Source organism: Amblyomma americanum, chromosome 8 (genome assembly GCF_052857255.1).
Source record: "Amblyomma americanum isolate KBUSLIRL-KWMA chromosome 8, ASM5285725v1, whole genome shotgun sequence".
In the NCBI taxonomy this organism is placed as follows: Eukaryota; Metazoa; Arthropoda; class Arachnida; order Ixodida; family Ixodidae; genus Amblyomma; species Amblyomma americanum.
The window spans coordinates 54,750,506-54,894,684 of record NC_135504.1 but is presented as its reverse complement, the minus strand read 5'-3'; the positions used below and the strand labels follow the sequence as shown (position 1 = coordinate 54,894,684).

At 48.2% G+C, this 144,179-nt stretch overlaps 2 protein-coding genes and 1 long non-coding RNA gene across 3 annotated transcripts; all 3 read right to left on the bottom strand.

The window, feature by feature from the left end:
• Window positions 1–26,587: 26,587 nt before the first annotated feature.
• On the bottom strand, window positions 26,588–35,877 carry LOC144102393 (uncharacterized). Its single transcript, XM_077635675.1, has 6 exons — window positions 35,746–35,877; window positions 32,010–32,152; window positions 30,635–30,828; window positions 28,682–28,779; window positions 27,143–27,359; window positions 26,588–26,638 (listed from the first exon to the last, which is right to left on the bottom strand). The coding sequence occupies exons 1-6, from the start codon at window positions 35,760–35,762 to the stop codon at window positions 26,588–26,590; spliced, it is 720 nt and encodes a 239-aa protein (XP_077491801.1). The 5' UTR covers window positions 35,763–35,877.
• Window positions 35,878–98,316: 62,439 nt separating this feature from the next.
• LOC144100338 (uncharacterized) lies at window positions 98,317–103,499 on the bottom strand. The gene is made up of 3 exons (XR_013307620.1): window positions 103,416–103,499; window positions 99,673–99,815; window positions 98,317–98,491 (listed from the first exon to the last, which is right to left on the bottom strand). It is a non-coding gene; the product is annotated as an uncharacterized LOC144100338 (long non-coding RNA).
• Window positions 103,500–112,488: 8,989 nt separating this feature from the next.
• On the bottom strand, window positions 112,489–139,502 carry LOC144102392 (uncharacterized). Its single transcript, XM_077635674.1, has 6 exons — window positions 139,400–139,502; window positions 125,818–125,854; window positions 124,430–124,575; window positions 120,656–120,776; window positions 114,054–114,160; window positions 112,489–112,528 (listed from the first exon to the last, which is right to left on the bottom strand). Exons 1-6 carry the CDS (start codon window positions 139,474–139,476, stop codon window positions 112,489–112,491), a joined length of 528 nt encoding a protein of 175 aa, XP_077491800.1. The 5' UTR covers window positions 139,477–139,502.
• Window positions 139,503–144,179: the final 4,677 nt, after the last annotated feature.

Sequence of the window (144,179 nt, the reverse complement as noted above, 5' to 3'; positions counted from 1 at the left end):
GAGTCGATCACCACCGAGCACCATGTCACCTCCTTTTTCACGTAAGGTATTGATTTCCTTTTATCCAGTCATGGTACCTCGGCTTAATCACAAGTGTCTTATATTCGCATCCACTTACACTCGCCCCCCAACCCCCCCCCCCCCCCCCTATTCACAAACTCATATTCACTCTCAAAGCATTTTGTTTGTTCCTGTCTGCCTACGGGTCCTTCTGAGTTCTCTTTTTGTCTGGCGGCTTATGTTCTAGTGGCCTTTGCTCCGTTCCCTTCCCATAGCGTAGCTTTACTGGTGTGCATACCCTGCGCAGATTCAATGATGAGCCCTCCGTATCTTTATCTGGTCAATTTTCAGTTTCACGGGTAGCTTCCATGGCCCGAACCCATGTTACTCATTTGTGTTCCCACGTTTGCTAATAGCGCAAGAAAAGATTCTGAGTTTTGCTATTCTCAATGTGGGTGTTCATTGTGCGTGGGTGTGCATAGATTAAAGGGCGCTGCTAAATAGTTACTGCTCGCGAAGGTTTTGCATTTAAATACCAATCATGACAATGACAATGTAGCGCCCGCCAGTCCCCATGAACACATTCGACGCGCGTGGCGACTACGAATATTTTTGGGAATGTGGGAAATGGAGTGTTTTTGAAAATAACGGGTGTGTACCTGTACGCAAAAGGAAATAACTGAACTTGGCTTTTTTTCCTGTAGCACCGCTAGTCGCAAGCGCATATGGCACCTGCGAACCCGATTGAGTGTTCTCGCTTGAGGCAAAGTGGGTGAGGGAGCCACGCGCCCTGCAGTGCATCGCATCTTTAGTCGAGAAAACGTCATTCACGGAAAAACACTGGCGCAGCAATCTTGTACATTTTGCAGAGGATTCCCTGAAAAACGATTGGTGATGAGGCTAGGCGCATGCGCAGGACGTCAGTGAAAAAGAAAAAGGCTTATTAGAGAAGCTGGTCCAGGCGATTCCTCGGGGCCTTCAAATACAAGCGGGGAAATGATTACTGAAACAGGAGCGTGTAAACAAGTGATTCCGCTCTCAATATTTAAGAAAAATAAGAGAAGAAGACATTTCACGCGCCCATTTCACTCGCCCACTGCCGCGGTTTGGCGCTGCTAATCGAGCGAGGACTCGCCCACATGCAGCGGAAGCTTGCATGCAGTGGCGCTCTTGCTAGGACAGCCTCAGCCGTCTTTCCGCGTGCATGTTCTCGACAGGGGAGGGGTTACTGCAAGATATGACGTTTCAAAGCAACCATACCCCCTCCCCCCCTCCCCTCCGCAATGGCACTTAACGGGTGGTTGGTCTTTTCCCTATATTGTTGGGGAGAGGTCCCTCTGCCGGTTTTTTTTCTTCTTCGCGGTCTTTTTTGTATCGGCACTTCAAAAAGCGAAACGAAAAATGCATCACCCAGCTTGATTGTATTTTTGATGCACTTGCATTGCTATTCTTTTTTGTTTTTCCGATGATAATATTTCTTTGAGACAATATAAGTTGTATCTATTTTTTTTTTCAGTGTAAAAGATGAAAAATTGCGTTAAGAAAGAGGCGCCAAATTTCATTGTTTGCCTCCTCACATCAACCGCCAGAAATAACCGCCCCCCTTTCAACACTATCGGAAAAGATAAGCTTTCTGGAGCAGATTACAATAGTACCAATTACCATTTCGGTGATCTCCTTGGATGGGCGAAGGAAGATATTGCCTGCTCCGGGCTCATGCAGGGCTGCTCCTCTATGCACACACCCGGACACTGAAAACCCTAAGCGTGAACGGCAGGTCTCGCTAATTGGTGCTGATAAGCGGACAGTCCTTGTCTCAAAAACAAGCTTTAGAATTCTCGTAATATGAACTTGAGCTGTCTAGGAGGCGGGACAAGACACACCCATCATACTAGCAGTGGCAGAGCGAAATTCGATCAAAAAGGCCCGACATAACCCGTCGCGGCGCATTGTACCCGCGAAGGGTCTGCGCACATGCCAATGTTGCACTACAGTTAGGCGAACCAGAAAAAAAGCTGCTGTTCCTGCGCTAGCGGAAACCTGTGCTGCGGCCGTTCGAAGACACCTGCATGTTGCCTCGCCCTCGAGCGCCCTCGGAATTAAGTATTTGAATTCCTCAGCCGTCAAGAACATAAAAAAAGAACTATACGTACTGCGTCGTCCCGAGACACATTAGGTAAACTTCGCTTCCGCATCCACTAGCCGTTCACATGCGCTTCAGCTTGAGTTTTATTTATTTCAGGGACAAAAGAGGAAACTCTGACAAAAGGCGCTATGGCGTGACGAGGTCACAGTTCTGCATAACAATGTAACGCAGTGCGCTGGGCGTAAAATGAAGTTGAACACAGTTTTATGGGAAGCCAATTAATTACAGAAAAGGGCAGTGTCACACCAAAATATCTAATGCGTACATTGATAGTAGCCCATGCACAAGAAACAGCCTATAAACATTCCAAAAAAATCACTGTAAATAACTAATAGACTTAAGTTTACGTGACAAATGCATCCATCACGAAAAATAAATGTAGTTAATTCATTTCAACATTGATTAATTGCTTTATAATGTGTTTTTATTCTTGAAATTAGACTGAGGAAACTTGATATTAAAATTGGTTGTCTGAGAACAACTGGAAGCTGGTAACTTAGCTTTTACTTTCCATAATTAGTCTTTGTTTTGGTGACCATGTTTTTATTTTGTCTGGGATTATTTGGTACGAGTACTGTTAGGAACGATTGGATACAAATGATTTCCTATTCATATGTTGTAACCAACGAAACGTGTATACCAGTAATATGCGCTCTCGGGCTAGTCAGTCCAATCTCAGAGTTTTTTTTAAGCCACACAAAGGCGACAGAGGGAAGGACTAGGAAGGCAGGACAGGGCGCTGTCTTGTATTCCTCCTCCTTGTCTGTGCCCCCTTTGTGTACGCTACAATGAAGTCTGAGAACTGTGTATACCCGGTTCGCTTGACGTGGATTACGTCTTTTATTACTGTGGTGATGTCGGCAAGTTTCCTTCCTGCCATGGTAACCCGGAATCTGCCGGAGTGCCTTTTTTGTTTGTAAAACTAACAACTTCTGGTAATTATTCAACGTTGTGGTGCCCTTGACCAGGACCCAATTAGATTACCAGGACCGCGAAAAGACCTGAACGCGAAACGAAGACACAAGCAGGGCGCCGACTTTAACGGTTTTTACTGAGGCTGTGCTGCACCAACTCTCCAAGGCTTCCACTTTGTTCGCACTGTAAGATAATGTAAAAAAATAGGGCGTAATACAAACACAATTTTAACGAAACGGGAAAAATATTTGTGAATTTCAATTATGCATACCATGGCAAATATCCTTTGGACAAATTATTTAGGGCAATCCCCCAAGGTGGAGTAAATTGCTTGCCGTTTATGAAGCTTGCCGTAAGCTTGCCGTCCCAGTTAGCTCAGTTATTAGAGCGACTGCTCCCGTGCAGCTGTGGTCCCGGACTAGGACAAATTTTTCTTTACCTAAAAAGTTTCTGGGAAAGCTGTCCTGAGGAAGCTGTATAGCATTCCTTTGTAGCCGTATGGCTGCGCTCTGGTGGGTGTAAATGTACTTTGAACCAGCAACAGACGGCAAGCAATTTCTGAATTGTTACCTATTGCAGTTTTGTTTTTGGTATACTTCAGTTTAAACGTGCAATGAACTGGAGCAGTAAATGGTCTCAATATAATTTAAATGTTTTTTTTTCGATTTTAAAATAAATTTGTTTGCTTGCATTCAAGCGTATTACTTTACTATTTTAGCATTCACAATAGTCTCAATTAATAGTCGGATACAGCCCAAGAAAAAAGCGGCAAATGTCCCTCAAATGGGGCCATCCAGCCAATAGCGACGGCCTATTCGCCCCTTCGCCGCTTTGACCGATCCCTTTGGACCTGCTGGCGTAAAATCACAGGAGGTGGCAGATGAAGGCGCATAACAGTAACTTAAACCGCGGGTCATGAGAATCGGTCGAAGCCAGTGGCTGGATGGCACTCTTTGAGGGGCATTTGCCTACTCTTTCTTGAGTTTTATCCGACTACAAGTCTGCAGATATTCGAGAAAACATTCGTGTGATCAGCCTACATGGTCAGATCTGTAAGGTGTTACACAAATAATTCTCAGCTGGTTCAATGCAATTTCACGTGTTTCGAGAATGTTCAGCATAAGCAAAAGAATTGCATGCTACTCAAAGTCGATAATATTCGAACGTCTAAACCGACCACGAGTGTTTGCCCTTTATTCGATGTTATCAGTAACATTATCTTATCCGTATCTGCTAATAGAACATGCTCCGACGATTGATCTTGCAAAAGCCATATTTAGAGGCATTAATGACATTATAAACGATAAAAAAAACTTTTCCAACCTCCTGTTAACATTTTGCTCTAACACCTTGTAAAACACATATAGTACGGCGTCAAGCCGGTAATTCGTGGTTTCACTTCTATTGCCTCCTTTATATACGGGGCAGACACGAGCTACTTTTCAGTTCATGCGGAAACAAACCATTTCTGGACATCACATCAGGAAACGCACCACTTTTTAACAGCACAGCCAGTCGCTATCCATACCCACTCAATACACGTCCTCCGCTCCCTCACGTATCATTCACGTCTGTCAGTGTGAGAGTGAGGCGAAGTGAGTATAAATGAGTGAGTCGACTTATGCCCATCATAAACCTCTTTCTTTATTTTCGTCATTCTCCTGTGCAGCGTAGCATGTCAGAAATTCGTAATTTACCTACCTGCATTTTTTTCTTCTCAGGTTCATGCAGGCCGAACTGCCGCTCCTGGAGGTGCTTCACGCGCACTACATCGACGTGCAGTGGGCAATGCAACAGGTCACTTGGCTTCGAAAGAGACATCCCGTCGTCACGACTCGACTGGACAACGGAGAGCAGCGGTGCTTAGGACGCGACGTTTATTTCGCCCAGCGGCCCTGCTTCGGCTGCTACCGGAGGACTTTCATCGGTCTAACGAAGCCACGCAACCGTGTCTGAAATCCCGTCGAGAACACAGTATCTAAACGTGTGACGCCTATTTGCAACGAACGCGGTTTCGACTTGTCAGGAGAATCGTGTTTCCATCGTGTACAACCTCACGTTGCTCGAGATCGCAACAATAAATGCATTTTTTAGTCTTTTTTACACTCCTTTTCTAACTCCTGTAGGCCGCCCGGCCAGCGCGCGCTCATCATGTGGCGCGTAGAAAACAGATATCAGGGGCATGCGCAGAAGCGACTGAAGGGGGCGGAACCCTCGCATTAAAGAAAGCGCACGTAACGGAAGGTACGGAGCCACTCGCGCGGGAGTTCGATTCATGGCGGGAGTGCTGGCTGAGGTCCTCCGTATGTGAGTGTTTGCCCTGGCCTTCGGGGCCACTTTCTTTATGCCTTCCGGTACTGGTTGTCGTTGCCTTGCATATATGCACCTGTTTTGATACACTCGCGCAGACACGAGCGTAATATCGATTCCTTCTTCAATTGCGGTCCTACGGAAATGAATACAGGCTTAATTCGCTGTGAACGGCCGTGTTCGTGCACCGTGGCACACTGCACATGCGATTTCTCCGGTATTTTCTGTTCACTGCACGAAAAGAAGCAGGAAACACGAAGACCAGCGAGCAATGGGAAACCTGCGCTGCGAAGGTGGCACTGCAATTGTGCCATTCGATGACTCAAAACTGCTTTTGTCCGCCGCTTGGGATGCTGAAAACGCGAGAACACATTCTGCGCGATTAGATACCGCTTTTGCTGACAGCATTCATTTCCCAGCTTCTCTCGGCGCAGCCCACAAGCTGACGCACGGCACGTGAGCCTTCGCCAGAGCGCGGGGGCTCACCCCAATAAGCGCCTGAAGGCGTCGCGGAAAAGTACTAAGAGTATCAGAGCCTGTAGACCGACAGCGGGGGCTTAGGCAAGGATGTCCTCATTCTCCTTTGTTGTTCATGTTGTACCCGCAAGGGTTGGAGACCAAGCTAGAAAGGAGCGGTCGAGGCTTCAACCTTTCTTTTTCCAAGCAAGGAGAATGGATTAAACAGTCATTACCGGGACTAATATATGCCGATGATATAGTGCTAATGGCTGACAACAAGGAAGATTTACAGAAGTTGATAGACATATGTGGCACAGAGGGAGATAGATTAGGTTTCAAGTTTAGGAAGGAAAAATCTGCAGTCATGATATTTAATGATGAGGTCGGCGAGCATAGAATACAGGACTCCACGCTAGAAGAGTGGTTGAGTACAAGTATCTTGAGGTGTGAATAAATAACGGTGCTGAGTATCTGACAGAGCATGAAAAGTATGTAATGAATAAAGCTAGTAGGAATGCAGCTGTCATGGAAAATAGGGCACAGTGGAATTACAATAGGTATGAAGTGGTAAGAGGGATCTGGAAATGGGTGATGGTGCCTATCCTGACTTTCGGTAATGCGGTCCTGTGCATGAGACCAGACGTTCAACCAAGGTTAGAAATTAAACAACGTGGCGTAGGGAGGCTAGCTTCGTGAGCACAGGGCAGTACACCAAGTCAGGGGGTGCAGGGAGATATGGGATGGGCGTCATTCGAAAGCAGAGAAGCCCGCAGTAAGATAGCATTCGAGGAGCGATTGAGAAAAATGAGGGAAAAGCAGTGAGCTAGGAAAGTTTTCAGATACTGTATATAAGGAATGTTGACACGAAATGGAGAAAGCTAACTATCAAATTGACAAGCACATATCTGGACAGATGTCGGGTGGCAAATCAGATATTATTACTTTAAAAAAGGTTGAATAAACAGAGAGAGCTCTGTGAAAAACAGGGATGCTGACGAAATCGGCACTGGGAACATACAGGATCTGTAAGCAGGAAGTTGCCAAAGAAAATATCTATGATAATTGTATGGGAAGCTCTTTGTTGTTTGAGGCCAGGACGGGGCTTTTGCGGATTAAGACATATATAGTCAGGTACCACGAGATAGAAACGTTCTGCATTGCATGCAGAGAGGAGGAGGAAACGGCTGAACACTTGATACTTCTCTCTAAAGGGCTTCACCCTGCTGGGGCAAGCAGCGGGGCTGATTTATTTAAAGTATTGGGGTCTAAGGATAGTGAAGGAAAATTAGATTTTAGGCGGATAGAAGTAACCATGCGAAGGTTATCTGATTGGTGGCTAAAATCGAGACAAGAGTAAAATTTCACAAGTCATGGCTAGTTGGCTTGAGCCACCGCCCGATGTAAAGGGTTCAGCCGTATCCATCCATCCATCCGTGGGTGAAAGATTATTCCAGTCAGGACATGTTTTAGGGAGAAAGGAATTAGAGCAGGTCACCGTGCTGCAGTGTGGAAGAGCTACTTTTTGATTGCGGTCTACGCAAGGTGAGATGAAAGATGGTGCCTTTACACAGATGGCTTTAAGGTAAGGATTGTGGTAGTAAATTTCATGAAAAAGGCAAATGCGTGAAAGTTTACGGCGAGTGGAGAGTAAACGAAGTTTAAGATTAGATTTCATTTCTGTTACACTGGCGGTGCGATGACAATTTCCAATGATGAAACGGACACTTCGATTCCGCACGGCCTCTAGTTATTTTATTGATGTTATGGTGCCGGGGTCCCAAAGCGAGCATGCGTACTCTAGCTGCGGAAGAATGAGTGTAGTGTATAGTAGCATTTTCAATGAAGGTAAAGAGGAAGAAAAAATTCTGCGGACCTACCCTAGCACGCGATTAGACTTTGAAGTGACGAACTTGATGTGAGCATTCCAAGAAAGATCATAACATACATTAAGGCCAAGATACTTGTAAGACGATATTGGAATCAGCTGAGTGTTGGTAATAAAACAGTCTGGTGTTGTTTGCTGGTTTCGGGTTACACGCAAGCATTTGCATTCAGATATGTTTAATTCCATTTTCCACAATTGGCAACATTCAGAAGTTTTGTTTGAGTCTGCCTGTAGCTGAACAATATCATCAGTGTTGTTAATTACTGTAAATTACACAGTCGTCAGCAAACAAGCACGTGTTAGAAGAAATCTTTAAAGATGTCATTTACGTATATTAGAAATAACAACGGGCCAAGTACCGACCCCTGAGACACACCTGAATGTACTGGCGCTGGTGATGAGTCGTGGTTAGTGGCGAAGACGAACTGAGTACGGTTACGAAGGAAGGCACGAATCCAGTCGAGTACATTCGGATCAATGTTAAGTTGGTTCAGCTTTAAAATTAAGAGAGATTGACTGACTTTATCAAAGGCTTTTGAAAAATCTAAGAATAAGCAATCTGTAATGAGTCCGGAGTCGGAAGAAACATGCAAGTCTTCAGTGAAAATCATTAACTGCGTTTCACACGAGAAGAATTTGCGAAATCCATGCTGTTTCGGAGTAAAGAACTGGTTGGTTTGTAGGAAACAAGATGACTGATTATGATGTGCTCTAGAAATTTACATGGGACGGCAGTAAGTGAGATGGGATGGTAATTACGTGGATCTTGCGTTTCCCCAGATTTGTGCACGGGGATTACTTGGTCGGTGAGCCAGTCATTAGGAAGGGTGTGATGGTTTAACGACTGCGAAAAGATACAGTGTAGTATAATGGAAGAATATTCTACAGTATTTTTCAAGAATTTAGTACTAAGGCAATCGGCGCCACAAGAGGATGACATTTTAAGCTAATTAATAATGCAGTGAATTACTTGTGATGAGATGACAATGGGACCCATTGGTAAAAAGTAATATTCTATGAGTGAAGGTGGTGCGGAAGTGTCGTTGGGGCTAGAGAACGCTTTGATAAAAGTGCTATTGAGAAGCGATGCGCACAGCCGGTCAGGAACTGGATCGCCTTCCTGGGTAACTAGATGTATGGTGGTATTTCGTTTTCCTTTCACTGTGTTCCAAAACTGCTTCGGGTTATGGTTTAGCATTGCTGGCAGAGTCTGATTAAAGAAAGTAAATTTGGTTGATGTAAATGTCTTTGAGTAAGCGGCTGCAAGGGCTTTTTACGCAGACCATCTGACAGCAGAGTGCATGATGCGAGCTATACGAAAAAGCCTTTTTTCTTATTGGAAAGCTGATTAAGGTACCTGTTGTACCAGGGCGCAGCACTATTGCTATATACCTTTTGGTGGGTATGTATTCCTTCAAAAGGTCAGAAACTCTAGTTTTGAAGATCTCCCAGTTACGATGAACACTGCGGTCGACATAAGCACTCATGAATTCATCTAGAAATAAAGACAGATTAATATTAATAGCATACAAGTCAGCCATGTTGTAATCTATGGCGCATTTGAACCGCTTACGTGACCATGCTGGAGGTTGAGAGAGGTTGAAGTTGATTATCATGTGATCGCTTAACCCAGGCAAATGAGTGATAGAGGACACGATGTCTGGTGATGATATCAGGACAAGATAAAGAAGGCATGACGCAGTGGAAGTGGCATGTGTGGGCAGCTCAATTAGTTGCGATAACCAGAAATCGGAACATATGCGAACGAAGCGGTTCGAATTGGAACACGTCGAAACAAAGACTGGGCTATCATGATTCCACTCAATGTCTGCAAAGTTGAAATCGCCTAGTAGAAAAATGATCACACCCGGAAAGTGTAGAGAAATTGCATTGAGACAGTCGTGCAAATCTTCACAGTACCTTATGGGGCTTGACGGTGGTCGATAGCACACACCAGTAACAATTTTAATAAAACAGAAAATTATACAGCACCAAACAATTTCTAAACTATTCATTACAGCAACACGAAAGCATTCAATTTGTTCGTTGACAGCAAGTAAAACACCACCGCCTTGCCTTTCATATCTGTCACATCGAAATATCTTGTCATTCTTTTCACAAACAAGTAGCTCACTGTCTGACACCTTATCAGACAACCACGTCTCTGATAACGCAATTATATCAGCAGTACATTCATTTATCAAAGCGCTCAAGTCATCTATTTTCGCCAAGTGCTTCGTATATTGGCACAAATCACTCTCAGACCGATGTTCTCAATGGCAGTACCACCACCGCTGGAGAATCCTTACGTTCCAGTGCCTGGTAGAGTACGACCAGAGCGAAGGGAGCGCGGAGACTCAATGTTCTTGTTGTTTAGATCTTTCCAATTTCAAACACTTGGTCAGTTTCCGCATTATACCAAAGCATTTGCCATTCGCAATAAGTTTGTTGTGCCTTAAATTGACTTTTAAATCAAACTCCTCCGCATAGTCAATTCGCGGCTTTCTCGCCTTACGTGTCGCCGCAGAAAAATCATCCCTCATAGATACTTCTTGTTCCTTCAGCAACGATCGCTTTGAGTGCACTTGCACATTGGTTTTATGTGCGGCGAATTTTACTATCACGGGCCTGGCTTTGTTCTCATCAAATCTTGCAATTCTGCGCGCACCAGCAATTCAGTCACTCCTTAAGGAGAGTTCTAATGTGTCGGCGATAAGCTTAAGTTTTTCTTCGCATTGCTGGTTAGTCTCAGTAGAACTATATTCAAATCCATAAATGTTAAGGTTGTCACGCCGTGAGCGGTCCTCGCTATCATCTAAACGATCACGCAAAGCATATGTTTCCTTTTGTACAAGTTTGAGTGTTTTGCGTGTATCGCAAAGACCCCGTCGCAAGTTTTCAAAACCAGCCGTTACGTTTTCTACAGCTTCTAGACGCTTTTTAATGTCGGCAAAATCACCTGTTGATCTCGCTTGAACTCGGATAAGTCGTTAGACATCGTAACCTGAAATGCTTCTATGCGAATGGACCTTCGACGTATGTCATCCAGACTTTGGAAATATCAGGGAGCGACGCATTCCCCGGACTAGGTTTGCTCTCTACATCGACACTTATAAACAAAGGAAAAACGCTAAAGGGCTGCAGCACTGCTTCTGGGCGTGGAAGCACAACCAAACACCGGTCATCAGATTTAAAACATTCATGAGGAAGTTGATTCACCTGCACAAAGAACAGAGACCAGCGGGAGGCCATTGGTGCGGTGATGCCTCCATGCCCACTGACAACGGTGCTCGAGATGGAAGGAAGGAAGGGAGGTCTCAGACGTTGCTGGCACATACCCACTGCGGGGGAGTGGCCAAGACACTGGCGGTTAATTGCTGGATACAGGAAAGTTTTCACGGGAAAAGGAGTGGTAATAGTATGTAGTCTGATAGATTGGAAGATGGAAGGACAGGGGTCCTGTTAACTTGGAGATCGAAGACGGGACAATGGCTTAATGTGCGCATAATAGTATACAATGCCTGTAATGTTTCAATTTCGTACTGACTGATAGCGGGAAAAAGAAATTAGAAGGGGAGTCGCTGCGTTGCTTGAAGAAAATTTTGCACTGCAGAACGCACACTCCTATCGCTTCGTCCAAGCAAAGAAGCGTCAATGGAAAGAATAACCGCGGAGGACACAGGCAAGCCCAGTTGATGAACTAGAATTTGCAAAAGGCGCTTCCTCAAATGAGTGAAGCGGCGGCAGAACAGCACGAAGTGATCTATTGTCTCACGTTCGGCACAAAAAGGGCACAATGGGGAAGTCGCCAGGCCAGATCTGTGAAAGTAGAAATTTAGAAGGGGTACCCGACAATGCAAACGCGTGAAAGAGACCTCTAGTCTGCGTGAGTGCCACTCTTTGTTACTCCAAGGATGCAGAAGATGCTGATATTCGGGAGTTGATGTAAGAGAGGCAGCAAATTCCTGAAATAATATATAGCTGCGAAAATTCACCGCAGCTGTATATGCACTCATTGACAGGACAGCAACAATTGGGCTGCAGAGAGAGGCTACTGCTAAGGAATATGCAACATCATCTAAGTGAAAGCCCATGTTACCTGGTCCCCAAAGCAACCTTTCCGAATTTAGATGGAGCGGAATCAGGAACATAAAAAGGAGTAATGCCCGAGACTCAGTGGGTGAGGATAATGAAGAGAAAATGCACAGAGTCTGTCATAACCGCGACATGGGAAAGGGTTGTTTCTAATTTTCGTAAGGCTAAGATTACTGCTAATAATTGAGCCAGAAAAATTGGAGTGAAGTCAGGAAGACGAAGAGAAAAAGACCAATCCAGTGAAGGTGAAAAAATTCCCACACCCGCCTTTTCGCGATCCTGCGAGGCATCGTTAGCAATAAGAACATGAGAAGGAAATGACCTTAGGTGGTCCTACAACAGACCCTGAAGAAGCGGGAAGGGCTGCAGCTTTGCATTCGATGGGAAAATGTCATCGAATTCAATCTGGCCAGATGATGAGTTGTTATACATTTGGCGGATATCTGTGAAATGAATATTTATGGGATCAAGTAGGGACTGCACGTAACATATCTGTGGATTATGAAAACGAGACCAGGCGGCATTAAAAAGGCGGAAGGTTGACTAAGAAATATTATACTGGAAGCGTGAAGAGGTCAGTCGTACAATTTTAAAAATGTTTGAACAGTTAAAAGGCGAAACCTAGCTGATAACGATGGGATTCACGCCTCAAGGTGCAGAACAGCATTGGCGACATATTTTGGAAGCCCCAGACAAAGGCGCAACGGCTCACGATCCAACAGCACGAGAGCGAAGTTTATACGCAGGAGATTCTGAGAATAACACACACCCGAACTCCAAGATTGGGCGGACGTACATTTAATAAATCATCAGAAGTGTATGCGTTCTCATGCCTGACCTAGCACTACAAGGCCTGCGTAGGATGCCAATGGCCCGAACTCCTTTTGCAGAAACTTGCTCAATGTGTGGCCCCCATGATAGAGTAGAGACGTATATTACTCCGAGATACTTCACCGTCTGAACTTGAAGTATTATGCTGTTTCTATAGACCAGGCAGATATTTACAGGAACAGAAACCGAAAATACTAACAATGCGCATTTCCTCACATTGAGGGACCGATGAATTCTTCATAACCAGTCGTCAAGAACATTGAGGTAATTTTGCAGGGTTCGATAAAGAGTGTTAATGTCACCTGCTGAGGCAAAAAATGCAATATCATCGGCGTACACATTCTGAATGCATGGAATGGAGCTTAGAAAAATGTTAAAAAGAACAGGTGAGAGAACTGATCCTTGCGGTACACCTCTTGTCTGTGAAAATCTCCTTGACGAAACACCATTTTGGCAGCAGTAAAATTCTCTAGTTGCAAAAAAAAAACAGAAATCCAGGCTACAAAATAGCTTGGGAAGTTCCTGTAAATTTAGTAACAGAGCCGAGTGCTCAACGCTGTCGTACGCTTTACTGACATCCAAGGTGACAAGCGCAGCAAACTTTTCTATTGCGAGCTAATTTAATACGGCTCTCTAGGTCAGTGTGGGCACACCAAATTGAACAACCCTCCCTGAAACCAATTTGACATGGATTCGAGAGAGCATTTTCCGAAATGAATGACGTTACACGGCTGAGAAGGACAATTTCCACCAATTTCACTAGTTTCGATGTTAATGAAATACGGCGTATGTTTTTTTAAAGTTAAGCCCTCCCCTTGCTTTTTAAGCAATGAAACTATTTCAGCAAGACGCCACTTTTGCTGTATCCAAGGACCTTTAATAGAAAGGTTAACTAGAGCCAACAGGTCTGCAGGAGATTCATGGAACAAAATTTTGATCATAGATGAAGTGACCTTATCGGGGCCAGGAGCCGCTGGGGATAAGCGCAGAACAATTTGCGAGAGCTCAAGCATAGAGACCTCAGTGAAATCACTTGCGGTGCTTGTGAATATAGCAGGAGAAGTTAGAGCAAATGTAAAGCGAAGCTCTAGGCCACACGCGATATCCTCTAAGGCCTTTGCGATGTCAGCAGGGGACTGAAGGAGGGATTCAATGTTGGCAGCCGGTGGAATCACCTTGTTGTGCCTCTTGAAATTAAACAAAGCTCGTTTATTTCCTGATTGTGAAAGGAAATCATAATAATTTGTATTATATTTCTCCTTTGCACGGGCGACAGTGCGCTTAAATGTTGCTGCAACATACTTATAATCCAACCAAATTTTTGGGCATTGATTGATGAGAAGTTTCCTTCAAGCTGCTTTCCGTCGTTAATATGCACGCGTGCACTCAGCATTCCACCAATTGTTCACGATTGCACCCTTGGTTTCCTTAACCAAAAATTCAGACTTTTGCCTTGAATGGTCCAGTACTGAACATAGATGTGCAGCCTTGCTTTCGGCACTTGTTTGAGCGCAAGGGTCTGAAGTGATTTGGAGGACTGATTTTAGCGTATCTTTAAAGCATCTGTAATTTATTAACGCGCGCTGATGTCACTCAGGAACAGTTACTGTACACGCAAAAGGGAAACTAATCAGTAGATGATCACTGTTTGTTGCACAGTCAACAGGCGCCCAAGACATAACAGAAACTACTTGGGAGGAAAAATTTAAATCCAAGGCGGAGCGGCATTGACCCCGAACAAACGTAGGCAATCCGGAATTGTTGCAGAACAAGTTGTTGTCAGAAGGCCAATCAAATAGTCTAGAACCAAAGCTGTATGTTTTAAACCCCCACGTCACATGGTGCGAATTGAATTCTCCGAGTAATAGAACCTGAGATCGGCTACTAGACATGAGTGAGTCGAGGGGCCGAGTGTCAGGCACACCAAACGGGAAATATGCGTTAGCTACCGTAAAGGGCTGTTGACCTGGGACACTGAGGTCAACCGCAAGAATTTCACATTCATTGTCCGCATATTGGAAAGAAATGCATGCCCTGTGGCAAAGCTTTGTAGAGATGAGCACTAACAACCCTCCCCCTCGTGATGACCGGTCAAGCCGGAATGGACCGTAATCCTTGAGATAATTGAAATTTGTAGTTAGCCATTTTTTCTGTAAAGCAACTAAATCTGGCAGAAGCTGATTGCATGGGCAATTTAAATCTGTTAAAGCTGAGAGTATAGATCGACAATTGCACTGGAGTACACTTAAGAACCCTATCTTGGCGGGAGTGCCGCAGCCGCGACTGCCTTTTCTAGAATCCTGGTCTTAGCATTTTGAGTTGCGTTACTTTTCTTTGCCTTTGACTGGGGGCAAGATGGACCCGCAATATTCAGAGGAGACCCACTTCGTTTCTTGGTGGGAAGATCGGACTCCATATCCATAGAGGATGCGTCCATAATGCTGTTCGAAGGAGAGGCCTGAGAGGTCTCTTGTTGCTCACATTAATTTTGACGCTGTGGAGTGGAATCGATTACTACAGAAGGAGGAGTAGCTTCGGAAGCCGAAAAAGGCAAGAGCGGAGCGGTGGACACCTGCAGAAGATCGGACATCTGAGCAGCTTTGACCTGCGAAATGCACGTAGATACGGTTTCCATAAGGCGATCCATTGCATTTGACACGGCTTTCTCAACTGCCGTTGTAATAGCCTGGGACCAACTAGAACCCATTATGGGTGGGCATTTGGCGGCCACACTAGAGTAGCCTGAGGCTCTCTCCTTGACTGCGGCAAAATCCTCTCTCCGCGTGCATCTGAGCTTGCCTATAAGCTCAAGCACCTAAACTTCTTGTGCTCGTGCAGGACAGTCAAGCGAATCAGCAGGGTGAGCACCACAACACAAACAACATTTCTCTTGCTGTTCAGGAAATTCCTCTCAGCAATGACGTTCCCCACAGGCACAGCAGCGTAAGGCCGATTTGCAGGCTTTGCCGCTGTGGCCAAATCGCCAGCAGTTTTGACACTGAAGGGGCCGAGAGTTAAAGGCATCTACTCGAAAAACCAACGGCCACGCCTTAATCTCTGACGGGCAAACTATTCCTGCAAGAATGGCAATGACGGACTCCGTAGGTATTTTTACTCCGTAAACCATCCTGCTGCATCGATGGTCAGCAATCACTCCCGCAGGCGAGAGGTTCTCAAGCGTTTCCACAGGGCTCAATCAGGAGTCGACCCCTCGGACCAACCCCTTGGAACATGCTAGATGAGGCGGAATGAATGCGCTCACCGGGTGGTTGGCGAAGTTCGTACACTTTAACAGGTCTTCAATACAGTCTTTATCCCGTGACCTGCACAAAATACCAACCCTGCCGAACTGCCGGACATCAGTAATACGCATGAAGTGCTTGGATGTAGATTGAAGAGCCACCTGCGCTGCCTCCGGGTTGTTAAGTCGGATAGCGCCTCCAGCGAAAGGCACTAAAGCGACCGGAACGCTCGAAACTCAACTGCGGAAAAAGAAATCACCCCGCCGCGGTGGCTCAGTGCTTAGGGCGCTCGACTACTGATCCGGAGTTCCCGGGTTCGAACCCGACCGCGCCGGCTGCGTTTTTATGGAGGAAAAACGCTAAGGCGCCCGTGTGCTGTGCGATGTCATTGCACGTTAAAGATCCCCAGGTGGTCGAAATTATTCCGGAGCCCTCCACTACGGCACCTCTCTCTTCCTTTCTTCTTTCACTCCCTCCTTTACCCTCCCCTTACGGCGCGGTTCAGGAGTCCAACAATATATGAGACAGATACTGCGCCATTTCCTTTCCCCCAAAAAAACCAATTATTATTATTAAAGAAATCAATTGGGAGCTGGTCTTGAGGAAGAGATGCCGACCAAGGGGAAAACCCTTGGCCAGGAGAAGAAGTAGACATTAAGCTCTCGTCCCGCGACCAGTCACCCCAGAACAGGAGCAAGCAGGCACAGACAAAAAGAAGAATAAATTTAGCAAGCTAGCGCAACAACGCCAGGTACTTAGTCGCTACCCCGAAGCCTGGGTTGCTGGGCCACGTCACCTTCCAGAGCTGGACCTTCCAGAGCTCAGATGCTCGAGATGTTGTTCTTGTTGTTTGCCTATCAAAAGATGGCACATACCCACACAGGGGGATCGGCCAAGAATCGGATGGCTATTCACCTGAACGCAGTTAATAAAAATGGCCAGGCTTAGCTTGGTTAAGCCAAGAATGCGTTTCATATCTCGATGGAGTTCCGTGCTGCTCCGTTGACTCGATAGGCTATTTACTCGATCGCCCTTGAAACTGCCCGTGTAGCAGCGCTCGATCGCCTTTGAGTCGATAGACTATCGGTTCGAGGGCCCTCGAAATGCCCGTGTGACAGGGGTATAAGACTGTCCCGGCGAAGGAGCGCAGCTCTTTTATACATATGCCGTGACGTCAATCATAGCGCAGCGCCCCTGGCGGGAGGAGCGGCAGTCAGGTGGTGGCTGCGGCCGCGCGCGACCGCGCCAGTTGGGGCCCACCTTTTCCTCCGTGACGTTACGCGCCGGCGCTGCGCCCCTAGCGGGAGGAGCGGGAGTCAGGTGGTGGCTGCGACCGCGCGAGTTGGGGCCCAGCTTTTCCTCCGGCTGTCGTGACGTCACGTCACGTGGTTTGGTGGCTGCCCGGCCGCGCCCAAGGGCTGAACTGAGTGATTGCAATATGCAACGCATAAAAAGGAAAAGCACGTGGGAGCGCAACACCGGTCAATTCTTCCTCATGAACAGAAAAGGGATGAGAGTTTTGAATTCAAAATTATAAGAATAATAGTAAAGAGAGAGATTAAATAATAATGATTAAGTCAAAATATAATAATTGATGGAAAAGGAAATTTTGGAACACTTAGCAAGGCAGTCGGTGAGATTCTATCAGGAAATTTAGAACAGCGGAACAAACAGATCTGTGGCTGTACCCAAATGTGGTACAAATGCTCGGTTTTCTTGCCGACCTCAACGCCGGACTCGTCGTTGTCGATGTCCCTCCGGGTGCTTTGTTTGCAGCAAAGTTCCCAGCGCCACCACTTCATTCAAACAGACAGTGTGCACTTCATTCAGAAAAGAAGACGCAACTGGATAACGAAGAAGTGAAGGCTAGCGTATCAAGACTGTTGAAGAACAGATCCAAGGACACGTCTGCGACGAAGGTCCCGTACGCCGGAGTCGATACAGGGCCGTATTGGTAGGTGTTCATGAAGGCGCAGAGGAATTGCACAAGGAACAGAGACCAGCGGGAGGTCATTGCTGCTGCGGCGCTTCCGCGCCCACTCCAACCAACCCGCCCCACAGCACGTGTTAAGAAGGGTCAAGTGGTGACTCGTGTGGCACGGCATTTCTAAGCGCAGCTTTGGACACTTTCCTAGAAACGTCGCTTTCTTTCTCTCTCTCTAATCCCTTCCTTCCCTCTCCTCTCAGTGTGCCTCTCTTGCCGCCCACAAAAGGGATTCTCCGCCTGTCACATCAGCAGTTCGTTCTCTGAAGTCTCCTTGTTCCTTGTGTGCCTTCCCTTTTAGGGTTCGCTAGGATTGCCAAGTGCACTTCGAATTTATTGTTTTCCCGTTGTCCTGCCCGACTGTGGTCGCGGAGGCATTGGTCCTGTTTTTCAAGAATTTGCCTCTGTCGAGTGCTCCGAGGAAATATTCGTTCCCACAAACTGTTCAACATGCTGCCGCCTTCCGACAGCTGGAGGTATCTTGATTCCTTACTATTTCTAGCTTGGGAGACCATATTGTCATTTCTGGACGCAGCGTCCCTGGCAGCACTCGCCGAAGCTTTCCCCAACCTCGAGTGTTTCGTCTTCCATGAGTATGTTGTGCGCAAGCTCAGATTTGCGCATGACGCCGATGAGCGAACCATAGAGGTCTTTCATGAAGCAAACGTTTTCAGCCATGTGAAAAAACTGGATTTCAGCAATTGCATTGGCCTTTCGTCCACAGCGCTGCTAGGCTGCTTGTCCACCTGCAATCAATTGCCAGAACTGTACTGCGTCAACTGCGTCATTCGACCTTCTGAACTATTCGCATTGCTAGATGTCAAATTGACCAAAGTTCGAAAGCTCGAATGGTCGCTGCACGATAGCTGGTACTACGACCCGTGGCCGGTCCCCTACATCCGGTCGCCTAACGGACAGCTCCAACTAGAAAGCATGTACATGGAGCTGGTAGCAACGCGAGAGAATACTTGCACTTGAGAGCATATCCTGCTGCAGTGCGGGCTGCTGCAAAACCTGCATATCCACTCCGTTCAGAAAGAAGGTTCAAGCTTTGAGCTCGCCGAACTGTGCACGTTGTTCAGTCGTCACCTGCCATTCTTGAAAACATTCAAGTTCACCTGCGAACGGATCTGGGCTTCCCAAGATCCACAATGGTCTTGCCGACGAAGTCCGAGCCATATTCAGGATGAAGACGTCATGATCGGCAACATGAGCTATCAGCTGAAGCCGGCCCGTTCACGGAATCTGGTCAATTTCGAGGACGGACCGCAGAACGAGCAGTCTTGGTTATGCAAGGCAAGGAACACATAGAGCATCGCCAACTTCCCGAAGCAGTCTCGAAGCCGGGGCGCTGGAGTCAAGTCTCGTCCCTGTGCCTTGTCCTGACTGCACCGCGTGGTCAGGAGCCGTTCGGAACTTTGACCGCCTGTAGGCGCCACATCGAAGCAACTAAGCTGTTCTTCAATACGGGCGTGTCCAATATCATAGAATTAAACATGGCGTCGTTTCACTTCGACTGCAACACGAATGGGTCCGAGATCGTGGCCTCCGCGCTGCCTCATCTACGGGCACTGGCGCTCGCACCCTGTGGCGTCAGCCAGGACGACTCCCTCACGTTGCTGGCCCGGGGATGCAGACACCTCTAGGAGCTAGATGTCCGTGCGGAGTGCGATTCGAAGTGCGTAGTCTGCAGGGTACCTCTTCGCTTCACCGAAGCGGACTTCAAGGAGCTGCACGGGACGACCAAACGTCGCCGGCTGAGTTTGGATGATACGGCCAAGATGTCATCGCTAGCTTTCCTGAATCAGTGCCGCGTCACCGAGCTGCGATTCAGCCTGCACAGCCTCGAGCAGGAGGTGACGGACGCTGCCGGCTTCCCTTTTAGCCTGAGTCGGCTGCTGCGATCCAACCCGAGGCTCAGGCAGCTGTCGATCGAGACCCGCGACACCCCTCTAAGGCAGAACGAGTTCGCCGTGGGCCTCGCAACCGTTTCCACTCTGCGACATCTGTGCGTCCTCACGGAGTCGATCACCACCGAGCACCATGTCACCTCCTTTTTCACGTAAGTTATTGATTTCCTCTTGTCCAGTCATGGTACCTCGGCTTAATCACAAGTGTCTTATATTTGCATCCACTTACACTCGCCCCCAACCGCCCCCCCCCCATTCACAAACTCATAATCACTCTCAAAGCATTTTGTTTGTGCCTGTCTGCCTACGGGTCCTTTTGAGTTCTCTTTTTTTCTGGCGGCTTATGTTCTAGTGGCCTTTGCTCCGTTCCTTTCCCATAGCGCAGCCTTACTGGTGTGCATACCCTGCGCAGATTCAATGATGAGCTCTCCGTATCTTTATCTGGTCAATTTTCAGTTTCACGGGTAGCTTCCATGGCCCGAACCCATGGTACTCATTTGTGTTCCCACGTTTGCTAATAGCGCAAGCGAAGATGCTGAGTTTTGCTATTCTCTATGTGGGTGTTCATAGTGCGTGGGTGTGCATAGATTAAAGGACGCTGCTAAATAGTTACTGCTCGCGAAGGTTTTGCATTTAAATACCAATCATGACATTGACAATGAAGCGCCCGCCAGTCTCCATGAACACATTCGACGCGCGTGGCGACTACGAATATTTTTGGGAATATGGGAAATGGAGTGTTTTTGAAAAGAACGGGTGTGTACCTGTACGCAAAAGGAAATAACTGAACTTGGCTTTTTTTCCTGTAGCACCGCTAGTCGCAAGCGCATATGGCGCCTGCGAACCCGATTGAGTGTTCTCGCTTGAGGAAGAGTGGGTGATGGAGCCACGCGCCCTGCAGTCCATCGCATCTTTAGTCGAGAAAACGTCATTCACGGAAAAACACTGGCGCAGCAATCTTGTACATTTTGCAGAGGATTCCCCGAAAAACAATTGGTGATGAGGCTAGGCGCATGCGCAGGACGTCAGTGAAAAAAAAAAAGGCTTATTACAGACGCTGGTCCAGGCGATTCCTTGGAGCCTTCAAATACAAGCGGGGAAATGATTACTGAAACAGGAGCGTGTAAACAAGTGATTCCACTCTCAATATTAAAGAAAAATAAGAGAAAAAGACATTTCACGCGCCCATTTCACTCGCCCACTGCCGCGGTTTGGCGCTACTAATCGAGCGAGGACTCGCCCACATGCAGCGGAAGCTTGCATGCAGTGGCGCTCTTGCTAGGACAGCCTCAGCCGTCTTTCCGCGTGCATGTTCTCGACAGGAGTGGGGTGACTGCAAGATATGATGTTTCAAAGTAACCATACCCCCTCCCCCCCTCCCCTCCGCAATGGCACTTCCTCGGTTTGTTGTTCTTTTCCCTATATTTTTGGGGAGAGGTACCTCTGCTTTTTTTGTATCGGCACTTCAAAAAGCGAAACGAAAAATGCATCACCCAGCTTGATTGTATTTTTGATGCACTTGCATTGCTATTATTTTTTGTTTTTCCGATGATAATAATTCTTAGAGACAATATAAGTTGTATCTATTTTTTTCAGTGTAAAAGATGAAAAATTGCGTTAAGAAAAAGGCGTCAAATTTCATTGTTTGCCTCCTCACATCAACCGCCAGAAATAACCGCCCCCCTTTCAACACTATCGGAAAAGGAAAGCTTTCTGGAGCAGATTACAATAGTACCAATTACCATTTCGGTGATCTCCTTGGATGGGCGAAGGAAGATATTGCCTGCTCCGGGCTCATGCAGGGCTGCTCCTCTATGCACACACCCGGACACTGAAAACCCTAAGCGTGAACGGCAGGTCTCGCTAATTGGTGCTGATAAGCGTACAGTCCTTGTCTCAAAAACAAGCTTTAGAATTCTTGTAATATGAACTCGAGCTGTCTAGGAGGCGGTACAAGACACACCTATCATCTAGCAGTGGCAGAGCGAAATTCGATCAAAAAGGCCCCACATAACCCGTCGCGGCGCATTGTACCCACGAAGGGTCTGCGCACATGCGAATGTTGCACTATAGTTAGGCGAACCAGAAAAAAAGCTACCGTTCCTGCGCCAGCGGAATCCTGTGCTGCGGCCGTTCGAAGACACCTGCATGTTGCCTCGCCCTCGAGCGCCCTCGGAATTAAGTATTTGAATTCCTCAGCCGTCAAGAACATAAAAAAAGAACTATACGTACTGCGTCGTCCCGAGACACATTAGGTAAACTTCGCTTCCGCATCCACTAGCCGTTCACATGCGCTTCAGCTTGAGTTTTATTTATTTCAGGGACAAAAGAGGAAACTCTGACAAAAGGCGCTATGGCGTGACGAGGTCACAGTTCTGCATAACAGTGTACCGCAGTGCGCTGGGCGTAAAATGAAGTTGAACACAGTGTTATGGGAAAGCAATTAATTACAGAAAAGGGCAGTGTCACACCAAAAAATCTAATGCGTACATTGACAGTAGCCCATGCACAAGAAACAGCCTATAAACATTCCAAAAAATCACTGTAAATAACTAATAGACTTAACTTTACGCGACAAATCCATCCATCACGAAAAATAAATGTAGTTAATTCATTTCAGCATTGATTAATTGCTTTATAATGTGTTTTTATTCTTGAAATTAGAGTGAGCAAACTTGATATTAAAATTGGTTGACTGAGAACAACTGGAAGCTGGTAACTTAGCTTTTACTTTCCATAATTAGTCTGTTTTTGACTATGTTTTTATTTTGTCTGGGATTATTCGGTAAGAGGACTGTTAGGAACGATTGGATACAAATGATTTCCTATTCATATGTTGTAAGCAACGAAATGTGTATACCAGCAATATGCGCTCTCGGGCTAGTCGGTCCATTCTTTTTAAGCCACACAAAGGCGACAGAGTGAAGGACTAGGAAGGCAGGACAGGGCGCTGTCCTGTGTTCCTCCTCCTTGGCTGTGCCCCCTTTGTGTACGCTACAATGAAGTCTGAGAACTGTGCATACCCGGTTCGCTTTACGTGGATTACGTATTTTATTACTGTGGTGATGTCGGCAAGTTTCCTTCCTGCCATGGTAACTCGGGATCTGCCGGAGTGCCTTTTTTGTTTGTAAAACTAACAACTTCTAGTAATTATTCAACGTTGTGGTGCCTTTGACCAGGATCCAATTAGATTACCAGGACTGCGAAAAGACCTGAACGCGAAACGAAGACACAAGCAGGGCGCCGACTTTAACTGTTTTTATTGAGGCTGTGCTGCACCAACTCTACAAAGCTTCCATTTTGTTCGCATTGTAAGATAATGTAGAAAAATAGGGCGTAATACAAGCACAATTTTAACGAAACGGGGAAAATATTTGTGAATTTCAATTATGCATACCATGGCAAATATCCTTTGGACAAATTATTTATGGCAATCCCCCAAGGTGGAGTAAATTGCTTGCCGTTTATGAAGCTTGCCGTCCCAGTTAGCTCAGTTATTAGAGCGACTGCTCCAGCAGGTCTGGCGCCCGTTTAAGTGCAGGCATGTGGAAACTCTATTTTGCAATGCCGAGTATCGACAAAGTAGACACCACGTCGAGGTCTGTTCACCCCTTCTATAAGGGCACTTCAAATGCCTTCCAACCAAATGTCATTCGACTGGAACGCGGAGTTACGCAGCTACACGAAGTTCCCCAACGGCATTCGGTTCACGATATGCGAGTCGACGGAGCGCCGCGGAGACATTCCAGACTTTGGAATGCCTTCCAAATGCGGACACAGCCCGAACCGACCGAAACTCGTCACTTCGCCGCGCTCCATGATGAAGCTCCCTACCCAGCTGGCGGAGGTCGCCGGTGTGCAGCACGCTCTGTATGCGGACGACATCACCCTCTGGGCAACACAACAATCGGTTGGAGACATCGAGACCAACCTGCAACAAGCGGCAGCTATAGTGGACGAATACGCTCGTCGCTGTGGTCTTGAATGCTCCCCGAGCAAATCTGAATTTGTGCACATACGCCCCAACTCAAAGTGCACAACCAAAATTGCCCTTTCCCTACTTAGCGGACCGATACCTGAACACGCGGAGATCCGGGTACTGGGGCTTTTCATTCATCATAGGCGCAAGATAGACACTACCCTAAACAAGTTACGTAAGGTGGGGGACCAGGTGGGTCGGATGCTCCGCCGGGTGTCCAATAAAAGGGGGGGACTACGATGCAAAGATGCCCTGCGGCTGGCCAATGCATTCGTGACCTGCCGGATTTTATATTCGGCTCCCTACCTCCACCTACGCAAATGCGATGAGAATGCCTTAGAGGTAGTTCTCCGCAAGATTTATAAGAGAGCTCTCGACCTAACCATAACGACGTCCAACAAGCGTCTCCTCGGTCTGGGGATGACCAACACCTTTGGGGAGTTACGAGAAGCTCATCTTAACAATCAATACTTGCGCCTAAGCAAAACACCTGCGGGGAGCCGCCTTCTAACCCGCTTACACATTTCCTACGCAACACATACAGAAGAACGGGTCCGCATCCCTGAAGCCTGGCGCTTTGCACTCCAGGTGCGACCCCTTCCGAAGAACATGACTGCAGACACCCATGATGGTCGCCGTCTCGCGCGGGCGGAGGCTATTTCTCAACAATATGGCCACAAGCCAGGTGTCTTCTATGTGGATGCGGCCGGCCCACACCATGGGGGTTGGTACACGGCGGCCGTCATCCACCAAAACACTACAGTTCAAGGCCTTACTTTCCGTGCCCCCCACATTACATTTGCGGAAGAGATCGCCATTGCACTGGCCGCCGCAGATCCAGAGTCCCGAGTCATTATTACGGACTCCAGGGGCGCCTGCAGCAATATTGAGCAAGGGTACATTCCAGACCGTGCTTTCAAAATTCTCCACGCATGCGATTACACAGGGTTTCCGACCCATCGTACCATCGTGTGGGCTCCGGCTCATGCGGGTCTTGAGGGGAACGAGGCAGCCGACGCTGCCGCCCGCGCGCTTACTCACCGGGCGTCGCCTCATCCGCAGCATGATCCGGAATTCAATTTCAATCCGGCCATCACCTTTAAAGAGATCACCTCTCTTTATCAAAATTTTCATGGTCTCTATCCCCCTCCCTGTAAAGGCCTCACCAGGGTGGAGGAGCGCTGGCTTCTCCGCCTCTATACCAATACTTTACTGTGCCCGGCAGTACTTAAGCACTTCAATTCTTCTTTCTCGGGCGCGTGCCCACACTGTGAGGAGGAGTTTTCGGACACCTACCACATGGTGTGGGCATGCCCTTCCAATCCTGCCTACCCACCCCACCTCCACCCCACTCGAGAGGCCTGGGAAGCTGCCCTGCGCGGCTGCTCCGAACTCCATGCCCAACAGGCATTGGTAGCTAGAGCCCGAGCCGCTGCGGAAGCTACAGGGATCCCGGACTAGGGCTCCCTCCTAGTGTTTGTAAGGGACGGGCCCTTCCGGCTCGCCCCATCGACCTCTCACTGTAAATAGAAATAAAAGTTTTCCTCCTCCTCCTCCCACAGCTGCGCCTGTAGCGACTGCTTGAGTTCCGTGGCTTTTCATTCCGATATCATCTGCTGGCTTTTTTTTTTCTACTGCATAGCTAGTGTACTCGCTAAATGAGTGCCTGAAGGTAATCGTATACCACTGAGCAGTTACCGCGTGAGCACGAAATTTCCCCGGGAGTGCGCTGATGAAGACGACTGCGCTGCAGTACACTTGTGTACGTATACATCGTTGTGTACGTACAAACAGGTAGTGCTGGTCTGCATGGCAGAAAACTCAGACTGCGCTTTATTAATGTTGAATAACCTCTTTTGAGTCAGTTCCTAATCCTGTGTTTGTCGCATCATAGCCTTATATAACTATCTTTTGTATCAGTCCTAACCGCGCTCGTTTGCGCTCTGCAACCTAGGAAGTGCCGATGTGATCGGCCAGCACTTCGTCGGCAAACACTCGAGTTGACTTTTGTTTAAAGAAGCTTATCTCCGCTTATCTTTTCTTATGATTTCCTTGTCTCGGTAAACAAGTAAAGTTATGAAGCGACAAGCTTCACTACGCTAGGTAAAAGTCTTCGGGTAGGCGGCCCAACGACCTTGAACGACCTTCAGTCCAACCAACGATAGCTGTGTACGGCCATATGTGGTACAGTCATGGTGTCGAACCCCTGACTTTTACCCATAAACTTTATTTGGGTGACATTTGACAAGAACGTCCGATGAGATGCTGTGAAGCCAAGTGTTGACATACGAGGGCTGTGCCGTAAGACCATGTGATACCACGACATAGCCCCGTGGTCGTAGGGGTATGTATAGAATGGCTGTCGCGAGCGTGTAGCGGAGCTGCCAGGGACGCAGCGGTCCTAAATGTGGGCGGAGCTTAACTGCAGACTTCAGCTGTATCCGACTCAAGCAGGCTTGCTGACACCGCGTACAACAGGTGCCTCCATTTGTACACCTCTTGGGCTGTGTACTTTTTACAAAGACTGTACGTATAACATATTTGCAGCAGAACACAAAGACAACTGGGATGTTTCATTTTTCCCTCGCACTGTAACCCACTGGAATGACTTTATTGCCTTTCGCCACACTTTGATGTTTATTACCTTTGTTATTATTGTTTTGTTGCCGTTTAACCCACCATGCTTGGACCTGAACAAGGTTTAAAGTATTGAATAGAGAAAGAAGAAAGAAAAAATAAAGGAAATGCCTGCTTATGAGCATCATAAACGAAATCAAATTAAACCGCTGTTGTGAGACGTTGCTCACCAGTTTCATACCTACTGTATACTGTCAAATGTGCTTAAGAGCCTCCGAACACTGCTTGGAAGCAAACTTCTTGGGCTGCACGTTTTTGGCAGGCGAAGACTGTACATGTTTATTAAGTCTTTTATCTACACTTTCGTTGTTATGACTTGGGCGTATTGTATTGCACGCTTTGATGTGGTATTACAAACAAAATTGTTTTGGGGGAAAGGAACTGGTGCAGTATCCGTCTCGCATCTCGGCGGACAACTGAACCGCGCCTTAAGGGAAGGGATGAAGGAGAGAGTGAAAGACTAAAAGAAGAGAAAGGTGCCGTAATGGAGGGCTCTGGAATAATTTCGACTACCTCGATATCTTAACGTGCACTGATATCACACAGCACACGGGCGCCTTTTGCGTTTCGCCGAAATCGAAACGCTGCCGGCGCGGTCGGGTTCCATTTCTGTAAGTGGTTGCCACTTCCGTCAAATGTGGCATGACCTGCCTTCAGCCTAGTGGCCAAGGACAATTTTTTTTACAAATAAATTCTTCTACTATTACAAACTGAGAGGAAGCAATTTCGATTTGACGTGCAGAAAACACGCCCTTTAATGTGCCAGATAGGCAGGATGCACGGTTGCGAGAGGCAGCTCCTATTTCGAGAACCTGGCTTCGCGTGTCCGGTACTCGTGCGCATCCACCGGGCTCGTGTGGGCGGCCAAGGTGGCGTCCCGCTGACGAAAGGCACTTCTGCCCAGGGGTCGCTTTTGGGCGTCCCTCCGTCACTGACGAGGTTCTTCGCGGGAATGCAGTCCTCGTCCTGCGTCAGATGAGAATTTTTAGAGGGTGATAAAGGAATAAAACTACAGACATTAACAATTCAGCGTCAGGACAGTACCGACTGGGCGAGGAGGGAAGTCCCTCACGGGGGAAAGAGAACGGCGACGGGAGCGCCACTTCGAAGGTTACGCGGAATTCTGTGGAACCGGACAGGGTCTCTTCGGGATCCGGCCAGCGTCACGAGCGGTTGCAGCGGGACGCTCTCGTCACCTTACGCGGCAGGCGCAAGTAGAGCCGTCGTGCCTTGCCGCTGGACTTCTGGTTCCAGGCAGCGAAGCGAGCGCAGCAAACGCGCGTTCTGGTCGCCTTCCCCAGCAAATGGTCGGGAATGGCTTTGTCCCAAGAATAAGGCGCGTACGGGGAAACCCGGACGCCATTATCGGCGCATACAAGTGTTCGCCTCCGATACTTTCGAAGTCGCGCCCCTGGCCCTGCCGGTAAGTCGGAAGTCTTTGCTACGTAGCCTTCTATTTCCGAGGAATGCCTCATTGATGCTGTGTAGGTAGCTGGCCCGCTCTGTGTATTAGTTGCAAGTGTAATAAATAGCGTATGAATGTTAACGCTGTGTCGTCCCCTCCCTTTGTTTCCCTCGAGCACTTACCCCTCCGCGGTTAGCGAACGGGAACGCTGCACCCGCGGAGGGGGAGTGCGGGGGAGGAGGGGCAGGGGGGGGGGGGGGGGGGCTGAAGGCTAGTCACCCATATTTCCACCACTCAAATCCTAAACCAGTGCCCGCTTTCGCATTTCGCCTCCCGCAACCTCGGCTTCAGTAGTCAATCTGTGCACACGATTACAAGTTCGTCTTACTGATGACCTTTAGCAGTGTACAAGTCATTTATCAATATTTCCGTCACGGTTTAGTTCGCGGTATTTCAGTCAAACTGAAGTAGGAAAACGGCTGTGCACGGTGATTTGGGGCATCTTTAGAACTACGACGTGCTTTAGAGCCCGTAGTGAACACAGACGACATAACTGTCTCCCTACACCACTGTTAATTCTTCTCGAAAAAGCGCTCTTTTAACTCAAAAAGTCTACTTTTAAGGTAAAGGTACTGCACAAAATGATACAAACATGGACGAAAAAGGCGCGAGGACGGTTTGCATTATTTCGCGCAGTACTTTTACTCCAAGATGTACGACCGACTCGCCCAACAACATGCACTACTTTTAAAAATTCTGCTGACAGTATTAAGTGAAGCATCCCGTATATCGTGGGGCGGGTTATAGGACTAACATCTCACGAATTCTCCCGTACTGGCAAATCCGCACCCAGTGGCAAGAAAACTCTGCAAAGTATTCCCACCTTTCTTGACTGGCGGAGTTCGAAGTCCGGGAAATCCTCATCCCGACTCCCCCGAGCGACTCCGCCAAGCTTCCACATCTAAAGCGGCGACAGCTGCTCTGTAAAGGTGAAGTCAACCTCAGGTTAATCAAGAACATCCAGGAGCAGTACCGGTTCCCCCAAACTCATTAATTTGTTACTGAAAGGGAGCACAAGGTGATATTTACTGCGGATAAGAAAAGAGCACAAACGATGGGCATTCCATCCTTAGTTACGCACTGTAAAATTTTTCAAAGCTCTAGTTTCATTAACACAGAGAATACCGGCGATTAAAAATAATGATGATCCTCTCTTCTATCAACTCATACAACCCAGAAGAAAAGAAAACAAAAAATGACAGGCTGGAACTGAACCCCGCGGTGGCCCCTCCCGCCCACTTGAATTGAGCACGCCCAAAGAGACGGCTCTCCCTGATTGCCCATTCACGTCATCGGAGTACGTGCGGCTTTGAACGCGCAGTGAGCTGTCGTGCTAATCGGATGGGGGCTGTAATTATTTAAAAAGATATTTGTAATTATACAGCCCGCGCATAGCTTCTAATTTTATTCGAATACTCACAAAGGCCACCTGTACAGATCTACATGATTAGAGAGTGACCATCCCGATCATCTCTTGAGCGACAATTAAAAAAATAATAGCTGCGGTTTCACTATTGCTGAACCTGGTTACAGAGCGAGAGCTGTGGTGTATCGGGCAACTCGACGCGGCTTGGCGTCTGTAACGTTGAGTGTGTTGCACTAACTGTCCCTCTGGCAGGCGGCAGTTAAATTAATGGTTCATCGCGAGAGGTTGGTCACCAAATGAACGCTGCGGCCTATTCTGTACCGCTATCTAGCGGGAATCGAAAGGTCAAAGGTCAAGCCACGCTTGACCCCTGGCTCACTTGAAGGTCAGCCAGCAACGCACGGTGAATCGGCTTTACCGCGCGTAATGAAGCTTTCGCTTCAAAATGGCTATTCATGCCGCCAACTACACAAATGCACGGCGTACTCCTGCTTCTAAAAACTGCAGATCGTTATGTCCATTTGGGAGCAGTGGTCTTTTCAGGCATCAAGAGAGAAAAGAAAAATGTCAAAATCTTTGAGGATGAGGTCACCAAATTTTTGGTTGTGGGTTTTGCTGCAAGAGCTGCTACAAGGAGCCGGAATCGGCGGATGTTGAATGTGTACACAGTCAACATCCGCTTATGTGACTGCGCACTTAGTAGAACAGGTTTAGGCACGAAATGTCTATAGGTCTCAGACTTCACTGTTTTACTCTAGGCGTTAAGCGTTCTAAAAACACAACAGGCAAGATGGCAGATGCCGGGGCTAGCAAAAATCTTTTCCTTCTTTTTTACTATTACTTTTAATAAAACCACTACCACCACCACGAAGATGGCAACAGCTTTCTCCGAGCTCTGTGAGTTACGGTGCAGGGTTTAGCACTTCGAAACTTGTTATGCATGAATGCGTATAACGGCTGTTTTCACATCTTGTTGTCCGCGAATGTGTTTCCGCCAGTTCCGCACAAAAGGTGCGGATTTTTCGCTAAAGGCAATTAATTTCGCCAAATACTCAACGTAATGGACGAAATTGGTGAAATACTGGTAACTCCTCCAGAAAAGAACGGACAAAAATAATAAAAATAATTAACTAATAGAAATAATTTAATGATTAATAACAAAAGGTAAGACCCCACCCCTTAAGGGTAAAATAAATAAAGAAAAATAAATGACAAATTCCTTTACCAGTGAAGTTAATTAACTACCATCGATAAATAATTACAATACAATGCAACACAGGAGACAACGGAACTCGAAATGCTTAAGAAGGCTTAAGTGCAGCTTCAATTTTTTTGCATCATAAATAACTGCGACGCCATTGAAAGGCACGGGCCAATCACAGGCGAAATTCTGGTATCAGACTTCCTCACCCGAAACACCCTCCTCTCCTCCGCCCGCAACCTGCCGCGTAGACGGGGCGGTTGGGAGATGCGTCGGCGTCGCGGCTCACACCCACGTGACGAAGGCATAGCAGCTAGGAGCTCACTGTGCTGCTGCCCCAGGCCCCTCCATCGCCGTCGGCATCGAGCAATGCATGAGCCTGACGGTAGACTGGAGCAGCCGACTGCAGTATGACACAGAATACCGGTCAGTCGCTATTCAGACAATAGGATGCAAGAGTATTTCCTAAACTACCACTGCCGGGGTCCTCTGTTCACAATATACTAGCAAAATTACTACAAGCCAACTGTAACAGGGCACTTCAGAAAGCGTGCTGTTACTTTGAATATTTTACTGTCTTTCCTCTCCCACGTGGTGTCACCGCTACTCCTCTCCTAGTGGTAGTTCCAAGTCCGAGTGGTCTCCGCAAGAAATTCCGTTCAAAACCTGCCGACGCATCGATCGCTGCGAGAAATCTACAAACAATTTTGGCGAGTTGGTTTTGCTATTCCATCGTTAGAGCGCGACGCACAGCACACAAAATAAAGGACAACATACGCAGCTGCGTTGTGTCCTTTTTTCTGTATCCCGACTGGCATGCTGTAACCAAGGAATTGAGAAAGCTACGCTCAAAGAAGGCAGTGAGTGATGAAGGCAGCAGCCACATTCACAAAACGACACGATTTACTTTAGCTGTTATAATGACTGCATGAGTCAACGCGAGTGATATCACAGACAGCGAATAACAAGCGCGAAGCATAAGTGACATGTGGTTCGAGGCAGCTGTGGCGAATGGCGTTCATGCGTGCCTGAATTATAATTTCAACACAATTAGTATACATGCATAACCAAGCTGAAATTTCTTGCGCCCCGAAATTATTTTAAGTTTAATTCTTTTCTCCCGTCGTTTCGCTTCGGCTTTAAATGCCCAGCAGTGGCCGTGACGTCAAAGACGTGTTGATACAACGTTGTCAAGTGAAAGCATAGAAATGCTGCAATAGAATCACTACTTTGTCAATGTGATTCACACAAACTCAGGTCTACCTGCCCGGAAAGACACAATGACAAGAATTGAACAGACAGCTATTACATCGCTGAATTCATATACGTCTCGTGACCCCAACGTCGCCTGAACTCGTTTTCTACGTCGTACATATGGCCACCGTACGGCTGTCGAAACTGAAACAAGGAATATCAGTGAAATCATTGAATGCCAAGTTATATGCCGGACTCAACAAATTCCAAGTGACGGTTAGAGTTAGCTGTTGTCTTGGGCATCCTTGAAACGAAAGCTCTGAGAGCCGAAATTCTCTCTGTCCCTCATAAAAACAAAAATGAAGATTTAAACCACCAACCAATCCTCACCTGTTAGGTGTAGTGGAATTCGTAGGGTGCTGATTTGGATGCCGGCTGCAAGTCGCCCCAATACGCGACGCATGCATTCCACACGACTGCGTGGCTGCAGACGACGGCTCCGCCGGGGGTTGCTGGTGTCTTGCGAGCATCCGCTGCGAGAATCAGACAACGTTCCCTATCATCCGCTGAGAAAGCTGCAGCTTCAAAATTGATGTGGATTAGCACTGCTAATCCAGTATATATACAAATCGAAAGCTGTCGGCGTTAGTTGTGTTCATTGGCGTTGTCAACATTCTAGATGCCGATGATTTTGATGAAAGGAAGGGAGCATAACTGGCTCCCTGGGTTAGTGGACGCCTCATTCGCGTTTTGATGTCGGTGGCGGTGGTGATACATGTGGGCTGAATGAATTAGCGCTGGCAATGTTGGGGCAGACACGCGGCATCGCAGCGAGAGGCCGCAGCGTTCATTTCGTGACCAGCAACCTCTGGCGATCAACCATTAACGGCCAACTGCCAGGGAGCAGGGTGGCCGCGTTGCCTGTCCAGTGTGCGGAAAGCAATCAAAGCAGGTTTTTGCAGTTGGACACCGACGCCACCTACATGAAGGCGAGATTGGGTGTGTCCACCAACCCAGGGATCCGAGCCAGTTGTGCGCCTTTCCTTTCGAGAAAATGAACGGCCTCTCCAACATTGTCAACGCCAATGAATCCAATAAGCGCCGGAGGCTCACTTGTTTTGTTTCGTTTTTATTGCGAAATCAATACTACGCCAGGTCTAACCGCTCCTCGCGTATGCCGTGCCCCCCCCCCCCCCCCCCAACCCCTCGGGAGCCGGCGCTGCGCTTAGCTGTTGGTCTCTCATGTGATGTGACGAACTCCTCGCCTTGCGCTCGGTCTGCGGCGGCTTCACTTGGATATATAGCGGTGCGCTACGCGTTGGTTGATCATTCTCGCCGTGGAAGTTTCCGACGAAGAGTCTATATTTGAATCTAGTTGCTCCACAGCTTCGGAAAAGTTACATTTATAGGCGGAAGCTAAGCAAGCTAGGAAGAATGAGAGAAAGAGGCTGCAACGTGCCCAAGAAACAGAGGAACAACGAGAAGAACGATCGCGAAAACGACGAGAATCCGAAGCAGCTAAGCGAGCCACTTTAGAAGGTGAGTCTAGTCGTGCTAGACGGAATGAAACCATGAGACGACGACGTGCCGAGGAAGCAGAAAAACAACAGGCCGAACGTCTTTCGCAATTCAACCAGGTTTAACCAGAGCTAGACCACAGCCAATTTTTGAGAATGGTAAATGGCACAGTGTCTCGCATATCTAGGTGGACACCTGAACTCCGCCGTAAGGGAAGGAATAAAGGAGGGAGGGAGAGAAAAAAGGATAAGGAAAATGATAACTGAAAACGGGGGATTATGAGTAAAGGCACGGTGCGGCGCAGCGGCGGAGCACCCGCGGCACGGTGGAACTAGTGGCGCATGCGCAGCAGTGACTAGGGACGCTTATGTGAAGTGCGCGGCTGACTGGCCTAGTGTAGCTCTCGCTACAAAAGAGCAGCCCGAGGCACTGTCACAGAGCGGTAAGGATGGCCACGGTCAAACGATCAGGCCAAGCGAAAAGAACCGTGGAAAAGACGCATCGTCATCATTTTTTGCCAATAGCACAAGAATTCTGCACATTTAGTGATGGAAATTGCTCTGGGACTTGGCCAGATTACCCTGCATCTAAGAGGGACTGCACTAAAGGACAGCTTACTCCTTCTTTGACTCCTACAGAGGCTTATTCACGTTTAGAGTGTAGGACCACGCAATATCCTAAAACGCGCGTCAGCTAGAAGCCCCGAGTGGTCTAGAATAATGATTGGTGCCACTTCCTTGAGTGAGAATGAGACAAGTTCCGGTTCCTTATTCAGGTTTATCATTGTTTGGCATTTTGCATCAAGGCTCCACAGCTGCCCATTTTCGCTGCAATATGGAACGTGTTCTGCTGTTTTCAACCGCGAATGTCATCTTTTACTGCGAATTGTTAATCTAAGTTACTACTGAAACATACTCAGACTTGACTCCCTCCGCCGGGAGGCTCGTTCCAAAATAGTGACCATTATATATTCCCACCACTGACTTGGCAAGCACCACTCTATAAATAAGTGAGCTGCACATAAGGTTTTATTTCATAGCACACACTGTACTGCCACTCCTTGTGTTTCGGTCAATATTTTGAAACACTTTACATTGCAGACATAGCACCCAGCGACAGATCACACGTTATGATATACATCATGCTAAACCACAAATGTAATCTATTAATGTTTCGACCGTCCTTCACCGCCTTTTTATTGGGATCCAACTGAACTCCATCAGTGTCGTGCACGGACTCAATTCTTTTCAGTCAAACGCATTCCTACACGTGGGACGTGATAAGCCAAACTCCATGGCAGTGCATAGCGCTATATTTTTAGTGCCTTAGCCCTAGAGCTCCCTCTCAGCAGCTTAGCGGTTGTCTGTGTGAATCCACCGGGGTGCAGGCGGCTATCCGGAACACCTACGTGACCCGACCTTCGACGGCATCAAAATCTGCCAAACGGATTGTGAGCAAACTGCCCGCCCTCGTACGTGGCAGTTCCGTTAGTGACCAGTCGAGAGATGTTGCTCGGGAAAAGAAACCTGGCTCTCACAAGCCGCACCGGTGGCAGCACCTGCCATCGCAGGGCAGTGGCGCATCGCTTAACCGCCGCACCACTGTGCTAGAAGCGTTAAGAGGACTCGCAGCGATCTATGAATGGAATGTAGACAATGACCAATTCCGCATGCTGAGCTTAGCGCTTGATAGCAATAGATGCTTATGTGCCGCTAAACCCAATTCAACACTCAACACATTTCCGAATAAATGGCCTTTAACCTATTACCGCTCTAGCGTAATCAAGTTAAACTAAGCACAACTAGTGCTAGCGCACCTATGTCTCATCTGGCCTAACCATGCTAAATTGTCTGTCATTTTTTTTTCTCATTTCAAATATCCGTGACAAGCACTATTCGAGATGAGAGTCCAGTCCCAATGTGCTTACTGCACGAAAGAGAAGAGAATTCGTCATGGCATAGCTTTTGTCTGTTTTCAACGAGGCCTACTGCCCTCAGCTGGCCTTCTTGTGGTCAAGTCTTACGTCCGGTTTTCCTGAAAATCTGCCGCATATCTGCTGCTTCCAGAAATCCCGCAAGCTTCAAGAGTCTTGACATCTTCTGAAGATTAGTTCCAAGCCATAATAAACGGGTTACTACAGGTTGAGGTCGATAAAGGACCTTTCCAGCACTACTAAGGAATCGCGTGTAAAAAACAGGTTATCAGCATCATTAGCTTCATAAATCCGCGGCTAAATACGGTCGCCTGGCGGAGCGAACACGAACTATCTTAGCGACTTTTTCAAAAGAGCCGCTAGCGGGTTGCACTTGATTCTCAACGCTATTAAAAAACTACCTGGTTCTCGTTAGCCTCTCTTTACAACCTCAGCAAACTTTAACTAGCGTTTTCATTGTAGTTCCTGAAAATCCTAAACACTCCATGGCCTTCCTCATGCTGTTCTTCAACGTACACCATATTTCTGAGACAGAATCACACCTTATCATTAAACCATGCAGATCAGCCTGATAGCTTTTGCCATAACATCAGAGGAGTGCCTGGGAAAAATGGCATGGCTGTGTGATGAGGAGGGCCAGCGCGATGAAAGGTGGGTGAGCACAGAAGCACTCACCGTGGCTGCACGAACATCGCTGAAACGCTTCTCTCCAACTCGCTTATTGTAGAGCGCTCCTTTTGGTGCCTACTCGAGAATGAGGTACACACGTGTGTCGTCGTGGAACCAATTTAACAGTTCCAGAATATTCTGGTGCCTGCAAGGGAACCACACAGTGAACAAGTCTTAGTCCTTGACTTTTAAATGTCCAAAAGAAACGAGAAAAGACGAAGGTAGACAACAGGACGAAACGCCACATTCAAATAGTTCATTACGCACACGGAACGTACATGTATGTATAATTTTCATCGGCACATGCGCAGACAGGTAACCCAAAGGTCACGATCGCCAACATGAAGCATGTTTGTAACAGCTCACTGGCTCTCGTGTATTAACCTTTACCTAAAATGCGTACTTGAGTGCAGTACGGGACTCGCACAGGGGTATTTCGTAAACCGCTGAAGAGATGTTTTACGAAATCAACCTGTCATGCGACAACTCCTACGTGGGACAAACTTAACGGTGCGTCAATGAGGGAGCAAAGGAACGTGAGTGAAATGTGGAACAAATGAAGGAAGCTACACATTTACCGAAGCACATTAAAAGGTGCGAGCCTTGCACGTATGAGCCACGCTACATTGAAATGAAAATGAAAATTTGGCTTTTGGAGGAAAGGAAATGGTGCATTAACTGTCATATCTCATGCGACACCCGAACCGCGCCTACGGGTAGGCGCACGCATTCTCGGTAAAAGTAAATTCACGAAATAAAGGGGGCTGTTAGAAGCGTTTTCTATGAAAAATAGAGGCAACCAGTGCGTAAGGGACACTTCGATTGCATTGTACGCGACTGAGAAGAGACTCCTGGAGTGTGCTTCATCATGTCTACTGCGATCTTTGGGCGGCCTGTCTGGGCATATGCCGATGAAAGATACATATGTACGATTCTTGTATGTAATAACGTAGCTGGAAGCGGCGCCTCGTCCTGTTGCCTACCTTCATGTTTTGCCTTTTTTTGCGCACCTTAAAAATCAGCAATGAACTAGAACAATGGTAAGGTCTCTTGAGTGGAGAAAGGACGCTCTGGACCTGGGCGACAAGGCTCATCTAGTCGTTCTGCTCATGAACACTTAATTTTTGACTCTGCTCTTTTGTTCATGCATAAATAGGTTTCATCAAACAGGCATTAAACCCGCTTGTTTTCGCTTTCCCAAATTTCAGGTTCCATATTTCCTCAGCCCGAAGGCTCGGAAAAGCTACCCGATGGAGCCGGGCTCGAGTTAGCGGGCGCCCTACGACAACTGGTTGTCATCTGTGGGATGCCGCTACCCGAGTCCTAACAGCCCACAATGGGCTCAATCACTCGGCGGCGGCGAAAGCAACAAGCGTGCTAGGCGGTCGTCGAACAGAATGCCTGCCGCCCTCGGCCGCGCTCAGTTTAAAGCTGGTAGAAAACTTTCGAGACAGGGCGTCGAAAGTTACTGCGACATTCTGGAACAATGTATAGTCAGCTCCACCTGAATGCGATCAATCCATATAAATATGTTCGCATCTTGGATCGCCAACAAAAAGATAAATCCGCGTGTTGGCAGCTTTTAAGAATGAACAACAGTGCAAAGATTCACGCAATGTGGCTCAAGGAAAGCTTGGACCAAAGCGCACAGTGTCACAAGATACTGTGGGTGCACTCTGTGGTCGGAGACCTATTTCACCTCCGCCCCACATATGCAGACCACCAGGCCAGGCGAAAGTTTTTGCCCATTGGAAGCAGGTTGCGGGTACTCGGAGGCACTGGGTATCGACCATCGCATTATCCTCCACCCCCCCCCCCCCCCCCCCCGGATACGAGATGGAAACTCAAACCGCTTGGCCACAGCTGCGGCCGCACGCACAATGTTTATCCACATTCTCTTCACAGTGCTAAGCGTTTCAAATGCCTTGCATTTTTAACAATGAGCGCCAAAAAGCTAAGCAGCAATACGAAACCTGCAATGAAGTTTGCCGTGTCAGTCACAGCGCTGTAACATACAGCCTAGCGAAAGGACCAAGCAATGAACAGAACGGAGCCAGCGGTCTCCGAGTGCTTTCCTACGCCGCATATGCCTGAGCTTGAAGGCATGAGCTACCAGTGTCTACGACGCTCTTATGCAGCCACACATATCAAGAGTCAGGTGACTGGGCTATGTCAAGAGCATCTAGGCAAACGAGCTTATCAAAAACGCGCCTCTAATCGTCGAAATTGTTGATTCTCTACTTATCCGGATATCCCCGGTTCAAACCCGGCCGCGGCGGCTGCGTTTTTATGGAGGAAAAACGCTGAAGCGCCCGTGTGCTGTGCGATGTCAGTGCACGTTAGAAATCCCCAGGTGGTCGAAATTAATCCGGAGCCCTCCACTACGGCTTTCCTTTCTTCCTTTCTTCTTTCACTCCCTCCTTCATCCCGTCCCTTACGGCGTGGTTCAGGTGTCCAACGATATATGAGACAGATACTGCGCCATTTCCTTTCCGCCAAAACCAATTATTATTATTATCGCACCCGAGGTGACTGACCACGGCAATTTTTGATTGTGCAGTGGGACAGCTGAAGTGCCACCTGGGCACGTTTCCCCATGCGGCAGTGCCTGGGTTACGGGAAAAAAAATGCATCTCCGGAAATAACGTCCCCATTTGCAAACTGGGAGAAAATGTCCCGAATTGGATGCCGTCAAACGTGAAAGACATGACAGCGAGGGCTATTTCTTCTTTCTTTGGATGCATCCGTTGTTGGGAACGGGCGCCATATTTTCTCGACAACACGTGTGCGCGGGCAATGTCGAATTGCTGAACGATGGTTTATGCATCAGGCGTCTGCGGAGCCACCTTCACATGGATAATACAGGCCCAGGCTCGTCTAGGTAACAAAGCGCACTTCTGTATTAATCAGCCTACACTGATATATACAGAGATGCGCAAACCATAGAGTTGGCACATGACCGCGTATATAGGAGGAATCAAAAGCCAGAACTTCGCGAATAATACATTGCCGGAAACATAGAAACGATAACAGTTTCATTTCTGTCTTTTCCGGTCTTATTCGCGCAGTTCTACCTTTTATTCGAATCTACAAATGGCCCACAAGAACATCCCACTTAGGAGATACGTTCTCTAAGTTGTCCAATTTAGCTTGGGGAAAAAAAGACCAAGGAAAGCAGCAGAATATATAAGACAAGACGGCCTGGATAAAATTCACTCTCTATTCAGGAAGCTATCCGTATATGAAAATTAGAGAGGAAAGGTGCAGTAATTCGTCAACAAGTGCTTGCGGATTGAGTTCGAATGCACTTCCGCAGTTGCACCTGGTGTTTCACCAGTATTTTCTCACAGTTCCTCCATTCCGTAGGGGAAGGGGCAGAAATAGAGAGAGAGTAGGAAGGTGGAAGGCGGAGCCGGTGAAGGCGGCGAAAGGAGAATACACGTGGCTGCTCTCGGGTGAAACAGCTGCGTGCACACAGAGATATTCCTGAGAGGAGACTCTCGCTCACCATTGGTAGCATGATTAGATGGAGCCGCAATTAACCCTTGCAAAAATTTCTTTAGGCACCTTCTAGACAATCTATATACAATACCTAGACAACCGTCTATAGGCAATACAAATCACGTAGACAGTCTATTAATAATCTATATATTTGTGGCCATAAAATTTTTGCATATTTTGTCTGCAGGCTATGAATAGACAAAACGAAATATCTATAGGCAGGTAATTACAACAAGCATTATTTGTCTATAGACAATTTTTGTTAAGGTTAGCAGCGGTGCGCCTCCATCTCCGCACTTGCGATCGCATCAGTTATGATGAAAACTGCCAGTGGCTGCAGGACAGACGTACCAGTCGCATTGCGGGAATGCAATGGATGAAGCCGAGGCGCATGCTCGGAACGCTGCAAGTATGCAGCGACGGATCGAGTAGACGACAAACGTTCTCGGGATTCTGCCCGCAAACGCGTTGTGCAGCAAGGGGCCCCTGTGCGTGTCCAAACAATTTCTTACACCAAAAGGGACTCGATAAGGTTTCCAAAACATAAACAGAATTGTCGTGGCAACACGCGTGACGTCACTACGTTAATCATTTCGCGAAGTTGCTAGCGCATATCAATGAACTTCTGCGATGGCTCAGTGGCTTTGGCTGTCGGCGACTGATCCCAAGGGAGCGGGATCGAATCGTGGCAGCGGCGGTCGCATTGCGATGAAGGCCAAATGCAAAAATGCGCGTGTTCCCTCCGCTATGGCGTACATCACTGTCCAAACTGTGCCGCTTCAGGTCGTTAAACCCACAATTTGCAGCCCGAAAGACGCGGGTTCTATCCCGGCCTCGGCGGCCGCATTTCAATGGGGGCGAATTTCTAATGGCCCGTGTACTGTGTGATTTTAGTGCACGTCAAAGAACCCCATGCGGTCGAAGTTTCCGGAGCCCTTCACTATGGAGTCTCTCATAGCCTGAGTAGCCAGGGACGTTAAACCCCCATACAACAAACCATATTTTTTTAATATCCCTGCCCGTACATGCAATTAAGCGTTTGTGATTTTTTGTCTGTTACATAACTACGACGTCATCGAAGGGCTTGGGCCAGTAAACAGCACAACTCTGGTACCAGTCCTTCTCACCTGCGACCACCACCTCTTCCCTGCAGAGTAGACGGGGCGGTTCGTCGGTGCGACGGCGTCGCAGCTCACACCCACGTGACGAAGGCACGGCACCTACGAGCCCGCTGTGCTCTGCTCGAGGCCCCCTCCATTGCCGTCGACATCGAGCAATGCATGAGCCTGACGGGAGGCCGGAGCTGTCGCCTGCAGTACGACACAGAGTAGCCATCAGCCGCGGTAATGACAATACTTACAAGAGTATTCCCTGATATGCCACAGCCGGGGTTCTCTGTTTACACTATACAGGCAAACTTACTACAGGCTCCACTGTTACAGCACACTTCAGAACACGCTTTGTTAAGTTATGTTGAACGTGGTGTAATTGCTACTCCCCTCCTGGTGCTGGCTCCAACTCCGAGTGGTCTGCGCAAGAAAGACCGTGCGTTGGTTTTCGTATTCCACGGTTACAGCGCGATGGAGAGCACACAGAATAAAGGACACAGCACAACATACGGAGCTGCTTTGTGTCCTTTATTCTGTATCCCGACTGTCGGGCTGTAACCACGGAACAGAGAAAGCTACGCTCAAAGATGGCATCGAGTGGCGAAGGCAGAACAGTGACAATCCCTAAACGAGAGGCTCTACTTTAGCTGTTATAATGACTGCACGAGTCAACGCGAGCGATATCACAGACAGTGAATATAGAAGAGCGACGCAGCTGTGGCGAATGGTGTTCATGCGTGCCTGTTTAATATTTTCAACACAGCTGCCTCATACAGCCTTGCCGAGACAAGGGACCACGCAGAGATAGTAGGGCTTGGTTACATACGTTCTTCATTCGATTTTGTGGGTCACTTAGTGGTTGTCGCCAGTCTTGCAAAGGCAGAAAAACCTGAATTACCTCCCTATTTGGGCACCACACGGCAGTACCTTTGCTAAGCGCTACACTTCCGCTCGCTTTCTTAGACTTTTATGTCTTCACCAAAACGATGTAAACGCTGAAGAAAAATGTATAACTACTGGCTACACCTTACCGGACATGCTAATGTAGTCGGCAAGAAGTAATATGTTACCCGCATAGCTATTGTATTTCGTGGTACGACCACCTGTTAGCCCAATCACAGGCAGATGTTGCAAGTCGTCGAAATAGACGGCAAAGCAGAGCAACCAATAGTGTAAGGCGCATGCTGGCGACGATGCTTATCGGGGTGCAGAGAATTTTAATAAAAAATACCAATAACTTTTCTTACTGTTGAATGTGCTGAGGAACAGAGATCACCTGAGAAAGAGTTTGGTTCACGTGACTCAGCCTCGTCCGCCCCAGATGCACCCGTACCCAGATTACTTGAGATCGGGTAGGCCCCGTTCGCTACGACAAGCCATACGAATCGCCTTGTATACAACCCATGTGTGCGGAACTCGAAAAGGGTCGCGAAATATTTTGATATATTCATAATTCGATATATAATGTTTTTTTTTATTTAGTACACACTGCAGACCCTTAACAGTGTCTAAGTTGGACAGGCATGTATTGATAACAGTAGTTCAGAAGTATGCAGAAAACAATCAAAAGAGATACGCATGAGAAAAGAGTGACAAATGTTACTAAATTAAACCACGCGGAAAAAGTGACTACTTTAAACAGTCTAATGTAAGTTTAGTAAATGGATCCCATACTATACAAGCATATTCCAGATTTGGCCTGACGTATGCGTTATATCTGACTTGATTTACGTTGGCAGAAAAATTTGTAGGTTTATGCCTCAGGAAACATGGTTTTTTAAACGAGAAATGACATATGTTATCAATGTGCCAACTTCAGGAAAGATTGTTAGTTATGGTTACACCTAAATATTTGTAGCTATTAACCTGCTTTAGTGGCGATCAAAGAGTATTCATGTGGTTTAGTGGATTTTTTGTGTATTAATTCTTCAGTGATAACAACCATGGCCAACCCACTGCACCAATCAAGAGCATATTTTACGGCGATTGGTAAGCTTATCTCCAACCTGGAATCATGAATACATTGTGCCCACGCTACAGATGCGCTTCTTGCTCCAATGCGCAGGGCACTGCCCACTAGGCGTTGCTATAGGCCTAACCTGCTTCGTATCCATGGGGGAAGGGAAGCTTAAAGGCCCTCGCTAGCCACACGACGCTCGCCATCCGAGCTGCGAGAGAGATAGTGCGCGGAAAGTCAGTTTTCGCAAGGGCTGCTTATAGTCTTTGGCCCACGGCGTAGCGGCATCGTCTGCGTCATCGGCGCATCTGTCAGCTGCGGCGAATCGGTGCGTCGCGACATTGTCTGCTGCGCATGCGCAAGCGCGCTCAGACGCCGGTCAGCTGGCGAGGGGGACCCTCAGGTCCGGCTTCCGAAATTGTGACGTAACGGCCTCTCCTAAATTCTTTGCTTCCTCTGTGTTTGCATCGCAGCCACAGCGGACGGTTACCTGGAACTATAGCCACTACCTATATAATATTTACAACACTATTACCAGTACAAAATAAATTGACTGATCGTTCATTAAAATTAGCAGTTTGTTCTCGCAACGAATTCTGCACCGAGGCATGCCGGGCGCGGCCACTGCTCGTCCTGTTAGGTGCGCTTCACCGCATGACAGCCTGTGAGTCAAGAGATTGAGGCCACCCTCACAGGGGCCCACATATGCCACTGGTTACAGCGGCATGCAACTCCACTGCAGCAGCTTTAAAAAATGGCTTGGTTCAACGAGGCTTGAGCCTAGTTGACCGAATTCTGTTAAGCATAGTCTCCACTGTCTCAAATTAAATGTCAAGGTCAAGGGTTGAGGTCAAAGGTCAAGGTCAGGTACCCAAAGGTCAGAGTCGAATGATAACGTGGCCACACTACCTTAGCTTGGGCCATACTAGCACGCAGTTGAGTTCGGTTAGAAATTGTGATGCATTGAAGGTCATTGTCGATTTGGTATCTACTGTCTCAAATAACATGTAAAGGTGAGTAACCGAATGGTCGTAGTCATATGGTCACGTGGTGATAAGTGCAGTTAAGTTTTACTGTAGCCGTTAAACATTCTAAAAAGACAACCAGCAAGATGGCAACAGCTTTCGCAGAGCTCTGTGCGTTACGGTGCAGTGCTTAGCACTTCAAAATTTGTAATGCATGAATGCCTGTAACGGATATGTTTTCACCTCTTGTTGTCCGCGAATGTTTCTCCGTCGGACCGCATAAGAGGTGCGGATTTTTCGCTAAACTCAATTAATTTCGGCAAATACTCGGAGTAATTGACGAAATTGGTGTATTACAGGTAATTCTTTCAGAAATTAACGGACAACAATAATGAAAACAATTAACTAATAAAACTAATAATTTAATGATTAATAATAATAGGTGAGGAACCAGACCATGAGGGCGAAACAAATAAAGAATAAATGACAAATTACTTGACCGTTCAATTTATTAACTAAAATCGATAAATACTTACGTTACTAAGTAACACAGGAGACAGCGGAACTCGAAACGCTTAAGAAGACCTAAGTGCACCTTTAAATTTTGTTGCCTCATAAACAACTGCGATATCATCGAAAGGCACGGGCCAATCACGGGCGCAACTCTGGTTATCATTCCTTCCTCTTCCTCTCCCGAGACACCCACCTCTTTCCAGCCGGCAACTTGAGGAGTAGGCGTGGCGGTAGTCGCAGCTCACACCCACGTGACGAAGGCATGGCAGCAGGAGCTCGCAGTGCTGCTGTCCCAGGCCCCTCCATTGCTTGTTGGCATCGAGCAATGCATGAGCCTGACGGGAGACTGAAGCAGCCGCCTGCAATATGACGCAGAATGGCGGTCAGCCACAGTAACCGACAATACATGCCAGAGAATTCCCTAAACTTCCAGGGCCGGTGTCCTCTGTTTACACTCTACTAGCAAAATTACTACTGGCCCCACTTTCACAGGGCGCCTCAGAAAGCGTGCTGTTTGAATATTTTACTGTATTTTCTCTTCCACGTGGTGTCATTGCTACTTCTCTTGTAGTGAGACTTCAACTCCGAGCGGTGTGCGCGAGAAAGACCGTTCGAAACCTTCCGCCGCGTCGACCGCTGCGAAAAATCTACAAACTTGTTGGGCGAGTTGTTGTTTTTGTGTTTCATGCTTAAAGCGCGATGGACAGCACACAGAATAAACGACACAACAAAACATACGGAGCTGCATTGTGTCCATTGCTAAGTATCCCGACAGTCGGTCTGTAACCACGGAGTAAATAAAGCTACGCTCAAAGAAGGTAGCGAGTGGTAATGACAGAACAGCAACAATCACAAAACAACACCTTCTACTTTAGCTGCCTTAATGACAGCATGACTCAACACGAGCGATATCACAGGCAGTGAATATAGAAGCGCCTAGCACAAGCGACATGTCGTTCGAGGCGGCTGTGGCGAACGACATTCATGCGTGCCTGCTTAATAAATTTGATATAGCTGCATCGTACAAAATTGTCGAGACAAAGGAACCACACAGAGAAAGCATGGTGGGAGCCAGTACACCCACCAACCGTTGGGTGCGCTGGCGCCTACAAGTTGCGGCAGTCAACGTGGGTCGCGCAACCCTAAGGGAGGCTCTCTTTGGAACAGCCGCCTGCCAGTGTAGGGCGGCTTCACGTGATCACTACACCACAGGTCAAGTGATTAAACGCCTACAAATTTCGCTGAATTTCGCATTACGCAGAAGTAACTGTCCTGCGATTTTTTTTCCTCTCTTAAATGATGCATGATAAATCAATATATATGCATAACCAAGCTAAATTTCTTGCGCCCGGTAAATAATTTAAGTTCAATTTTTCTTCTCCCGTCCTTTCGCTTAGGCTTCAAATGCCCAGCAGTGACCGTGACGTCAAAGACGAGTTTAGGCAACACTGTCAACTGAAGGCATAGAAATGCGGCGATAAAATCACTACTTTGTCAATGTAATTCACTCCAACTCAGGTCTATCTGCCTGTAGACACACACTGACAAGAATTGAACAGACAGCTATTACATCGCTGAATTTATATACGTATCGTCACCCCAAAGTCGCATGAACTCGTGTCCTACATCATACATATGGCCACCGGACTCAACAAATTCCAAGTGACGGTCAGAGTTAGCTGTTCTCTTGGACATCCTTGAAACGAGAGCTCTCACAACCAACATTCTCTGTCTCTTTAAAAACAGAAATCAAGTTTGAAACCGCCAACCAATCCTCACCCGTTGTAGGTGCAGTGGAATTCGCAGGTCGCTTGCTCGCTCCCGGCTGCCAATTGCCCCAATACGCGACGCATGCATTCCACACGACTGCGTGGCTGCAGACGACGGCTCCGCCGGGGGTTGCTGGTGTCTTGCGACCATCCGCTGCGAGAATCAGACAACGTTCGCTACCGTTCGCTGAGAAAGCTACAGCTTCAAAATGGATGTGGATTAGCAGAGCTAATCCAGGATATATACAAAGCGAAAGCTGTCGGCATTCGTTGTGTTCATTGGTGTTGTCAACATTCTAGACGCCGATGATTTTGAGGAAAGGAAGGGCGCATAACTGGCTCCCTGCATCAGTGGACGCCTCATTCGCGCTTTGATGTCCGTGGCGGTGGTGAGACAAAGATGTGGGCTGAATGAATTAGCGCTGGCAACCTTGTGGCAGACACGTGGTATCGCAGCGATAGGCCGCAGCGTTCATTTCGTGACCAGCAACCATTAACTGCCACCTGCCAGGGAGCAGAGTGCGCACGCTGCCTGTTCAGTGTGCAGAAAGCAATCAAAGCAGCTTTTTGCAGTTGTACACCAACGCCACGCACATGAAACCGAGATTGAGGTGTCCGCTGACCCAGGGATCCGAGCCAGTTGTGCGCCTCTCCTTTCGAGAAAATGTACGGCCTCTGCAACATTGTCAACGCCAATGAACCCAATGTGCGCCGGTGACTCACTTGTTTTGTTCGGTTTTTATTTTGAAAGCAATCCTATGCCAGGGCTAACCGCTCATCGCGTATGCCGTGCCCCCCCCCCCCCCCCCCTAGAGCCGCTGCATTAGCAAACAGTTGGTCTCTCAGTTGACGTGACGACCTCCTCGCCTTGCGCTCGCTCTGTGGCGGCTTCACTGGGATATTTAGCGGTGCGCTACACGTTGGTTGATCATTCTCGCCATGCAAGTTACCGCCGAAGAGTCTATATCTGAATCTAGTTGCTCCACTGCTTAGGAACGGTTAAATTCTAAGGCGAAAGCTAAGCAAGCTAGGAAGAATGAGAGAAAGAGGCTGCAACGTGCCCAGGAAACAGAGGAACAACGAGAAGAACGATCGCGAAAACGACGAGAAGCCGAAGCAGCTAAGCGAGCCCCATTAGAAGGTGAGTCTAGTCGTGCTACACGGAATGAAAATATGAGACGACGACGTGCCGAGGAAACAGAAGAACCACGGGCCGAACGTCCTTCGCAATTCAACCAGGTTCAACCAGAGCTAGACCACAGCCAATTTTTGAGAAAGGTAAATGACACAGTGTCTCGCATATATAGGTGGACACCTGAACTCCGCCGTAAGGGAAGGAATAAAGGAGGGAGGGAGAGAAAAAAGGAAGAGGAAAATGAAAACTGAAAACGGGGGATTTTGAATAAAGGCACGGTGCGGCGCAGCGGCGGAACACTCGTGGCCCGGTGGAACTAGTGGCGCATGCGCAACAGTGACTAGGGACGCTTATCCGAAATGCGCGGCTGAATAGCCTAGTGTAGCTTTCGCTGCAAAAGAGCAGCCCAAGGCACTGTCACAGACCGCTAAGAAAGGATGGCCCCGGTGAAACGATTAGGCCAAGCGAAAAGAACGGTGGAAAAGATGCTTCGTATGCCTTTTTTGCCAAGAGCACAAGCATTCTGCACATTTAGTGATCGAAATTACTCCAGGACTTCATCAGGTTACCCTGCACATAAGAGAGAGTGCGCAAAAGTGCAGCTTACTCCTTTTTTGACTCCTACAGAGGCTTATTCGCGTTTAGAGTGTAGGACCACGCAATATCCTAAAACGCGCGTCACCTAGACGCCCCGGGTGGTCTCGAATAATGATTGCTGCCATTTCCTTGAAGAGTGAAAAAGAGACATGTTCCGGTTCTTTATTCAGGTTTATAATTGTTTGTCATTTTGCATCAAGGCTCCACAGCTGCCCATTTTCGCTGCAATATGGAACGTGTTCTGCTGTTTTCTACCGCGAATGTCATCTTTTACTGCGAATTGTTAACTTATGTTACTACTGAAACACGCTTAGACTTGACTCCCTCTGCTAGGAGGCTCGTTCCGAAATAGTGACCATTATATATTCCCACCACAGACTTGGCAAGCGGTACTCTATAATTAAGTGAGCTGCACATAATGTTTTATTTCATAGCGCTGCAATGCAACTCCTAGTGTTTCGCTCAATATTTTGAAACACTTCCCATAGCAGACATTCCAGACAAATTCATTGACTGACCACATGTTAGGATGTTTCAACCGTCCTTCACCACCTTTCTATTGGGATCCAACTGAACTCCATCAGTGTCGTTTACGGACTCAATTCTTTTCAGTCAAACGCCTTCCTTCACGTAGGACGTGATAAGCCAAACTCCATGGCAGCTCATAGCGCTATATTTTTAGTGCCTTAGCACTAGAGCTCCCTCTCAGCTGCTTAGCGATTGTCTGTGTGTACCCACCGGGGTGTAGGCAGCTATCCGGAACACCTACGTGACGCGACCTTCGACGGCATCAAAATCTGCCAATCGGATTGTGAGCAAACTGCCCGCCCTGGTGTGCGGCAGTTCCGTTAAGGACGAGTCGAGAAATGTTGCTCGGGAAAAGAAACCTGGCTCTCACAAGCCGCACCGGTGGCAGCACCTGCCATCGCAGGGCAGTGGCGCATCGCTTAACTGCCGCACCACTGTGCTAGGAGCGTTAAGAGGGCTCGCAGCGATCTATGAATGGAATGTAGACAATGACCAATTCCGCATATTGTGCTTGGCGCATGACAGCAATATATGCTTATGTGCCGCTAAACCCAATGCAACACTCAACACATTTCCATGCAAATGGCCATTAACTTATTGCCGCTCCAGCGTAATCAAGTTAAACTAAGCACAACCAGTGCTAACGCACCTGTGTCTCATTTGGCCTAACCACGTTAAATGGTCTGTCATTTTTTTTTCTCATTTCAAATATCCTTGACAAGCCGTATTCGAGCTGGGAGTCCAGTCCCTATTTGCAAACTGCATTAACAAAGAGAATTGGTCATGGCATAGTTTTTGTCTATTCTCAACGAGGCTTATTGCCCTCAGCAGGCCTTTTTCTTGTCATTAACTCTTGCGTCCCGTTTTGCAGAAAATCTGCCGCATAACATACTGCTTCCACTTATCCCACAAGCTTCAAATATCTTCACATATTCTGAAGATCAGTTCCAAGCCAGAATAAACGGGTTACTATAGGTTGATGTCGATAGAAGAAGACCTTTCCAGCAGTACTAATGAATCGCGTGTAATAAACAGGTCATTAGCATCATTAGCTTCATAGGCACACCGCTAAATGTGGTCGCCTGGCGGAGTAAATATGAAATGTCTTAGCCACTTTTTCAAAAGAGCCACTTGCGGGTTGTACTTGATTGTCAACGCTATTAAAAAAAACTGCCTGGTTATCGTTAGCCTCTATTTACAACCTCAACGAAATTTAATTAGCGTTTTCATTGTGGATTCTAACAATCCTAAACACTCCATAGCCCTTCCTCGGGTTGTTATTCAACGTACAACGTATTTCTGCAACAGAATCACACCTTATCATTACACCATGGAGATCAGCCTGATAGCTTCTGCCATAACATTAGAGGAGTGCCTGGGAAAAATGGCTTGGCTGTGTGATAAGGAGGGCCAGCGCGATGAAAGGTGGGTGAGCAGAGAAGCACTCACCGTGGCTGCACGAACATCGCTGAAACGCTTCGCTTCAACGAGCTTATTGTAGAGCGCTCCTTTTGGTGCCTACTCGAGAATGAGGTACACACGTGTATCATCCTGGAACCAATTATATAGTTCCAGAATATTCTGGTGCCTGCAAGGGAATCACACAGTGAACAAGTCTTAGTCCTTGATTTTTAACGTCCAAAAGAAACGAGAAAAAACGAAGGCAGAACACAGGACGAAACGCCATCTTCAAATAGTTTAATACGCACACGGAACTTACATATATGTATAATTTTCATCTGCACATGCGCAGACAGGTAACCCAAAGGTCGCGATCACCAAGATGAAGCATGTTTGTAACAGCTCTCTGGCTCTCGTGTATTAACGTTTACCTAAAATGCGTACTTGAGTGCAGTACGGGACTCGCACAGGGGTATTTCGTAAACCGCTGTAGAGGTGTTTTACGAAATCCCCCTGTCATGCGACCACTCCTACGTGGGACAAACTGAACGGTGCGTCAATGAGCGAGCAAAGGAACGTGAGCGAAATGTGGAACAAATGAAGGAAGCTACGCATTTACCGAAGCACATTAAAAGGTGTGTCTTGTACTTATGGGCCATGCTACATTGAAATGAAAATGAAAATTTGGCTTTTGGAGGAAAAGAAATGGCGCAGTAGCTGCCATATCTCGGCGGACACCCGAACCGCGCCGTACGGGTAGGCGCACTAATTCTCGGTAAAAGTAAATACTCGAAATTCAGGGGGCTGTTAGACGCGTTTTCCTATCAAAAAGATAGGCAACCAGTGCGTAAGGGACACTTCGATTGCATTTTACGCGGCTGAGAAGAGATGCCTGGAGTGTGCTTCATCATGTCTGTTGCGATCTTTGGGCGGCCTGTCTGGGCATGTGCCGATGAAAGCTACATGTGTACGTTTCTTGTAATAACGTAGTTGTAAGTGGCACCTCGTCCTGTTGCCTACCTTCGTGTTTTGCCTTTTTTTTACACACCTTAAAAATCAACAATGAACCAGATCAATGGTAAGATCTCGTGAGTGGTCTTAGGTTTGTACTGGAGGGTACGCATAATAGTGTTGGGCAGATATGTCTTCTAAATCTAGATTTAAATAATCTGAAACACAATTTACACTATGATCAAACTGCTAACAACTTAGAGTATTTTTTGAAATTCTTCAATGTTAAAGAGCATTCAAAAACAGGCACTGCGAGCCGAGCAGACACAAGAAACCACAGAACAGGAATGGTCACTTAAAAAGCATTAAGCAGAGACAAGGACAAGATGTATTCAAAGAGGGCCTTATTCACGGTCTCCTTTCCTTTTTTCACGAAAGAAAGAATGCCAACGCAATTATTGCGCCTTCCCTATCTCGCTCACGTTGAGTATTTTCCTGAGTCATTAGTGAAAACAATACAATCCTGAAAATAGGCAACAACACTGACGCTGATAAAAGCGAATGCACTGGTTTCTTAAAGTGAAGCTGGACCGTTTGTCGCGAATTCTAAAAGATTCAAGTAATTGAATATCTCATGCTTGTAAATAAAGCACGCCAAGGGTCGCAGAGGCCCTTTCTCAGCTGCGCCCCTTGCGAGTCTGGCCGCTCGCTTACAAGCGTCGTGCTTCCCCCGAGCTTCTTCCGCGACGTTGTTCCTCCATTCGACTGACGCGAGCTTGAACCGCGCATGAAGACTCCGGGGCTGGCAGCAAAACGTCAGTGCTCCCCGGCAGGGAAGTGACCATATCCAAGCGACCAGAGGAAGCAACATTGAGCTGGTCCCAAAGGCGTGTTGCGATGCTACCAGTCATGGCATAGGTCGAGGCTCGAGCACCCATCCTCTGTGTTGACTGTGTACGTTCGCCTAAAGCAGCGAGGTGAAATGCCGCAGAGTGCGCGTCTGAGTCCCAGTCGATATTAGCTCTGCACTTCCTGAAGTACAAAATTTCAAGCTTGTTTTTATTCGTTTCAGACAAATAATAACCTCAGCTGTCGCTTACAAACACCAGTTTAGCCAATCAACGCGCACACGAAAAATTTCCGACAGTATTCATGACGGCACAGGTTCGTCTATCATGAGATCTGTTCGGTATAAACCCAATTAAGATTTTCGAGGTTTTTGCAGTTTTAAAGTTCTTGTACTCTGTATTTTCAAAAGTGGTTCTTGCCGGGTAGAAGGGACTCTTAAGAATGCGATGTTGTTATCGACTCAAAATGTTAAAAAAGACAGGTTGACCTTTAAAAAACCCCACGAGGTTGAAATTTATCCGAAGCTCTCCAATACGGTACGGCTCTCTCTTCCTTCTGTCATTCCCTACTTCTTTACTGCTCTCATAGCGCGGTTGAGGTGTCCACCGAAATAGGGATGTTGACAGCCCTGACGTGCTACATGTTGACCGGTATTCTTCGCCTTAATAGCTAATGGCCTTAAAGTACGCAAGGAGCAGGATAATCTTCAAGCTAGAATGTAGCACGACTTAGTGTGTTAGGAGGTACATACATTGATAGCCCATTCGTACCAATGCGGGTCGTAAACCGAGCAACCTTACTTCATTTGAGCGTGGATTTCAATCTCTCTGATCAGCTGGTGCTCCAGGTGACAACGCTGCAGCTCTGACTTTTGCAGCACCTGCACGCACAACGTTGGTGATGAAGATTAATTTATACTGTCACGTATTGGTGACGGCAGTGCTGGCAGTAGTGAGGAAACAGAGAAAAGTGATTCTAAAAGTACACAGTACAGGGGGCTGCACTGCGCCCTGTCACAACCCAGGTGGCGGCCCAGTGGCGGAATCGTCTCATGCCTGACTCGGTGGGGATGACCTTCCCCTCTGACTGGTTCCCAGCAAGAAGGACGCCTGGGGCAGCAACCGGCGACGGACAGACAACGGGGGAATAAAAGGACGGCACGTCAAGTAATTAACTGTATCCGACCGCAGAGAGCTCGCCGCGGTTGAGGCCCGCGACGTCGCAGGGAACACGGGTGTTTTCGATGCCCGCGTTGCAGCTTGCAATACTGTTGCACCGCAGTAGGAAATAGCAGCGGACTTGCGATTTCTCCTGGCCCATTCCCAACGGTCGCCTCTGCAACGAGTGACTCCGCTTGCTACGTACTGTGCAACTTTTCCTGCCTTGGAGAAATGAGCCTCGTGATGGATTGGCCACCGCCTGATGAAGGGGCGGAACCTTAGGGGATTTAAGGAGCGTGTCGAGTGAGAAAGGACGCTCTGGATTCTGGCGACAAGGCTCATCCAGTCGTTCGACACATGAACTCTTAATATTTGACTCTTTGTTCTTTTGTTCATATGTAAATAAGTTTCGTCAAACAGGCATTAAGCCCGCTTGTTCTAGTTTTCCCAAACTACAAGTTCCACCTTTCATCAGCCCGAAGGCTCGGAAAGGCTACGCAATGGAGCCCGGGTTCGAGTTAGCCGGCTCCCCACGACAACTGGTTGTCATCGGTGGGATGCCGCAACTCGTGTCGTAACAGCCGACAATAGACTGAATCACTCGGCGGCGGCGAAAGCAACAAGCGTGCTCGGAAGTCGTCGAACAGAATGCCCGCCGCTCTCAGCCGTGCTCACTTTAAAACTGATAGCAAACTTTCGAGGTACGGCGTGCAAAGTTACTACAACAGTCTGGAACAATCTATAGTCAGCTCCACCTGGATGCGATCAATCGATACAAATCTGTTCATGGCTTGGATCGCAAACAAAAAGATAAATTCGCGTGTTCACAGCTTTCAAGAATAAACAACAGTACGAAGATTCACGGAATATGGCTCAAGGAAAGCTTTGACCAAAGTGCGCAATGTCACAAGATACTGTGGATGCACTCTGGGGTCGGAGACCTATTTCACCCCCACCCCACATAAGCAGACCACCACGCCAGGCGAAAGCTTTTACCCATTGGAAGCAGTTGGCGGGTACCCGGAGGCACTGGGCATCGACCATCGCATTATCCCCCCCCCCCCCCCCCCGCATACGGGATGGAAACTCAAACCGCTTGGCCACAGCTGCGGCCGCACGCACAATGCTTATCAACATTGTCTTCACAGTGTAGTTAGAATGCGTCTAGCTAAACGTTTCAAATTCCTCGCATTTTTAACATCTTGCTTGAACACACGGGTACTAAACAACATTTCAGCAACCTTCTGACTTTTTGGTTTTAAATTATAGCTCTGATTAGCAAATTTCAACATTTGGTTGGCAATGTTATTGCAGCTCTCGGTCGTTGAGCACTGCTTCCTTAGATTGTGAGTACACAACCAATCTCTGTGTTGGCTACCACGTGAAGATTTACAGTAAAAAGGCAAGAAATAGCGCAGCAATATTAAGATTTTCCATTTAAGCACTCTGAATGTTCAAATATTGTCACGCAGTGGTGAAGCCGCCAGGCAGTCGAGAAGGAAGACGACCAGGCTTGCGCCAAAGATGAATGCTTGACTGGCCGATCTCGCGGCCCCAAACAGAAACCGTTCGGCGACGGCGGAAGCACCAAGTGTGCTCGGCGATCACGACGGAAAAGAATTTTCGCCGCTCACGGGCTCCGCCCAATTTAAAGGTGACGAATGGCTTACGAGATTAAGCACTGAAATCACCTACGACAATCTCGAACGTCGTAGAAACAGTGGCGCTCGGTTAAAGTCTTGCAAATCTGGTCGCCATTCACATCCCAGCTATCACGTCACGTGCAGGCAGCTGCGAAAATCTACAAATGACAGCTAAAAAGCTAAGCAACAATTTGAAACCTGCAATGAAGTTTGCCGTGTCAGTCACAGCACTGTAACATACAGCAAGCGAAAAGACCAAGCAAGGAACAGAAAACAGCAAGCGGTTTCCGAGTGCTTTCCTACGCCGCATATGCCTGCGCTCTAAGGCATGAGCTACCAGTGTCTACGACACTCTTATGCAGCCACACGTATCAAGCCTCAGCTGACTGGGCTGTGTCAAGAGCATCTAGACAAAGAAGCTTATCAAATATGCGCCTCTAATCGTCTAGATTGTTGTCTCGCGCTTGTCGCGGAGGAAGTGACTGACGTGCCACCTGGGCACGTTGCCCATACGTCAGTGCCTGGGTTCCGGAAAAAAACATCTGCGGATAAAACGTTCCCGTTTGCGAAGTGGGAAAAATGTCCCAGTTGGATGCCGTCAAACGTGACAGGTACGACAGAGAGGGCTATTTCTTATTCCTTCTTTGGAGACATCCATTTTTGGGAACGTGCGCCATATTTTCTCGACAACACGTGTGCGCGGACAATGTCGAGCTGCTGAACGATGGATTATGCATCATTTATCTGCGGATCCACCTTCTCCTGGATAATATAGGCCCAAGCTAGTCTAGACAACAAAGCGCACTAATGTATTGATCAGCCTACACGGATATATATATATATATATATATATATATATATATATATATATATATATATATATATATATATATATATATATATATATGTATATATATATATAATAATGTGCACACCGTAGATTTCGCACATGGCCCCGTAGATAGGAGGTATCTAATGGTAGAACGTCGCGAATAATACACGGCCAGAAACATAGAAACGAAAACGCTTTCATTTTTGTCTTCTGCGGTCTTATTCGCGCAATTCTACCTTTAAATCAAATCAACTAGACCGCAAGAACGTTCTACTTAGGAGATACGTTCTCTAAGTTGTCCAGTATATCTTGGGAAAAAAAGAAAAAGAATAGCGGCAGAATGAATAAGACGCCCTCAGTAGAATCCATGCTATTTTAAGGAGGCTATCCGTATATGATATTTACAGAGGAAAGGTGCAGTAATCTGTCAGCAAGCGCTTCCGCATTGAGTTCAAATGCACTTCCGCAGTCACACCCGGTATTTCACTGGTATTTTCTCACAATTCCCCGTTCCGTACGGGAAGGGGCAGGTATATATATATATATATACATATATATATATATATATATATATATATATATATATATGAGAGAGAGAGAGAGAGAGAGAGAGAGAAGGAAGGTGGAAGGCGGCGAAAAGAATACACGTGGCGACACTCGGGTGAAACAGTTGCGTGAGGACTGAGGTATTCCTGAGAGGAGGCTCTCGCTCACCTTTGGTGGCATGATTCGATGGAGCCGCAATTAACCCTTACAAAAAGTTCTATAGACACCTTCTAGGCAATCTATATACAATACCTAGACAACCGTCTATAGGCAATACAAATCACGTAGACAGTCTATTAATAATCTATATATTTGTGGCCATAAAATTTTTGCATATTTTGTCTGCAGGCTATGAATAGACAAAACGAAATATCTATAGGCAGGTAATTACAACAAGCATTATTTGTCTATAGACAATTTTTGTTAAGGTTAGCAGCGGTGCGCCTCCATCTCCGCACTTGCGATCGCATCAGTTATGATGAAAACTGCCAGTGGCTACAGGACACACCAGTCGCATTGCGGAAGACAATGGATGCAGCCGAGGCTCATGCTCGGAGCGCTGCACTTATGCAGAGACGGATCGAGTAGAGTACAAACGCTCTCGGGATGCTGCCCGCACACGCGCTGTGCAGCAAGGGTCCCCTGTGCGTGTCCAAACAATTTCTCAAGCCAAAAGGGACTCGTTAAGTTTCCCATAACATGAAAAAAATCATCGTGCCGTCACGCGTGACGTCACTGCGTTAATCATTTCACGAAGTTGCTAGCGCGTATCATTGAACTTGCTGCGATGGCTCAGTGGCTTTGGCTGTCGGCTACTGATCCCAAGGTCGCGGGATCGAATCGTGGCAGCGGCGGCCGCATTGCGATGAAGGCCACATGCAAAAATGCGCATGTTCCTTCCGCTATGGCGTCCATCACTGTCCAAACTGTGCCGCTTCGGGTCGCTAAACCCACAATTTGCAGCCCGAAAGACGTGGGTTCGATCCCGGCCGCGGCGGTCGCACTTAAAGGGAGCGAAATTCTAGAGGTCCGTTTACTGTGCGATGTTTGTGCACGTTAAAGAACTCCATCCGGTCGAAGTTTCCGGGGCCCTTCACTACGGCGTCCATCATCTGAGTAGCCTGGGACGTTAAACTCCCATAGACCAAACCATTTTTTTTAATATCAGTGGTCGTACATGCGGTTAAGCGGTTGTAATTTTTTTCTGTTACATAACTACGACGTCATCGAAGGGCTTGTGCCAATAACCAGCGCAACTCTGGTACCAGTCTTCCTCACCTGCGACAACCACCTCTCCCCTGCGGAGTAGGGCGGAGCGGTTGAGAGGTGCTTCGGCGTCGCAGCTCACACCCACGTGACGAAGGCATGACAGCTAGGAGCTGGCTGTCCTGCTGCTCGAGGCCCCCTTCATTGCCGTCGACATCGAGCAATGCATGAGCCTGACGGGAGACCGGAGCTGTCGCCTGCAGTACGACACAGAATAGCAGTCCGCCGCCGTAATGACAATACATACAAGAGTATCCCCTGAAATGCCACAGCCGGGGTTCTCTGTTTACAATATACAGGCAAAATTACTACAGGCTCCACTGTTACAGGGCACTTCACAAACACGCTTTGTTATGTTATGTTGAACGTGGTGCCATTGCTACTCCCCTCCTGGTGCTCGCTCCAACTCTGAGTGGTCTGCGCAAGAAAGACCGTGCGTTGGTTTTCGTATTCCATGGTTACAGCGCGATGGACAGCACACAAAATAAAGGACACAACACAACATAAGGAACTGCGTTGTGTCCTTTACTCTGTATCCCGACTGCGTGCTGTAGCCAAGGAATAGCGAAAACTACGCTCAAAGATGGAAGCGAGCAGTGAAGTCAGAGCAGTCAAAATCACTAAAGACCACCGGCTATACTTTGACTGTTATAATGACTGCCTGAGTCAACGCAAGCGAAATCACAGATAGTCTTGAAGAGGTAGAAGAACCAGAATTACCTCCCTATTTGGGCTCCAGAAGGCGGTACCTTTGCTAAGCGCTACAGTTCTTCTCGCTTTCTTAGCCTTTTATGTGTTCACCAAAACGAGGTAGACGCTGAAAAATGTATAACTACCGGCTGCCAGTCACACCTGAGCGGACATGCTAATGAAGTCGGCAAAGATGTAATATGTTACCCGCATGCTTATTGTATTTCCTGGTACGGCCACCTGTTAGCCCAATCACAGGGAGATGTTGCAAGTCGACTAAAGAGACGGCAATGCAGAGCACTCAACAGTGCAAGGCGCATGTTGGCGACGATGCTTATCAGGGTGCAGGGAATTCAAAAAAAAATACCAAAATATGTTTTACTATTGAGTGTGCTGAGAGACAGAGATCATCCGAGAAATATTATGGGTCACGTGACACAGCCTCGTCTGCCCCAGATGCACCCGAGCCTAGATTACTTGAGATCCGGTAGGCCATCGGCCACGACAAGCCATACGAATCGCCTTGTACACAATCCAGATGCATGGAAATTCAAAAGGATCGCGAAATAGATCGATATATTCATAATTCGATATATAAAAAATATATTTTTATTTAGTACATACTGCAGACTGCAGAGTTACGAGTCAAAATTTCAGTTTCATTGACTTCGCGCCTTTCCCTCTCCTCTGGCGCTACTCCGCCGGCCCCACTGCCGGAGCGGAGCTTCTTGACTCGCCGCGGCCATGGTAGCTGTTTGACGTCTCAGAAGAATCTAGCCAATAGCGATCTCTGAACTGTTACATGCAGGAGCCTGCGATGCAGTGTGCATGAAGAAATCGCCAGTATGTGCTCGGCAACTTTTGCGCGTGATTGCGTTCTCTGCTGCGTGTAGAAGTGCATTACTTGCATCAAGTGTTCATGACTAACACAATGCAGTGACTTAGGGAGTTTATGTGCTCTCCCGGGAAGGTGTTTCAGAGCCCATTTAAGTCGCTTAAGAGTGTAATCACAGGCTGCATCTCGCGCGCCATCTCTTGGCGCAGCGGCGTATACTCCCCCGGGCTGATGGTTCAGTCGCTACGATTGGTTAAGCGGCTTTCGGTTGCTCGTGCGTATAGGCTATACTAATTGTCGATAATTATTGTTGACGCTATTTGGTCATATTAATTTATTAGATGCATTGCTGCATCTTTTGATTTCTCTCTGAACCCACACAATACCTTACATTGCACAGAAACCTAGCTCCTCCGTGGCGCGCCCCGATTAAGACCGAAAGGTTCGAGTCCCTGCTGGACAATTTTTCTCTAAAGCGCAATTGCTTTTCTTTCTTCGATTGTCCTGTGGCTGTGAGGTCCCGACCTTCTTGGACAATGCGAATTGTCGTCACGCCGTCGGACCCCGGGCTCTCGAAACAATGGTTACTCTAACGCTATCGCGTTAAAATACCCCCTCTTCGACCGCTGGCTCGTTTGTCATGTAACTGTGCACTAAGCTCGCATATTGAGATAAACTTTCTCTTGTAGTAACTTTAACAACTGTACCTGCCGGTTTCGGTCGAGCATGAGGAAAGCTCGAAATCGTCGCACGGAACAAAACCCAGACGCAGACAGCCACCTTTTTCACCTTTGGGAAACACGAAGAAGCCTTATCAGGAGATGGGGGCAGCAAAAATACAACAGCAAAGTCAAACTGAGGATCGCCGAACTAACCAAGAAGGCATCAGTGCATGCCGATATCATCGCCACCGAAAACCGGCAACAGTTTACGGAAACACTTAGAGGAAGATTAGGCATGGCCTGAACTTGGATTATGCGAAGAGCCTCGATAGACCCAACAAAAACCAAAGCGGAAAGCAGCAAGTCTATGAAACGACTAATCCACACCTTCCCCGGAAGACCAGCTAACACAGGCACTGAGAGAGAAATGCTGCGGCAAAACCACGCACCCAAAGCAAGACCAAGAATAAACAGAAGAAGGCAATCCCCAGATGGATAGGCCAATCACCGAGGACGAAGTAAGGGCAGCCGTAGGGGAAGCCAAAAAGAATACGGCAGCCGGAAAGGACAAAATAAATAACGCCACCATTAGAAACATGCGGGACACGGCCATCGCCAGTCTTACCAAGTACCTAAACGAAATCTGGGAAAAAGGAATCGTGCCGGCGGAATGGAAACATGCAGAGGTAATTATGATAACCAAGCCGGGCAAAAGACTCCAAATCGAAAACCTCAGACCAATCTTCCTGACCACCTGCCTAGGGAAGATATACGAGAGAGTGGTCAATACAAGGATCCCAAACTACATGGAGGACAAATGATGTCACCCTGATGCCATGTCTGGCTTCAGAAGAAGACTGTGCACGCAAGATGTACTCCTACAATGAAAGGAGGCAGTCCTCACTGAAATACCAAGTAGTGGAGAACACATAGTACTAGTGCTCGACGTAAAGGGAGCCTTCGATAACGTGGGACATGCGGCCATCACGGAGGGTCTCAATAGAATAAACTGTAGAAACAGAGCCTTCCGATACGTCAAAACCTTCTTGACGGAGAGAACGTCTACGATAAGCATCGGAAACACAAGACCTGAGAGCTTCACGTGGAGGGCTCCGGAATAATTTCGACCACCTGGGGATCTTAAACGTCAGTGCACGTTAAAGATCCTCAGGTGGTCGAAATTATTCCGGAGCCCTCCACTACGGCACCTATTCTTCCTTTCTTTCACTCCCTCCTTTATCCCTTCCCTTACGGCGCGGTTCAGGTGTCCAAAGATATATGAGACAGATACTGCGCCATTTCCTATCCCCAAAAACCAATTATTATTATTATTAGAGCTTCACGGTTCTAAACAAGGGAACCCGCAGGGCTCAGTAATATCACCGCTACTATTCAACGCAGCGATGATAGGAAACACGAAATTGCCTGACGAAATAGAAAACGTCAGCATTGCAATGCATGCGGGTGACATAACAATATGGACAACGACAGGCTCCCTAGCAGCTGCAAAGAGCGATCGACAAAAGTGGACAATACGCAGGGCCAGAGGAATATCGGGCTCAGCAGAAAACTCAAAATACGTAAGATTTGAAAAAGGTACACGGAAATACGGCTTCCAAATAACCCTGAAACTCGGAAGCGAGACAATACCTGAGAAAACGGAAGTCAGAGTGCTTGGAATGTGGCTGCAAAACACAGGACGATGTAGCGAAACCATCGCCTCTCTTAAGAATACAACAGAGCAAGTCTCCAGAATCGTGTGAAGAGTCAGCAGTAAAAAGAAGGGGATGACAGAACAGGACACCCTAAGACGTGATAGACAGTCTCGCCACAAGCAGGGTAACGTACAGTCTCCCCTACCACGAACTAAGCACGCAAGAGACTCTACAAATCGACACCATACTATGCAAAGCGTACAAAACGCCGCTCAAACTTACACCGTCAACACCAACCGAAAAGCTAATGGCACTATAAGTATCGAACACCTTCGACGGCCTACGAGAACCGCAACGTAGGTCGCAACTAGACAAACTCACTCAAACCAGAACGGCAAGACGCCTATGGAGAATTTAGGGCTTCCCCTGAGCCCACAAAAAGAAAAGAAATAGATTAATAATGAAGACGAACAACGTCCGGGCAAAACCCATACCCAGACGCATGGACCCCAATATACACCATGAAAGACGACAAGCCAGAGTCCGAGCACTCAGCAGGGAATTCAGCGACAATCCCATCGTAGTCTACACGGACGCAGCAAAGTACCGATACAACGCAAAGTTTTCCGTTGTAACAGACGAAGGAGGGAAAGAAATAACTAGCGCAACGATAAACAACCTAAGCACAGATGCAGCTGAAGAGGCCATTGCTCTGGCCAAATATCGCATGGCAACGCAACAGGACAAAACCTCACTATAGTGACGGACCCTAAACAAACATGAAGCAACTACACGAGAGGCAGGATCGACAGCCTCTCAAATCATATTTTACACACGACGAAAAGACAAAAACGCTAAACATAATGTAGTATGGGTTCCGGGAGATGAGGGGATGAGGGGCAACGTAGCAGCAGACGAGTTAGCTCGAGGGTACATCAACCAGCAGACTCAACACTTTGCACCACGGGCACCTTTGACCCTGTTACCCCCACGTACTCAGGCATGCTCGATCATTACACGGGCAGGCAGAAACGCTATCCAGCCCTACACAAAAGGCTATCCAAAGAGGAGGCGGTAGACTGGCGCAGACTACAACCCGATACATACACGAAGCTGCCAAACTACACAAGATTTTTCCTACACAATATGTAGACGAATGTCCGTGGTACCAGGGTAAACCTACACTAGAGCATGTCACATGGACCTGCCCTAAGGCAGACATAGAGCCTCGAATAGACCACCCGAGTGTGACGCAGTGGGAGCACTTGCTGGCCAGCCAGGACGAGGCAGCGCAACGATTTCTTGTACGCCGAGCCACGATGGCAGCTGTTAAGTGCGGCATCCTGTACCAAGGATCGACCACGGCGCCCAGTGACCCGTAACTGTGCAGTAGACTTTAAATTTGTCGCAAATAAAGATTTCTTCCATCCGTCAATCTGGGACGCTGCAGATGACACTATTAGGGCAAGCGGTACGGGCATTGAAGCACACTATGAACGACAGATGGCGCCACCAGATTCTACCGCCTCCCGTTGGCGGAAACCTGCGCTGACGGCTTTCGGCCCCACGATCTCGGCGCCGAGGATTCTGGGAATGCATCATGCGGTGTGCGTACTTTATGCGCGCCGTTGCAAAATTCCCGTGAGACAAAAAAAATTGGAGGACCCTTAAGCTTCGTCTTTAAGAGTGAGACGCGACAGCGTGTTGCAGCGCTGCCATGGAGACCACGAAACGCCAACGCCCGTTCGGCACGACGCGTGGCCCCTTGGAAAAATAAAATTAAGGAAAGGACGCCTGCCCCACGTATCTCGATGGGCACCCGAACCAGGCCGTAAGGGAACTCAATTGGCATGAAAATTGGTTTAAAGGGAAGTAAATGACGCCTGTCCCAATTCTCGGTGGACACCCGTACAGGGAAGGAAAATCTCTTCCCTTATGGCGCGGTCCAGGTGTCCACCGAGATGCGGCATTTTTCGCTCACGGCCAAAGACTCCGACGACGCCGGCTTTTCTACGACACGAGCTGCTTAACGCTGCCGCGTTAAAATTGGCTGTGGCTTAGCTCTTGCTAACCCTAGGAGAACTGCTAAAGCTTCGTTTCCTCGGCACGCCGCCTACGCAGCGTCTCTACCCGACGCTCTCGACAACTCAAAGCGGTCTCCTCCGTAGTTGAAGAGTCACTCCGGGACATGGCACGACTTCTTCTAGCCGCATCTTCGTTACGACGCTTCTCGAGTCGTGCGGCGCGTTCTTCTGGCGTCTCTTGAGCGCGTTGTCTTCCTCGCTTCGTTCTGCCGTTGTTGCACCATTTTCGCGCTCTCCATAACGACTACAATACACTGAGGCGAAGCGCGCATATATATATATATATATATATATATATATATATATATATATATATATATATATATATATATATATATATATATATATATATATATATAGAACCCCCACGAGGCGACACTTCCTCTCCCTCTGCGGCATCTGTTGGAGCGCAGCTGCGGTGTTGCTAGGCAACGGCAGCTCAAGGTCGTTTGTCGGCCACGGCATGCGGCATACGGCTGAAGTGCGCGACGAGCCGAAATGGCTCGCTGGCTGCCGTAGTGCTGCTTTCGCAACAAAAATATCAGCATGTGATTTTACTGCAAATGAGCCAGCGGTTGAGGCGGGGGAACTTTTAAAAGGCGCCACGGTTACCAGAATATCACGAGAATACACTACTTCAGAGTGCGTCTTAAATTTCACTTTACCTTAGTTTTGTAGTATCGTACATAACGTTTTAACCTATAGATTTGTTTTTCTATAGCGCCTTTACGATCTACTACGTTGTCTGCTTTGTGCTTGATGCACGTTCGCCGCTAATCAAGAAAAAATGGCCGAAATGAGCTGGAAACACGTAGGTTTTTCCCCCTTAGCAGTCGTACCTCTGTTGAAAGTGTTAGTGTTCAGACCATGCATCATAGTTTCGCGAGAACGCACGAAACGCAAGCAAATATTCTATACGCACGCGTACGCAGGCCGAGCAGCTATAGATATGCGGTCATTTCCAGTGACCTGATCTCCTGATCGCGTACTCCGCTGAACTCACCCGTGCGCTGCAGCAGAAGGCTCCGCCGTACCGCAAGGCAGAAGGCGGCGAGGTACCACATCCAAGGAAAAGTACCAGCTCTGGAAAAGAGCACCCAGATAACTTTTCGTTTTTCTGCACTGTACAAAAGTGCATGCATTCCGTTAGTAATAAATCTCCACGGTTTGATTCAAATGACCTATATAGTTTCACCAACGTCTATTCCTCTGTGCCTAGCGGTGTAGTTCGTATCTCTAGTAACAGTAAGGAAAGCACAGACATGACGGACAGACGTGCTTTAAATACAGCAGCTACATCATAACAGAGCCTCCGACAGTGCAGTTACGTTGCACTGACTGGTAACATATGGAACATATCGAACCCATCGTGTGCAGCACCCCACGAGGCAACAAAGCTGGTTTTGAGTGACGTCACGAAGGACGTGACGGTCCACCACTTTTCGCTTTCGCTGCGAACTTAAGAGCAATGCCCAGTATTGAGTCCGAACACTGCGCTCGCACTGTGAAGGCGCTCCCCGGGACGGCCAGCCGGTAGCGCACATTGAAGCAGCAATGCCGGTTACTTGGCGATGGAAAGGGTGGCGGGTGGAGGGTGTATTAGTTTATGGGGTTTAACGTTTCAAAGCGACTCAGGCTACAAGGGACACCGTAGTGAAGGTCTCCGGAGATCTCTACCGCCTGGTGTCCTTTAACGTAGGGTGAATTAGTGGATTTGGCAATCGGCTGCTTATCCCACCAGCATCGATGGAGCCGAAATTATAAACCTCCTCTGTGGTCTCTACTACATCAGTGTGTGTTGTTCCTATGTGGTGTATACTACATCAGGGAGTGGTGTTCTACACAAAACAGCCGCTGGTCAATTTCGTTCGGAGCGCGCGATGCTGGAAAATATCTTGAAAGGCATAGCGGCGGTGCTGGAGGCCGGGGGCATCGTGAAAGGGCGCACGTTCGTCTAATTCGCTATTGGCCACTATAGCTCGGACAACTGCACGATGCATGCTACGCGTGGAGCACCAACTATGGGGTGCCTGGTGTCATGTCCAAGCTGGTAGAAGTTCCGTTGCGTAAGAGCGCTGGGAGATATCAATCTGAAACTTTGCAACGGCCGGACACTCGCATTTACGATTCGATATGCAGGCCTATAGATACCCCTTGCATAAGTTTTTAGGCAGTCTACAGATTGTCCATTCACTTCGGTCTATAAAATCTACAGAATATCTGTAGACAAACACTACAGAACAGCCTATAGGCAATACATATCATACAGACAATAGACTTTTGTCTGTAGACAGCCTACAGACTATGAATAGAAAAAAAAATATCTATAGGAAGACAAAAGTCCGTAAGAAGTCCATCTATAGGCTGTCTATAGGTTGCCTATATACCATTTTCGTAAGCGACGTTCCCTTATTCCACCTCATTAGAGTGAAGGACTGCAGTTCCATTTCTACAGGTGACACCTGAACAGTGCACATTTAAAAGAGTCGTCAGGCAGTGCAGTAGCAAGGAGAACAGCAAAAAACCCACTCCTTCCTGTTTGAGTAATCTTTCTTTTTTTTCTGGTACGTCAAGGAAACGTGCGCACTCGTCACCGTGACGTCCGTCAACGCCACCGACAGTTGCTCACCCGTGCCAGAGGAAGCTCCCCTGTGAGCAAGAGAAGATATAGGAGACTGTGCGTCGCCAAGCACTTGGAACCGGCGTTCCACGAGTGCTCCTGCAATTTTTAACGCGTTCTTCAACAAAGACGGCATATCAAAGCGCACGTGCTTGTAATGTGCTCTATTCTTGCTGCGATCCTCAACAACCTCACCTGTGAGAGCTTCCCGTCCCCAGCTGACGGGTGGGACTTGCGTCGGCGTACCATCAGCACCCACGAGACGAAAGCACTGCACAGAGTGGATACGATTCCTCACCCTGCAACCGCCCAGCCGCTGCCTTCTGCGGCGAGGGATGCGTGAGCCTGACGGCAGACAGGAACAGGCACCCGCCCTGCAGTTTGACACGAAATGGCGATCAGCGATGATCATGACAAAGGCAACTATATCGTCAACTGGGAACTAAATCGCGTTTCCGTTGTTGCGTTTTCGGTGAGAGCACAAGCAGAGCGCGCATGCACCGGAGCATGTTTCGTGTACTCAAATTGGGAAATGCTTCGGCTACTTAATTTTACTCTAGAGCGTGAGCTATGAATCCCCCTCCCTCCTTGCCAGTAACGGCAGCGGTGGCCAAGTGATTGGCATCCGCCTCCCATGCGGGAGGGGCGGGGTTCGATCCCCAGTGTCGCCGGGTACCACCGGTGATACAATGGGTACAAGCTTTTCCCTGGTCTGGTGCTCGGCTTATATAGGGTGACATGCTTGGAAAATGGATCTTTGACCCCACCTTGAGAAAATAAAAAAAAACTTGTGTCATGTCGCTCTTTGGCCATAGATGCTCTTGCGCCGTAAAAATTCATGATCATCAACCCTCCGTGCCAAGAATCTCCTGGTACCTGGCAGTCGTTTGCATGAAATAATCACGTCACCACACAGCGAAGTCACATGAGTAATTGTTTTCAGGCACTGTCATGTGGAACATTGACCGCAAATCGGTAGTCCGGCTTATTCACTAGTTCTTATCACCCAACACGATCTGCGGTCACATCCTTGGTTCAAAGTTCCTTATACTAAAACCTGACGGTGCTTGAAGGCAAGTACAAGCGTTTCAGCGTCAAAGGTTGGAGGGTCGGAGCCACTAGCCGTACATCTCCAAGCGGCTAGCTTGGCGCATTTGGCCAGATATTCTTTATTTCCTGTGTCAAAGATTAGATGAAGCTTAACCGCTTGGTTAATGACACAAAAAGGAATATTCACGTATACATGAATATTCTACACGGATAACTACAATGGACGGGCATATAATGTGAACTAATAACAAGAGACTCGGATACACTACTGGCATACGGATTAGCAACTGTCAAACACCTTCAGTAAAATCAGACAACCCAGAAAATACAATCAATATGCGGCTATTGCCCGATGGTCCCTCCCAACCGGGCACTGCCAAAAGAGCACGCAACACCTGCGTGAATCGCGCTTGTGTATAGGCGTGTCTAGCGCTCTGTCGCCGCGTGGTTTCAGGTGAATGGTTTTGCCTTCGCCTGTATTCCGCCCCGAAATTCCTTGCGCCGCAGCGGCGATGAGAATACAGTTTTCGAAAATTTGAAACAGATATGAATGCTACCTTACGCTGTGCTACAAACCTTTCAATAAATAAGGTGTCTTGCAGAAGAAGTTAACTATTCAATTAACACTTGTCAGCTGTATTTTGATGCACAACACCTTTGACAATGCAATGCCACACACACAGAGCGCTCTCAACCAAAAAGTCTGTTTTAAAAAATTGTTAGCCTTAGATGAAACACCCTGTATGCGCCAGGCAAAAAATTGGATGACGCTTAAGATTCGTTTTTAAGAGTGGACGCGACAGCGTTTTCCAGCTTTATAGGAGTTGTTCGACGCGATGCCTTGCCCGTTGGACAATTTAAGGAAATGACGCCTGTCTCACATATCTCGGTGGACGCCCATGCCGCGCCGTAATGGAAGGAAAATGAAATGAAAATTGGTTTTAAGGGAAAGGAAATGACGCCTGTCACAAATCTCGGCGGACACCCGAACCACGGCGTAAGCGAAGGAATATTTTCGAAGCGCGTTGCCGACTACTACTACTATACGACGCCGACGGCTTTTAGGCAGAACGGGCTGTATACGCATTCGCAAAAAAAAAACTCCTGTGACAGGCTACACAGAACATGGAAGTAACAGTGAGTCCGACATCGCACACATAAACACAACAATCTCCTTTCTAACTATCTCCAAAAAAAAGGTCACCATGCGTCCTCCTCCTCCGCCTCCTCCGAATGGTCCATACAAGTATAAGGAGCTTCTCGGCTTTAGAGCCGGAGTACACGGGTCGGAACCCGACCGCGGCGGCAGCAATTTGATGGAGGCGAAACGCAGAAGGCACCCTTTAACTGTGCGATGTCCGCGCAGCAGTATCTCCTTCAGACAGTGCCTGGAGCGCCAGTAGTCCGGATGGCCGCCTGTCCCTCTCCTCTTCCTTCCTCCAAATTGGGCAATAGCGTAGCGCCGCTTAGCTTCCACGACGCCGATGTACCCTCTAACGGACACGTCTCGTGGAATTTCGCTCATTTCCTATAAGCTAAAGTACTTTCAAAAAAATTTAAAGTTATTGCAATTATAATTTCTATATTAATAATGCTAAAATATAACTAGTGAAATTGGGTAATAGGCTGGCGTCACTGCACGGCCCTTCAATAAAACAGGTGGACAATCGCAATGCTGTGGAAAAGGGCAGGGCGCTGCAGGCACTTACTAAAGGAGGTACCAGTTAAAGATCCCCAGCTGATCGAAATTACCCTGCAGCCCTCTACTACTGCACTTCTCTTTCCCGCCTTCCTCCCCTCCATCACGGCGCGGCTTAGGTGTTCATCGAGAGGTGAGACAGCTGCTGCGTCTTTAATTTCCTCAAAACAGATTTTGAACCCGCTGTGCCCGGGTTAGAACCCGTCCGCGGCAGCTGTGTTTCGTTGGAGGCGAAATGCTAAGGCGCCCTGAGCTCTGCTATGTCAGTGCTCGTTAAATATCCCCGGGTGGTCGAAATTATTCCAGAGCCCTCCACTACGGCACCTTTCTTCTTTCACTCCCTCTTTTATTCCTTCCATTACGGCGTGGTTCAGGTGTCCACCAATATGCGAGACACACTACGCCATTTCCTTTCCTCAAAACCAAATAATAATAATAATAATAATGATTAGTTTTGGGGAAAGGAAATGGCGCAGTATCTGTCTCATATATATCGTTGGACACCGGAACAGCGCCGTAAGGGATGGGATAAAGGAGGGAGTGAAAAAAGAATGGAAGAGGTTCTCTAGTGGAGGGATCCGCAATAATTTCGACCACCTGGGGATCTTTAACGTGCACTGATATCGCACAGCACACGGGCGCCTTAGCTGTTTTGTCTCCATAAAAACGCAGCCGCCGCGGTCGGGTACGAACCAGGCATTCCCCAAGAACCAATTTTCAATTTTTTTCTTTCATGTATAGAAGCAAATGTAAACGCACTGTTTTCACTATCCTGACTGTACGCAGTAGTCAGCTTGGAAAAGTGAACTGTTTTCCACGTATCAATTACCGGTCAGACATAAAGACAAGTTCGACTTAACGTCGGCCAAGGAAAACTTCAGTTTGTTCGTCAGCCCACCCAGTAAGCTTGGCAGGTGTCTTTATGGCGAAAATTTCAATGGGGCTAAATATTTCTGCCAAGCGTGGTTCGTAGAGGCACACGTTAAAATGCGTGTCCGCGATAAGGGTAATTCTCGCCGGAAACTTAACAGCGTCTTAATCGTCGGCGGCGTCTTACTCTCAGCCGGCAGCGTTCTGTTTCAGGTTGGTAAGTTCGATTCCCAATCACAGTCAGCAGCGAACTAAACTCATTCTAAGAATAAGTCAATAGTGTCAGTTTTGAGAAGGTAGCGTCCACTCTGGTCGAGTTCCATTTTCAGTCCATGCCGTTTCATTCTCAACCTCATTCGGATGCGTATAATCCCTGCAGTGCAGTCTCAGTCGAAACTGAGTCGCAATCGGTACATCGTCCCGTCACCTGCGGCGATGGGTGACAACCATTACAGAGAACAGATTTGTACTCGGCTGCGTACAGAGACGCCCGAGAACTGCGCCGTCTGCCCGTGTGGCAGTGCATTAGGGACGTCCGCGGAGAATGACAAGTTGGAGCTGTCCAGAACCAGTAGCTCCCGTACGTACTACTCGGAGGCGCTGGATGCACTGGCAAAAATTTAGAACAATCGGAACCACTAAGCCTACACCATGGCCGCACGGCCCCTCAAAGGGCCTCGACCGCGGCCAGAGTCCGAAAAAAGCAATCGCAATCCCATAGCTATAATGAAGCGCGTCATTATTTTATTCCAAACATTTTCATCGACCCAGTCTAATGGACAGAATTCTTGAAGTTTCAGTAGAACGTGGCAGTTCCCGACACTAGGGATAGTCGCAGAGACTCATGGCCACCATAGCCTCCCCGACCGACGGGGCGCCGTGAGTGTGGATCGCCGCCATCTTGCACCGCTTCAAGCCATTATAGGCTTAGCGAACACGTAGAAACCCCCTCCACAGTAAAATGCCTCGCAGGCGTAGCACGCTGCCCAGAATCGGATCGCACACTCAAATGCTGGCTACATCAAGTTACCGGCCGTAGACTGAAAGACAGACGCAGAGAGTACATCGCCTAAACTAGCACAGAAGTGCGTCGAACTCTGCAACGCATGCAGCTGCGTTCTCAGAACAGAGAACGCTTCGATCGCCGGGCAAATGAAAATGTAGGCTGCTTAATGATGCCCAGACGCTCAAACCACACTGCACTGAAATAGCTCTGTCTTGTTATGAACCCCCCCCCACCTACCATCGCAGCTCTGGTATGAATGAAATCGCTGAGAATTTCATGTGGACCCTGCAGTACTCACCATGTGGGGTGACGTGTCGATCCGCCGCAATGACTGCCGCTGTGGAAAGCTGCTGCCGGTGGCATGTAAGTACAGCTGCAGGTGTCCTCCAGTGTGTATCCGATAAGTCCAATTTCGGGCCGCGGAGAGTGCGCATTGGCTTCCATCCTCCTAGTCACACGTTGAAGACGCGACTGGTTAGGGGTATGGCTGCTCTGTGGGAAGGCCACTACAGCGGAACACCGCGCGATCACGTGACTTCCTTTTCTCTCTCCTTTCTTTTAGTAGGGCTATTTTTTAAACCAACACTCAGTGCAAGCTGGTGTAGGCGTGTGGAGGGCATGGCTAAAGCTGTGACGTAAGGCCCTGCACTCGTCTGCACGAGCGTCGGCCAATAGCGTGATACCGATCATCGCCGTCCTAGGGAGCAGACGACAAGCTCTGAATGTTGGGGTCGTCGTAATATACTATAAAATGAAATGAGAAATATACACTGCAAACATTTTTTGCGCGGCGTTTATGAGGGTAGAGAAATGCAAAGGACATGTTTGTCTACCCTCAAATGGAGCGCTATACACAAACTTGTCTGCTCAGCCCATGCATGGAGCGTACCACGCAGCTGTCCTTAAATTTCTAGCACAGTAAGTCGAATGAAGGGTCGATGACTTGTTCCTCGTGCGAAATACAAAGCATCCATTCATCTGTTGTGACTTGGGGAACAGCGTTATGCGCAGCGTTGAAACTGAAACCGGCGTTCCGCGGCATATGGGTGCGACTTTCGATGGCTGTTTCTCGGCTCTCAGTCAGCGGGCTGGCCGACCGCTTTGAGACACCGCTGTATTAATACACAGACGTGAAAGACGATACTGTAAGCTTAGGAAGCTTCGCACTATTATACATAGATACGTAGATTACCATGTATGCAAATATACCTATATTTTTCACGTGAGTCGCCCAGCGCTGATACCAACTGAACGAACGCGGCGTATACCCAAACGCGAAGTACCGTTCAGCAGAGTAAAATAAGTACTTTCAGTCGTTCAAGCGATTTTATCTTCGTCGAAGGTAAGGTTGCCACTATCTTAGGGGCATGGGTGCACCGCCCCAACGGTAACGTCGTCATCGCGGAGGAACGTCACGGACTTTCGAGGTTGCGCTGCAACCGCTGGCGGCATTTACCATCATAAAATGTCGTTGTGCGTTTGAAACGCGCCCCTTCTTTTTTGGTCTGCTATCCTACACCTCCAAAGAAAGCGGTGAAAAAGTGTAGCTTTCGTTCTACACTACGCGTAAAAGAAATAAGCCCGTGTAGGTTGGCGGGGCTAATTTTGCTACACTGAAAAAAATCAAACCATGCTACACTGGCTACACTAGTGTAGCAAGTGTAGGTAAAAAAAAATAGCCCTAGTGTCTTGTGCTCCCGCTCGCGTCAATCTTCGGCCCCAATTGCTCAGTTCCGAGCTCCAGGACCATCTCCTCGTGTACACCGACTGCTCAGTGGCCCGTGACAGCTGCTCCCTTGATGCGGCGGCCACCATCCCCGCCCTGCGACTGCACAGCCAGCAACACGAAGCATTCCTGGGCTCCTCCATACTACGCAGTTGATGGGGATCCGGCTCGGGCTGGACGTGCTGCTCACCCTCGGCCCTCCGCCGCCCAGGAGTGCTCAGCTGTGCGACTACCGCGCCGCCCTGGGCCGCCAGCAATCTAACGGCCGCGGTACCCCACTAGTGCGGGAAGTTCGCTTGCGCATCGAGAGCCTCGCGCAGAGAGGTTGTGCCGTGCGTGCACAGTGGGTGCCCGGTCACTGCGGCATCGCAGGCAACGAAGAAGCTGACGACCTCGCGACCGCCGCACACCAACTACCTGCCAGCGATCTCCCCCTTGCGTTGGAGGACGTGCGTGCGGCCATCCATGACCATCTCCGAAAGCAGCACCCCGACCCACGCATTGCGGGAGGTGAGCGCATCGACAGTGTCACCGGCTGTCGCGCACTTACACGGTCACAACGTGCAATGATCCTCCGCGCGCGTATTGGCTGCGTGTGGCCCAGGAAACGACGGGTGCGTCACGTAATCGCGACTAGTGAAGTGTGTGACGGATGCGGTGAAGTGGAAACACAAGAACACCTGCTCCTTCCCTCTGCCGCGTTCGCCGATGCTCGTCGCGATATGCTCGCGGCCTATAGGGCGCAGGGCAATCTACCAGACTCCATCAAGACGCTATTGTGGGCGCAGGGCAATGAGCGCACTCGTGAGCGAACTTTGGTGAGCCTCTGTGCATTCCTCGAACACACGGGCTTGACGTCCCGTCTGTTCTCCGTCAGGTAGTTACACGCACTGACCGAACGTTCCGCGAGTTCTACCTTGAACAATTAATAACTGGACGCCCCACTCCAGTTGTAACCAACACAGTGCTGTGCGGATGTGTGATTTAATTCCTCTAAAATGAACTAATCTCGCGCACGACCTGGGCACATTTCTTACTGTGTAAATAATTTGTACATGTTACTTCTCCCCCTATCCTCTCTTCCTGTCCCCTTACCTCTTTCATTTCATTTCTCCATTCTGCCTGCTATCCTTTATTTCCGCTGCCCCAGCTCAGATGTTTCAGTATAGATGGCAGATGCCGGGGCTAGCAAAAATCTTTTCCTTCCTTTTTGCTATTATTTTTAATAAAACCACTACCACCACCACATCAGTTCCACTTTACTCGTAATAATAATAATTGATTTGGGGAAAAAGGAAATGGCGCGGTATCTGTCTTATATATCGATGGACACCTGAACCGCGCCGCAAGGGAAGGAATAAAGGAGGGAGGGAAAGAAAGGAAGAAAGAGCTGCCGTAGTGGAGGGGTCCGGAATAATTTCGACCACCTGGGGATCTTTAACGTGCACTGATATCGCACAGCACACGGCCGCCTTAGCGTTTTGCCCCCATAAAAACGCAGCCGCCGCGGTCGGGTTCAAACCCGGGAACTCCGGATCAGTAGGCGACCGCCCAAACCACTGAGCTACCGCGGCGGGGTTCGAAAAATTGTTTGAAATTGGTTTTGGAGAAAAGGAAACCGCGCAGTATCTGTCTCAGATATCAGCGGACACCTGAACCGCGCCGTAAGGGAAGCGATAAAGGAGGGAGTGAAAGAAGAACGGAAGAGGTGTGTACAGTAGTGGAGGGCTCCCAAATAATTTCGACCACCTGGGGATCTTAACTTGCATTGACATCGCACACTACCAGACTCCATCCAGACGCTATTGTGGCGGCATACAGTGCGCGCACTCGCGAGCGAACATTGGTTAGCCTGTGTGCATTCCTCTAACACAAGGGCTTGACGTCCCGTATGTTCTCCGACAGGTAGTTACACGCAGTGACCGAACGCTCCGCGAGTTCTAACCTGAGCGATTAATAACTGGACGCCCCACTCCAGTTGTAGTCAACGCAGTGCTGTGCGCGTGTTTTAATGCCTCTAAAATGAACAAATCACGCGCACAACCTTGACGCATTTATTATTGCGTAAATAGTTTGTATATATTACTTCTCGCCCTATCCTCTCTTCCTGTTCCCTCACCTTTCATTTAATTTTTTCGATCTGCCTGCTATCATTTATTTCTGCTGCCAAAGCTCGGGTGCTCAGTATCGATGGCAGATGCCGGGGCTAGCAAAAATCTTTTCCTTCCTTTTTACTATTATTTTAATAAAAAAGCCACTACCACCACCACATCGCACAGCAGCGTTTCTCCTTTATCAAAACCCACCCGCCGCGGTCGCGTTAGAACCCGGGAACTCCGGATCCGTACCCGAGCGCCCTAACCGCTGTGCCCCCAGGTGGTCGAATTTATTCTTGAGCCCTCCACTACGGCACCTCTTTCTTCCTGTCTTCTTTGACTCCCTCCTTTATTCCCTTCCTTACGACGCAGTTCGGGTATCCCCCGAGATGAGAGACAAATACTGCGCCATTCCCTTTAACGACAAGCTGGCGGAACTGGGGCTGCACAACACGTTCGACGAGAGTTAAGCAGGGCACAAGTCATGTCATAGATCCAAAGGCTAAGGAACTCGGCAACAGGGAGGGCCCTCCTAAGAATGCTGAACTATAAGTGGGTCCTGGACATAGAGGATAGATCGGCAAACATCCCAGACGAAATACTTCGAACCTACCAGGTTAGCCCTATACCCTGGAATAAGGAACCAAATCTACGCGCAGCCAGAAGACAGGCAAGGGCTGCATATGTAGAGGCGAAGATAGCCACACAAGATCGGGTAGTTTACACTGACTCCACTCTGTACCCGTGGACTCGTAGCCAAAGCATCAAGAAAACGGTATCGGTTGTCACAACAAAGGAGGGTGGCCTCATCAGCGGCGCATCCACGAGAGATGGGACGATAGCTGACGCAGAGGAGATCACCGCAGCTCTAGCGGCAGCCGAGGGTTATCGCACCAACAAATCTCACAATCATAACCAATTCCCAAGAAGCATGCAGACGCTACATGGTAAGAATAATCAGCAAGAAATCACTAAGGATTCTCTGGAAAATGCAGTGAACCAACGAAAAGATCCAACATAGTATCTACTGAGTACCAGGACACGCCGCAGTCGAAGGCATTCTGAAGGCGGACAAGCTAGCTCGCGAGCTTACTATCCGAGCAGGTGCGTCAACCGCCTCCGTCGGCCCGGAGATAACGGTAGAGCTCACGTACGCAGCTATCCTTAACCTCATCAAAGGCAGAAGACGCAAATATCCCCAGCCACATCCTCTGCTAACACAATATGAAGCGACATGTTGGAGAAGACTCCAAACAGGAGCCCTCCACAACCTTCACGTGTCTACATGAGATGTATCCGGAGCAGTATAGGGATACATGTCCGTGGTGCGGGGCAACCCCTACGTTGTATCATATCACATGGGAATGCATACACAATGTAGCTTTCCGAGGTAACAAAGAGCCAAATGCGGAGCAGTGGGAGGACAGGCTAACCAGCAGCCAGCTCAAGTTCCAAAGAGACCTAGTGAGCCACGCATGCCGGATGCCCAGGCACAGTGGCGCCTTGGACTAGGGGCGCCAACCACGCTCAGCCTGGAACACATCGGAAATCTTCGGGCAAGCAGCAAGGCTCCTTTATTAGAGCAATAAAGTTTAATCACTAACTCACTCATTCGCTTACCCCGGCTACTGATCCGGAGTACCCGCGTTCGAACTCGACCGCGGCGGCAGCGTTTCGATGGAGGCGAAGCGCAAGAGGCGCCCGTGTGCTGTTAGATGTCAGTGCATGTTAAAGATCCCCAGGGGGTCTAAATTATTCCGGACCCCTACACTACCGCACTTGTTTCTCCCTTTCTTCTTTAAGTCCCTCCTTTAAACCTTCTCTTACTGTGCGGTTCAGGGTCCCGCCGATTTATGAGACAGATACTGCGCCATTTCCTTTCCATAAAACCAATATTCGCTTTCAGTAAAGGCGGGGAACGCTCTCAACGTTACAGACGCCAAAAAATGCCTACTTACCCAATGCACCGCAGGTTTCGCTCTCTAACCAGATTAAGCAGTAGTAAAACCGCAGCCAACTTTTTTCACCCTCCACTACGGCTCCTCATTCTCTCTTCTTTCAGTCCAACCTCCCTCCCTTCTCTTACAGCGCCGTTCGGGTGTCTACAGAGATTTGAGACAATTACTGCGCCATTTCCTTTCCTCAAAAACCGATTTTATATTATTTTTGCTAACAACAAAAGCGATTATTGTGGGCATTTCATGAATATTTTCTTTTTTTAGCTATGTCTCCTCTTCGCCTACGTGACATTTCTTCTCGCTTTGTAGCTCTCGCGAATTACGTCATACCGTTCAAGAGTTCATCACCATCGCCACCGTACGCTCGTGTCGTGCTTGTGCCGCAGAATTTCTCTGGGGCATCTTGCAGTGTACAATAATAAAGGACCCGCTAGTCACGCCATATGGTTTAGTGATGCTACCTGTAGATTATAAACGGGTTGTGCCATACGAGTCATTCATCGTGCTGTGCCTCCACAGTGTATGAAGAATGAGAATGGCAGTTAGACACGCTGATGGGGATTACAAACACCTTTGCAATTCTTAGAGCGAGCAACCTCACTCGATGGATGTTGAATGATACGGCAAAGTTAGAACTTTCTGTAATCACAGCGCAGACTCAGTTGTGGCTGCCACTTTGATTATTATTGTATCGGAATTGTTATTTAGCTCTGCTGCTGTTGTCTTTTTGACCCTGAATCGGAAATAAACAAAAGCGCCGACAACATTCTGTTATTGTGCGGTGGCCAGCGAAGCTTCTCTTCGCGACATCGCGAGAAAGAAACACAGGCGCAGAGAAGTCACGACAATGATTTCAGGAGGCCTGGCTGACTTTAGCCACTCATACAAATACAGTCATGGTCCATCAACATTTCGAGCAGCCGTCTCTTCGCCTTCGATGCCAAATTTTTATTGTATTAGTAATATCTTCTCGTTCTGCAGTTCAGATCGAATTCCAGTATTCTCGTTCATGTTGCATTTCAAATTGATAGTGCATTGGCATCGCACGGCACACGGGCGTCTGAAGTCGCTCCATGAAAGGCGACCACTTCGGCCGGGCTTCCTTGAGCTCAGCACCAAGAAAAGAAGGGAGTCTTAACACCGTGGGGATTTAAAGGTGGAGGGTCGATTTCCATTCCGCTGAGGGGTTGCAAGCTACAGATCTCAAAGAAGGAGGTCTAGCATCGGCAGATTCCAATCCTTTTATTATAACCGGGCATTTCGCTCCGAGTCACTTGTGTCAAGTGCGAATCCCGGCGTGAAATCTAAACAGTATGAGAGAGATACTGCGCCATTTCCTTTACCCAAAAACCAATTAATAATTAATAATGGCGCGCTGCTCGATTTGCTAGACGGAGAGCGCGGATACATCAATAGACGCCGCCAGGAGTGCTCCAGGCGCATGTGCTGCTCCCGGCGGCTGTTGTGAGCAAACAGCTTCTTGCAGAAGCCACGCGGGATGTGTCTCCCAGTCTTGTGGAACCGCCTGAAGGAAGCGACTGCATTGCGAACTCTACGCCGCATACCAGGCAGAGCCGCTCTCCGATGTGCGTGCCCACGTGCAGAGCCATGATGGCCTTGCTACCGCAGTGTTGATGGCACGTCCCACACGTCGGGGCGCAGTGGCCGGGGCATCGTTGCGGTCATGCTCGTACACTTCGTGGGTTACGAGCCTGGTGGAAAGTTGGAAGTTGACTCGGCACTGCTGAACGTACTGGAGCAGTCCTCTGCGCTGGGAGGTGTAGGGTTGCTGCATGGAGGAGAAATTTGGGTTCGTATGTGCTATTGCGATTAAAAGTTTGCGGGACGCGACTGTGCGGGAGGAAGCTAATTTCGGTGCAGTCACGTAATCCTGTCGCCTCAAATTTGTTCAGATATTAGAGAATCTGCGTGCGCTGCCCACTGGTAGCAATACCACGCTCCTGAGCTGTGAGTTTTTGAGGAAAGGAAATCGCACAGTGGCTCACTTTACGCGTGGAAACCTCAACCACGCCGTTACAGAAGGTACGAAGGTAGGAATCAAAGAAGAAAGAGGTGCCGTAGTGGAGATCTCCTGATTAATTTCAACAATCAGGTTGTCTTTTGCATGCAGCACACGGGCAACAGTGGCGTATCGCTTAACCGCTGCCCCACTGCGCTGGTAGTGGTACGAGGACTCGCTGCCATTTATGAATGTTAAGTAGAGAATGAGCAATTGTGCATATATCGACATTAAACCACAAAATACATCGCGTCCTTGCCTCCTGCAATTGAAGAATTACCACCTGCTTTCGCACGCCTGCTCGGTTTTACGAAGTTAAACCCCTACCAACCTCCCTTCCCATCTGATGCGGTTCGATTGTCCACCGAGATGTGACACGATTTCTGCGCCATTTCCATCCCCGCCCTGCGACTGCACAGCCAGAAACACGCCACCTTCCTGGGCTCCTCCACCACGGTGGAGTTGATGGGCAACCGGCTCGGGCTGGACCTGCTGCTCACCCTCGGGCCTCCGCCACAAAGGAGTGCTCTGCTGTGCGACTCCCGCGCCGCCCTCAGCCACCTGCAATCTAACGGCCGCGGTACCCCACTAGTACAGGAAATTCGCTCGCGCATCGAGCGCCTCGCGCAGAGAGGTTCTGCCGTGCGTGCACAGTGGGTGCACGGTCACTGCGGCATCGCCGGCAACGAAGCTGACGACCTCGCGACCGCTGCACAAAAACTACCTGCCAGCGATCTGCCCCTTGCGCTAGAGGATGTGCGTACGGGCATCCACGACCATCTCCGAAAGCAGCACCCCGACCCACACATCGCGGGAGGTGAGCGCATCGACAGTATCACCGGCTGTCGCGCACTTACACGGTCACAACGTGCAATGATCCTCCGCGCGCTTTGGGTGCGTGTGGCCCGGGGAACGACGGGAGCGTCACGGAATCGCGATGAGTGATGTGTGTGACGGATGCGGTGCGGTGCAAACACTAGAACACCTGCTCCTTCACTGTGCCGCGTTCGCCGATGCTCGTCGCGATATAGTCGCTGCCTATCGGGCGCAAGGCATACTACCAGACTGCATCAAGACGCTATTGTGGCCGCAGGGCAGTGCGCGCACTCGTGAGCGAACTTTGGTGAGCCTCTGTGCATTCCTCGAACACACGGGCTTGACGTCCAGTCTGTTCTCCGTCAGGTAGTTACACGCAGTGACCGAACGCTCTGCTAGTTCTACCTTGAAGGATTAATAACTGGACGCCCCACTCCAGTTGTAACCAACACAGTGCTGTGCGCGTGTGTGATTTAATTCCTCTAAAATGAACTAATCACGCGCACAACCTGGACACATTTCCTACTGTGTAAATAATTTGTACATATTACTTCTCCCCCTATCCTCTCTTCCTGTCCCCTTACCTCTTTCATTTCATTTCTCCATTCTGCCTGCTATCCTTTATTTCCGCTGCCCCAGCTCAGATGTTTCAGTATCGATGGCAGATTCCGGGGCTAGCAAAAATCTTTTCCATCCTTTTTACTAATATTTTTAATAAAACCAATTTTTTTTCCTTGCATCGTGTGGAGTCATTGCACGCAGCCCTCACCCCAAAAGAACAGGTGCGGGTGATCTCGAACATCTCCGCCCAAGAGAGAGAGGGTTTATTGATAGGAAAGGCAGAGAGGTTGACCTGAAAATTAAATATCTGGCCTGCTACTCTGCTCTGGGGGACGGCCCCCATCGTGACCTTCGCCGCCCAAAGCTAAGTACGCGCTAGGCGACCACCAGGGACCATAGCGTCCGCTAGGATTTCCGACGGTTGGCGGGAGAAAGCAGTGGCTTACCTCCACAGGGGACAAGTCAGGGTGGAAGCTCTCAGCAGCCTGCCTGTGCTTGGCTGCTGTCTCCACCAGGGAAGAACGCCTGACAATCAGGAGCGTGACGGCGGTCTGTGGGTCCATGCCTCCGGCCTTCTTGCAGCACTAGGGACGTGGCTCAAATACGGGGCCAGTGAAGGTGCAACGGCCAACGTGGCTGCGAGCGGCGAGATTGGTGGGGCAGACGAACGCCTAGGAACGCTGCATCGAGGTTGTTGTTGTTGTTGTTGTTGTTCATGTCAAGCACGAAAGGTGGCGCCACCAGCAACTTCACTGTAGCTTCGTGCTGGTCGGCGCTGCTCGGTCGCTCACATATATGTACGCGCTGCTTTAATTCCTGAACCTACTTTTATGGCGGAAAAGGGCTGACGGACGCTCCGTACATGATCTGGAAAGGAATTAATTACTTAGCGTTTTTATGCCTAAAGGCCGCGGCGCGGCGCTGATGTCAACTTCATTGTAGCGGGCCGTGTCGACCGTGTTGCAGCACGTGCGTGAAGCAAAAATCGTTTACATTTCCGGCGTGCCCGCCAGTGGGAGCTTGGCTGGAGAGTAAGCCCACTGCCCCTTCTAGTACACTTTACCTTCGTCCTCAGCCGCTTTCTCTTCACACTCCCCTACCTGAAACTCCAGGCCACAGAAATCTCCGCCCTGTATGCCATTATCCGAACAGCATTTAAGACAGCCTCAATCGAAAAACTCCTCCAGCTAGGCCTACACAACACGATAGGTGAGCTTATCGAGGCCCACCGACAGACACAATATATACGTCTCGCGAGAACCACCACCGGCAGACACATCATACACACCCTCGGCATCAAGATACCAGCCACGGATCCCACACAGCTCCCGGTCCCCCGCCGCATTCACCGCGAACTACTTATTAAACCCCTCCCTAAAAACATGCACCCCACCTACCACGAACCCCGCCGCAGAGCTCCCGCACGGGCACTCCACAAAAACTATGGCATGGAACCGGATGCCGTTTGGGTGGATGCCGCATGCACAGTCGAGGACGCGGTTCTAGCCATCACTAATCCCTCCCTACAACCGATTGCTACCCTTCACATATCCCCCACTGCCACTTCGGAGGAGGCTGAAGAGGCCGCTATTGCCCTAGCCATCACGCGCAGGGAGGCCTGATATATACTATCGGACTCTAATACTGCCATATTAAATTTCGCCCGCGGGAGAGTTCACGTCCCTGCATTTCGCATATTGAACTCCCTCTCCGTACACCCGCACCGCCACATGGAACTCATATGGGCGCCTGCCCACTCCGGGAATCCCGGAAACGAGGCTGCCAACGCTTTAGCCCGAGGTTCTCTCAACAGGCCACCGGCGGCCTCCGATCTGGGGTTCTCACGGGAGCTCATGCATTCCTTCAGTGAATTGAGGCAGGCCTGCAAAGCCGAGCGTCGGCTGTACCCCTCACCCCATCCCTCCCTCGACAATTATCATCAGACACTTTGGAGGCGGCTCCAAGCACGCACCTTACCCTCCCCTTATATACATCGCGCTATCACCAAGTCCATACAAACCCCTCCAGTACCCTCTGCCACCACCCCAAAGCCACTCTCGATCATATCCTTTTCCTCTGCCCGGCGGATCCTCCCCCGCGGGGCCTGGAGCACCTTACCACTTGGCAGGCTTGGGAAACCCTACTGCGGTCCGAGGACCCGGCCAAGCAAGCCATCGCCACAGGCCGGGCTTCCAGCTGTATGAGCCTCCGGGACATGACAGTTTGAGTGCAGTGGGGCCGTGCGGGGGTCGAAGGACCTGCGCGTTTTAAACACCCCTGTATGTAATAAAGTATCCACCACCACCATCCGCATCTACATAAGTACAGATATAAACGGGGAATCCTGCACCGCATGAGTGTCATCGTTACCTGACACTGCCGGGTTTTACACGCACGAGTTTTCCATGGGTACATGAGATGTTGGTAGTCGACAGTAGAGAGTAAGGGATCGTTGCATGCAGCGGTTATGAACTGAAAACGCTGAAATCGAGTCATTCCAAAAAGAACAAGATTAGGGACGCTACAGGACACTGGTGCATTTAGAGCTGCTTTTGCCAAAAAGTCTGCTGCTTCATTTTGTAAAACACCACAGTGGCCTCGTATCCAAACGAAGCGCACCTCTTTCACCCATCCAGGAATAAAAAAGTTTGGTGAGAGTCTGAAAAAAGCGTCTCGTGTGGACTCCAGCGCCAGCAAGACAGAGAGACAATCTGAGAGAATTATCATTTGAGAAACAGTTTTGGGAATCGCCAAAGCGGCCAGCCCCAGAGCCAGGCTCTGCTAGAAATAAGGTTGTGTAATCCGGGACTCTGACCGAAAAGCTCCACGACAGAGACTCAGAAAATACAAACCCGTGCCTTCCTGTCGACCCCAGACGCATCTGTAGCAATTACAGTATGTTGCGGGTACTGGGCTAGGTGATCCAAGAGGATTCCAGTTAATATCCTTGCAGGCAGATGCTTCACATTAGGTGGGAAAATAAAATCAAAAGTAATCTCCACAGGGGACGCTGCCCAACCAACTCTGCATACAAAATTGAGATCCACACGAATATTGGATCCCAACCAATGGCGGCACGAGCACGACACGCAAGAACGGATTCGAGGGGTGAGCAGTACGTGATCAATATGACACGGTTTACGGGCGGTAAACCCTGGCCACAACAACAACAACGGGCGCTATGGTAACGGAGAAACGCCACTTACGCGAAGAGGTGAAGACAAAAATAAAAAAAACGAAAAATCGGCAGAGATAAGACCGCTAATGAGCACGAATGCGAAGGCATTAGTGACCCTGGGTGCATTCTTTATGGATATGTCTTTATGGATATGTGGAAAGGTCTCTTCTACGTGTTTTTGTGTTTATGTACACTGACGCACCAGACCGTAAACGCTTGGACCCTCTGGCGGCACGGCGATGGGGTTGGCCGAGTTTGCATGGTGTGCACGCAAGACGTGAGTTTGGCTCTTTGCGACGCCCACACACACGCAGATGTGTGCGAAAAACATTTATTACTTTAGGGGTTGGTGTGCATAGTGCGGTACTGAGGCTGGAGCCCTCATTTTAGGGCCCCAACGGCCCTCGACGCTGCTTCAACCCAGCGAACGAGCAAACGCTTTTTCCTACAGGTCGAGTGCGCGAAGAACACTGTCCCACTCCGATTCGGTTGGCACTGGTGTACGAGGGGACGCTTGAATAGCTTGGAAGGCCAAGACTGCTAGAGGGTCGGCAGAGCCCCACAGGGGGAACATTCCTCCTCTCACGGGCCGGGTTGGTCTCTCTCCGACTGCTGCCGACTCATTTCCCCAGCCCCTCTCGTCTCCACCTTACCGACTCAGCGCGCGGCACCACCCACAACGCAGTACGACAAATGGTTGGATCGCAATTTTGACACAAAACTCTGCAAAGGCACAAAATAGAAGGTGCATATTTCGGCTGTTCGAATCCCTGTCACAAGCTAGCCTGCAACTTCACTAGCACATGGAAGCTATATGCAACAATAAATCGTAGGACGCCTCCAGGAACACAGTACGCAAATTGCAGCTTCACAATTTTCGTACGACTCCACTAGTTGCTTAAAACTGGCGCCAAAGGAAGGTCCGCCAGCGGTGAGTTTATATAGACGAACGACATGCATACCATTGTCTGAAGTGGAGGCGCTCTGCTTGCGGTCTGCGGTAAACGGCCGCTTACAAAGATTTCCAGCCATCGCTCGGATTTTCTGTCCTGTCTATGAGTACTGACACACACCGCCGATTTCACTCCTAATGAGACAGTAATGCTTTGGAATTAAAACATGCATGAAGTGCGATCAATTGTCGCAATGCTTGTTAGCAAGCGTTGTGCGTTCTTTTTACAACGCGGCACTGATATATTCGTTGCATAAGAATATGAAACTTATAGCAGTGTTAAAAATTTCACCACGGCTATTTTTTGCTGCTGTGAGGCATTCCAACGTAAGGAAGCTGTACTGACTGTTTAACCGGAAATTATTTTTTTCTCGTTCCCCTCACTGCCTATTACAAGTGTACAAAGGGTGTACTTCCCAGTGAAATTGCAAGAAGCACGGTTCGGTTCCACCGTACAGGAGGCACCATAATGAAAACAACGAAGGTATGGTCTCTGTAGCTCTGATTGACACAGTGTTCCTTGTCTATAAATACATCCACCTCCATCTAAAAAAACTCACAGTACGATTACAACAATATAACGCGAGATTCAACGAAACCTGCTTAGCCGTTTAATAGAGTGAACACTGGTGTACTCGTCACAGAGCCACCCGTAGACGCAAGTGGGCAGTTCATGAGCAATACCACAGCCGCCGAGACCACCTTCGTTTTGTGCAGCTTTGTTTTTGACGCGTTTTCACGCGAACTCCCTCTTTTACACTCTCATAAACACTGAGGCCAACGATTTAGGTCACTAGAGGGTAAGCAAGCACAGCAGCTTCCTATAGTTGCATACGCAGCAACAGCAACAGTTCTTGAGGGCTGGGAAATATTAAACACTCCAAAGATTTTAAAATCCCACGCACAAATGCTTCTACCATGAACACTAATGTTTCTACAATCGGTAGTTGAGACAATTACTGCGCCATTTCCTTTCCTCAAAAACCAAAGTCTAACTTTATTTTTGGTAAAAGCAAAGGCGACTATTATGTGACCCGCCGCTGTGGCTCAGTGGTCAGGGAGCTCGGCAACTGAGCCGGAGTATCTGGGTTCAACCACGACCAGGGCGGCCGCGCTTCGATGGAGGCGGATCGCAAAGGCACCCGTGTGCTGTGTGATGTAATAATAATAATAATTGGTTTTGGGGGAAAGGAAATGACGCAGTATCTGTCTCATATATCGTTGGAAACCTGAACCGCGCCGTAAGGAAATGGATAAAGGAGGGAGTGAAAGAAGAAAGGAAGAAAGAGGTGCCGCAGTGGAGGACTGCGGAATAATTCCGACCACCTGAGGATAATTAACGTGCACTAACATCGCTCAGCACACGGGCGCCTCAGTGTTTTGTCTCCATAAAAACCCAGCAGATCTCAGTGCAGGTTAAATATCCCCAGGTGGTCGAAATTATTCCGGGGCCCTCCACTACGGCACCTCTCTCTCTTTCTTCTTTCACTCCCTCCTTCCTTTCTTTCCTTACGGCGTGGCGTGGGTGTCCTCCGAGATAAGAGACAATTAATAGGCCGTTTCCTTTCCTCAAAAACCAATTTTTCGTTTTCAATGTTTTCGACTATTATGAGGGTTTCATGATAATAATGGTGGTGGTAGTGGTTTTATTAAAAATATTAGTAAAAAGGAAGGAAAAGATTTTTGCTAGCCCCGGCATCTGCCATCGATACTGAAGCACCTGAGCTAGGGCAGCGCAAATAAAGGACAGTGGGCAGAATGGAGAAATGAAATTAAAGAGGTGAGGGGACAGGAATAGAGGGTAGGGGGAGAAGTAATATGTACAAACTATTTACACAATAAGAAATGTGTCCCGATTGTGCGCGTGATTAGTTCAATTTAGAGAAATTAAATCACACATCCGCACAGCACTGTGTTGGTTACAACTGGAGTGGGGCGTCCAGTTATTAATCGTTCAAGGTAGAACTCGCGGAGCGTTCGGTCACTGCCTGTAACTACCTGACGGAGAACAGACGGGACGTCAAGCCCATGTGTTCGAGGAATGCACAGAGGCTCACCAAAGTTCGCTCACGAGTGCGCGCACTGCCCTGCGGCCACAATAGCGTCTTGATGGAGTCTGGTAGTATGCCCTGCGCCCTATAGGCCGCGAGCATATCGCGACGAGCATCGGCGAACGCGGAACAGCGAAGGAGCAGGTGTTCTAGTGTTTCCACTGCACAGCATCCGTCACACACATCACTCGTCGCGATTCCGTGACGCACCCGTCGTTTCCCGGGCCACACGCAGCCAATGCGCCCGCGGAGGATCATTGCACGTTGTGACCGTGTAAGTGCGCGACAGCCGGCGACACTGTCGATGCGCTCACCTCCCGCGATGCGTGGGTCGGGGTGCTGCTTTCGGAGATGGTCGTGGATGGCCGCACGCACGTCCTCCAGCGCAAGGGGAAGATCGCTGGCAGGTAGTTGGTGTGCAGCGGTCGCGAGGTCGTCAGCTTCGTTGCCGGCGATGCCGCAGTGACCGGGCACCCACTGTGCACGCACGGCACAACCTCTCTGCGCGTGGCGCTCGATGCGCGAGCGAATTTCCCGCACTAGTGGGGTACCGCGGCCGTTAAATTGCTGGCGGCCCAGGGCGGCGCGGTAGTCGCACAGCAGAGCACTCCTGGGCGGCGGAGGGCCGAGGGTGAGCAACAGGTACAGCCCGAGCCGGATCCCCATCAACTCCGCCGTGATGGAGGAGCCCAGGAAGGCTGCGTGTTGCTGGCTGTGCAGTCGCAGGGCGAGGATGGTGGCCGCCGCAGCAAGGGAGCAGCTGTCGCGGGCCACTGAGCCGTCGGTGTACACGAGGAGATGGTCCTGGAGCTCCTCGTGTATGACGGCTCTGGCCAGCTGCTGCACAGCACCGAGGGGTGTGCTCCGCTTTCCCGCAATGCCGACGATCTCTCGCTGTTCCTCCGAGGCAGCAGGCCAGGGCGCGCAGGAGCCGTAGGGGGGTGGGCCTTGGGTCAATTGCTCATACTCGAGCAGCGCCGTGCCCATTCGTAAGCGCGGGTGCGAGCGCATACGCTGCAGCAGCGAGCCGCCGTCCGGTGCGCGGTGAAGCCGGTCGTTGTGATTCAATGCCCTGCGCGCTGCTTGGAGCTCAAGGGGCCGAGCTCCTGCCTCGGCCAACGTTGCGGCGCACTGCGAGTTTTTGGGCAGGCCTAGGCACACGCGCAGGGACTTGCGGTGCTGAAGCTCGAGTTTCTTCTAGCACGGCTTGCGCACCGTGACGAGCGGCAGTGCATAGAGCACCCCCCCCCCCCCCAAAAGCTGCGGCATTGTATAGACGCAGCGCGGCTTGCTGGGAGATGCCCTGGCCTCGAGCGGTGAGCTTGTGCACGGCGGCGGTGATCCTCTGCATCTGCAGACAGGCCTTGGTCGCCGCGGGGCGGAAGGAAAGGCGCCAGTCGATGTCCAGGCCAAGGTACCGCACCGATTTACGCCAAGGAATCGGAGTCCGTCCAGTGACAGTGGCGCAAGGTGCGCACGCGAGCGCGAAACGCAGGCCATGGCCACCGATTTGTCCGCGCTCAGCGACAGACCAAGGCCGCGCAAGCTGGCATCGATTGCGGTCAGGGCTCCCTGAAGGCACCCCCGCACGCGGAACGCCTCGCCCGGTGGTCCCCAGCACCACAGAGCTATGTCGTCAGCCTATAGGGACATGTACACATGGTGTCGGCCGCTCGTGGGGAGGGAGGCCGGCACCACCAACATGGCCACATTAAACAGAAATGGTGATAGGACAGAGCCCTGCGGCACGCCCATGTCGACCGGGCGAGGCTTGGAGAGCTCACCCCCTACTCGTACGCGCATGGTGCGCCCGCTCAGGAAGCCATGAACGTATCGCAAAAGGCGCCCGCTCACACCAGCCCCCTCAAGCACCGCGAGAATTGGTGCGCGGTGAACGTTGTCAAAAGCGCCCGAGACGTGCAGTAGCAGCAGCAGCGCAACCTGGCCTGCTGCCCTGGCATGCTCCAGCGCTGTAACAACGTCCGATATAGAATCAGCCGTGCACCGCATCCCACGGAAACCCGTCTGCCGCTCGTCAAACAAATCAGCCTCCTCAGCCCGCTCGTTCAGACGCTGCAACGCCATATGTTACATGAGCTTACCTGCCGCCGATGTTAATGCCACTGGCCGGTATCCGCTCAGCTCCGTAGGTGGGCGCTCTGCCTTTCGGATGGGACAAACGACCGCGGTTCGCCAATCCTCCCGTAGCTCCCCGCGTTCCCACACCAGGTTGATCTGCTGCAGGAGGACCTGTCGTTGCTGCGCATCCAGGTTTCACAGCATCTGGTATGTCACGCCGTCCGGTCAGGGCGCCGAGCGGCGGCGGCAGCGTTGCAGCGCATTGTTCAGTTCCGCCGCGGTGAACGGCGCATCACATGGACCTTCCGAGGCGACGGGCGAGGGACTGGCGTCGCTTCTGGGGCTCTCAGGAGCAGCTATGTTAGCGGCGTTTGCGGGGCTGGGCGGCGCGAACCGATCGGCAAACCGCTCTGCCTATTCTACAAAGCTGAGCCCGCTGGAGATTGCGAGGGCGGCCAGCGGTTGACGGTTTGCCTGTGGTTCGGTGATGCGCCGCAGGGTTTCAAACAGCCTCCGCGAGCTGACATCTTCCTCCATCCTTTGGCATAGTGAAGCCCACTGCCGGCGGTATAGCTTGTTGGCGTGGCGGCGCGCTGCTGCGTCCAAGCGGTTGTAGACAGTCCAGTCGGCGGCTCTGTCAGTCCGTCGCGCCCGTCGCTCTGTGCGATCTCTCTTCTCGCGCAGATTGAGCAGCTTCATATCAGGTGTGGGCTGCCCTGCCCTTACCTCTGCTCGTTGGGTGGCTGCGAGAGCGCTTCGGACTGCACTTGAAAAGAAATCTGCGCCAGTGGCCGCCGCCTCGTCGACCGCCCGCCTGAACGCACTCCAGTTGGTAATGGAGCAGGCACGTTTGGGGCGCGCCTCCAACGCAGTGGGTTCGATTAGGATGGAGTAATGATCCGAGCCCCAGAGAGATGGTGATCGGCGCCATGTCGCCTCGATGCCTCTGGATGCGAAGGCAACGTCGATGCAGGAGCCGGTTGTTCCGCATCGTCGAAAGGTGGGCTCGCCGGTGTTCAAGTGGGTGAGTCCCAGCTGCGTTGCTGCGTCGTGCAGGTCGTCTCCACGCGCGGAGTGGCGCTCACTGCTCCACGCACTATGGTGGGCGTTAAAATCACCACAGATGATTTGGCGCGGGGCACAGCACGAAGACACAGCACGAAAACACAGCGCGTTCCACGCGACAGCTGGACGCACATAAACACTGGCCACCGACTTGTCAACACCCCGATGCGCACTGTCACCACCACGCACTTCTGGGCGTCAGATGTCGCCGCCGCCGAGCCGCGGAGGGTGTGCTGGACGTGCTGCCGCACGTATATCGCGCACCCGGGGCGATGAGATATGACACAACAGGGCACTGCAGCACAGGTGGTTTCCTCGCACGTGGTGGCTGAGTGGTAGCCAATGTAGCCAGGTAGCCGCATCTGGGGCTCCCCGTCATGTGAACGTACGTACGCCTCCTGCAGCGCGATAACTTCCGGCGAATCCTGTGCGATGCGAACTCGCATTTCGGCGTACCGCGCCGCAAGTGAGCGCACGTTCCACTGCAGGATGGATGGTATGCGGGAGGGAGTCCGGCGGCTAGCCATCATGCTGGTTTATCTGTGCGGGAGCACCCGCTGCTTCTAAGCAAGCCCGGTGTCCATCGGTGCCCTCCGGGAAAAGTACGCTGAGGGCGCGCAACGCCAGCTTTAGGCGCGCGATCTCCGCGTCCCGTGCGTCAGGGGGCTGGCCATGAGAAGCGGCCGCAGGCTCGGGCCGCACTGTACGGGACGCCGGGCAACCGGATCGCCGCTGCCGCTGCCGGCGCTGCCGTTGCTTCTGTGACTGCTGCTGCTGGGGTGTTCCCCTGACGGCCTGCGCATAAGAAAGAGCGCGCGGCGTCTGCTGATGTTGTTGGGCTGGGGCCGCTGTCTCAGCCTGGACGACGGCTCGGAAAACCCGCCTCGGACGACCGAATTCACCTTCCATCAGCGTGAAAGCGTCAAATCAGCGGAAGAACTTGAGTACACAATAAATCGTGCGTGTCTTCATGTGTGCTCGTTCTGAGTATGTTTTGTCTTTTATAGTGGTAGATATATGTGGAACGCTATATCTAATTTCTTCTCTAAACATGCACAAGCCTCTCTCCTTTATTTTATAGCTTTATTCTATTTCACGTGGTGTAGTAATTTTGCCTTGTATGCTCCGTAGTGGTAAAGCCTGGTCACCGATATTTCATATTTCCTCCACACTGAAGACCACCGCGTTTGTCTGAAGTGTTTTGTTGTAGTGCGAAAACACTACTTAACACTGTTCCAACCTAGAATCTAGTGTGAAGCCTCGGAGTAACTCGGTTAAGTTCGGGTCTGTTCGGAGGAGTGTAGCGCTAGCTGCAGCCGGTTGAATGAAGCAAGGGTTATTTCCGAGGGGCGTCGCGCCAGTCGTAGCCAATGGGAGAGTGACCTTGGCCAAACCTAGCATACCGACCGCCCACGCAGATAGGAATGGAGATAAAAATCTTATGTCCACTGGTGTAGGCTGCTAGCCCGGGCCAGGCACGGCCTCATTGCACTAGGTGCCTGACAGTCCACGCCACTGCCGCACATCCGAGGCCCGCGTGGTAGCGGTCTTCTGCCGGTGTGGGTCCGTCGCGCGCAGTGCGGTCTCACATTCCTCCCAGATGGAGAGCTCCGAGCCCGGCTGGGAAGATCAGCCGGGAAATCCATAGTATATATGTTAGGGTAGCAGTGGGGTGGAAGCACAAGGAACAGGCTGGGGTGAAGGCACCAAGGTGCATGCGGGATAGTAGGTAGGGGGTGGGGTGGGTTCAGGCGCTTAACCAGAAGTATTGCAGATACTGGGTTTTGAACCCGCGCCGGCGCGAACAGATCAGTTTTGCTGGCCACTGCACGAAAGCACTATAGGCTATTGCCGCAACCCAGCATGTCTCGTGTTAAACTGCAACGCACTCTCGCGCTGTGCATTGCACATCGTCAACTCCCTACCAGTTCCAAGCTGCGGTTTAGCCAACCAGGCTAAACACATGCTTTCGCATGTCTACTCGGTTTAACCCCGTTGAAACCATACCAATGTTTTTACTTTGAGCTACGAACTCGCTGCACAATCTTTTCTTCTTCTGACGCATTAAATAACGCATTCCACTCGGCGATCCAGAACATGCTCTCGTCCTTCCCTGGTTCATTAACCGAATAGCGCATTTAAAGGGTGGTTTGAATTCAGATCCTGAGTTCTGCCTGTCACTACGCCGCAACGTAGTCGTCCTTCGTTTGTTCCCCGAGTTACTCCATATCGCAGATAAGCCAAAGTTGCGAGACCACAGGACATAAACGAAATTGCTTGTCAGCGACATCTGACGCCGCGTGAGTATTTATATGCGCAGTGCGCCCTTCCCTATCTTGGGAAGGAGGAGAGTTGGTTCCTGGCCCTTCGGGACTGGGATCTAGGAGCTCTCGCCGATGTGGCGAGGGTTCCTTAATTGTTACCGAGTGTGTCTTCTTCCGCTTATTCTTCTTTGCCTCAGTAAATATTGCACATACCCCCGCGGGGAGATTTGCCAAGGTGTAGTGGCATAAACAAGGAAATTTCCATAGGATATTACGACAAAATTTTAGCACCAAGCTTGAATTTAAAAAAATACCTCAATAAAAACGGCAGAAGAATATTTAACGTAAAATAACAGACCGCATTTTGGGGGGAAAAGAACCGCTCGAAAAATTTTAAAAGAATTAGAAAATCAACCTACCAGCTGCAATTATGAAATCATGGAGAATCCCACAAATTGAACATAATGCAAATCCTTTGGCGCTCGCATCGAATGACAATAGCACTGGCAGAGATAATGGGAGCCGTAACCAGGAGAGAAGGACCTCCAGGTAAATATCTTTCTCTGAAGTGCGAACTTTGGACAGCAGAGGAGAAAATGACCTACAGATTCAACTTCCCCGCATGCGTCACATAGGTTTGCTTCTTTTCTATACGTTTCTTTTGGAAAATTTTCGTTGTCTTCCTGACTGCTGGAGTGTTGTCACCACGGCGTGACAGTTTGCATCAACCTTTAAACATTCATAAATTAAAGATAATAAAAACAAAATTTATAATTTAAATGAGCAATAAATAAATAATATAAGCTCGGAGTCGTGCCCTCGCTCAAAAAAAAGGTTCCGGAGTACCTGCTGATGAAATCCGTGTCTCGCGGAAATGCCTGGTTCAACAGGTCAGCAAGATACTTTTTGTTGCAAATGAAGGAAAAATGAAAAGGAAAGTGCACGTGCCTGCCCACTGACTCAAGCTCAGCCACAATCGCTGCCACGTGCAGACATTAGGAGAGTTGAGAGACATGTGAGAGGAAATATTGAAAGAAAGGACGCGCTTCGCAACAACGGCGTCATCCGAAACGCCGACGACGGTTTAGCAACAGACACAGGAGAAGAGTGTTGTAGCGCGGTTCGCCGACGTGTCCTTGCTGGCCGCTGCTGTTCTCTGCTTCTCCTGGTGGTTCCGGCTTGTTCACCATTGGGGAGCCCGTTCTACGCTTGGGGGTTTAAGCGAAGGCGTAAATAAAGACCCAGTTAATGTGAACCTGAGGTTGCGTTTTGCTGAGATGTCGTTGACCTCCCCAAATGGAGGGATGCCAGCTTGGTTTGCCAACTTGCCAGCCCAAAGCCTGCCGCTTGAATCCTTCCAAAAAATGACACTAATGCAATTCGCATGGTTCTCGTACAAATCGGTGACGGTGCAATCAAAAGGAAAACCCCCAAGCTAATTCAACAGGAGCAAGATCATTGACAGCCCACTATCTGCAGATCTCTGAAGTGCGTCCATTTGGCAGTAGAGGCATCGTGTTCAACTCCGTAGACATCGCTTGTGTTGCAAAAATTTTCAGCTCACTGCTGGTTAAAACATTCATTCCCGAACAGCTTGCATGTGTCAAGGGTATTGTACTTGGTGTCGACACAGCATCTTCCCCGCAAGAAATTCTAGAAGAATTTCAGGATGCAGGAGTTGATATCCTTTCAGTCTACCGCTTCAGTAGAGAGGGAAACGGCTCGCGTGCTGCTACTGAGTCTGTAATAGCCACTTTTGCTGGCTCTTCCTGCCCTGCTGAACTAAAAATTTGGCCTATTGTATACCGTGTGGACCCTCTAGAACTCCGCCCTCTTCAATGCACCAACTGTTGCCAGTTCGGGCATAACGGCAAAGCATGCAGGTCGAAAACCCGCTGCCGTTTATGTGGAGATGGTCATTCTGCTGATAACTGCACCTCAGAGCAGCCTCATTGTTGCCACTGCGGCAAAATTCACTCAGCTGTTGATGCCGACTGCGCAAAACGTAGAGAAGAGCGCAGCTTGTTGGATATTATCAAAGACAAGCGGTGCTCCTGAGCCGATGCTTACGTTGTTCTTAACAGGAAAAAACTCGTATGCTAGTCGTTTGCGCGCTTCTGTTGGGGACATTGAGTCCAATTTGACGGCCTCAATTGTGACTACAGTATAAAAATACCTTATTACTGTGGTTGAGCGAATGCTAAACACTTTTTTGGAGGCGTTGTCTCAGTTTGTTGCAGTTCAATCCGTCACCACGAACATCAGTTCTGACAGCAACGTCTGCATCTGTTTCAGCTTGTGCAGCTAGTGCTAGCCGCTAAACATCACCTCCTGATGCTCCCCAAGACCCAGCCAACATCTTTGTTCCTAGCAGTGCATGTTGCACGGACATCTGCGCAACAGGAAAAGGGTGGTTGGGTTTGTTAACCACTGCTATACGGTCCCTTCAAATGCCTTCCAAGCGATTGTCATTCGAATCGAACGCGGAGTTACGCAGCTACACGATGTTCCCCAACGGCATTCGGTTCACGATATGCGAGTCGACGGAGCATTGCGGGAGACATTCCAGATTTTAGAATGCCTTCCAAATGCGAACACAGCCCGAACCGACAAAAAAACCCCAAAACCGACTAAAACCGCCCCGCCCACAGCTTCGCCTGTAGCGACTGCTTGAGTTCCGTGGCTTTTGATTCCGATATCAGCTGTTCGTATTTTTTTCTACTGCATACCTCGTGTACTCCCTAAATGAGTGCCTGAAGATAATCGTATACCACTGAGAATTTACCGCGTGGGCGCGAAATTTCCCCGGGAGTGCGTTGATGAAGACGACTGCGCAGCTGTACACTTGTGTATACATCGTTGTGTGCGTACAAACAGGTAGTGCTGGTCTGCATGGCATAAAACGCAGTCTGCCCTTTACTTATATTGAATAGCCTCTTTTCAATCAGTTCCTAATCATGTGTTTGCCTCATCATAGCCTTATATAACTATCTTTTGTACCAGTCGTAACCGTGATTCTTTGTGCAGTGCAACTTAGGAAGTGCCGATATGATCGGCCAACACTTCCTCGTCAAACACTCGATATGACTTTTTTGTAGAAGCTTATTTAGCGCTTATCTCTTCTTCCGATTTCCTTTTCTCGGTAAACAAGAAAAGTTATGAAGCGCAAAGCTTCACTACACTTCGGGTAGGCAGCCCAACGACCTTGAACGACCTTCAGTCCAACCAACGATAGCCGTGTATGGCCGTATGTGGTACAGTTGTGGTGTCGAAACCCTGACCTTTAACATTAACCTTTAGTTGGGTGACCTTTGACCTTAAGAACGTCCGATGAGATGATGGGAAGCCACGTGTTGACATCCGATGGGGGTGTCGTAAGACGATGTGATACCACGTCATAGCCACGTGGTCGTGGGGCTATGTATAGAATGGCTGTCGCGTGCGTGTAGCGGAGCTGTCATGGTTGTCCTGAATGTTGGCGGAGCTTAACAGTAGACTTCAGTTGCGTACAACACGTGCTTCCAATTCTCCACGTCTTGGGCTGTGTACTTTTGACAAAGACTGTACGTATAACATACTTGCAACAGAACACAAAAACAATTGGGATGTTTCATTTTTTGCTCGCACTGTAACCGGAATGATTCTTTATTGCTTTTCGCCACACTTTGAAGTTTATTAGCTTTATTATTGTTTTCCTGCCGTTTAATCCACCCTGCTTGGACCTGTACAAGGTTTGCAGTATTGAATAAAGAAAGAAGAAAGAAAGAAAAATAAAGGAAAATGCCTGCTTATGCGCATCATAAACGCAATCAAATTAAACCGCCGTTGTGAGACGTGGCTCACCAGTTGCATACGTACTGTACAGTCAAATGTGCTTAAGAGCCTCTGTACACTGCTTGGAAGCAAACTCCTTGGGCTGCATATTTTTGGCGGGGAAATACTGTACACGTTCTTTGTCTTTTATCTACAATTTCGCTGTTATGGTTTGGGTGTATTGTATTGCACGCTTTGATGTATTACAAAAAAATGGTTTTGGGGGAAAGGAAATCGTGCAGTATCTGTCTCATATCTCGACGGACACCTTAACCGCACCGTAAGGGAAGGGATGAACAAGAGAGTGAAAGACGAAAGGAAGAGAAAGCTGCCGTAGTGGAGGAATCCCATATAATTTCGACCACCGGGGTATCTTTAACGTGCACTGACATCGTACAACACCCGGGCGCCTTTTGCGTTTCGCCTGAATCGAACCGCTGCCGGCGCGGTCGGGTTCCATTTCTGTAAGTGGTTGCCACTTCCGTTAGGGGTGGCATGACCTGCCTTTAGCCTTGTGGCCAAGGACAACTTTTTTAATTTTTCCCCAAATAAATTTTTCTACTATTAAAAACTGAGAGGAGGCAATTTCGATTTGACGGGAAAAACACGCCCTTTAATGTGCCAGATAGGCAGGATGCACGGTTGCGAGAGGCAGCTCCTATTTCGAGAACCTGGCTTCGCGTGTCCGGTACTCGTGCGCATCCACCGGGCTCGTGTGGGCGGCCAAGGTGGCGTCCCGCTGACGAAAGGCACTTCTGCCCAGGGGTCGCTTTTGGGCGTCCCTCCGTCACTGACGAGGTTCTTCGCGGGAATGCAGTCCTCGTCCTGCGTCAGATGAGAATTTTTAGAGGGTGATAAAGGAATAAAACTACAGACATTAACAATTCAGCGTCAGGACAGTACCGACTGGGCGAGGAGGGAAGTCCCTCACGGGGGAAAGAGAACGGCGACGGGAGCGCCACTTCGAAGGTTACGCGGAATTCTGTGGAACCGGACAGGGTCTCTTCGGGATCCGGCCAGCGTCACGAGCGGTTGCAGCGGGACGCTCTCGTCACCTTACGCGGCAGGCGCAAGTAGAGCCGTCGTGCCTTGCCGCTGGACTTCTGGTTCCAGGCAGCGAAGCGAGCGCAGCAAACGCGCGTTCTGGTCGCCTTCCCCAGCAAATGGTCGGGAATGGCTTTGTCCCAAGAATAAGGCGCGTACGGGGAAACCCGGACGCCATTATCGGCGCTTACAAGTGTTCGCCTCCGATACTTTCGAAGTCGCGCCCCTGGCCCTGCCGGTAAGTCGGAAGTCTTTGCTACGTAGCCTTCTATTTCCGAGGAATGCCTCATTGATGCTGTGTAGGTAGCTGGCCCGCTCTGTGTATTAGTTGCAAGTGTAATAAATAGCGTATGAATGTTAACGCTGTGTCGTCCCCTCCCTTTGTTTCCCTCGAGCACTTACCCCTCCGCGGTTAGCGAACGGGAACGCTGCACCCGCGGAGGGGGAGTGCGGGGGAGGAGGGGCAGGGGGGGGGGGGGGGGCTGAAGGCTAGTCACCCATATTTCCACCACTCAAATCCTAAACCAGTGCCCGCTTTCGCATTTCGCCTCCCGCAACCTCGGCTTCAGTAGTCAATCTGTGCACACGATTACAAGTTCGTCTTACTGATGACCTTTAGCAGTGTACAAGTCATTTATCAATATTTCCGTCACGGTTTAGTTCGCGGTATTTCAGTCAAACTGAAGTAGGAAAACGGCTGTGCACGGTGATTTGGGGCATCTTTAGAACTACGACGTGCTTTAGAGCCCGTAGTGAACACAGACGACATAACTGTCTCCCTACACCACTGTTAATTCTTCTCGAAAAAGCGCTCTTTTAACTCAAAAAGTCTACTTTTAAGGTAAAGGTACTGCACAAAATGATACAAACATGGACGAAAAAGGCGCGAGGACGGTTTGCATTATTTCGCGCAGTACTTTTACTCCAAGATGTACGACCGACTCGCCCAACAACATGCACTACTTTTAAAAATTCTGCTGACAGTATTAAGTGAAGCATCCCGTATATCGTGGGGCGGGTTATAGGACTAACATCTCACGAATTCTCCCGTACTGGCAAATCCGCACCCAGTGGCAAGAAAACTCTGCAAAGTATTCCCACCTTTCTTGACTGGCGGAGTTCGAAGTCCGGGAAATCCTCATCCCGACTCCCCCGAGCGACTCCGCCAAGCTTCCACATCTAAAGCGGCGACAGCTGCTCTGTAAAGGTGAAGTCAACCTCAGGTTAATCAAGAACATCCAGGAGCAGTACCGGTTCCCCCAAACTCATTAATTTGTTACTGAAAGGGAGCACAAGGTGATATTTACTGCGGATAAGAAAAGAGCACAAACGATGGGCATTCCATCCTTAGTTACGCACCGCAAAATTTTTTAAAGCTGTAGTTTCATTAACACAGAGAATACTGGCGATTAAAAATAATGATGATACTCTCTTCCATCAACTCATACAACCCAGAAGAAAAGAAAACAAAAAATGACAGGCTACAACTTAACCCCGCGGTGTCCCTTCCCGCCCACTTGAATTGAGCACGCCCAAAGCGACGGCTCTCCCTGATTGCCCATTCACGTCATCGGGGTACGTGCGGCTTAGAACGCGCAGTGAGCGGTCGCGCTAATCGGTTGGGGGCTGTAATTATTAAAAAAGATATTTGTAAATATAGAGCCCACGCATAGCTTCTAATTTTATTCGAATACTCACAAAGGCCACCTGTACAGATCTACATGATTAGAGTGTGACAGTCGCGATCATCTCTTGAGCGACAACTAAAAAATAATAGCTGCGGTTTCACTAATGCTGAACCTGGTTACAGAGCGAGAGCTGTGGTGTATCGGGCAACTCGACGCGGCTTGGCATCTGTAACGTTGAGTGCGTTGCACTAACTGTCCCTCTGGCAGGCGGCAGTTAAATTAATGGTTCATCGCAAGAAGTTGGTCACCAAATGAACGCTGCGGCCTATTCTATACCGCTTTCTAGCGGGAATCGAAAGGTCAAAGGTCAAGCCACGCTTGACCCCTGGCTCACTTGAAGGTCAGCCGGCAACGCACGGTGAATCGGCTTTACCGAGCGTAATGAAGCTTTCGCTTCAAAATGGCTATTCGTGCCGCCAACTACACAAATGCACGGCGTACTCCTGCTTCTAAAAACTGCAGATCGTTATGTCCATTTGGGAGCAGTGGTCTTTTCAGGTATCAAGAGAGAAAAGAAAAATGTCAAAATCTTTGAGCATGAGGTCACCAAATTTTTGGTTTTGGGTTTTGCTGCAAGAGCTGCTACAAGGAGCCGGAATCGGCGGATGTTGAATGTGTACACAGTCAACATCGGCTTATGTGACTGCGCACTTAGTAGAACAGGTTTAGGCACGAAATGTTTATAGGTCTCAGACTTCACTGTTTTACTCTAGGCGTTAAGCGTTCTAAAAACACAACAAGCAAGATGGCAGATGCCGGGGCTGGCAAAAATCTTTTCCTTCCTTTTTACTATTACTTTTAATAAAACCACTACCACCACCACGAAGATGGCAACAGCTTTCTCCGAGCTCTGTGCGTTACAGTGCAGGGTATAGCACTTCGAAACTTGTTATGCATGAATGCGTATAACGGCTGTTTTCACATCTTGTTGTCCGCGAATGTGTTTCCGTCGGTCCACACAAAAGGTGCGGATTTTTCGCTAAAGGCAATTAATTTCGCCAAATACTCGGCGTAATGGACGAAATTGGTGAAATACTGGTAACTCCTCCAGAAAAACGGACAAAAATAATAAAATAATTAACTAATAGAAATAATTTAATGATTAATAACAAAAGGTAAGACCCCACCCCTTAAGGGTAAAATAAATAAAAATAAATGACAAATTCTTTTACCAGTGAACTTAATTAACTACCATCGATAAATAATTACAATACAATGCAACAGAGGAGACAACGGAACTCGAAATGCTTAAGAAGGCTTAAGTGTAGCTTCAATTTTTTTGCATCATAAATAACTGCGACGCCATTGAAAGGCACGGGCCAATCACAGGCGAAATTCTGGTATCAGACTTCCTCACCAGAAACACCCTCCTCTCCTCCGCCCGCAACCTGCCGCGTAGACGGGGCGGTTGGGAGGTGCGTCGGCGTCGCGGCACACACCCACGTGACGAAGGCATGGCAGGAGATCGCTGTGCTGCTGCCCCATTGCCCCTCCATCGCCGTCGGCATCGAGCAATGCTAGAGCCTGACGGGAGACTGGAGCAGCCGACTGCAGTATGACACAGAATACCGGTCAGTCGCTATTCAGACAATAGGATGCAAGAGTTTTTCCTAAACTACCACAGCCGGGGTCCTCTGTTCACAATATACTAGCAAAATTACTACAAGCCAACTGTAACAGGGCACTTCAGAAAGCGTGCTGTTACTTTGAATATTTTACTGTCTTTCCTCTCCCACGTGGTGTCACCGCTACTCGTCTCCTAGAGGTAGCTCCAAGTCCGAGTGGTCTCCGCAAGAAATTCCGTTCAAAACCTGCCGACGCATCGATCGCTGCGAGAAATCTACAAACAATTTTGGCGAGTTGGTTTTCCTATTCCATCGTTAGAGCGCAACGGACAGCACACAAAATAAAGGACAACATACGCAGCTGCGTTGTGTCCTTTTTTCTGTATCCCGACTGTCATGCTGTAACCAAGGAATTGAGAAAGCTGCGCTCAAAGAAGGCAGTGAGTGATGAAGGCAGCAGCCACATTCACAAAACGACACGATTTACTTTAGCTGTTATAATGACTGCATGAGTCAATGCGAGTGATATCACAGACAGCGAATAACAAGCGCGAAGCATAAGTGACATGTGGTTCGAGGCAGCTGTGGCGAATGGCGTTCATGCGTGCCTGAATTATAATTTCAACACAATTGGTATACATGCATAACCAAGCTGAAATTTCTTGCGCCCCGAAATTATTTTAAGTTTAATTCTTTTCTCCCGTCGTTTCGCTTCGGCTTTAAATGCCCGGCAGTGCCCGTGACGTAAAAAACGAGTTCAGGCAACGTTGTCAAGAGAAGGCATAGAAATGCTGCAATAAAATCACTACTTTGTCAATGTGATTCACACAAACTCAGGTCTACCTGCCCGGAAAGACACAATGACAAGAATTGAACAGACAGCTATTACATCGCTGAATTCATATACGTCTCGTGACCCCAACGTCGCCTGAACTCGTTTTCTACGTCGTACATATGGCCACCGTACGGCTGTCGAAAGTGAAACAAGGAATATCAGTGAAATCATTTAATGCCAAGTTATATGCCGGACTCAACAAATTCCAAGTGACGGTTAGAGTTAGCTGTTGTCTTGGGCATCCTTGAAACGAAAGCTCTGAGAGCCGAAATTCTCTCTGTCCCTCATAAAAACAAAAATGAAGATTTAAACCACCAACCAATCCTCACCTGTTAGGTGTAGTGGAATTCGTACGGTGCTGATTTGGATGCCGGCTGCAAGTCGCCCCAATACGCGACGCATGCATTCCACACGACTGCGTGGCTGCAGACGACGGCTCCGCCGGGGGTTGCTGGTGTCTTGCGAGCATCCGCTGCGAGAATCAGACAACGTTCCCTATCATCCGCTGAGAAAGCTGCAGCTTCAAAATTGATGTGGATTAGCACTGCTAATCCAGTATATATACAAAGCGAAAGCTGTCGGCGTTAGTTGTGTTCATTGGCGTTGTCAACATTCTAGATGCCGATGATTTTGATGAAAGGAAGGGAGCATAACTGGCTCCCTGGGTTAGTGGACGCCTCATTCGCGTTTTGATGTCGGTGGCGGTGGTGATACATGTGGGCTGAATGAATTAGCGCTGGCAATGTTGGGGCAGACACGCGGCATCGCAGCGAGAGGCCGCAGCGTTCATTTCGTGACCAGCAACCTCTGGCGATCAACCATTAACGGCCAACTGCCAGGGAGCAGGGTGGCCGCGTTGCCTGTCCAGTGCGCGGAACGCAATCAAAGCAGGTTTTTGCAGTTGGACACCGACGCCACCTACATGAAGGCGAGATTGGGGGTGTCCACCGACCCAGGGATCCGAGCCAGTTGTGCGCCTTTCCTTTCGAGAAAATGAACGGCCTCTCCAACATTGTCAACGCCAATGAATCCAATAAGCGCCGGAGGCTCACTTGTTTTGTTTGGTTTTTATTGCGAAATCAATACTACGCCAGGTCTAACCGCTCCTCGCGTATGCCGTGCCCCCCCCCTCCCCCCAACCCCTCGGGAGCCGGCGCTGCGCTTAGCTGTTGGTCTCTCATGTGATGTGACGAACTCCTCGCCTTGCGCTCGGTCTGCGGCGGCTTCACTTGGATATATAGCGGTGCGCTACGCGTTGGTTGATCATTGTCGCCGTGGAAGTTACCGACGAAGAGTCTATATTTGAATCTAGTTGCTCCACAGCTTCGGAAAAGTTACATTTATAGGCGGAAGCTAAGCAAGCTAGGAAGAATGAGAGAAAGAGGCTGCAACGTGTCCAGGAAACAGAGGAACAACGAGAAGAACGATCGCGAAAACGACGAGATGCCGAAGCAGCTAAGCGAGCCACTTTAGAAGGTGAGTCTAGTCCTGCTAGACGGAATGAAACCATGAGACGACGACGTGCCGAGGAAGCAGAAAAACAACAGGCCGAACGTCTTTCGCAATTCAACCAGGTTTAACCAGAGCTAGACCACAGCCAATTTTTGAGAAAGGTAAATGACACAGTGTCTCGCATATCTAGGTGGACACCTGAACTCCGCCGTAAGGGAAGGAATAAAGGGGGGAGGAAAAGAAAAAGAAAGAAAGAGGAAAATGAAAACTGAAAACGGGGTATTATGAGTAAAGGCACGGTGCGGCGCAGCGGCGGAGCACCCGCGGCACGGTGGAACTAGTGGCGCATGCGCAACAGTGACTAGGGACGCTTATGTGAAGTGCGCGGCTGACTGGCCTAGTGTAGCTCTCGCTACAAGACAGCAGCCCGAGGCACTGTCACAGAGCGGTGAGAAAGGATTAGGCCGGTCAAACGATTAGGCCAAGCGAAAAGAACCGTGGAAAAGACGCATCGTCTGCATTTTTTGCCAAGAGCACAAGGACTCTGCACATTTAGTGATGGAAATTGCTCTGAGACTTGGCCAGATTACCCTGCATCTAAGAGGGACTGCACTAAAGGACAGCTTACTCCTTTTTTGACTCCTACAGAGGCTTATTCACGTTTAGAGTGTAGGACCACGCAATATCCTAAAACGCGCGTCAGCTAGAAGCCCCGAGTGGTCTAGAATAATGATTGGTGCCACTTCCTTGAGTGAACATGAGACAAGTTCCGGTTCCTTATTCAGGTTTATCATTGTTTGGCATTTTGCATCAAGGCTCCACAGCTGCCCATTTTCGCTGCAATATGGAACGTGTTCTGCTGTTTTCTACCGCGAATGTCATCTTTTACTGCGAATTGTTAATCTAAGTTACTACTGAAACATACTCAGACTTGACTCCCTCCGCCGGGAGGCTCGTACCAAAATAGTGACCATTATATATTCCCACCACTGACTTGGCAAGCACCACTCTATAAATAAGTGAGCTGCACATAAGGTTTTATTTCATAGCACACACTGTACTGCCACTCCTTGTGTTTCGCTCAATATTTTGAATCACTTTACACTGCAGACATTAGCAACCAGCGACAGATCACACGTTATGATATACATCATGCTAAACCACAAATGTAATCTATTAGTGTTTCAACCGTCCTTCACCGCCTTTTTATTGGTATCCAACTGAACTCCATCAGTGTCGTGCACGGACTCAATTCTTTTCAGTCAAACGCATTCCCACACGTGGGACGTGATAAGCCAAACTCCATGGCAGTGCATAGCGCTATATTTTTTAGTGCCTTAGCCCTAGAGCTCCCTCTGAGCCCCTTAGCGGTTGTCTGTCTGAATCCACCGGGGTGTAGGCGGCTATCCGGAACACCTACGTGACGCGACCTTCGACGGCATCAAAATCTGCCAATCGGGTTGTGAGCAAACTGCCCGCCCTCGTAGGTGGCAGTTCCGTTAAGGACCAGTCGAGAGATGTTGCTCGGGAAAAGAAACCTGGCTCTCACAAGCCGCACCGGTGGCAGCACCTGCCATCGCAGGGCAGTGGCGCATCGCTTAACTGCCGCACCACTGTGCTAGGAGCGTTAAGAGGGCTCGCAGCGATCGATGAATGGAAAGTAGACAATGACCAATTCCGCATGTTGTGCTTGGCGCATGACAGCAATAGATGATTATGTGCCGCTAAACCCAATTCAACACTCAACTCATTTCCGAATAAATGGCCTTTAACCTATTACCGCTCTAGCGTAATCAAGTTAAACTAAGCACAACTAGTGCTACCACACCTATGTCTCATCTGGCCTAACCATGCTAAATTGTCTGTCATTTTTTTTCTCATTTCAAATATCCGTGACAAGCACTATTCGAGATGAGAGTCCAGTCCCAATGTGCTTACTGCACGAAAGAGAAGAGAATTCGTCATGGCATAGCTTTTGTCTGTTTTCAACGAGGCCTACTGCCCTCAGCTGGCCTTCTTGTGGTCAAGTCTTACGTCCCGTTTTGCTGAAACTCTGCCGCATAATCTGCTGCTTCCACAAATCCCGCAAGCTTCATGAGTCTTCACATCTTCTGAAGATTAGTTCCAAGCCAGAATAAAGGGGTTACTACAGGTTGAGGTCGATAGAGGACCTTTCCAGCACTACTAAGGAATCGCGTGTAAAAAACAGGTTATCAGCATCATTAGCTTCAAAAATCCGCCGCTAAATACGGTCGCCTGGCGGAGCAAACATGAACTATCTTAGCGACTTTTTCAAAAGAGCCGCGAGCGGGTTGCACTTGATTCTCAACGCTATTAAAAAACTGCCTGGTTCTCGTTAGCCTCTCTTTACAACCTCAGCAAACTTTAACTAGCGTTTTCATTGTAGTTCCTGAAAATCCTAAACACTCCATGGCCTTCCTCATGCTGTTCTTCAACGTACACCATATTTCTGAGACAGAATCACACCTTATCATTAAACCATGCAGATCAGCCTGATAGCTTCTGCCATAACATTAGAGGAGTGCCTGGGAAAAATGGCTTGGCTGTGTGATGAGGAGGGCCAGCGCGATGAAAGGTGGGTGAGCACAGAAGCACTCACCGTGGCTGCACGAACATCGCTGAAACGCTTCGCTTCAACGAGCTTATTGTAGAGCGCTCCTTTTGGTGCCTACTCCAGAGTGAGGTAGACACGTGTTTCGTCGTGGAACCAGTTAAACAGTTCCAGACTATTCTGGTGCCTGCAAGGGAAGCACACAGTGAAGAAGTCTTAGTCCTTGCTTTTTAACGTCCAAACGAAACGAGAAAAGACGAAGGCAAACAACAGGACGAAACGCCACCTTCAAATAGTTTATTACGCACACGGAACGTACATGTATAATTTTCACCGGCACATGCGCAGACAGGTCACCCAATGGTCACGATCGCAAAGATGAAGCACGCTTGTAACAGCTCACTGACTTTCGTCTGATTACTTTTACCTAAAATGCCTACGTAAGTGCAGTACGGGACTCGCACAGGGGTATTTTGTAAACCGCTGAAGAGGTGCTTTACGAAATCCCCCTGTCATGCGGCCACTCCTACATGGGACAAAGTGGACGGTGCGTCAATGAGCGAGCAAAGGAACGTGAGCGAAATGTGGAACAAATGAAGGAAGCTACGCATTTACCGAATCACATTAAAAGGTGCGAGTCTTGCACTTATGGGCCATGCTACATTGAAATGAAGATGAAAATTTGGCTTTTGGAGGAAAGGAAATGGTGCATTAACTGTCATGTCTCATCGGACACCCGAACCGCGCCGTAAGGGTAGGCGCACGCATTCTCGGTAAAACTAAATACACGAAAGCCAGGGCGCTGTTAGAAGCGTTTTCTATCAAAACGATAGGCAACCAGTGGGTAAAGGACACTTCGATTGGATTGTACGCGGCAGAGTAGAGATTCCTGGAGTGTGCTTCACCATGTCTATTGCGATCTTTGGGCGGCCTGTCTGGGCATGTGCCGATGACAGCTACATATGTACGTTTCGTGTATGTAATAACGTAGTTGGAAGCGGCGCCTCGTCCTGTTGCCTACCTTCGTGTTTTGCCTTTTTTTTCGCACCTGAAAAATCAACAATGAACTAGAACAATGGTAAGATCTCTTGAGTGGTCTTAGATACGTACTGGAAGATACGCATAATAGTGTTCGGCTGATATGTCTTCTAAATCTAGATTTAAATAATGCGAAACACAATTTACACTATGATCAAACTGCTAACAACTTAGAGTATTTTTGGAATTCGTCAATGCTAAAGAGCGTTCAAAAACAGGCACTCCGAGCCGAGCAGACACAGGAAACCAACGGTCACTTAAAAAGCATTAAGCGGAGACAAGGACACGATGTATTCAAAGAGGGCCTTATTCACGGTCTCCTTTCCTTTTTTTCGCGAAAGAAAGACTGTCAACTCAATTATTATGCCTGCCTACCTTCCTCACATTCACTATTTTCCTGAGTGATTAGTGAAAACAATACAAACCTGAATATAGGCAACAACACTGACGCTGATAAAAGCGACTGCACAGGTTTCTAAATGTGAAGCTGGTCCATTTGTCGCGAATTCTAAGAAATTCTAGTGATTGACTGTCTCATGCTTGTAAATAAAGCACACCAAGGGTCGCAGCGGCCCTTTCTCCGCTGCGCCCCTTGCGAGCCTGGCCGATCGCTTACAAGCGTCGTCCTTCCCCCGAGCTTCTTCCGCGACGTTGTTCCTCTATTCGACTGGCGCGAGCTTGAACCGCGCATAGAGACTCCGGGGCGTTCCAGCGAAACGTCAGTGCTCCCCGGCAGTGAAGTGACCATATCCAAGCGACCAAAGGAAGCAACACTGAGCTGGTCCCAGAGGCGTGTTGCGACGCCACCAGTCATGGCATAGGTCGAGGCTCGAGCACCCATCCTCTGTGTTGACTGCGTACGTTCGCCTAAAGCGGCGAGGTGAAATGCCGCAGAGTGCGCGTTTGCAGAGTGCGCGTCTGAGTCCCGGTCGATATTAGCGGTGCACTCCCTGAAGTACAAACTTTCCAGCTATTTTTTATTCGTTTCAGGCAAATGATTACATCAGCTGTCACTTACAATCACCAGTTTAGCCAATCAACGCGCACACGAAAAATTTGCGACAGCATTCGTGACGTCACAGGTTCGTCTATCGTGACATCTGTTTGATCTAAATCCAATTTCGATTTCTCGGTTTTTGCAGTTTTAAATTTCTTCTACTCTGTATTTTCAAAGGCGGCTTTTGCCGGATAAAAGGGACTCTAAAGAATGTGGTGTTGTTATCGGCTCAAAATAATAAAAAAAAAAGACAGGTTGCCCCTTAAATAACCCCGCAAGGTTGAAATTTATCCGGAGAGTACAGTACGTCTCTTTCTCTCTCCCTTCTTTCATTCTCTACTTCTTCCCTTCCCTCATGGTGTGGTTGAGGTGTCCACCGAACTCGGGATAATGGCAACCCTGACTGCTACATGTAGACCGGCAATCTTCGCCTTAGAAGTTAATGACTGTATCTGCAAAAGAAGCAAGGTAATCTTCGAGCTAGAATGTAGCACGACTCAGTGTGTTAGAAGGTACATACACTGAAAGCCCATTCGTGCCAATGCGGGTAGGAAACCCACCAAACTTACCTCATCTGAGCGTGTATTTCGATTTCTTGAATGAGCTGATGCTCCAAGCGACATCGCTGCAGCTGAGACTTGTGTAGCACCTGCACGCATAACGTTGGTGATGAAGATTAATTTATACTGTCACGTACTGGTGACGGGGGTCCAGGCAGTGAGGAAGCCAGCGAATTGGGATTCTAAAAATAAACTTTACTGGGGCTGCACTGCGCCCTGTACTGCACTGCACTTTGAACTGCACTGCACCCTGCACCTGCACTGCACCCAGCTGGCGACACAGCGGCGGCATTTTCTCACGCTTGACTCGGTGGGGATGACCTTCCCCTTTAGTTCCCGAAGAAGGACGCCTGGGGCAGCAACCGACGATAGACAGACGACGGGGGAATAAAAGGACGGCACGTCAAGTAAATAGCCGTGTCCGACCGGAGAGAGCTCGCCGCAGTTGATGCCCGCGGTGCCGCAGGGAACACAGGTGTTTTCGATGGACACATTGCAGCTTGCAGTACTGTTGCGCCGCAATAGGAAATAGCAGCGAACTTGCGATTTCTCCTCGCCCATTCCCACGGGTGACCCCGCATGCCGCAGTTCTGTGCAACTTTTCCCATCTTGGAGAAATGTGCCTCGTGATGGATTGGCCACCGCCTGATGAAGGGGCGGCACCTTAGGGGATTTAAGGAGCGTGCTGAGTGAGAAAAGACACTGTGGGTCCTGGCGACAAGGCTCATCCAGTCGTTCGAGTCATGAACTCTTAATTTTTGACTCGTTGCTCTTTCATTCATATGTAATAAGTTTCGTCAAAGTGCCATTAAACCCGCTTGTTTTCGTTTTCCCAAACTGAAAGTTTCATCTTTCCTCAGCCCGAAGACTTGGAAACGCTACCCGATGGAGCCCGCGATCGAGTTAGCCGGCGCCCGGCGACAACTGGTTGTCATCGGTGGGCTGCCGCTACCCGAGTCGTAACAGCCCACAATGGACTCAATCACTCGGCAGCGGCGAAAGCAACAAGCGTGCTCGGCGGTCGTCGAACAGAATGCCCGCCGCTCTCAGCCGCGCTCAGTTTAAAGCTGATAGCGAACTGTCGAGACAGGACTTCGAAAGTAACTGCGACATTCTGGAACAATGTATACTCAGCTCTACCTGAATGCGATCAATCGATATGCATATGTTCGCGTCTTGGATCGCAAACAAAAAGATAAATCCGCGTTTGGCAGCTTTGAAGAATGAACAACGTGCAAAGATTCGCGGAGTATGGCGCAAGGAAAGCTTTGACCAAAGTGCACAATGTCACAAGATACTGTGGGTCCACTCTGGGGTCGGAGACCTATTTCACCTCCGCCCCACATAAGCGGACCACCAGGCCAGACGAAAGCTTTTACCCATTGGAAGCAGGTGGTTGTTACCCAGAGGCACTGGGCATCGACCATCGCACCCTTCCCCCTTCCTTCCTTCCTTCATACGAGATGGAAACTCAAACCACTTGGCCACAGCTGCGGTCGCATGCAGAGCGTTTATCCACAGTTTCTTCACAGGGTAGTTAGAATGCGCCTAGCTAAGCGTTTCAAATGCCTCGCATTTTTAACACCTTGCATGAACACACGAGTACTAAACAACATTTCAGCAACCTTCTGACTTTTTTGTTTTAAATTTTAGGTCTGATTAGCAAATTTCAACATTTCGTTGGCAGTGTTAATGAAGCTCTCCGTCCGTTCAGCCCTGCTTCCTTAGATTCTCAGTACACAAGCAATCTGTGTGTTGGCTACTACGTGAAGTATTACAGTCAAAAGACAAGAAATAGCGCAGCAATATTAAAATTTTCCATTTCAGCAGTTTGAGGTGTTCTTATATTGTCACGTAGTGGTGAAGGCAGGGAGTCGAGAAGGAAGACGACCAGGCTTGCGCCAAAGATGAATGCTTGACCGGCCGATCTCCCGGCCCCAAACAGAAACCGTTCGGCGACGGCGGAAGCACCAAGTGTGCTCGGCGATCACGACGGAACAGAATTTGTGCCGCTCAAGGGCTGCGCCCAATTTAAAGGCGACGAATGACTTAAGAGATGAAGCACTGAAATCACCTACGACAATCTCGAACGTCGTATAAACAGTCGCGCGGTTACAGTCTTGCAAACCTGGTCACCTTTCACATCCCAGCTATCACGTCACGTGCTGGCGGATACGAGAAGGGACAAATGAGCGCTAAAAAGCTAAGCAGCAATACGAAACCTGCAATGAAGTTTGCTGTGTCAGTCACAGCGCTGTAACATACAGCCTAGAGAAAGGACCAAGCAATGAAGAGAACGGAGCAAGCTTCCTCCGAGTCCTTTCCTACGCCGCATATTCCTGCGCTTGAAGGCATGAGCTACCAATGTCTACGACGCTCATATGCAGCCACACGTATCAAGAGTCAGGTGACTGGACTATGCCAAGAGCATCTAGGCAAACGAGCTTATCAAAAACGCGCCTCTAATCGTCTGGATTGTTGTCTCGCGCTTATCGCGGCCGAAGTGACTGACGACGGTAATTTTTGTTTGTGCAGTAGGACAGTTGGAGTGCCACCTGGGCACGTTGCCAATACGGCAGTACCTGGGTTCCGGAAAAAACATCTTCAGATAAAACGTCCCCATTTGCGAAGTGGGAAAAATGTCCCAGTTAGATGCCGTCAAACGTGACAGGTACGACAGCCAGGGTTATTTCTTCTTATTCCTTCTTTAGAGACATCCGTTTTTTGTGTACGTGCGCCATATTATCTTGACAACACGTGTGTGCGGACAATGTCCAGCTGATGAATAATGGATTATGCATCATGCATCTGCGGAGCTAACTTCCTGGATAATATAGGCCCAAGCTAGTCTAGATAAAGTGCACTAATGTATTGGTCAGCCTACACTGATATATATATAGATGTGCACACCGTAGATTTCGTACATGGCCCCGTAGATAGGAGGTATCAAAAGCTAGAACTTCGCTATTAATACATTGGCGGAATCATAGAAACGAAAACGGTTACATCTTTGCCATCTCTGGTCTTATTCGCGCAGTTCTACCTTTAATTCAAATCTACCAACTGGCCCACAATAACTTTCTATTTAGGAGATAACTTCTCTAGGTTGTCTAATATATCTTGGGAAGAGAAGACGAAGAAAAGCGGCAGAATAAATAAGAAGGCCTAAATAGAATCCATGCTGTTTTAAGGAGGTTATCCGTATAAGAAATTTAGGGAGGAAAGGTGCAGTAATCCGTCAGCCAGCGCTTCCGGATTTAGTTCGAATGCACTTCACCGGTATTTTCTCACAGTTCCCCGCTCCGTACGGGATGGGGCAGAAATATAGAGAGAGAGAGAAGGAAGGTGGAAGAGGAGCCGGTGAAGGGGGCGAAAAGAGAATACACGTGGCGGCACTTGGGTGAAACAGTTCCGTGCGGACAGAGGTATTCCTGAGAGGAGGTTCTCGCTCAGCTCTGGTGGCGTGATTCGATGGAGCCCCAATTAACCCTTACAAAAATTTCTTTAGACACCCTCTGGACAATCTATATACAATACCTAGACAACCGTTTATAGGCAATACATATCACATAGACAGTCTAGAGGTAATCTACAGAGTTATTGCCATACAATATTTAGGAGATTTTGTATACAGGCTATGAATAGACAAAAGGAAATATCTATAGGAAGGGAATTAAGACGAGCAAAACTGTCTATAGACCATTTTAGTTAAGGTCAGAAGCGGTGCGCCTCCACCTCCGCACTTGCGATCGCTTTAGTTATGATGAAAACTGCCAGTGGCTACTGGACACACCAGTCGCATTGCGGAAAGACAATGGATGCAACCGAGGCTCATGCTCGGAGCGTTGCACGCATGCAGCGACGGACCAAGTAGAGGACAAACGCTCTCTGGAAGCTGCCCGCACACGCGCTGTGCAGCAACGGGCCCCTGTGCGTGTCCAAACAATTTCTCAGGCAAAAAGGGACTCGTAAAGTTTCCCATAACATGAAAACAATCGTCGTGCCATCACGCGTGACGTCACTGCGTTAATCATTTCACGAAGTAGCTAGCGGGTATCACTGAACTTGCTGCGATCTCTCCGTAGCTTTGGCTGTTGGCTACTGATCCCAAGGTCGCGGGATCGAATCGTGGCAGCGGCGGCCTTATTGCGATGAAGGCCACATGCAAAAATGCACGTGTTCCCTCCGCTATGGCGTCCCTCACTGCCCATACTGTGCCGCTTCGGGACGGTAAACCCCACAATTTGCAGCCTGAAAGACGCGGGTTCGATCCCGGCCGCGGCGGTCGCACTTAAAGGGGGCGAAATTCTAGAGGTCCGTGCACTGTGCGATGTTAGTCCACGTTAAAGAACCCCATCCGGTCGAAGTTTCCGGAGCCCTTCACTACGGCGTCCCTCATAGCTTGAGTAGCCTGCGACGTTAAACTCCCATAGACCAAACCATTTTTTTTAATATCAGTGATCGTACATGCGGTTAAGCGGTTGTAATTTTTTGTCTGTTAAATAACTGCGACGTCATCAAAGGGCTTGGGCCAATAACCAGCGCAACTCTGGTATCAGTCTTCCTCACCTGCGACAACCACCTCTCCCCGTGCGGAGTAGGCGGGGCGTTTGGGAGGTGCGTAGGCGTCGCAGCTCACACCCACGTGACGAAGGCATGGCAGCAAGGAGCTGGCTGTCCTGCTGCTCGAGGCCCCCTCCATTGCCGTCGGCATCGAGCAATGCATGAGCCTGACGGGAGACCGGAGCTGTCGCCTGCAGTATGACACAGAGTAGCCGTCAGCAGCCGTAATGACAATACATACAAGAGTATTCCCTGAAATGCCACAGCCGGGGTTCTCTGTTTACACTATACAGGCAAACTTACTACAGGCTCCACTGTTACAGGGCACTTCACAAACATGCTTTTTTATGTTATGTTGAACGTGGTGCCATTGCTACTCCCCTCCTGGTGCTGGCTCTAACCCCGAGTGGTCTGCGCAAGACAGACCGTGCGTTGGTTTTCGTATTCCATGGTTACAGCGTGATGGACAGCACACAGAATAAAGGACACAACACAACATAAGGAACTGCGTTGTGTCCTTTACTCTGTATCCCGACTGCGTGCTGTAGCCAAGGAATACAGAAAACTACGCTCAAAGATGGAAGCGAGCGGTGAAGTCAGAACAGCCACAATTACAAAATGGCAGGCTCTACTTTGACTGTTATGACCACCTGAGTCAACGCAAGTGATATCACAGACAGTCTTGAAGAGGTGGAGGAACCAGAGTTACCTCCCTATTAGGTCACCAGAAGGCAGTACCTTTGCTAAGTGCTACACTTCCTCTAGCTTTCTTAGCCTTTTATGTCTTCGCCAAAACGATGTAGACGCTGAAGAAAAATGTATAACAACCGGCTGCCAGTCACAGCTTAGCGGACATGCTAATATAGTCGGCAAGGATAAATATATGTTACCCACATGCCTATTGTATTTCCTGGTGCGGCCACCTGTAAGCCCAATCACAGGCAGATGTTGCAAGTCATCTAAATAGACAGCAAAGCAGAGCACTCAATAGTGTAAGGCGCATGTTGGCGACTATGCTTATCAGGGTGCAGAGAATTTTATTAAAAAATACCAAAAATTGGTTTTACTATATAGTGTGCTGAGGAACAGAGATCAGCTAAGAAAGAGTTTGGTTCACGTGACAGCCTCGTCTGCCCCAGATGCACCCGTACCCAGATTACTTGAGATCGGGTAGGCCCTGTCGGCAATGGTAAGCTATACGAGTTGCCTTGTATAGAACCCAGATGTGCGAAACTTGAAAAGGATCGCGAAATAGTTCGATATATTCATAATTCGATATATATTTTTTTAGTACACACTGCAGACCCTTGTCAGGGTCTAAGTAGGACCGGCATGTATATATAACAGTAGTTTAGAAATATGCAGAACACAATCAAACAAAACAAGCATAATAATGGAGTGACAAATGTTACTAAACTGAACCACGCCATAACATGATTCCAATCGGATATTTTACGCGGAAAACGCGAATACTTTAAACAATTTAGTGTAAGTTTTGTAAATGGTTCCCATACTATCGAAGCATATTCGAGGTTTGGACTGATGTGTGCGTTATATGTCAATGGTTTTACGTTGGGATAAAAATTTCTAAATGCCTCAGGAAACGTAGTTTAAAAACAAGGAAGACCATATGTTATCTATGTATGAATTCCAAGAAAGATTGTTAGTTATGGTTACACCTCGATATTTGCATCTGTCAACCTGCTTTAGTGGTGATCAGAGACTATTCATGTGGTTTAGTGGATTCTTTGTGTGTTAATTCTTTAGTGATAACAACCATGGTCAACCCGCTGCACCAAACAAGTACATTTTTTACGGCGATTGGTAAGCTTATCTGCAAACTGGAATCATGAATGCTTTGTGCCCACTCTAGTGATTCGGTTCTTGCTCCTTTGCGCAGGGCACTGCAATCTATGCGTTGCTATAGGCCTAACCTGCTTCGTATCCATGAGGGAAGGAAAGCTTAAAGGCCCTCGCTAGCCACACGACCCTCGCCATCCGAGCTGCAAGAGAGAAATGAGCGGACGGTCAGTTTTCACAAGGGCTACTTATAGTCTTTGGCCCATGGCGTAGCGGCATCGTCTGCGTCATAGGCGCATCTGTCAGCTGCGGCGAATCGGTGCGTCGCGACATTGTCTGCTGCGCATGCGCAAGCGCGCTCAGACGACGGTCAGCTGGAGAGGGGGACCCTCAGCTCCGGGTTCCGAAATTGTGACGTGACGGCCTCTCCTAAATTCTTTCCTTCCTCTGTGTTTGCATCGCAGCCGCAGCGGACAGCTACATGAAACTTTAGCCACTATCTATAATAATATTTATAACACTATTACCTTTACACTATAAAGAGACTGATCGCTCATCAAAACTAGCAGTTTGTTCTAGAACGCATTCTGCAGCGAACGACCGTAGCACGCCAAGCGCGGCCACTGCTCGTCCTGTTAGTATTGCTTCGCCGCAAGACAGCTTGTGTGTCATGAGGTCGAGGCCACCCTCAAGGGGGCCCACACATGCCACTGGTGTATAGCGGCAAGCAACTGGACTGTAGCAGCTTTTAAAAATGGCTTGGTTCAACGTGGCTTTAGCCTAGTTATACGAACGAATTCTGTTAAGCATAGCCTCCACTGTCTCAAATTAAATGTCAAGGTCAAGGGTTGAGGTCAAAGGTCAAGGTCAGGTACCCAATGGTCAGAGTCGAATGAAACGTGGCCACACTACCATAGCTTGGGCCATACTAGCACGCAGTTGAGTTCGGTTAGAAATTGTGATGCATTGAAGGTCATTGTCGATTTGGTATCTACTGTCTCAAATAATATGTAAAGCTGAGTAACCGAATGGTGATAGTCATATGATCACGTGGTGATACTATCATGCAGTTATGTTTTACTGTATGCGTTATATATTCTAAAAAGACAACCAGCAAGATGCCAACACCTTTCGCCGAGCTCTGTGCGTTACGGTGCAGAGTTTAGCACTTCAAAATTTGTAATGCATGAATGCCTGTAACGGATATGCTTTCACCTCTCGTTGTCCGCGAATGTTTCTCCGTCAGACCGCATAAAAGGTGCGGATTTTTCGCTAAAGGCAATTAATTTCGCCAAATACTCGGAGTAACGGACGAAATTGGTGAATTAATGGTAATTCCTCAGGAAAGTATCGGACAAAAATAATGAAAATAATTAAATAATAAAACTAATAATTTAATGATTAATTACAATGGGTGAGGACGCAGGCCTTGAGGGCAAAACAAATAAAATATAAATGACAAATTACTTGACCGTACAATTTAATTAACTAAGATAAATAATTACATTACTAAGTAACAGATTAGACAACTTGAAATGCTTAAGAAGACTTCAGTGGACCTTTAAATTTTGTTGCCTCATAAACAACTGCGATATCATAGAAAGGCACGGGCCTATCACGGGCGCAACTCTGGTTATCATTCCTTCCTCTTCCTCTCCCGAGAAACCCACCTCTTTCCAGCCGGCAACTTGAGGAGTAGGCGTGGTGGTAGTCGCAGCTCACACCTACGTGACGAAGGCATGGCAGCAGGAGCTCGCAGTGCTGCTGCCCCAGGCCCCTCCATTGCCGTCGGCATCGAGCAATGCATGAGCCTGACGGCAGACCGGAGCTGTTGCCTGCAGTATGACACAGAATGGCGGTCAGCCACAGTACTTGACAATACATGCCAGAGAATTCCCTAAACTACCAGGGCCGGTGCCCTGTGTTTATACTCTACTAGCAAAATAACTACAGGCCCCAATTTCACAGGGCGCCTCAGAAAGCGTGCTGTTACTTTGAATATTTTACTGTATTTTCTCTTCCACGTGGTGTCATTGCTACTTCTCTTGTAATGAGACTTCGACTTCGAGCGGTGTGCGCGAGAAAGACCGTTCGAAACCTTCCGCCGCGTCGACCGCTGCTAAAAAATCTACAAACTTGTTGGGCGAGTTGGTTTTTGTATTCCATGCTTAAAGCGCGGTGGACAGCACACAGAATAAACGACACAACAAAACATACGGAGCTACCTTGTGTCCATTACTAAGTACCCCGACAGTCGGTCTGTAACCATGGAGTAAATAAAGCTACGCTCAAAGAAGGTATAGCGAGTGGTAATGACCGAACAGTAACAATCACAAAACAACACCTTCTACTTTAGCTGCCTTAATGACTGCATGAGTCAACACGAGCGATATCACAGCCAGTGAATATAGAAGCGCCAAGCATAAGTGACGTGTCGTTCGAGGCGGCTGTGGCGAACGACATTCATGCGTGCCTGCTAAATAAATTCGATATAGTCTGGAGGATTCGGAAGTGTTCCGAGCAGCAGCAAACAAGGCGAGGCGAACTTTGATAATTCACAGCCAGAACCTGGATGCAAGACGATATACCTCAGGGCAGGACAGCGTGCACAAGGGCGCTGGGCACCGGAGGCATACGAAGATGACCCGAAATCACCAGCAGCGGATCCTACGAGCCGCAAAAGGCCCCCGAGACTGCCTGATCTCGACAAACATGACTTTAAAGTGATTATCATGCCGAAAGAACGTTTGGACCTAAAAATGTGGGGTGGGAGTGTACACCCACTTAACGTCGCATTCGAAAACGCGTTACGTGGCAAGACGCTACGCGCCAAACCTTACATCAGAGTTATTGAAGGGCAAAACATCATCATCGCGGAAAATTCCCATGTCGAAGTCGCCACAGTACTTGCGAAGATCGATCACATCAACCTAGACGGGAAAAAGTACCACCTCAATGCCTATGTGAACAACACCGCAAGACTCATGCAAAGGGATGGTGCACGCGATTGACCCCAACGCTTCAGACAGAGACCTAGAGAAAGACTTTTCCTCGGAAACCCACGAAATATTAGGCGTCCGAAGCTCGGCAGATCCAACTCGGCAGTGATACTGTTCAGTGGATACAAAGTCCCTTTCTTTGTTACGTACCGGGGGATCGAGCGCAAATGTTTTCTTTATAGGAAAACTAGACCGTTTTTCGTACTGTGCGGCAGGGAAGGACATAGACCAGACGTCTGCCCCAGCCCAGCTGAATCGAAATGTGACTCGTGCGGCAAGCTGAATCCCGGGGAAGCTCACGATTGCACCCCAACTTGTGCGGCATGCCACGGGAATCAGAATACCTACTCAAGGGAATACAAAGAAAAGTTTCTGGATCCCATCAATAAGCCTAGGAAACATCAACATTTCGGTGATCAGGAAGAGAAACCAACAACCAGTGGCACCAGCAATAGCTACGCGGCAGCTGTACACACCAGCCGAAAAGAGCTGTTCGAGAAGAAGGAATCCAGAAGAGCCGCCTCCAATTCTACATCCAGGTCCAGGTCAAGAGCTAAGTCTAGTCAACATCGCAACTCGTCAGGCCGATCCGGAACGGAAATTTCAAGACATCATAAAGAGCAGGGGACCACCAGGTCGGTCCTTTTGCACCTAAGGCGGATCCACCGGCACAGGAGACGCCACGCAACCGAGAGCACGGACCGTCTTCTGAGAAGCAAGAAGACTCCAGATACATCGTAAAGGTGGGCTATGCTGGGTTGCCTCCATCCCTCCCCGGAAAGGCGATATCTAAGGAGTTTAACGACCTGAAAGCAGAAATTATTCAGCTAAAAAAACAGAACGAGGCGTTGCGAGCTGAACTTAAATTTTTCAGGCTGCAGTCACAAACAACTCCCGACAAAACACCCGAAGCCCGGCCAAACTCACAGTCAGTTTATGAGCGCGTCATTGCAGAGCTGAGAGCTGACAGAGAAGAGGAGGATAAAAAGTTCCTACAAGTTATTCAGATGGTCAAAAACGAGCTCGCAAACGAGTCTGCCAACACTAGGAAATACGTAAACTCCGCCATTGCCACAGTCCGAGACGAATTCAAATCTAAACTCAACGAGTGCTATTTCAGAAATAGGAAATCCAAATATGCCGACAGGCACCCCCTTCCAGAAGAGGATGAATAAGGACCATGGCACATAGGGGACAGGAAACAATAATTTGGCAATGGAATTGTCGGGGATTTAAACATAAAAAACCTAGCCTTCAGTTTTTCATCGACCGTCGGAGACGCCACCTGCTGTAATAGTACTTCAAGAAGCAAATACGGTCATCAGCATGAAGGGGTACAAAACTTTCCATTGACGAGCATAGCCTAGGAGTACTTGTACACAAGGAGTTTACCACAATGCTGCAAGAACCGCTAGCCGAAAATATCGAACATGCTTACATTGAAATTCTTCCCAAACACAGGGGAAAACGCAGTTTGCACATACCGAACGTGTACAGTCGCCCCAGGCACTCATATCGTCAGATAGTCACGCTATTTAATAATTTTATCAAGAGGGCAGGTAAGGACCCCCTTGTCATAGCTGGTGATTTCAGTACAACCCATCAAGCATGGGGATATCACTTTAACAGCCCGAAAGGTAGGAGGATCCTTGAGATCGCTAACATAGAAGGACTCACAATCTTAACGGATCCCCTGCAACCCACCAGAGCAGGTAATAGCGTCAGCAGAGACACCTGTCCAGATCTCATGCTTCTGAAAAACTGCCGGCAGGCCACCTGGTCTAACACTGGCGAGTCCCTGGGCAGTGATCACTTCATCGTCTCCTGGACTGTTCAGGGAGTTAAATGTCAGAAACCATTTGGCAAGGCTAAGATAGTGAACTGGGACAAGAGGAGAGGGGAAATCTCACGTCTCCCGGACGAAGATATCACAGATATTGAAGCATGGACAGCGCTGCAGAGGCCAAACCGTCGTCAGGCACTCTACGACAGCGAACACCACGGAGGAAATTCCGGCAGTTTACCCGCACCTGTGGCATCTGTGGGAAGCCAGGGGATCTCTGACAAGGAGGTGGAAAAGACAAAAGTTAAATCGCAAGCTGAAGACCAAGATTGCAGAACTCACCAAAGAAGCAGATGACTACGCACATAACCTCGCTAACCAAAACTGGCTCAAGCTGTGTGATGAGCTCAACGGTAGAATGGGCACGGCTAAAGCATGTAGACTCCTAAGATCTCTTATCGAGCCGAACTCAAACCGGAAAGAGCAAACAGACACGCTCTGTAACGCCTTGCATAGCTATAAAGGGGGACAATGAAGCCCTCATTGCAGCACTTGCACGGAAATTCCTCGATCTGGGATCCTCGTACTCTCTCCCTCCGTACACCGGTGCACCCAATGAAGAGATGGACCAAGATGTAAAGGTTGAGGAACTGAGGGCGGAGCTTGACGTCATACGTAAGAAGACCGCTTCTGGACTGAACCAGATAAACACCAAGATGCTTTTTAATATGGATGCCATCTCCTTAAGAAAATTAGCGAAATACTTCAACACGCAGTGCTGGAACAAGGGCCAGATCAACGACTCCTGGAAATTGGCTTTAGTGCGATTTATTCCCAAGCCCAAAAAGCCATGCGATATTGATCATTTACGACCGATCTCCCTGACGTCGTGTCTGGGTAAACTGCTCGAGAGGGTCGTGAACGCCCGACTGAAACGACTCCTGAGGAAGACTGATATCCTCCCTGACACGCTGTACGGGTTTAGAGAAAAGCTGTCTACACAGGATATTCTCCTCCGTATCAGAGGATATTTTGGACAACCCCGGCAGATGTCAGATTAAGGCCATCCTTGCGCTCGATTTAAAATGGGCATTTGACAATGTCAACCACCAGGGAATACTGGATGAGCTTAACAGCATCAACTGTGGTGACCGCACATATAATTACGTAAGGGACTTTCTCTCCAATAGAACAGCGTCAATAAGTATTGGTAATCGGACCTCCTCTCCGTTCAATCTAGTTTCCAAGGGCACCCCGCAGGGAGCGGTCTTGTCTCCGCTTCTCTTCAACCTGGCCATGCGTGGGCTACCAGAGAAGCTAGACAGAATCAAGGCATTGAGCACGCTATATACGCCGACGACATTACGATCTGGTGTTGCAGCGGTAATGAAGGGGAAATTCAAGGCCAGCTTCAGGAAGCAGCGAATGTCGTGTGCCAGCATGCGGTGAGGCATGGGAGAACGTGCTCTCCCGAGAAATCAGAGTTACTCCTGATCGACAGTGGCCAGAAGCAGAATACGGGGCTTTTGCCGTCCACTCCCTCTGTCGCCGTTACGGTCCAGGGTATGAGCATTCCATTCAAGAAAGAGATCAAGATCCTGGGAGCCATGATACCCAGCGGTTACAATAGCACCACTACAATCAGACAGCTCCAAGCCTATTCCGAACAAGTCTCTAGAATGCTACGCCGGGTAATCAAGAAAAGAAATGGGCTAAGAGAGAAGGAGGCCCTAAGATCAGTTCAGGCTTTCATTCTCTCTAAACTAACAAACGCCAGCCCGTACTTACGGCTTAGCAAAGATGAGAAAGACCAACTAGATGTTATTATTCGAATGGCAGTTAAGACGGCGCTGGGACTCCCTTTATGCACATCCTCTAAGCACTTATTACAGCTGGGGATCCATAACACCATCGACGAACTAATAGAGGCCCACCGTGTAAATCAAATTGTCAGGCTCTCAACATCTAAGCCTGGCAGAAAAATATTACAGAAGCTGGGAATCAGTCCACCCAGGGAAGTCGCTGACAAGATCGACATGCCCATGCAGACGGGATCACACATCACGACACGCCCCATACAAAAGCGCATGGCTGAAGAATACAACAGAGGACGGAGACTAGCCAGAGCTAGACACCTCTGTAAGCGTTGGGATGGAAACAAGGACACGATCTACGTCGATGCGGCTGGACCCGTTAACGGAGTCGCGGCAATTACAGCAGTTTCATCCCGGGGGGATATTATTGCAAGCAGCCTTATTCAAGCGGTGGATACCACATCGGCTGAAGAAGCAGCTATCGCACTAGCGATATCAAAGAAGAGCGAGGCAACGGTTATGTCTGACTCACAAGCAGCGGTACGCAATTATCTCAGAGGCCGCGTTGGCGCACCGTGATGGGAAATTTTGGAAAGGTCTAATCCTTCCAACATCCAGATCTTCTGGACGCCAGGCACCTCTCAACGACCGGCATTGAGGCGGCCAACACAGCTGCTCGAGCTCTCGATCCTCCTCCGAACATCTGGCACGCAGCCTCTCTCCGACACAGTTGACAGCCCCTCACCCTTACTAAGCTACGCAGACATTACGGAGTACTATAAGACCACTAGAAGGAAATATCCTCTTCCTCACAAAACCCTAAGTAAATATGAAGAGCACATCATCAGGCGACTACCAACTAATACTCTGCCCAATCCTTACCCAATGAGTAAATGGTACCCAGACACCTACGATTCGTCCAGCCCCTTCTGTGGAGCAGTTAATTGGCACACTCTTTCACGCGGTTTGGGAAATGTCAAGAAAACCCAGACTTGGATAGTAATCCCGATCTGACTTATGAGCGCTAGGAGTTAACCCTTCATAGCCACAGCCCCCTCGACCAGAAATCGCTGGTTGAAAGGGGCCGGATTAGGATGGCGACCATTGGGTTCTCGTACTGAACCCACCCAGTTTTTATGCTCTGAATAAATGTTTTTCCTCCTCCTCGATATAGCTGCATCGAACAACATTGTCGAGACTAAAGGACCACACAGAGATAGCAGGGTGGGAGAGAGCGCACCCAACAACCGGTGGGGGCGCTGGCGCCTACCGTTGCGGCAGTCAACGTGTGTCGCATAACCCTACGGGAGGCTCTGTTTGGAACAGCCGCCTGCCAGTGCAGGGCGGTTTCACGTGATCACTACACCCGAGGTCACGTGATTAAACACCTACAGCTTTCGCTGAATTCCGCATTACGCAGTTGTTACTGTCCTGCGAGTTTTTTCCTCTCTTAAATGATGCTTGATAAATTAGTATACATGCATAACCAAGCTGATATTTCTTCCGCCCAGTAAATAATTTTAAGTTCAATTTTTCTTCTCCCGTCCTTTCACTTCGGCTTCAAATGCCATGATGTTACCATGATGTTAACCAATCTGTTACCTATATACATATATACATATGTAGAAGGATGCGTACATCCAATTTTTTACCTATATACATATGTAGAAGGATGCGTACATCCACACACAGCCTCCCATGCTTGAGCAACAGCCTAACGCAACAGCTACCCACCTCTGCATTGTCGATGTGCACGTGGACGGGAGTTTCCACTGGCTGGCTTTTCACAGGGCTGCCAGCCAGCGAAACAAGCGTTTCCCTCGGTCGTGCCTTACGTGCGGCCTTCCGTTTCATCCTGGACTCGTGCAAAGAGAAAGCGGCCCCAGTCACAAAAAAAGTGAAAAAAAATGTTTTGGACTGTACCATATCGCACAAGATGTTGCATTTTTAAATCATCACTGCAGTAAACAATTTCTGATCGCAGTGGTGCTATTACAATAATAATAATTGTTTTTTTGAAAGGAAATGGCGCAGTATGTGTCTCATATAACGTTGGACACCTGAACCGCGCCGTAAGGGAAGGGATAAGGAGGGAGTGAAAGAAGAAAGGAAGAATGAGGTGCCGTAGTGGAGGGCTCCGGAATAATTTCGACCACCTGGGGATCTTTAACGTGCACTGACATCGCATAGTACACGGGCGCCTTAGCGTTTTTCCTCCATAAAAACGCAGCCGCCGCGTTCGGGTTCGAACCCAGGAACTCCGGATCAGTAGTCGAGCGCCCTAACCACTGAGCCACCGCGGCGGGGCATAACCATGATTTTGAGCCAATTTCGAAGCATCCAAAAAACGCACTTGGAGCACTTTCGAGTGGCTAAGCCCAGTTTGTAGACATTGCTTGCCCATCAAGCAACCAATTTTGAAATCCAGCTATGCTGTGAAAAAAAAACGAATCTTGGTAAACATCTAAATGTCCCAAGAAAATTTGTCTGCGGTAGCCTGGACAGACCATTTTCAAAGGGCTTGACTGGATGCGTATCTCCTCTCGTTCACTCACTCCATAGCAAGGGCTTAGGATCTGGCATATCTAATATCACCGACCGAAAATAGGGGCGGTCAAACTATGACAATTTCAGCCGGCAGGGTACCTGCAAATACAGTTACCTTTGTCGTTCTACATCAATGTCAACAGCTCATTAATTGTCCATGGACGCATAAAAGTAAATTCTTCAGGGCAAAGCATGTAATTCCCCCCGCAGTGCATAGATGACAATGGCTGCAACTGTGTCCAGGGAGCCACACCACATTTCCTTGGGAGAAAATACAACCGACACTCTACTTAAGTTAAGCAATGTCATTGCATTTATACCAGCTGCACATTCCCTTATATATGCCGCGCGATATTTCTGAAACAAGCGCAGACAAATGCGACCGCCCGCTTGGGAAACACTGCACAGCAGGGATTGCCAAGGTGCTTCTGGCTTAGAGTATTCCTCCAAAGCAAACAATAGTTGACTTTGAACTGTTCAAATGCTTTGTACTAGTAGCGTTTAAATCCCTCATTAAGTCTGGCATCGTGTTGTCCCAAAGCATTCAGAGGCTTTGAGCCTTCCCGGCAGCAAAAAAGAATGGCGATAGTAGCATTGCCCACAATACAGTTACTAGTTTTTTTCTTGACAACGCTACTATCTTGCCTGCATTACACAGCAAAACAAGAATTCATAAAGGGAGGGTGTAAATGGACAAAATCTGATAAACGAAAGTCCTCTTCTCTTCCAACTTTTTGGCCTACCGAACTTTTTGTACTTGAATGGGGTTTGTGCAATAACCAGTAGCCTACTAGCAAGCTAATAGTGAACTGGCAGGAGGGTGCTTGCTTTTTTTTTAATGCGGCCTACACGGCCATCGTCCTAATGATGACTTAGCAAGTAAGAATGACTGAAGAAGAAAACCAAATCAGAAAAGGCTTATGACCACAAGAAATGGAGCACTAATTCACTCAAGGTAAATTTGTTTTGAGGGAATGAAACGTGCAGTAACTGTCACTTCTCGGTGTACACTTCAACCGAGTCGGAAAGGATGGAGGAGGGAGTGAAAGAAGAAGAGAGAAAGACAGAAGAGAGGAAGAGGTGTAGTAATAGAGGGCTCCGGATCAGCTTCGAACCTCCTAGAAACTAATTCATTTAGGCGCTTTGTACAATATTGTGCACAAAATGAACTCTCAGCTTGTTCTTTTGGGAGCGTACTACTCCTAGAAGCGAGTTCACGGTTTGCAACGACTTTTGCATCCTTTTTGTCGCAAATAAGACTATATTTTATGCTGTCTAGCGAACTGAATAAATAAAAATTCATGTGGACATTTTGTTGACCTAGCCCGCTGCGGTGGCTCAGTGGTTATGGTGCTCGGCTGCTGATCCGAAAGACGGGGGTTCCATCCCAGCCGCGCCGCTCGAATTTCGGTAGAGGCAAAACTCTAGAGGCCCGTGTACTTGTGCGATGCCAGTGCACGTTAAAGATCCCCAGGCGGTCGAAATTTCCGGAGCCCTTCTCTGCGGCGTCCTTCATAACCTGAGTCGCTTTGGGACGTTAAACCCCCATAAACCATAAACCAAACCAAACTTTGTTGACCTAAAGGGCGGTGAAGCGAAAGCCTTTAGCGCGGCGTTGCTGCTTGTGTCGCTAATCTGTGAAGATGTTGATTAAAGATTGCAAAGAGTGTTTAGGCGGCATCCTTCCATATCAGCGTTCAGGAGGCGTCTGGCAAGATTTCCTGGGAGCGCTCCTCTCAAACGATAGTGGCGCCACTCAGTGACGTCACACGCTCATAAGCCACACGGCTTTATCATTTCCCTTGCGATGCCACCAGACTTATTTCGATTGATCGTGACTGCGCGCAATTGCTTCCATATTGGAGAACGCTTAAGTTCGTCTTTAAGATTGGGAAGCGACAGCGCGTTGCAGCGTTGCCGACGAGTCCACAGAACGCAATCCGGCGCGACGTCTTGCCCTTTCGACAATTTAAGAAAATAAAATGACGCCTGTCTCACATATCTCGGTGTACACCCGAACCGCGCCGTACGGGAAGGAAAATGAAATGAAAATTGCTTTTAAGAAGAGGAAATGCTGCCTGTATCACATATCTCAGTGAACACCCGAACCGCGTTTGATTGACAGCTATAGTGTGACACCCTTCTGCGAACACCTCTACTGGCAAGTGATGAGCCTATAAAGGCTTTCGCCTTAATATTTCACAAAATGGTGAAGTGGGGAAGCTGATGATAATGAATACAGGCCTTTAAGGCCAAATGGCATCTGTGGCCAAAGAGCGCCATGGCACAAGGTGATTTCGACTATTCAAGGTGGAATTAAAAACCCATTTTCCAAGCATTTGACCCCAGATAAGCCGAGCACAAGGCCAAGGGAGAGCTTGTACTGTATGTATCACCGGTGGGCGCCCCGCGGCACTGGGGATCGAACCCCACACCTGCCGCATGCAAGGCGGATGCTCAACCACTCGGCCACCACTGCGGTCCCGAAGTGGGGAAGCACATTATCCATCATTTTCACGCAGACAGATTTTGTCGCCCGTAATAACACCATTCCCTTCCCCCAATTTCACGCATAATGTGAATCTTCGGAACAGTTAATGATTGTATAATCCTTTAGCTGTATACCTGACATGTGCTGAAATTTCTGTGTTACTATTAATTATGGCACATTGAAGGAAATTTTGCACATTCCTGCATAAAATCACCCGCACGTATTTTGCACTAGAAAGCTTACAGAACTATCTTTCTTGAGTCCTGAATATAACTTTTAGATGGCAAAATATTTGATATTGACGGAAAACAAAAATCATGCCTGAAAGGGGTAATGTGCACCGACATCGCACAGTACACGGCTGACTTTTGAGTTCCGTCTCCAGGCATCTTAATCCTGCGTTCAGGGAGAGGAAAAAGGGAAGTGACAGCTTAGTTTTGGCAAAAAAAAAAGCAGAGCATTATACTCACCTGATTGGAGACTTCGGCACACGGGCAAGCTTGTCATTGCGGCCTGCCAAGGCTACAGCCTTGCCACGGCTGGCCACGGCTACAGCCGGCTTCCCCAAGGCCCGCTTGTTCTCGCCTCCTGCCATTGAGCCATGCTGGCTCATTTCCTGCAGAGCACATCAAGAGGGTCAAACGGTGAAGCGCATGCCAGCTGAGCTGGATAACTCATCCTGATAAACAGCGCATGAACAATGAGGGCACACAGCACCAAGTGAAGGACAAGCACTGTACTCTCAATTATAGTGTGAATGGAAAATAAATAGTTAAGTAAATTTGGTCACGCATGTCACGCGTAAAAATGAAAGCAAAACTGGAGACACAAGGTCGAATATGTGAAGCTTTCAAGAAAAGGGCATTCCACGCGGAGTTTCAAAGATGGCTAACACACACATTTGAATTTCTCAACAAGTTACACTTCATGGCGCTCACGGGCGTCCACTGATACTGACAATGAAACTGGACGATTGTGCAACAAATATGGATGCCAACTTTTATTATCCGAGCCCTCATAAGAAGAATGCAGCGGCAAAAGGCTTTATCATGCTGCTGCACACAACCAAAGCGCTGCATGGAACAGTTTTTCCCTTCCTAAAGCCAGGCTCAAGGATGAACATTCTAAGCAAATGAGGTTTATGAGGGTTTAACGTCGCAAAGCAGCTCAGGCTGTGAGGGACGCCATAGTGAAGGGCTCCAGAAACTTCGACCACCAGGGGTTCTTTAATGTGCACTGATATCGCACAGAAAACGGGCCCCTAGCGGACTTCGACCGCTGCGGCCAGGATCGAGTCCACGTCTTTTGGGGCAGCAGCCAAGCGCCATAACCACTGAGCCATCGCGGCGGCTCTCTAAGCAAATGAGGATATCACCACTAGTGGAAGTATAATGATAGAATTACATCAAACTTATTTACTGAAAACTGGGCACTGAGGTTGAGAAGAAACTAAAACCAAGCGAACCAACTCACCACTAAAGAAAATAAGACAAGAAACTTTTACCGCAAAACGAAGAAGCAGCTCCAAAGTTTAGCCCCAATTATTATTAAAAGAGTCCATGCAATGGCACTGGTGTTGTTCTTATCTTTTTTCAGGAAAGCTCCACTCGAGTTCACTTAGCTGTACATCAGATGTTCAAAAACGCCACAGTACAAACTAAACCAAACTCACTAGTTATTATACTACGTACACTGCAAAGACAGTTGCCGATAATGCTGGAAAGGCATCGTTCAGGTATGCCCACAACAGGCGCACAATCACGATGCCTGTTTATCTGACAGGTTTTTCTAAAAAAGTTAAATGCGGTTTCCAGAAAAATCAGTTGCAGGCAAACAGGAGCAAAACCACAGCACTCACCCCTTTGCCGTCTCCGCTTTCAGTAGCCTCCTTCAACCTGTGTAAAAATTTTTAAAAAAAATCTGAATGTGTAAATGTTTTAGAGCCGCACGCTTATTTTGACATGCAGAGCAGCAACCCGATATTTTTCAACAAGCGAGTTTGCTCATGTGCATGTATGACTTTTCTGCTCTGCAAGACGTCCACAGGGCCTGGTCAAACCCTAAGTCGGACCTCTTAGCCCAGTGCGCGGGACACAACGGCATATCACGATTTTCAAACAAGCAACCTTATACAGCGCTCACTCGCAGCCTTAGTGCAGCACACAAGTTTCAAAGCTTCGAAAAGCTCCTCAGACAGTATAGCACCTAATGGCATCTTCGATAGAGCTGCATCGCGTTTGCTCCAAAACCAGTGTGGCGCGCAGGGGCTCATTGTAGTGGAGCCCTATGCATACCGGTGCCATTTCACAAATATTGAGCAGAGCTGAAATTCACATGCTTGGTGCCTCGACTATACCAGATACAGCACAGTATGTGCGGCATGTTATGGTCACCATATCCAGCATACAGGCATGTTTTGTGGAATAAACAACTGTAGAGAATCGTGGGCACGGTCGGAAAGAAAAATAAAAGCACTTTTTAGCTGACGTGCTTGTCCCATTACCGGACTCGGCCTTTGAAAACGTACACTATCCTAGGCCAGTGCTCGCTAGATAAATAGCTTCCAATCATTGTCAAATTCCCTACTTCAAAAGAAAAGAGATGGTGCTTTCTGTCCGCAAAAAAAAACTTAAACAGAATGGGATGTAACCGTTAACAAAGACTTTCCACCCGCCACACGTCTAGTTCGTAAAAAATTAAGCGACTTTGCCAAAAAATGAGTCCGATGGCGGGCTCTATCAGCTGCGATATGACAAACTACATATGAATATAAAGTGCTACGTGTTTAATCGTGACCCCGATTCTGTTAAAGAGCATGTGCTGCAACCGCTTTCAGATAATAGTTGTACCGTCAGCCTCGCGCGTAGCGATCCGTAGAGATGCTCCAGGGCATGTGAACGTTCTTCACAATTACCGGTTCTTTATACTTGCGTCCGCAGTATCATAAACAAGCGTGACTGCCCTAACTCAATCATCGACACCTGCAGCGCTTACATTGTAGTGCTTACCGCGACCTGGTTGCGTTTAGAAACCGAGACCATAAGCTAGCTCTTTCTTGTTGCAAATCTCTTCTCTATATATCGCTGTGATTGGTTGGGACGCAAGGCGGAGGTATTCTGCGCGCTATCAATAAAAATTTTGCTTCAGAATGCATCCACGTTGACATTTCTACTGAGACTCTTTGGGCATGCGTCATTTCAAACCACAAGAAAGTTATTATTGGCGGCTGTTACCGGCCGCCTACATATGTAGAGAACTTTGTTACTTAATTACACGGTGAAATTAACGTTTCTTCTCGTAATCCAAACGGCCAATTACTTTTGATCGGCGATATTAACATAGATAACATATCCTGGACCAGCACTGTCCCTGCAATGCACCCGCGTTCTACGCCAGCGAAAATATTTTTAGAACTGTGGGCTCCTTTTTCCCTCCAGCAGCTTATCACAGAACCGACGAGAACACAGCCTGTAGCTGACACTCTTGACCTCGTTCTCACCTCGCAGTCTGACCTAGTTTCCAGCATTATCCACATTCCTGGAATGAGCGACCACGCGTTGCTTTCCTTCCAGCTCATCTCGCACAACCTAAATAAAACAAAAGGCCAGTCACTATCCGTAATTACAGTAACGCACACTTTGACGCAATTAACAACGAATTATGTTCCTTCCTCAACTTTTTTTAGGACTTCGACACCCGTACACGTAGAGTTGAAACGAATTGCACAATGTTCATAGAAAAAGTCCTTGCCCAACTAACAAGTACCTTTCTATTCACTCTGTACCAAACAAACCACACGATCCTTGGTATAATGCTCCCTTAAGGTGCCTATGAAACAAAAAGAGGCGTTTCTACAGCACAGCCAAGATGTTTTCAAACGAGGCCCGTTGGGACGCTTAAAAATCGGTGCGCAGCGAGCATGTGTCGGAGCTAAAGAACGCGAGGGAGAACTTTTTACGCCATACGCTTCCATCAATGTTAACAAATGACACAAAGAAATTCTGGCGCGCGAGATTATCCAAAAAGATGATGCTACCATAGCCCCTGTGAACAACTCAGGAAATCATATGCTGTGTGATCAGATCGCGTCCGTTCTTAATGAAGTGTTTACCCGAAACTTTTCAGTAGCTTCAATGTTTCGCTCCCCACGGCACCCTGTTACGACTACAATGAATATTCCCCATTAAAATTGAGCCCAGTGGTGTTGAAGCTCTAATCAAATTACTCCGACTCATCTCAGCTCATAATTGTGACCAAATTACGGTGAAGTTTTTGCGAGGCACCCTTGTACATTCACTGGAAAGTCGGAAAGGTGATTCCACTCTTTAAATCTGACAACAAGCATTCTCCCTTTAATTACCCACCTATTTCACTAACCAACGTCCCGTGCAAAATACTAGAACATATCCTTCACTCATGTCTCGCTAACTTCCTCGAGTCAAATTTTTTTCTTTCACAAGCTCGCAGCATGGTTTTCTGAACACATATTCTTGCGAGACTCAACTTTGTTCACCCATAAGCTAAACATCATTTTTTAGCCGCTCAACGGCGGATTGTAATTTTCTTGACTATTCCAAAGCTTCCGATAAAATGCGTCATAAATTGTTCATTTATTAACTACGTCTCATGAACATGACCCCAAACTTCCAAGTTGGATTGAATGCTTTCTGAGTGACGGTTCGCAATACGTGTCAACTAGTAATCTAGGCTCTAATTCAAGCCCTATTTATTCCGGCGTTCCGGAAGGCACAGTCTTTTGTCCTTTTCTTTTTCAAACCTATATTTACGATTTGCCTTCTTCTGTTTGCTTTCATATGCATTTATTTGCTGATGATTGTGTTGTTTTCCGGTAAATTACAAGCAGCGATGAAGTGGCTGTCCTCCAAACTGATCTGAATGCTGCATCTCTTCGTGGTGTCAAACATGGCTAATGGATCTAAACATCAAAAAAGGTATATCACCTTCGCGTGTCTAGAACTTGCAATAATGCCTCTGCTTACTCCTTAAATAATGTCATCTTAAAGTCGGTGCTTTCGTACAAGTACCTTGGTATACACATTACTTGGTCTCTACATATTACATACATAACTTATAATGCTAATGGCATGCTGGGTTACATCCGTCGCAATTTCTCTAAAGCGCCTTCATCCCTAAAACGGCTATAGTACAAAACGCTAATACGTCGGAAACTATAATACGCTGCACCTATCTTGGACCCCCATCAAGAAAACCTAATATATTAATTAAAAATGGCTCAAAATATTTCCGCCTGCTTTATTTTTTCTAACTATACCAGGACCAACAGCATATATTCAGAAAATGTTTTGTATCTGTCTTTTCCAAAAACTTTTTCATCATCCATACTTGCGCAGTGAATTTATATCTCCTCCACAACATTTATCATCGCGATTAGATAATCCCTTCAAAGTCGATGTCCCTTTTTGCGGAACTAAGGCTTTCATTCAGTTGTTTTTACCTCGAACAGCAGAAGAGTCGAATCACCTTCCCGCAACGACAGCAACAGAGATTCCGTTTGTTAACACCAGCACCGTTCTTTTTTTTTCTTGTTGTTCTTCTTTGTACGCCTGTGCCCGTTCCCGTCTCTCATGTCCATGAACCTGAGGGTGCACAAATAAGTAAAGAAGCAAAGCAGTAAACTATTGCTCAGGTCACTGAGCTATGCCTAGAGCCACGTGGTAAAGTATCAGCCTGGTAGCCCTGAACTCTACCCGGATCGAAAGCTGTGCACTCTAAACAACGTGGTTCATGTGGCACATGAAGCTCTACCACAGCTTTATGACAAGTGTCATGAGCAGCAATGTGCGGGGCTTCAAATGTCATTCACCTAATTAAATTGACCTATGACGTGGGAACTTGCAGGCTTAAGAAAAAGTTTGAAAATAAACAGAAGACAGCCCAGTGCCCTAGGGAAAGAAAAATGCCAGGGATATCCCTGAGAGACTGAAAGAAATGTCAAGTAGAGAATAAATTCAAGGAAGTGACATCCTAGCAGAATTTCGGGGGAAGAAATGATTTCGGCAAACATGCGATGCAGATCACCAATGGCCTGTTTGGTAAATCAAGGGGATTGCAGGGAAAGCAAAACGTGGCAACAGCCAGTAGAAAGACAGGCAGAGATATGGAGGTTTGCTGGGACAAGGTGGTGACAGCTGAGAAAACAAGACCAACACATGGAGGGCACTGGTGAAGTCCTTCGCTCCACAGCGGACAAGTACGACTCCTTTCTTTCACAGTGCCCAATTATATAAAGATGGACACACGTTAGGACCTCTTTGAAATAAGATGATGGAAGGTACTCCCCCCACCCTGAATTTTCTTTACATTTTTCTAAGAGGTCTCAAATATACAAATATATTAAGAAATTCCAAGCAAATTCTATCGACCTTTGCACTGTCCTAATTTTGAGATACTGACCTCTTGAAACATTCGTATCTTAAAGCAGAGGAGTGACATAACGGTATAAATGTTTTTTTCTACCAACGTCTGCAATAGGTTCATTTGCATTGCCTTCATTATCACTAAACCCTAGGGCGTCATTGAGAGTGACTGTGCCTACATCAACTAATGTTAAGCAGTTTTTGTTTTCTAGTTTATGGGGGTTTAACGTCCCAAAGCGACTCAGGCTATGAGAGACGCCGTAGTGAAGGGCTTCGGAAATTTCGACCACCTGAGATTCCTTAACGTGTATCGTGCGGTTAAGAGGTGACACCTACGGTTGTTGTGTTGGGTTTTATGGAATATAAGCAACTCAGGCCATCATGCGCCAAACCCAAGGTATAGGAAAATTGTTTTCTGCAGAATTTTAAGAAATACGAATTATCGGTGGTGTATAGGGCCTAAAACATTATTTTGTATTACCTAGTGATGAAGGAAGAAGGAAACTATATGAATGGCTAATATTAAAAGGCTTAAAGAAGGTCGAGTAACCTCAGCAGGCATCCTTGGCTGGGCGAGGACGCTGAGCCTCCCAACAAGTCAACAGAACCTCAGCCTTCTTCCCAAGATTGATGAGGTGGCCGAAGTATCAAAAAATGAAGTCAAGCACTGGGTAAAAATTTAGTTTGTTGAGGAAACCTGTTTATCTTAAAAACCTAAACACACAGGATATGTCCACCATTGCTTTTTCTCCCAAGAGTAACGTTGGGTGTAAAGGAATCTGTTTATTATAAAACTCATTAAAATGATTTTTTCGTAATTTTTTTTTATTTCGTGCATGAGAGGGGTCAAGCACCTATTTCCCAAGCAAGCACTTCATCTGAAAGAAGCCGAGCACCAGGCAGGGGAATGCTTGTACTAATTGTATCGCCAGTGGGTGCCCGGCGACAATTGGGATCGGACCCCATACCTCCCGCATGTGAGGCGGAAGCTCAAACCACTGCGGTACAGCCAGAGAAAAAACGAGGAACCTAGAAATCAATAGGACACAGGAGAGTTTTGAGAAAGGAATTGGAAAGTGAGATAATTGGGAGGATTGTAAAAGGCGCGGCTAAGCTCAAGGCTAAGCGCGGGTGCTCGGTTCCGTGATGACGCACTGCTCACCATCATCCCCTTGCGGGGATGTCCCTGCGGATGGTCAGGAACCGGTTGTGTCGTAACTCGCCAAAATTTTCATGTAGTAGATACGTCTGGGGGGATACCATTTAGAGGCAAATATGAAACATTTTATGAGAATCGATAAGACCTCAGTGAAATATTTCCATTCTCATCGGTTCTGCCGTGCAATGGAATACTAGCACTCCGCTTTTGATTGCCTGGCATAGCTGTTTGAATCCCCTTGCCGAGAATTATTTCTGCCATCTTTTTTGTGATTACATCCGGGATTAGCAACGCATCAAAACTTCTCTTCTGAGTGCGTTACATTTAGGCTAGATTTTGATATGCGTTTGAGCCAAAAACTCTATTTAAAATGCTGCGACAGGTTATCAGGCAAGTTGAGCAGCAAGAGTGGTAGTTGAGGTCCTACACCCTTGACAGAATGTGACACACCTAAGCCGGCTGATAGCGACGATTCTCTCAATAAGTCTTAGCTGATCCACAAGAACCCAACCTTCTCCTGAGTAATTGGACAACGCCGTCGCACAGCGGCGCTAAAGACACACCAATGTGCAGCGCCCTCAAAGCGCAAAACCACATATTCAGTTGGTCAGGCAGGTGGAAGACTGACAGCTCCTCTGAAGATTGTATATGCGTCTGCACTACTGTGCATATGGAGGAAACCTGTTTCCCACGTGCGACTGCGCCTTTCATGCGCTCGTTTCAACATTATCATGTATGTCAGATCAGCGATAACAGCGATAACATCGTTGCTTGATGTCCAACGGCAGCGATGACGTCAGGAGCCAGGAAGGAGCCAGAGCCTACAAAACGAGGAACCAAACGATGCTGGCGTGCAGTCCGGTGGGGCACCAAGCAACGTGCTGACCTTGCTGCTTACTCCTAGGTGAGAGGCCTGTCGGCTGGGATCGGACGTTTTTCTTGGCTCCACTGGACTGCATTCATGTATCGAACCATGCCATCGCGAGATTGCACAAAATGTTCAAAGTTGCTTGAGAAATGTCAAGAAACTATATCATGTGCTAAACGTAAGAAAGTATACCACACAGGTAAATGTGCGGGAATGACTAAAAAGGCCTTCAAAAACATGGCACTTCGCCAAATCGACCACTGGATGTGTGACAGCTGTAAAAAGCAGGAATCAGACGAAGAAACATCTGAAAACAGTGACACAGAACACCCTGGGGATGGGAAGGAAGGAAAGAAGAGTCAGTTGAGTCATGTAACAAAATTGATTGAGGGGATTAGCCGAAAGATGGTTGCAGTCTTGGGCCGGCTGGAAGAGCTGGAAAGAAAGGTAGACAAACAGTGCACGACAACAGCAGGGATAGAAGCTTCAATGGAACTCCTGTCGCATAAATATGACGAAGTTATTGCCACCATGGCAAACCAAGAAAAGGATATTGCTGAACTAAAAACTACTTCTACAGAGCTGATGCAAAAGATTTCAGAAAAGGACGCTGAAATTGCTAGGCTCAAGGAAAACGTTCATAGTGCAGAACAGTACTCAAGGCGGAAAAACGTCAAGCTGCATGGCGTTCCCTATAAGCAGGGCGAAGATCTGTACCAAGTCTTAGCAGGACTGAGCGCAAAGCTATAAATAGCGCCAGTCGAGCGTCACTCACTAGAAACCATTCACAGGCTAAAAGAGCAGAAAGATAATATACCCCCATTAATTGTCAGATTTAAGGACTTGGGTGATCGTGCCCTTTGGATTTCGAAGAAATATGCACTGCACTCTGATAACATCTACATAAATAAAAATCTGACACGAGCACAAAAGAAATCGTTTTGGCAGAGCAGACAGAGTGGCAAGCAGCTGGGCTATAAGTTTTTCTGGATGCGCAGTGGGAAAATCTTTGCAAGGCGGGAAGAAGGAAGTACTGCTATCAACATTGCAGCGGAGAGTGGTTTGGATGAAATGAACTAATGGCGGAATTCATATATTTTTGTGACTGGGATTCTCATGTGAACCAGACTTTAAAAGATGAAGGGTGGATGCAGGAGTTAAGTTTGCTGCATGTAAACAAACACAGCATAAAGAAAAACTGGGAGCGGTTATGTGCTTATGTAAATAACCGCCAGAAAAAAAAGACGCAATTGTCCTAACAGAGGTTAATCTCGATGCAACCCGACAAAACATTTACAGCCTTGTTCGGTACTCTGGTTACAATTGGTGCGAAGAAAACAGAAAAGGAGGAGAAGTGATCGTGTTTGTTAGCGATACCTGGATGTCATACGAAATTCAGGTGTCCATACACAACGCAGAAATGGTTGCTGTTTCGCTTAACAAATTGAATACAACTTACAATGTGTGTGCACTATACAGACCACCCAACAAGAACATTAATTTATTCCTGGAAGAACTTAGCTCACTAGTAAAAACATATATGAATGAGAAGCATTTTATTTTAGCGGGAGATTTAAATGCAGATATAATGCAAGAGTCAAAGAGGGTAGTCAGAGACTATCTAGATCTACTGGCTGAATTTGGCTTAGTTAACGTTAATAATAAATGCACTAGAGAGGAATTTTTAGGTTCCAAGATAACTACGTCTTGCATCGACCATATAGCCGTCCGCATGGCAGACAAACACTGCTCTTCAGGAGTAATTAAGTTGAAACTCGCAGATCACTACTTTGTGGCACTTGTAACCATGACAGAAACTTGCAAACGAGAAGGCAATGCAAACATACGACCTATATACAAAGGTTAGCGCAAAATAATACACATTCACAAGAAAGGTGGACAAGACAACGCGCTACTGACAACTGATTTTTATTGAAAGAAACGCATATTATATAGGTTCACCGTCACACCACCTAACAGCTGCAGCAAACGTCTGAAAGATGAATAGGGTCATAAAAGCGATAAAAAACTTTTTAATTAGGAAAACGGGCCTGAGTGCCGTTAGCGATCCTTCTGTCTTATTGTACAAAAGCGAAGAAGTCTTTTTAGAAAAGTTTTCCTGATACGGCAAAAATCCACATGCCGGAACTACGCGCAAGGTAGTCTGCAAGGCGGCCCTAAGAATCCTTCTCAAAACAGGGCCCCCTAGCCAAAAAGTAACCCACAAGATACTCTGGATAGCGGCACACACGGGGATAGAGGGAAACTCAAGGGTGGACAGATTAGTTTGCGAGATCACGTTCCGAGCAGAGCTGTTGGAGACCCTAGAGAACCGTACCATAGTGAAGCCAGTATATGCGGCGCTGCTAAATTGCTACAGAGGACAGAGGCTCAAGTACCCTCCGCCACACAACTCATTAACAAAACAAGAAGCAGTGAACTGGCGGAGACTGCAAACAGGAACATTCTTCAACCTATACATTCTACACAAAATGTACCCTACACAATTCAGGGACACATGCCCGTGGTGCGGGGCAACCCCCACGCTATACCACATACATGGGAGTGCAAATGCAAATATGCATTCCACAAACTCAAAACCCCGAGTGCGGAGCAATGGGAAGGTCTGCTCACCAGCAGCGAGCTCACAGCCCAAAGGGCCCTTGAGCAGCACGCATGCGAAGCAACAAGACTCAGCGGAGCCCTGGAATAGGGGCCCGACCTTGCGAAGAGGCCAGACGTCAACGGCTAAGAGGACGGCCCACCGCTAATGTCATTGAGATTTCAATAAATGTTTTTCTCTCTCTCTCTCTCCTGATACGAACACGTGTACAGGTGCTGGGGTTTTTTTTTCACAGTGTAATCTGAAAGGTTGAGTGCACAATGCCTTTTAGACGGTTTTTTTGTCTCACGTTCTTTTTCTGGTTTTTACGGTTTTAATGCATTTTGGTTTGTCTTCATCCTTTCAGATCCCATTCAGTCATGTTTCTTTGGCCCTTTACACCACGTGTCATGCATTTTCAAGTTATTTCTCCAATCTTATCGTTTTTAACTAAGTCATGTTTTAGTGTTTGTCTTTTATCCCTATTAATCTTTCTGACGTTTTCTGCAGCTGATAGGTGGTGTGACGGTGAACCTATAATATTTTTCTTTCAATAAAAATCAGTTGTCAGTAGCGCGTTGCCTTGTCCACCTTTCTTGTGAATGTGTATTATTTTGCGCTAACCTTTGCACAAAGAACTATGCACCAACTAGCCCAGCAACAAGTGTTACATAAGACCTATAACCAGGAAAATTTTAGACGACAGGAATGTAGACAATGCCATTCAGAGCACAAACTGGCACGCTTTGTTATCTCTAGATCACATGACTTTGCATAATAAATTTCTTGCAAAGTTCCACCTAATATACGCGACATCATATAAATCGGTAAAAATTAAACAAAGAAAACCAAACAACTACTGAATAACGCACGAAATCATACAGTTATGTTACTTAAAGGGTAAAGCTTGGCAGAACTGTAGAAAGGACCCAGAAAACACCGCACTTAGGCAAGAATTTCGCACATTGCGAAAACTGGTAACACCCAAAATGCGACTGGCTAAAAGAAGATACTTATCCCAGCAGTTTGCATTGAACAGGCACGATGGAAAATGGACATGGTAAATAGCAAACAATTTAATGGTCCGAGTCAAACAGGCTACGATTGAGGAGACAATTGAAAAAAAAACTTTCCCAAGGAAGAAACACAGTCATTGTGTGAACTATTTAACGACACATTCATTCACGCGACAGATAAGCTGCGCGTTGCTCATGGCACAAAACGTCTAGATTACAAGCCGATATGTACATGCGCACAAACAGCGTACCTTCCCGAGTTAACGGAGGCTGAGCTGTGGAACATCATAAGTAGAATAAAGATGTTCAAGCCACCAGGCTTTCGTAAGATCGGTGTGCGCGATCTGTACTGCAACTTTAGCATATTAAAAGACGTGATTCTCAAAATACTAAACGGCATACTAGAAACCAGAATAATGCCGAGAGAGTTGAAAATATCAGTAGTGAGGCCTGTGTATAAAAGCGGAAAGAAAAATGACTGCGCAAACTACAGACCGGTTGCTATTATATCTGCTTTTGCGCATATTATGTAGCAACACGTGGCATACGCTATGCAGACTTTTTGCGAGAAATACTCATTAAAAAACCCAGCGGCTTCACAAAGGATCGGAATACAACTACGCTCTTAGAATTCTCGGATTACGTTAACGCCGCATTAGAAAACAATCACCTTATATTAGCCCTATTCTTAGACCTATCAAAAGCCTTTGATACTATTGATCGTTCATTAATGTTGCAAAAGTTGAAAAACATGGATTTCAGGGGACGATTTCGTCAATTCCTTCAGGGATATTTCAAAGACAGATCACAGTGTGTTAGAGTTGATGCCAAATACAGTGAATTTCAGGCCATCAAATTTGGTGTTCCTCAAGGAAGTACACTGAGTCCATTACTATTCAATATGTACGTCTCGGAAGTCGGTGTTTTGAAGTTAACCTGAAGAATATTTCAGTATGCAGACGACACAGCACTAGCACTAGAATTCACTGATCTTCATTCTGGGAGCAAAAAGATTTCAGCAGGATATGTGCAAGCTGATAGACTGGCTTGCCCAAAATTGAATATATTTAAATCGACAAAAAACGAAGCTTCTCTTTTTAAGAAACACGCACAAGCGAATTCCCCTAAATGAGCCACTTTTTTTACATGACTCGCATTGAGATCCGAGACCATGTAATGCCATACCGTTTGCGCCTTCAGTTAAATACCTTGGAATAATATTTGATGAGCATGTAAGATGGAATAATCATGTGCAGTATATATATAACAGGCTTAGAGCCCTGTCTGCGATGATGTACAACCTCAGAGGTAAGACTTCGATGCACCTAAGGTGCATCATATTCAAGCCGCTGGCTGAATCTATTATAAATTACGGCATAACATTGTATGGAACTTGCTCTGATCACAAAATGGGAGTCATAAATCGCATAATTAGAAGAATTGTAAACTGCATAACATTTAGTATGCTAGAGGAGGTTATTAAGCAGGAAAAATACAATAGACTAGCTGTATTAGAAATGAGGGAACTATTTTATTACACATTGCTGACACGTCATTACAAATGCTGTCAAAATGCCAGTCAAGAAAAACGCTGCCTTAAGAAAGATAGAAACTTATATTAAGCCACGATGCTTTACACATTATGGGAAAAAGATAAGGAGATACTATGTGCCAGAAATATTCAATGAATATGGCGAAGAGTTTTTAATTTCAAAACTAAACGTAAAATGACTAAATCTACAAGAAAAAGGTGCTCAACGTTGTAGATAAATCAATGATGCCTCTTGCATGCTGTATTCTACTTCCCTTGTTTTTTCTTCCCATTTTAGATTTGTTTAGATATGGCACATTTCAAGCTGTTATAATGTCCTCTGTTCATTTTTGGTTGTCTTTTTTTAGTTGTATTCATATTTGCTATATATATATATATATATATATATATATATATATATATATATATATATATATATATATATATATATATATATATATTCCTTTTCTTTCTTGGATAATATGCATTTACTGGTGTGCCCCATGTCATCATTTTGTGTGTAATTGTTTTGTACACATTCGGTTGATCCACCGCACTGCCTAAACAACCAACAAGCACTCTGTGCTAAGGTTGGACAGGAAAGCTCATGTGTTAAACAAAGATGACTAAACATTGATTTGATTTTATAACATGGACTGAGAGACTATGTTTATGCTTGTGTGTGAATTTAAAGAGCTTGTGGACCTACGCAGCTATTTTCGTGAATAACGCAGAGAAAGGGCAGCTAATGATGTCACCAGTGCACAGCATTGCGCAAACGACAAAAAAGGGCATTGTTCTCATCAAGGTCATTTTTGTGTCACAAGTGAATGACCGTATGATCAACAATCCAACACTGAAATAGAGTGCGGCTTTTCCGGGCGAAACTGCGCAAGAAATGAGCTTCATGTTCGGTTCTTCTACTTCCCCGTGTTTCACTTGCTTGGCCCGGTATCCTTGCTTCGTCACATTGTGCTTGCAACAACTTCATTAATGTTCAGCTTTTTTCTTTCCGTGTTTCAGTGCCTCCAGTGCTCGGCTACAGACACCAAGGTCGAGGGATCGAATCACGATTCACTTCAATTTAGATGAAGTGCAGAAGAGAGTTTCTTAACGTTGGCGTGTGTTACCAATTCCAAGGAGTCAAAATTAATCCCGCGCCCTCCAGTACAGCGTTATCCACAGTCCACATGTAACTTGGGAATGCTAACCTTCCGCAACATTAATACGTCATAGTTTTGTCATGCGTCGATGCAATACTGCTACAATCAGCGTAGGTTCTTCTTTTATGGTCACACCACAGTCTACAAAGCGAGGTGTAGTCTGCAGAGCTGCACTGCTACCACTTGTGTACAACACCATGCTAGTTTATGTGCAAAATCGCGTGCGTCAATTTCGCCTCCACAGCTGCGCTACCAGTTAACACGGCACTGGTCAAGTAAGCGTGCAATTTAGAAGGCACGCCTGCACTCTCACCTGGCCTCGCAGATGATTGATCATTTCCCCATTACTACTACATTGCCCTATCTTAGCACGCATCCTACCCACATTAGAAGGTATCCGTGAGCGTACAGTTTCTGTCAAGAACACATACGACTGCAAGCACATGCATCCTGTGCGGGAAGCCCAGGATACAACTAATACCTTTCCCTGCTTTTTGGCAGCTGCAACACACCACCTCAGTCATCGCTGAAAATGCAAGCTGACGAGCATCATTGGCACTCACTGTAGTCATTGGGCCTCTGCGTGCACACGCGCAGATACAGGTACAATGGGTGCAAGCAGCATTTGAATTTGCTGAGTGTGGTCTGTGCTCAGCGGTGCCCACTGAACACCAACGAATTCTGCATAATTGACGCAGCTCACCCTGGCACCCTGGCGTCTGATAATTGGCTGTTACCAGAAGTATCGATGCCACCTGAAGCTGCGCTGATGGTCGCCATGGCAGAGGTTTCCAGCGGCGGAATTATAACTGCACAAAACTCAATAATTATTATTGTTTACTATTAGGCATGTAGCGATGTACAATAAAGAGGAAAGCCAACGCAAACAGAACAGTGCATAAAAAGAAAAAAATGTGCATGTCAACGATGGTGGACCCCTTCTCTGAAGTAATATTAATCACACTACTCCCAATATTTAATGATTAACCTTTAGATGTATTCTGCTTATATAGTGCACCCAGACCTAAAGATTGTCGATTCGTTAGTTTACCAATGGAAGAAAAAACGTTTTATTTTTACACACAAGTACTAAATTTAATTAAAAAAATCCAAAGACCTGAAACCTAATATTAAAATGCCAAGATTTCTAACATGAGCATCCTAGGGGTAGTGGAATCTCTTTTTCGATGATGTACATGAAGCCAGATATTCAGCAAAACAAATTGATATTAGTACGTTACAAAATATGTACATGGAAATGGCGCAGAATGTGCTACCATGCTCATCGTTTTGAAGATTGTTATTTGTTGTGTTCACTAGCTGGCATAAAAATTAGCAGTGGCTTAGCTCGGCAAATCAAGAATATACGTATCGTGAGCTACGCTGAGCCACTGAGCGTCATTTGCCCGCTGAGCAGGAATTTCACTCTCCACCATGGCTATACCACACAGGCAAACGCCCCGCTAGATGTATACCCCCACTGATACCTCTGCGCATGCGCACAAAATGAGAGGCGCTATCAAGCGGCTCCAGCGCAGCGTCAGACTTGGCTCCTGCGCAACGGAGGCGCACAGCTGGGCACGCGCCGGCGCCAGTGCGTTGCCGCGGCTATGACACAACTTTGACCGGCGAAGCGCGCGCGCGGCGGCGGCGGCGGCTCCGGCGCGCCAGCTGTGCGCCTTTTGACATCACTGCTCCTCGCGCGTGTGCAGCACGGCTCTCCAGGAGCCACGCAAAACTGCTCAACCTCGGCCAGTGTAGTTCACGCTACAAAAGTGCCCTGTTTGCAATATCAGGGATGCTGAATTTGCCCCGCACAAAGAAATCGCTGCGCGCACAGGAAAAGCTGTTTGCAATGCCCATAGCCATGTACAGATTTCCTTGGTAGGCTTGTTGCTAATGGCATCTTTGATGAAAGGGAAAACAAAACTACAAACAACACAAAAACGTCTTATTGTGGGGGTTATCTCTCTGGTCTATCTTTCAAACCATGTATGTGTGTACGACGTTTTGTAATAAGTTGCGCTCGACCTGTCTATGCATGTGTTTTTTACCTCCACCTTATTCTTTTATTTTGGCGGTTTTCAACCACGAAGCATCACAAACATCTTACTTTTAGTACTGCTGAATATTATAAAACATACAGCTGCAAAACAGCTCACAATTTGAACTCTCATGAGTACGATATTTAAATTCCGGAAATTCACCAGTGTTCTGTGCCGCTGCGGTGCTACAGCAATTTTTTTTTTCAAATATGGGGTTTTATAGTCTTAAAGTTAAATATGGGCTACGGGGATGCCGCAGTCGGGGGCTTAAACCCAACATCGCAAAGCTCACGGGTGCCATTTGCATTTCGTCTGCAATGGCATGCGGCTACTATGGCTGGAATTGAACCTTGTCCTTCGGTTCAGTACCCAAGTGAACTAGCCACTGAGCCACCCCGGCGGGTGTTGAAATATTGTAGCAGCTAATACAAGAGAGTGCAGACGGTGTTTAGAAGCTTCACAGGAGAAACTGTTCTTTTCAAACTTACAGCCGCTGCTGCGGAATTCCTCGTATGGCATATTAAGGATTTCCTGCATTGGAAATATAAAAAAATAATAATAAATGATAAATCTGCTGAATTGCAAGCCCTTTGAAAAATGCAGATATGGCAGTCCCAACAGTGCACAGTGCAGACTGAAAACATTGTACGCTAATGAAGACGATAGCTATAGACCTCTCCAGTATTGGCTCCCGAGGCGTCACCATATTGTTTGCTGTGTTTTGTGTACACATGGTGCTACCAGGGTGGAAGTGGCAGCAGAATGGGTTTGCAAAAGCCCAGAGAGGAGGCGTTATATCTCTATATATCTCTCCCACAATGCCACGTTTCAGCTTGCGCCTGTTCCTAGGCCTAGGGACTGTAATGACCATGTACTAGTAGTAGAATCCCGTATAGCAAACTGTTATACTAAAGAAAACTGCAGTCTCATTTCATCTTCCATGAATGACTGTACAGTGTCTTTCGGTTTATGGTGAAGGCACCTTCAATAAAGAGACGACTCTAGCAAAGCGAAGGTCTGGCTATGGAGCCGTACTTCCCATAGAATGATAAAACCGCGGCACGCGCACAGTCCAGGACGTCTTGGAGCCACAGACAGGTAACGGCATAATTGCAAAACCAAAAGACTGAGGCAAACGGATATTCGAAGATGAAATGGCTTTTTTTTAGAATACTTAACCATCAGACAAAACAGCTGCTAGAAGAAGCCAACTTCTTGAACGACATGAGATCATGTCGCGAGAAACTGGTTGAACGGGTATGACAGGGTCTCTGAATTTAATCTGTGGGACGAGGACCGCAAGCTTCGGAACGTCTACTTTGCCCTCCAGGACGCCGCCAAGACGTGGTTCGAAAACCACGAGTCCGCCATCCACACCTGGCAAGACTTCCGGCACCAGTTGCTGGATACGTTCAGCAGCAACGAGCGGAGAGTGTGTGCTGAATTGGCCCTGCAATCGAGAGCGCAGCAGCCAAACGAGAGCGTGGCGGTGTTCGTGGAGGACATGACCCGGCTTTTCAACCGCGCTGATCCTTCGATGTCGGAAGCCAAGAAGGTGCGCCATTTGATGCGGGGCGTCAAGGAGCAATTGTTCGCTGGGCTCGTGCGCGATCCTCCGGCTACAGTCGCCGATTTTGCAAAGGAGGCGGCAGGCATGGAGCGCGCCCTGCAGCAGCGGTTTGCGCACTACGGCCGTTCCTCAAACATCACTGCTGTGGAGTGCCACATGCCGAGGCCCGGAGATGAGAACACCTCCCTCCGAGAGCTCATCAGGAGCATCGTTCGCGAAGAGCTGCAGAAGCTTCGCTCTGTGGAGCAGCCTCCTACAGTCACCGCCATCTCGGAGGCTGTCCGTGACGAGATACGCCGCACGGTGCAGCCCACTCCACCGCCACCACCGAGAGCGCCCTATGTGATGACATACAGCGAGACATTGCGAAGTCCTGCGCCACCACCGCCGGCGTTCTACTCTCCTGCCCCTACCGCGCCGTCCCACCGATTCCCGCATACGACAGCGCTGCCAGACGACCGCCCACCCGTCACGAAGGCAAACATGTTGCGAACGCCGAACAACAGGCCCCTGTGCTTCCATTGCGGCGAAGCAGGCCACATCCGTCGTCACTGCCCGTACCGCCGGATTGGTCTGCGCGGCTTTTCGCCCGACGCACCCCTGCCGCGCTATGGTGAACGACCCCGCGAGATCGATCAGTACCTAGCGGCCAACGTCCCACCTGTACTAACTGCCCAACGTCAGTCCAGGTCACCGTCGCCTCGACGGTTTTCTTCACCAGTTCGCCAGTCCTACGTCCGGCAGTCCTCCAGCCCGCGCCGGGAAAACTGAGGACGGCGACCCCCGGAGGTAGGGCCGCCGTCACCGGACATAATGACGGACATCCTCCGCTCACCGACGTTAGCATGCGACCCGGCCTCCGACCCCACACCGTGACGACCTTTCGACGCCCAGAGACGCCTTCTTCGCTTGATGCCTCAATTGGACAATCCGAACGACCCTTAAGTTCGACGACTTTTCGACGAACGGAGACGCCTCCGCTTGACGCCCCAACCCGACCGCGAGAACGATCCCCCATTCCGACCTCCCTCACACAGCGTTTTTCTGACGGTGACCAAGCTTCGGCTGAAATCTCGGTCATCGTTGATGGCCGCCGTGTGACTGCTCTCGTAGATACCGGCGCCAATTTCTCCGTCATGAGTCGTGGTCTGACGCTTGTTCTGAGGAAAGTACTGACACCTTGGCCTGGAACAGACATCCGGACAGCTGGAGGCCATCTGGTGACACCGCTTGGCGTCTGCACCGCTAGAATGGAGATTCGTGGTGTCACTTTCACTGCCTGCTGCGCTGTGTTGGCTCATTGCTCGAAGGACCTCATCCTCGGGTTAGATTTTCTTCGGGAACACGGTGCGATAATCAACCTCCGCGAACTTGTCGTGACGTTCTCACCTCATTGTGCCATAGCCGACAGCAGCGAGCCCGACAGGCCTGTTTTTCGCGTGTTTCATGACAATGTCACGCTACCACCACGCTCCAGTTTGTTTATTACGGTGGAATACTCCAACCCACGCACTCCTCACGGGGTTGCGGAAGGTAACCTGTCGTTACTGCTGAGTCAACAAGTCTGCGTTGCGCGGGGTGTTACTTCCCTCCGCGGACTGCGAACGCAGCTTTTTGTTACGAACTTTAGCGCCGAATACCGCCATTTGCCGCAAGCAACCGCCATAGCCTATTTCGATGAAATTAGTGACTCAGTCTCCCACTGCGCCTGCTCCCTCAACGATATCCATGCATCGACGTCTGACGCCCCCGTTATGACTGACGTGAACCCCGACCTAACCGCCGATCAGAAACACCGCCTCCACATGATCCTCGACTCTTTTCGTGACTGCTTTGCGACCACTTCTAAAGTTCGACAAACATCGGTC

Excerpts from the sequence above, each read along its gene's own strand:
- LOC144102393 (XM_077635675.1), bottom strand. Across the intron at positions 30,829-32,009 it reads AATTCCACTACACCTAACAG|TCGGCTGCTCCAGTCTACCG; the intron begins GTGAGGATTGGT and ends GTCATACTGCAG. Across the intron at positions 28,780-30,634 it reads AGGAGAGGAGGGTGTTTCGG|AGCAGCTGTCGCCGCTTTAG; the intron begins GTGAGGAAGTCT and ends TCACCTTTACAG.
- LOC144102392 (XM_077635674.1), bottom strand. The coding sequence starts at position 139,476 with ATGGCGACCATCAGCGCAGCTTCAGGTGGCATCGATACTTCTGGTAAC. Across the intron at positions 124,576-125,817 it reads AAAGCGGAGACGGCAAAGGG|GAAATGAGCCAGCATGGCTC; the intron begins GTGAGTGCTGTG and ends TGTGCTCTGCAG. Across the intron at positions 112,529-114,053 it reads TGCTGCCATGCCTTCGTCAC|CTCGGATGGCGAGGGTCGTG; the intron begins GTAGGTGTGAGC and ends TCTCTCTTGCAG.